General features: G+C 44.5%; 2 protein-coding genes across 2 annotated transcripts in view; both read left to right on the top strand.

The window, feature by feature from the left end:
* LOC127582152 (glutamine synthetase-like) overlaps positions 1–2,684 on the top strand; it is a 14,497-nt gene extending 11,813 nt beyond the window's left edge. Inside the window, exon 6 of the mRNA XM_052037202.1 lies at positions 1,895–2,684. Coding sequence (XP_051893162.1) covers positions 1,895–2,192 — 298 coding nt within the window. The 3' untranslated portion in view covers positions 2,193–2,684. The remainder of the gene's footprint in view (positions 1–1,894) is intronic.
* Positions 2,685–37,310: 34,626 nt separating this feature from the next.
* Positions 37,311–132,676, top strand: LOC127582151 (arrestin domain-containing protein 1-like). The gene is made up of 8 exons (XM_052037200.1): positions 37,311–37,462; positions 66,132–66,242; positions 102,100–102,150; positions 106,292–106,446; positions 115,668–115,850; positions 121,268–121,444; positions 124,884–125,286; positions 125,516–132,676. Exons 1-8 carry the CDS (start codon positions 37,345–37,347, stop codon positions 125,578–125,580), a joined length of 1,263 nt encoding a protein of 420 aa, XP_051893160.1. The 5' UTR covers positions 37,311–37,344; the 3' UTR covers positions 125,581–132,676.
* The last annotated feature ends 11,503 nt before the right edge of the window (positions 132,677–144,179 follow it).

Here is a 144,179-nt window from a genome sequence, read left to right as displayed (position 1 = left end):
ACTTGTAGACTTATTCAGTCTCCCCATCATTCCAGGAATGTGTTGTATCTACACTGAACAGCCTCCAAGCCAAGTTCCATAAAACTCCAATAATCCAGCACCCTCGGGACTTTCGTATAGCTGGACTACTGGATGTTGTTCACCCTTTTAATTTTTTTTTACATGTTACATGGGAGTATAATATTTTTGTTAAGCATAGTTGTATTAAGTTGTAAGCATTATAATCACGTCCTGCTCCAGAGGGAAAGAATCAATCTTTGTGTAAAAAGTATGAGAAGATTGAATTTCTTGGCCTGTTAATTTAAGTTGCTGCTTCAGACTTTGAGAGCAGGGACACTGGGCAGGTCTCTGATCGGCAGAGTGTCTGTAGTGTGCCCCACAGAACTGTGCTGGGCTTCAACTAGTCAGAATCGTAACTAATGACTTGGATAATAAGATGATGGGGAAAGATTTAAATGGGGCCTGAGGGGCAAGTTTTCCACACAGAGGGCGATGAGTATATCGAATGAGCTGCCAGAGGAAGTGGTAGAGGTGGGTACAATTTACAATGTTTTAAAGACATTTGGACAAGGACTGAATAGGAAACGTTTGGGGGATATGGGCTGATGCAGGCAAATGGGATTAGCATAGATGGGCATCGTGGATAGCATGGGCATGTTGGGCCAAAGGGCCTATTTCCATGGTGTATGAATCTACAATAGGATGGAGAGCTGTGTATCTGAATTTGCTGAGGTTGTGTTGTAAATGGAAGTATAAAATTAAAACATTTTAAATTGTCAAAACTGTGACAAATGGATTTTGACATAACCAAGTGTGGGATCACCCACTTTGCACCTAAAAAGGAAAGATTGGAAAACTTGCTGTTTAATGGACAACTGGGGTACAAAGGCACTTTATGGAATCTGCATGGAATCCTTTAGTCATTCGTGAGATGTGGTGTTGCGGGCAAGACCAAAACTAACTGCCCATAATTATCCCTGAGAGATTGTAGAGGAGCACTTTCTAGAACCAGTGAAGGAACTCCCACAACGATGTAGGTAGTGTACCAGAATTCTGAGCAAAAAATAGGGGATCATAGTAATATCTACGTCAGGATGGCGTGTAACTTGAATGTGAACTGGAAGATGGTAGTGTTCACAAACATTCTCTGCCCTTGTCCTTCTGTTGAAAATGGTCACCCACTGGGGAGATGCTTTTGAAGGAGCCCCAGTGAGGGCATGAATGATTTGGTTGGATTGGATGGGACGGGCAACCTATAGAGCGATCTGTTCTGTCCTGGATAGTGTTGAGCTTCTAGGAGTTGTCAGTGGAAAGTATTCCATCACACCCCCGACTTGTGCCTGTGTTTAGTGGAAATTGCTGAAGGATTTCCAGCCCCTAAGCTGTTGAAATATCTTTTGATGGGTATAGAACTGACTTGGATCCCTTGTGCTCAATGAGTGACAGAAAGGATGAGTATTGGAGGGGAGAACTAAGAGGGCTAAAGAAACATGTTGGAACAGGCACCGACTGAAGGTTCAGCTGCAGCTGACCTGGAGCAGGTGTACAGGACAAAGGTTAAGGGGCAGAGTTTATCAGAGCACAAAGCTGGATGTAACGTGACACCAAGTTTGCAAGCAGAATGGATCAGTTCCACTGGTGCCAAGAAAAGGGATAGAATAAGTGATGAGGAAATGCATCAAGGAGCAGTTGATCACAGTCCACCCTTTGAAGGGCTGTGTTTACCATCAATTGGTTTTTCAAATTGGGAATGTTAAAGGGTTGGCTCGACTGGACATCATCTTCTCATAACCACGTAAAGGTCAAAGCACATCTCTAAGGCAAACACTTCACTTTGAAGTAGATCCAAGATTGAAAGACTAAACCAACTTGCCTTTAAACATGTTTGCTTTAGGCACATTGAAGAAGCAATTGAAAAGCTAAGTAAGAGGCACCCACACCACATCCGCATGTACGACCCGAGCGGAGGAAAGGACAACTCCAGGAGACTGACCGGTCAGCATGAAACGTCAAGCATCCATGACTTCTCGGCTGGAATAGCAAACCGTGGGGCCAGCATCCGAATCCCACGTCAGGTTGGACAAGATCAATGTGGATACTTTGAGGACAGAAGACCATCTGCAAATTGTGACCCTTATGCTGTTACTGAAGCCCTAGTCAGGACTTGTATCTTAAATGAAGTTGGAAATTAAACTGAAATAAACTAAAATTTTGCACTAAGTAATGGGTTTTAGACTTCTACAAGTCCTTGATACCAAGGGGCTGAGCAATACTTTTAATCTATCACTAAAGGTTGTCTTCTTTTTAAAAAAGATACAAAGAAAGTGTCACTATTCAAGGATGTAAATCATTATGTAATACTGGTTCTCAAGCTCAATTGTACGTGTGGACATGCATATTTAATATTCTAATCTTTCTATTTATCAATTCAGTATCAAACATTTAAGGTCAAAGAAGAATTAATTTGTGGGGTCCTTGGTACAACTTTGACAAGAGTTTGGAGAGACTTGCGTCATATTTCTTGGAGTACGACTTACTTTTCCGCATGGGGTACTTTGTGTGAATCTGCTAATATGCTCAGTTATTTCTGGTCTGAGTACAAAGGGTCCTGGCTTCAGTCAGCAGCTGCAAAATAGTTTATTCTAATTCTTTTATTTTAATGGAATAAAACACTTTGGACAGATGCTGATGTGTAAACTGTGCTTTCTTTATTTAAAAAATGAAGGACTTTGCAACTTGAGCAAACAAAACAGCTGGAGGAACTCAGCGGGTCAGGCGGCAGCAGGAAATTGAAATGGACAGTTGATGTTTCGGGTCAAGACCCTTCATCTGGGCTGAGAGTAGAAGGGAGATGGTCAGTGTGGAGGGGAGGGCAAGGGGTGGAGCAAGAGCTGGCAGGCGATGGGTGATGGGGAGAGCAGAGACCGCGACAGAGGCTGGGAGGTGATGTGGAGGTGACAAAGGGCTGAAGATGGAATCTGATGGGAAAGGAACATGGAACAAATAAGGGAGGTGGGGAGGGCAGCTGGGAACAGCGGGCAGAGGGGATCCAGTGTGGGGGTGATGGGCAGGTGGGATGGGTGAAGGAGGGAAATGAAACCCTGTGATAGGGGTTGGCGGGGAAGAAGGTTGTGGGTGTAGGAGGAACTGGAGGAGAAAAGGGACAAAGTGGGAGCAAGTTACCTGAAATTGGAGACTTCAGTGATCGTACAGACCACCCAGGTGGAATATTCCTCCACTTTGTGTTTAGCTTCACCCTGGCAGTGGAGGAGGCCAGGGACAGACATGTCTGTGTGGGAATGGGGAGGGCAAGCCGGAGGTTTCAGATGGTGCCACTGAATGGAGCGCAAATACTCGGCATCTGTGGTCTCTATTTTGAGACTCATTTGGATTTCATTATATTTTTTTATGTACTTTGAAACTGATTTGTTTTTTAAATAACTATCTTTGTTAACCATAGTTGAGCTACCAGAAGACTGGAGGATGGCTGATGTCCCCTTGCTCAAACAGGACAGTAGGGATAAAGCCTGAAAACTACAGGCCGGTGAGCCTCGTGTCAGTGGTAGGGAAGTTAGTGGAGATTCTGAAGGGCAGGATTGGGATGGTGGGGACTGATGAGGGGGTCGGCACAGTTTTGTGCAGGGAGGTCATGTCGGTCAAATCTGGTTGGATTTTTTGAGGAGGTACCTAAGAAAATTGAAGGCAAAGTGAGGCTTTTTTCAGTAAGGCTTTTGACAAGGCCACAAACAATCTGCTGGAGGAAGTCAGTGGGTCGAGCAGCATGCAGGGGGGAGGAGGAATTGTGGGCATCACAGATGCTTCCTGACCCGCTGAGTTCCTCCATCAGATTGTTTGTTGCTCCAGATCCCAGCATCTGCAGTCTCTTGTGTCTCCCACATGGTCGGCCGGTCCAGAGGGTTAAGGCACAACAGATGTGAGGTGTGTTAGCAAACTGGATCCAACACTGTCTGGGTGATAGGGGGTAGGGGTGGAGGGGTGTTTTCTTGACTGGAGGTCTGTAACTGCAGGGACTGGTGCTGGGACCTTTGTTGTGTGAGTACAATGTGTGCAAGTAAATGACTTGGATGAGAATGTAAGTGGTCTGTTGGAATTACAGAGTGAAGAAGGTTGTCTAAGGATACAGCAGGGCATCGATCGCTGGGCAGAGTGGTGGCAGGTGACAGAATTTAATCCAGACAAGTGTGAGGTAATACCCTTTGGAAAATTGAATTCTAGTAGGTCTTTTAAAGTAAATGGCAGGGCCCTTAGGAGCATTGATGTACCGTGAGACCTTGTGATGCAAGCCCATATCTCCCTGAAAGTAGATCGGGCAGTGGAAAAGTCATTTTGTACGCTTGCTTTCATAGGCCAAAGTGTTGAGTATAAGAGTTGGGCTGTCGTGTTGCAACTGTACAAAACAATGGGGAGACTGCACTTGGAGTATTGTGTACAGTTCTGGTTGCCACTGGGAGAGTGCAGCAGACATTCCCCTGGATGTTGCCTGGAACTGGAGGGCTGTAGTTACAAGAAAGTGTGGAGAGGATGGGTTTGTTCTCACTGCAACATAGGAAGCTGAGGACTGACATGAACTTCTGAAGAGCACTGATGGGATAAAGTCAGTCTCTTTCCTGGGGAAGGAGAGTCCAGAACGAGAGGGCACATGTTTAAGATGAGAGGGGAACATTTAGGAGTGCTGAGGATTCTGCTGTACTGCTCTCTACCCAAATAACAGCTCCAACAGCTGACCGTCATGCTTGTGTCGGATGGACTCGATGCCACGATTGTCAATCTCACTGGTCCTTGGTAAATGTACAATTACCTGCATTACTGCCTTAGAAACTCAGCGAGGACTAAATTGAAACAGGGATTTTTTTGGCATGTGTACCATATCCACAGTGTAGTTCAAATCCTTAAAGTGTGATTGTTGCCAGAGTCATCCAACTTGGATTTTGCAATTTGCAGCAAATGGTTGTCACAAACCGTTCCTTCCACTTAAACTCAAACAGCAGAGAAGCAGGCCCTTCGGTGCCCCTTGTCCACACCAACCCCTTTGTCCATCTACACTATCCCATTTGCCCGCATTAGGACTGTCTCCTTCGATGCCTCGCCTATTGAAGTGTTTCTCTAAATGTGGTGACTGTATCTGGTTGCACCACCTCCTCTGGCAATGAGTTCCACATATCGACCGCTCTCTGCTTAGAACAAAACTTTCCCCTCAGGTCGTCTGTGATTGGCCCATGTACCTCTAAACCTTTCCTATCCATGTACCTGTCGAAATGTCTTTTAAACATTGTAATTGTACCCGCCTCTACCACAGTTGAAAGAGACACGGTAGTGAAAGAGACACGGTAGTGAAAGAGACACGGTAGTGTAGCGGTTAGCAAAATGCTTTACAGCGCCAGCGACCCGGGTTCAATTCCGGCCGCTGTCTGTAAGGAGTTTGTACGTTCTCCCCGTGTCTGCGTGGGTTGCCTCCGGGTGCTCCGGTTTCCTCCCACATTCCAAAGACGTACGGGTTAGGAAGTTGTGGGCATGCTGTGTTGGCGCCGGAAGTGTGGCGACACTTGCGGGCTGCCCCCAGAACACAACGCAAAAAGATGAATTTCACTGTGTGTTTTGATGTACATGTGACTAATAAAGATATCTTCATCTGGATGCTCATTCCATATACCCACCACCCTCTGTGTGAAACCATTGTTCCTCAGGTTCCTTTTAACCTCATCCACCTCATCATGAAATGCTTCGAGAGGCTGATCATGGCACGCTTCCCAGACAACCTCCATGCACTGCATTCACCAATCACCGAAACAGGTCTACGGCGGCCGCCATCTCCCTGGCCCTACACTCATTTCTGGAGCATCTGGACAGTAAAGACACTCACGTTAAACTATTGTTTATTGACTACAGCTCTGCCTTCAATACTATAATTCCAAGCAAGCTTGTCACCAATCTCCAGGACCTGGGACTCAACACCTGCCTCTGTAACTGGATCCTTGACTTCCTGACCAACAGACCGCAATCAGTGAGGATAGGCAGCAATACCTCTGGCACAATTATTCTCAACACTGGTGCCCCACAAGGCTGCGCCCTCAGCCCTCTACTCTACTCCCTATACACTCATGACTGTGTGGCCAGATTCTGCTCTAACTCCATCTACAAGTTTGCAGACGATACCACCTTTGTAGGCCGTATCTCAAATAATGATGAGTTGGAGCACAGGAAGGAGATAGAGAGCTTAGTGACATGGTGTCATGACATCAACCTTTCCCTCAGTGTCAGCAAAACAGAAGCTTAACTTCAGGAAAGGGGGCAGTGCACATGCACCTGTCCACATCAACAGTGCTGAGGTCGAGAGGGTTGAGAGCTTCAAGTTCCTAGGAGTGAACGTCATCAACAGCCTGTCCTGGTCCAACCACGTAGATGCCACGGCCAAGAAAGCTCACCAGCGCCTCTACTTCCTCAGGAGGCTAAAGAAATTTGGCATGTTCCCTTTGACATTCACCAACTTTTATCGATGCACCACAGAAATCATGACTTGGTACGGCAACTGCTCTGCCCAGGATCGCAAGAAACTGCAGAGAGTTGTGGACATCACAGAAAGCAGCCTCCCCTCCATGGATTCTCGCTGCCTTGGTGAAGCAGCCAGCATAATCAAAGACCCCACCCACCCTGGGCATTCTCTCTTCTCCCCTCTCCCATCAGGCAGAAGATACAAAATTCTGAAAGCGCATACCACCAGGCTCAAGAACAGCTTCTATCCCACTGTTATCAGACTACTGAACAGTTCCCTAGTACGATAAGGTGGACTCTTGACCTCATAATCTACCTTACTGTCTACCTGCACTGCACTTTCTCTGTTGCTGTGACACTTTACTCTGCATTCTGTGTCGTTTTACCCTGTACTACCTCTATGCACTGTGTAATGAATTGATCTGTAGGAATGATATGCAACGCAAACTTTTCACTGTACCTCAGTACACGTGACAATAATAAACCAATTCCAATTCCCATCTCCTGTACTCAGTGCCCTAACTGCTGAAGGCATCCTTGCCAAACACCTTCTTCGCCATCCTATCTACCTGCAACTTTCAGGGAACTATGTACCCATTCCCCCCAGGTCTCTGTTCTACACTCCCCAGGGTGCCACCATACACGGTGCAAGTGCTGCCCTGGTTTAACACCCCTTGCACTTGTCTGAGCTAAGTTCCATCTGGCCCTTCCTCGGCCCACTACCCCGGTTCACCTAGATCCTGTTGTCATCTCAGACAACCTGCACTGTTCACTACACCACCAATTTCAGTATCATCCACAAGCTTACTAAATGATGTTCACAATGTTGTCATCCAATTTGTTAATCTAGGTGACAAACTGCAGTGGACCCAGCACCGATCCCTGCACACACCGCTGGTCACAGGCCTCCAATCTGAAAGACAGCCCTCCATCGCCACACTCTGTCTCCTTCCACCAAGCACGTTTTGTATCCGATTGGCTATCACGCTCTGGATCCTGTGTGATGTAACCTTCCAGACCAGCCTACCGTGCAGGACCTCGTCCGCTGTGGTCATTCCCCTCACTAACAGGTACACCTCTTTGTATACTGTTGGGGGTGGGGGAGTAATGATCTGCCAGAGGCTAGCAGCAGCAGTCAGGTCTCCGGTATTGTGACCGGCTCTGAGGGTCAGACAGGGCGACAGTGATAGGAGACTCAGTGGTGAGGGGGGCAGACAGGAGGTTCTGTGGCTGCAGAAGAGACGCCAGGATGGTGTGTTTCCTCCTGAGTGCCAGGGTCAAGGACGTTCTCATTCTCAGGGGGAGGCTGAACAGCCAGAGGTCATTGTACGTGTCGGTACAAACGACAGAGGTGGAGCGAGGGATGAGGTCTCGCAGAATGAGTACAGGGAGTTAAGTACAACACACAAAATGCTGGAGGAACTCGGCAGGTCAGGCAGCATCTACGGAGAGAAATGGGCAGTCGACGCTTCAGGTAGAGTTCCTTCATCAGGACTGGAAAGAAAGGGAGATGGCCGGTATCGAAGGTGGAGGGGAGGGGTGGAGCAAGAGCTGGCGGGTGATTGGTGGATCCGGGGGGGGGGGGGGGGGAGAGCGGGAGTGATGTCAGAAGCTGGGAGGTGAGATGTGGAGGTGACAAAGGGCTGAAGGAGATTGAATCTGATAGAGAGGACAGTGGAATAAAGGGAAGGAGGTGGGGAGGGGAACCGGAGGGAGGGGTGTGTGGGTGACGGGCAGATGGAGAAGGCGGGGGAGAGGAAAGAGACGGGGTGATGGGGGCTGGTGGGATAGAGGATAAAGGGGACAGAAGGGAGTGGTTACCAGAAGTTAGAGAAATCGATGTTGATGCCGTCGGGTTGGAGACTCCCAAGGCAGAGTTTCCTCAATGTTCCTCTAACCTGCGTCTAACCTCAACTTGGCAGTAGAGGAGGCCGTGGACAGACACGTCAGTGCAGGAATGGGAAGTGGAATTAAAATGGCTGGCCACCGGGTGATCTTGGCTGGTGCGGTGAACGGAGGGAAGGTGCTCGATGAAGCGATGCCCCGATCTGCATCGGATCTCACCGACGTAGAGGAGGCTGCGTCGGATGCAAAATAATGACACCAATGAATTCAGGGAATAGGGAACTAGTTAAGAAGATGTGGGACCTTGAGGGTCAGAAATGGAAGGACAGGCTGGATGAATGCTTGACTGAGGAGCTGGTGCAGGGGGCAGAGATTCAGGTTCTTGAACCACTGGGATCTCTCCTGGGGGAGAGGCGACCTGTACAAGAGGCACTTGAACCAGAGAGGAACCAATATCCTTGCAGGGAAATTTGTTAGTGCTACACAGGAGGGTTTAAACTAGATTGGCAGTGGGGTGGATCTCTGATCAGGAGCAAGTCATGGGATAAAGCAGTAGCCAGCGAGAGTTAGTAATCAGGATAGCCGGGGCACAGTAAAGGCAGGGAAAGGAAAACCCAGTTAAACTGCATTTATTTCAGTGCTCAGGGTTTAATAGGTAAGGTGGACAAACTCTGGGGACTGGGATGTTATAGCCGTAACGGAAGTATGGCTGAGGGAAGGGCAGGACTGGCAGCTCGATGTTCCAGGATACAGATGTTACAGGTGTAACAGGTAGTAACCCATTGTAACTGCACTGTGTACGATCGGTATGCAAGACAAGTTTTTCACAGGACAAGTGACAATAATAAACCAATACCAAGTGAGGAGGAAGTTTTGCCATTTTGATAAATTTCTACAAATTCACCAATGACACCACTGTTGTTGGCAGAACCTCAGATGGCAATGAGGAGGTGTACAGGAGTGAGATAGATCGACTGGTTGAGTGGTATCACAACAACAACCTCACACTCAACGTCAGCAAGATGAAGGAACTGATTGTGGTCTTCAGGAAGGGGAGGTCAGTAGAACACACACCAGTCCTCACTGAGGGGTCAACGGTGGAAAGGGTGAGCAGCTTCAAGTTCCTGGGCATCAACACCTCAGAGGATCTATCCTGGGCCCAACACACTGATGCAATCATGAAGAAGGCACGCCAGTGGCTCTACTTCATTAGGAGTTTGAGGAGATTCGGTATGTCACCAAAGACTCTTGCAAATTTCTACAGATGTACGGTGGAGAGCATTCTGACTGGTTGCATCACCACCTGGTATGGAGGCTCCAATGTGCAGGATCGAAAGAGGCTGCAGAGGGTTGGAGACTCAGCCAGCTCCATCACAGACACAACCCAACCCCACCATCGAGGACATCTTCAAGAGGTGATGCCTTAAGGAGGCGGCAGCATCCATCATTTAGGACCCTCACCACGCAGGACATGCCCTCTTCTCATTACTACCATCGGGGAGGAGGTACAGGAGCCTGAAGACCCACACTCAATGATTCAGGAACAGCTTCTTCCCCTCCGCCATCAGATTTCTGAACGGTCTATGAACCCATGAACTCCACTATGTTATTCCTCTTTTGCACTATTTATTTACTTTTATAACTTATAGTAATTAATATGCCTTGCACTGTACTGCTGCCGCAAAACAACACATTTCACGACGTACATCAGTGTTAATAAATCTGATTCTGATTCTGAGGATGTAACAGCAGTACTTAGAGACGACATTCTTGGCGGATCGACCAGTGAGACCGTATGGGTAGAACTCAGAAACAGGAAGGGCAGGATTACTCTAGCGGGGCTGTATTATAGACCCCCAGTTGTCAGTGGGAACTTGAGGAGTAGGTGTGTAGAGAAATTGCTCATAGTTGTAAGATTAACTGGATTGTATCAGTGGGAGATTTTAATTTTCCCGGTACTGACTGGGCCACTAAGAGTGTTAAGGGCCTGGACAGGGTGGAATTAGTGAAATGTGTCCAGGAAAGTTTCCTGAGTCAATATATAGAGGGCCCTACTCAGGAGGGTGCTATACTAGACCTCCTCTTGGGGAATGAAGCAGGGCAGGTAACTGAAGCAGCAGTCAGGGAGCACTTTGGCTCCAGCGACCATAATTCCATTAGTTTTAAGAGTGATGGAAAAGGACAGGACAGGTCCACAGGTCAGGGTCGTACACTGGAGCAGGGCTAATCTTGGGGGAATTAGGCAGGATCTAGCAGAGGTTGATGGGGAGAGCTGGCTTGAAGGGAAAGGAACAAATAGCAAGTGGGAGGCTTTTAAGAGTGAGATATCAAGAGTTCAGGAGCAGCGTGTTCCTGTTAGGGTGAAGGGTAAACCTGGCAAGTTTAGCGAACCCTGGTTGATGAGAGATATCAAGGCTTGGTCAAGAAAAAGGAGTAAGTATACACTGGGTTTAGGAGGTCGAGTGAATCCCTTGATAACTTTAAAAGAATTACGAATACATTTAAGTGGGAAATCAGGAGGGCAAAGAGATGGTATGAGATAAATCTGGCAGGTAAGGTTAAGGAAAATCCTAAGACATTCTGTAGCTATATTAAAAGGGTGGCCAGGGAGAGACTTGGTCCCCTTAGAGATTAGCAGGGCCGCCTATGTCTCGAGTTGCAGGGGATGGGTGGGATTTTTAATGAATATTTCTCCTCAGTGTTTACTGAGGAGAAAATCATGGTTGCTCAAGAGATAAGGAAAACATGTGGAGATGTTTTGGAGAACATTCATATTACTAGGGAGGGGGCATTTGCAGCCTTACAGAGCATTAAGGTGGATAAATCCCCAGGGCCTAACCGAGTGGATCTGTGGATGTTGTGGCAGGCTGGAGAAGAAATTACAGAGGTCCTTGTGGAAGATATTTGCTTCATCGTTAGCCACTGGTGAAGCTCCCGAAGTCTGGAAGGTGGTTAATGTCATTCCACTGTTTAACAAGGGTAGCAAGGACTAGCCAGGGAACTACAGGCTGGTCAGCAGTTCTTCTGTTGTAATGTGGGTACGTTCCAGTTCATCAGTATTCATTTTCCTGAATTCCCTAGCTTCCATGACCTTCTCCATGGTAAATACAGACAAGAAGTATGTATTTAAGATGTCACCCATCTCCTGTAGCTCCACATATAGGCAGCCATGTTGATCCTTAAGGGGACCTATTCTCTCCCTGCTTATACCATTGCTCTTAATACTTGTAGAACCTCTTTGGATTCTCTTTTACCTTATCTGTCGAAGCTGCCCCATGTCATCTGATTTCCCTCTTCAAGTTCAAGTTACTTTTTGACATTCACCCATATGCTATCAAAACACATGGAGGAACGAAATGTTGTTTCCCCCAGAATCACACAACAGAGGACATATATAAGACAGAAGACGTACAATAAATGCAGACAAAAAATTGTGCAAGTACAAATAGTGAAAAAAACCATATATACAGAATACAATTTAAATTAAATTTTTTTAAATTTTATTTACAGCGTGGTAACAGGCCCTTCCGGCCCAACGAGTCCGCACCGCCCATTTTAAACCTATATTAACCTACCCGTACGTCTTAGAATGTGGGAGGAAACCGGAGCACCCGGCGGAAACCCACGCAGACACGGGAGAACGTGCAAACTCCTTATAGACAGCAATGGGAATCGAACCCCGATCACTGACGCTGTAATAGCATCGCACTAACCGCTACGCTACTGTGCCGCCCAAAAGAGAATGATGTCTAGTGCAGAGTTAGTGCAAAACTGAGTTAGACGAAGAAAATACAGAACTCAGGGTGTTACAGTAATTGTATAAACATATTCAGCAGCAGCCAAAGTTCCTACACGCCGTTGTGCAAACCAGGACTTTTGACTCTCAAGTGTACTCCTGTGTCTCTTATAATCCTCTAGGGATCTGCTTTATCCCCTCTGCCTATACCTCCATATGCTACCTCCCTTTTCCTGACTGGAGCCTCAATATCCTTCATCAACCAAGATTCCCTACTCTTGCCAGCCTTGCCCTTCACTCTAACCAGAACACGCTGGCCCTGAACTCTCTCTTTTAAAAGCCTCCCACTTACCAGATTAACCTTTGCCTGCAAACAGCCTCTCCCCATCAACCTTTGTAAATTCCAGTCTAATGCCTCCAAAATTTACCCTGCCCTTATTTAGGACTTAAACTTGTGGACCAGTTGTACCGTTTTCCATAACTATTTTGAAACTAATAGAACTATGGGCACTGTTCCCAAAGCAATCCCCACTGACACTTCAGCTACTTGCCCAGCCTCATTTCCCAACAGAAGGTCAGTTAACGCACTCTCTCTACCAGGGCCAGCTACATACTGTTTGAGAAAGCTTTTGTGTACTCATTTAACAAATTCCACCCCCTTCAAGTGCTTTGCACTGTTGGCAGTCTCCACCTCAAAGAACTCAATGAAGTTTGTAAAACCTGACTTGCCCGCGCAAAGCTATGCTGAATGTCAAAGTCAAACATCGAGTTTATTGTCAGATGCACAAGTCCGTGTGTGCACAGGTGCAATGGAAAACTTACTTGCAGAAGCATCACAGGCACAGAGCATCAGATAAGTGGCATTTACAAGCAAAACATAAATTAAACATAAATTATACAGATTTTTTTATGAAAAATAACACAATTAGAACAAATCAACAAAGTCCATTTTTAGTGCAAAGTGATCAAGGTGGTCATGGTGTTGATAAGCTATGGTGATAAGGGTTGTGCTAGTTGGTTCAAGAACCAAATGGTGAGAGTCATGGAGTTACACAGCAGCAAAACAGGCCCTTCGGCCCAACTGGCCCATGTTGACCAAGATGCCCATCCATGCTAGTCCCATTTGCCAGTGTTTGGCCAATCCATGTACCTGTCCAACTGTCCTTTAAAAGTTGTTATTTTACCTGCCTCAACCACTTCTCTGGCAGCTGATTCCACATATGTCCCACCCTCTGTGTAAAAACGTTGCCCCTCAAGTTTCTCTTAAATCTCTCCCCTCTCACCTTAAGCCTTTGCCCTCTAGTTCTTGATTCCCCAACCCTGGAGAAAAGACTGAGTGCATTCACCCTGTCTATGCCCCTCATGATTTTATCCACCTCTATAAGATTACACCTCAGTCTGCTATGCTCGAAGGAATAAAGTCCCAGCCTGTCCAACCTTTTCCTATAACTCAGTCCCTCGAGTCCTGGCAACATCCTCGTAAACCTTTCCTGCACTCTTTGCAGTTTAATAACATCCTTCTTACAGCAGGGCGACCAAAACTGAACACAATACTCCAAGTGCAGCCTCACCAGCATCCTGTACAACCGCACCATGACCTCCCAACTTTTATACTCAGTGCCCTGACTTATGAAGGCCAGCGTGCCAAATGCCTTCTTCACCACCCTGTCTACCTGCAACGCCACTTTCAGGGAACCATATACTTGTAACTCCAAGATCCCTCTGTTCCACAACACTCCTCAGGGCCCTGTCATTCACTGTGAAAGTCCTACCTGAATTTGATTTTCCAAACTGCAACATCGGTCTTATCCGAATTAAACTCCATTTGCCATTCCTCAGCTGATCAAGATCACCCTGTAATTTTTGATAACCTTCTTCATTGTCCACTAGACCACCTAGTTTAGTGTCATTAGGTTGAAGGGAAGTAGCTGGTGTTGAACCTGGTGGTGTGGGACTTCAGGCTTCTGTACCTCCTAGCTGAATGTATGAGAGAAGATGGCATGGCCCAGATGGTGGGAATCTTTGATGATGTTGCCTCCTTGAGGCAGCGCATCCTGTAGATACTCCCGATGGTGGGGAGGGATGTGCCTGTGCCGTATTGGGCTGAGTCCACTAATCTCTGCAGCTTCTTATATTCCAGCTCATTTGAATTGCCGTACCAGACCAACCAGCCCACGATGCAACCAGTCAGGATACTTTCAACAGTACATCTGCAGAAGTTTGTTAGAGTGCTTGGTGACAAGACGAACCTCCTTAACCTCCTAAGAAAATAGAGATCTGGCAGACCTTCCTTGTGATTGCATCTATGTGCTGGCCTTAATCAGGCCATGCTTTTCCAAATGCATGTAAATCCTATCCCTAAAACATCACAGCAGTACCTAGGGAGGATATGAGGGAAGTTTAAATCACCTACTATTACAAATGTATTACTCTTATATCTATCTGCCATCTCCCTACATATTTACTCCTCTAATGCAGGCTATTTTGGGTCCGATGATACAATCCCATCGAAGTGATCACTCCCTTCTTATTTCTGAGTTCCACCCATATAGCTTCACTGGGCAATCCCCCAGGAATATCCTCTCCAAGTACTGCCATGATATTTTACGAATAAAATTTATGAGCATTTGGAAAAGCATGGCCTAATTAGGGACAGTCAGCATGGCTTTGTGAGGGGCAGGTCAAGTCTTACAAACTTGATTAAGGTTTTTCGGGGAGGTGACGAAGGTGATTGATGAGGTAGAGCTGTGGATGTTGTCTACATGGATTTTAGTAAGGCGTTTGACAAGGTCCCTCACGGGAGGCTCATCCAGAAGATTAAGATGCACGAGATCCATGGTGAATTAGTGGTTTGGATTCAGAGTTGGCTTGCCCGTAGAAGACAGAGGGTAGTGGTGGAAGGGTGTTATTCTGGCTGGAGGTCCGTGACGAGTGGTGTTCTGCAGGGATCAGTGCTGGGACCTCTGTTGTTTGTGATATATATAGATGACTTGGATGAATATGTAGATGGGTGGGTTTGTAAATTTGCAGATGACACAAAGATCGGTGGGGTTGTGGACAGTGAAGAAGGTTGTCAAAGGATTCAGCACGACATAGATCAGTTATAGATATGGGCAGAGAAGTGGCAGATGGAGTTTAATCCAGGCAAGTGTGAGGTGTTGCACCTTTGGAGGTCAAATGTAAGGGGAAAGTATACAGTTAATGGCAGGACCATTAACAGCACTGATGTACAGAGGATTCTTGGCGTCCAAGTCCACAGCTCCCTGAAAGTGGCCACGCAAGTAGATAGGGTTATAAAGAAAGCATACAGCATGCTTGCCTTCATTGGTCAGGGCACTGAGTTCAAGAGTCAGGAAGTCATGTTGCAGCTATATAAACCTTTGGTTAGACCGCACTTGGAGTATTGCGTGCAGTTCTGGTCGCCCCATTACAGGAGGGATGTGGAGGCTTTGGAGAGGGTGCAGAAGCAATTTACCAGGATGCTGCCTGGATTAGAGGGCATGAGCTATAAAGAGAGGGTGGACAAACTGGTGTTGTTTTCTCTGGAGTGGTGGAGGCTGAGGGGAGACCTGATAGAAGATGAGGCATGACTGGTTCCATTGCACAGCAGGGCAGTGTGGAGACAAGGACAGCTGTCCTGAGACCTGAGAGAAGTTTATAAGATTATGAGAGGCACAGATAGAGTAGACAATCAGAATCAGACAGGGTAGAAATGTCAATTACTAGAGAATATGCATTTAAGGTGAGAGGGGAAATGTTTAAAAGAGATGTGCGGGCAAGTTGTTTTTGTTTTTCCACACAGAGAGTGGTGGGTGCCTGGAATGCACTGCTGGGCTGGTGGTGGAGGCAGATACGATCGTGGTGTTTGAGAGGCTTTTCGATAGACACATGAATATGCAGGGAGTGGAGGGATATGGATCATCAGTAGGCAGAAGGGATTTAGTTTAATTTGGCTTTGTGTTCAGCACAGACATGGTGGGCTGAACGGTCAGTTCCTACGTACAGTTCTATGTTCTCCCTAATCCAAAATATAACTCCCCCTCCTCTCTTCCCTCCGCCGTTATCACACCTGCAGTATCTGTACTCCGGAACACTGAGCTACCAATCCTGCCCCTCCCGCATGTTTCTGTAAAGGCCCACGTACCGATCCATGCCCCAAGTTCCTCTGCCTTACCTGCCAGGCTTCTTGCATTTTAGTCCATCAGAACTTCCTCGCTCTCCGTCTTGCCCCTGCCTGTCCTGTCTACTGAGCTGCTCACTTTAACATTTACGTTTGAACATAAGAAACAGGAGCAGGAGGAGGCCATTCGATAAGGTCATGGCTGATCTGGCCGTGGACTCAGATCCACTTACCTGCCTTTTCCCCAGAACCCTTATTTAAAATCCCTACTATGCAAATTTCTAAATTCCCTAAATTTCCCTACTATGTAAAAATCTATCTAACGGTGTCTTAAATATATTTAATGAGGTAGCCTCTACTGCTTCCCTGGGCAGAGAATTCCACAGATTCACTACTCTCTGGGAAAAGCAGTTTCTCCTCATCTCCATCCCAAATTTATTCCCCTGAATCTTGAGGCTATGTCCCCAGTTCTAGTCTCACCTACCAGTGGAAACAACTTTCTTTCTTTCATATCTATTTCATATGTTTCTATCAGATCCCCTCTCATTCTTCTGAATTCCAGTGAGTATAGTCCCAGGCCACTCAATCTCTCCTCATAGGCTCACCCCCTCATCTCTGGAATCAACCTGGTGAACCTCCTCTGCACCTCCTCCAAAGCCAGTGTATCCTTCCTCAAGTAAGGAGACCAGAACTGCACGCAGTGCTCCAGGTGCAGCCTCACCAGTACCCTGTACAGTTGCAGCATAACCTCCCTGCTCTTAAATGAAGGTCAACATTCCATTTGCCTTCTTGATAACCTGTTGCATCTGCAAACCAGCCTTTTGCCATTCATGCACCAGCACTCCCACGTCCCTCTGCACAACAGCACGCTGCAATCTTTCACCATTTAGATAATAATCCGATCTTCTATTTTTCCTTCCAAAGTGGATGACCTCGCATTTACCAACATTGTGCTCCATCTGCCAGACCCTTGCCCACTCACTGAACCTATCTATATCTCTCTGCAGACTCTCCGCATTCCCTGCACAATTTGCTTTTCCACTCAATTTAGTATCATCAGCAAACTTAGATACGCTACACATGGTCCCCCTTCCAAATCGTTAATGTACTGTATATTGTGAACCGTTGCAGGCCCAGCACAGACCCCTGCAGCAGCCCGCTCACCACCGATTGCCAACCAGAGAAACACACATTTATACCAACTCTCTGCCTTCCATTGGTTAGCCAATTCTCTATCTATCTATGCTAATAACTTACTCTCAATTCCATGCATCCTTATCTTATGGATAAGTCTTTCATGTGGTACCTTAAAACCATAGAACACTACAGCACAGAAGACAGGCCATTTGGCCCTTCTAGTCTGTGCTGAAACTTTATTCCGCTAGTCCCATTAACCTGCACCCAGTCCATAACCCTCCAGACCTCTCCCATCCATGTATCTATCCAATTTATTCTTAAAACTTAAGAGTGAGCCCGCATTTACCATGTCAGATGGCAGCTCGTTCCACACTCCCATCACTCTCTGTGAAGAAGTTCCCCCTAAATTTTTCCCCTTTCACCCTAAAGCCATGTCCTCTCGTACTTATCTCTCCTAATCAAGGTGGAAAGAGCCTACTCGCATTTACTCTGTCTATGCCCCTCATAATTTTGTAAACCTCTATCAAATCTCCCCTCATTCTTCTGCGCTCCAAGGAATAAAGTCCTAACCTGTTCAATCTTTCCCTGTAACTCAATTCTTGAAGACCCGGCAACGTTCTAGTAAATCTCCTCTGCACTCTTTCAATCTTACTGATAACCTCCAGAACTGCACACAATACTCCAAATATGGCCTCACCAATGGCTTATACAACCTCACCATAACATCCCAACTGCTATACTCAATACTTTGATTTATGAATGCCAGAATACCAAAAACCTTCTTTACAACCCTGTCTACCTGTGACGCCACTTTCAGGGAATTATGTATCTGAACTCCCAGATCCCTTTGTTCCTCCGCACTCCTCAGTGCCCTACCATTTACTGCATATGTCCTACCTTGATTTGTCCTTCCAAAATGCAACACCTCACACTTGTCTGCATTAAATTCCATCTGCCATTTTCTGGAACATTTTTCCAATTGGTCCAGATCCCTCTGCAAGCTTTGAAAGCCTTCCTCGCTGTCCACAACGCCTCCAATCTTAGTGTCATCAGCAAACTTGCTGATCCAATTTATCACATTATCATCTAGATCACTGATATAGACAACAAACAACAATGGCCCCAACACAGATCCCTGAGGCACACCACTAGTCACAGGCCTCCAGTCTGAGAAACAATTATCCACAACCACTCTGTCTTCTCCCACACAGCCAATTTTGAATCCAGTTTACAACCTCTCCGTGGATATCTAGTGTCTGAACCTTCTGAACTAACCTCCCATGTGGGACCTTGTCAAAGGCCTTACTAAAGTCCATGTAGACAACATCCACAGCCTTTCCTTCATCTACTTTCCTGGTAACCTCCTCAAAAAACTCTACAAGATTCATTAAACATAATCTACCACGCACAAAGCCATGCTGACTATCCTTAATCAGCCCTTGGCTGTCCAAATACTTGTATATCCGATCTCTCAGAACACCTTCCAATAATTTACCTACTACTGATGTCAGGCACCAGCCTGTAATTACCTGGTTTACTTTTAGATCCTTTTTTAAAAGAATAGGATAACATGAGCTACCCTCCAGTCCTCCGGCACCGCACCTGTGGCTAAGGACATTTTAAATATATCTGCCAGGGCCCCTGCAATTTCTATACTAGTCTCTCTCAAGGTCCAAGGAAATATCATGTCAGGCCCAGGGGATTTATCTACCTTTATTCGCTGTAAGGCAGCAAGCACTTCCTCCTCTTTAATCTCTATATGTTCCGTGACACTATTGCTTGTTTCCCTTCCTTCCATATCCACTATGCCCGTTTCCTGAGTAAATACTGATGCAAAAACACTGTTTAAGATCTCCCCGATCTCCTGAGGCTCCACACATAGCCGACCACTCTGATCTTCTAGAGGACCAATTTTGTCCCTTACTATCCTTTTACTCTTCATACACTTGTAGAAATCCTTTGGGTTTACCTTCACATTATCTGCCAGAGCAACCTTTTTGCCTTCCTGATTTCCTTCTTTCATATTTTCTTACATTTTCTGTACTCTTCAAGTACCTCATTTGTGCCTAGTTGCCTATTCCTGCTATACAACTCTCTCTTTTTCTTAACCAGAGCACCAATATCCCTCATCCCACTTTGTTCCTCTATTGTTGGTACCTACATGCACCACAACAACTGGCTGTTCACCCTCCCCTTCCAGAATGCCCTGTGGCCACTCTGAGACATCCCTGACCCTTGCATTTGGGAGGCAACACACCAACCGGGAGTCCCGTTTGCGGCCACAGAAGCTCCTGTCTATTCCCCTCACCATGGAACCCCCGACCACTGGAGCTCTGCCACTTTTCCCTGCCCTCCTGTGCAGCGGAGCCACTCACGGTGCCATGATCCTGGCTACTGCTGCCTTCCCCTGATGAGACCTCTCCCCCACCAGTATCCAAAGCAGTACGTCTGTTTTGGAGGGTGATGACCACAGGGGACTCCTGCACTACCTTCCTGCTACTGCTCTGCCTGTCGGTCACTCATTCCCAGTCTTTCCCTCGGCCTTTAAACTGTGGTGTGACCAACTCACTAAGTAGCTACCCACAACTTTCTCAGCATTGCGGATGCCCCAAAGTGAACCCATGCACAGCTCTAGTGCCATCATGCGGTCCGTCAGGAGCTGCAGCTGGACACACTTCCTACACACGTAGTCATCAGGGACACTAGCAGCCTCCCTGAGTTCCCACATTGCGCAGGAGGAGCATGACACGGGTCTGAGCTCACCTGCCGTGACTAAAAACCTTTGGGGGAAAATAAAGAGACAGAAAAGACGAATAAGAACCTCCCCTCACCTTCCCTTAGTGTTGCTTGCCCTCCTCACTGAAGCCCAGTGTTCACAGATTGGTATTCACTCTCAAAATGGCTGCTCCAAAGTGGCCACTCTGCTTGACCCAAACTTTTTATTAGCTGCTGATAATGAGCTAATTATTCAATCGCCTATTAACTAACAACTAGCTGACTTACCTCTTAAATTCCTGCAAGTGAAATTCACAAGCGAGGAGACTCACTTCTTTTCGAATCTTCTGCTCTCGCTCCAAGTCGCCAACTCCTTAGCCTCTGCCTCTTCTCGCCAAAGCCTCAGCTCCCCACTCTAACACTGGCCCACTCCCATAATAGCCGCTCCGCTTGACCCTTGCTTCTTTTTATTGGCTGCTGTTAACTAGCCAATGAGTCAATCAACTATTAACAACTTGCAAATGTGCCTCCTTTAGATTCCTGTAAGGTAAAACTCCAAGCACAAGCACACAGACTCACCGCTTCTCATATCTCCTGCTCCAAATCTCAACTTGCCCATGTACACATTATTGCTTTGGGTCCCACCCCCTGCACTAACAAATCTCCCCACCAGGAGATTGGTCCCCCAACAGTTCAGATGCAACCCATCCCTCTTGTACAGGTCACCTCTGCCCCAGAAGAGGTTCCAATGGTCAAAGAGCCTGAATCCCTCACTCCTGCACCAGCTCCTCAGCCACACATTCACCTGCCTTGCCCTCCGATTTCTACCCTTGCCAGCATGTGACATCTGGAGTAATCCAGAGATAACAGCCATTGAAGTCCTGCTTTTTAACCCTCTGCCTAACTCCCTATATTCACTCCGCAGGACCTCATCCCTTGTTCTACCAATGTCATTGGTACCAACATGCACAACAACCTTTGGCTGCTCACCTTCCTCTTGAGAACGTTCTGCAGCCACTCTGAGACATCCTTGACCCTGGCACCCAGGAGGTGACACACCATGCTGGTCTTGATCATGGGCACAGAATCTCCTGCCTGCCCCCCACACTATGGAGTCTCCTATCAATGAGGCTCCCCTTGTCCCCACCCTCCCCTGCCGTACATCAGAGCCAGTCGTTGTACCACACACCTGGATGCTGCTGCTGCTCTCCTCCGAAAGGCCACCGCCTCCTGCAGTATCCAAAATGAAACACTTGTTACTGAGGAAATGGCTACAGGGGAATCCTGCACTCTCTGCCAATCCCCTCTACTTTTCCTGGTGGTCACCCAACTACCCGCACCTTAGGTGCTTCTATCTATGATATTCTCAGCATTATGGATGCTCTTGAGTGAGACCAACTGCAGCTCCAGCTGCTCGATGCGGTCACTCAGCGCTGTAGCCGGAAACACCCCACAGGTGAAGTCGGCAGGGACACCGGAGGTCTCCCTGATCTCCCACATCCTGCAGGAGGAGCACACGACTACCCTGACTGCCATCCTTAGCCTCTCCTTAGCCCTCAGCCTCCTTCATTCCAGAGAAGACAAGCTCAGCTTGTCCAATCTCTCCCCATAACTAAAGTCCTCCAATCCAGGCAACAGCCTGGTGAACCTCCTCTGCACCCTCTTCAGCACAACCTATAGTGTGGTGACCAGAACTGTACACAGTGCTCTAGGTGCAGCCTAACCAGTGTTTTGTAAAATTGTAACATAACATGTCAATTGTTCTATTCTATGCCCCAACCTTACGGAGACAAGCATTCCATATACTGCCTTCGCTACCCTATCGACCTGTGTTGCCACTTTCAGGAACTATGGACTCTCTCTGTTCATTAATATTCCTTAGTGCCGGACCATTTACTGTATATATCCTACTGCTACATGACTTCCCAAAATACGTCACCTCACATACTTCCAGATTAAGCTCCATTTGCCAATGCTTCACTCAAGATCCCTCTGTGCCTCAATGCTATTAAAGGCCCTACCATGAACTGTATACTTTCTCCTTTCATTTGACCTCCCAAAGTGCAACACGTCACACTTGCTCAGATTAAACTCCTGATGTAAACTCCTGATTAAACATATCTGATGTAATAGCTACCTTAAGGATGCATCAAAGGGTATAATTCCCCAGGGCAACACTCCTTTTGGTGTCTAGGGGAGTGCCTGTCATGGGGCCGTTCTGGAACAAGCAGGTTTTTAGAACATTTCCCTGAGATGGTTTATGCACAAAGGCTGAGCATACAAACTATGCACATGTGGGGTCCTCCATTATTGGGAGAAACAACTAGCCACAGCGAGGTATGTCATGTCCTTGTATGGAAGTACGCACTGTTGCTGTTATCCTGTCATGTACATCATCTCTGTATTTACTATACACTGCTGACAGCTGCTTTCAGAAATTATTCAGATTGCCAACCTGACCCTCCACAAAAAAGAATTTCACCTTTGCGTTAAACTGAGGTCCTGTTCGCTCAGGTGAAGACTAAAGACTCCATGGCACTGTTTTGAAGAAGAGCAGGAACTTGTACCCAGGAAACTGGCAATATTTATCCCACCCTCAATATGACCAAAATGGATTCCCTAGTTATTTCCACAACACTGTCTGTGAGAGCTCACGGGGATTCAGCTGTTGCAGTTTCCAACACTTCAAGAGTGGTTCTGCATTAAAAATACAAATTGCTGTGGAAGGTTCTGAAATGCACATAAAAGGCATCATATAGGTCGAAGTCTCTCTTTCTTTCTGAAATATTCAAGCCAGGTGGGTGGAAGTTCACAGATGCCAACTTACTTCCTTATAATAATTTATCCTGCTAAAACCAGGACCCACCACACCAACTGAAGCAAGTTGTCTGATGATTGCCGGAGAGAATGGATGATTCATTATTGTGCTGGAGTGAAGTTCATTAAAGTTTGTGAAATAATTATGAGACGTGGAATCGTGGAATCGTGGAATGCGGAGAGGGCTGACAACTGATGAACTCCTTGGTCAGGACCTTATTCTGTGGTGCTGCAAAGGGACAGGGGAGGAAAGTTGTATACATTAGCTCGATATACCAAGGAGCTTTCTGTGCTTTAATGCTCATTTCTGTTACAGTGGTTGGTCATTTATTGGTCCTTATTTCTAAAGGACACAATCTGAATAATGAACCAGCTACAGATGCTGATGGTGTCCCAGATTTTCTGTTTTGATTTGGCTGGATGAGCTAGTGTACAAGAGGGCAAGCTTTAATACAGAAGAAAGTTGTTCTTGACTTGCCATAGAATAATTCTCTTCAAACATCTGCACGAGAGTGTAGAGCACTACAGCCCACGTTGTCTGTGCCGAGCATGATGCCAAATTAAACTCTTCTGCCTTCACATGATGCATATCCCTACATTCCCTGCACCTCCTGAACACCATTATTGTATCTGCCTGCAGCACCACCCTGGCAGCACGTCTCAGGCACCTGCTGCTCCAGGTGTGCAAAACCTTGCCCCGCACATCTCCTTTAAACTTTCCCCCTTAAAGCTCACCTTAGAGCGATGCCCTCCAGAGGCATATCCGTGGAGGGACGTGGGCTGAACACAGGAAGCTGGAGTTTTCCAAGTGGTTCCTGAGCAATCTCAGGAAACTAGCTGGATGGACACCATGGTCGGCATGCTGGTTGGGCCAAAGGGCCTGTATCCGTGCTGTATTGCTCTATGACTGTATGACTCCAGTATTTGACATTTCTACCTTGGGGAAAAGCCTCTGACTGCCTATTCTATCTGTGCCTCTCATAATCTTATAAACCTTTATCAGGTCTCCCCTCAGCCTCTGACGCTGCAGAGAAAACAACCCAGGTTTGTCCACCCTCTCCTTATAGCACATGCCCTCTAATCCAGGCAGCATCCTCCACCCTCTCCAAAGCCTCTACATCCTTCCTGTAGTGGGGGAGACCAAAACTGCACGCAGTACTGTAAGTGCGGCCTAACCAAAGTTTTATATAGCTGCAACATGACTCTTATACTCAACGCGCACAACACCACAGACCTCCAGCCGGAAAAAGACCCTTCCACCACTACCGTCTGTCTTCTATGGGCAAGCCACATATATGGGCATTATATTTCAAAAGATTTCTTTTTAGACCCATTGTTCTTTCCTTCCAATTTGGATTGCAGAATTAAGATAGTGTGAATTTTGAAAACATCTTATGACTTTGGTTGAAAGTTATATCTGTAACCAGCTCATGCTTGTATCACAACCCATGGCAAGTCCTGTTCACACATTCCCCCCAATCTGTTCTGATCTATGTCGGCTCCAATTACCCAACAAATTGTATCTCAAATTCTTGCCCTTCCCTGTAAATATCCTTCATGGCCTCACATATTTCCACCTCAACAATTTTGGATTGGAGGGCTTGAGTTATCAGGAGAGAATGGATGGGCAGGGTCTGTATTCCCTGGAGTGAAGAAGGCTGAGAGGTGACCTGATAGAGGTGTATGAAATTATGTGAGGCATAGATAGGGGAGACAAGCAGAATCTGTTTCCCATGGTAGGGTGAATAAAACCAGTGGTTTGTGAGAGGGAAGAGGGAATCTGAAGAATTGGTAGGTGAAATGAGCTGCCAGAGGAGATGCTTAAGAGGCAGCTGGACAGGTACTATGGACAGGCGCATAGATGAATAGGGAATTAATGCAGGCAAGTGAGATCAGTATAGAATGGTTCAGTGGTTGGCATAGACACAGTGGGCCAAAGGGCCTATTTCTATGCTGTACAACTCTATGAATCTTATAACCTGTGTCATCCTATGAAACAGGTACTACATAACTGCAGCTTGTTGTTAAGAGAAAAGTACAGAGCAGTCTGGTAGTGTCGTCCTGAAATCAATTTTCCCTTTCCGTCCGCTGTAAATAACACAGTGCCACAAGGTCGATTCGAACAAATACCTTTATTAGCAGTGCACCGCTAGGAGAATTCTCTTCAGCACTCACTAAGAGTCGCTTCCCGAGTTCTCCCCGAACAAAGGGCAGACAGACATTTATACAGGAATTGTCACGCACATCCCATGCAAACGGCGCCGCGAGTTTCGGTCAAGCTATAGAGATCCTGAGACAGCTATCACACCTCTTGTCTTAGTATAATTGGGTTATAATCAAGGCTTTCAAAGGCAGGTATCACCCTTCATTGTTCAGATCGAGTCTTCACCTCGATGTTAATTACACTCAGTATCGCCACCGTCTGACATATCGGAGTGGTTCGTTACCCGAAACAAAGGCAGTTAACATACTTAACATTCCAACCTAACTAGTGGGTCAGCAGTTTGCTAGTCCTTGCTAAAGAAATATAAATGCATATATATATATATATTTATATGTATAGATATATATTTTGTTTGCCAGTTATAGGTATGGTTGCAATTCTTAACCCTTCACTTCCTCAGTAGAATCTGAAGGGGCTTCTGAGAGACAGGACCAACCTGCAATTGGAAATACAAAGACAGATTAGAGATGGTCAGCATGGCTTTGTGTGTGGGAAACCGTGTCTCACGAATATGATTGAGTTTTTTCAAAGAGGTGCCCAAGAGGATTGACGAGAACAGGGTGGTAGATGTTGTCTATATGGACTTTAGCAAGGCCTTTGACAAGGTCCTGCATGGCAGACTGATCCAGAAGGTTAGATCACATGGGATATAGGGTGAGCTAGCCAATTGGATACAAAATTGGCTTGGTGGTAGGTTGTGGAGGGTTGATTTTCAGACTGGAGGCCTGAGTCCAGTGGTGTGCCGCAGGGATCGGTGCTGGGTCTATTATCATTTGTCATATATATTAATGATTAAGATGAGAATGTAGGTGACATTCTTAGTAGGTTTGAGGATGACACCAAAATTGGTGGTGTGGTGGACAGTGAAGAAGGTTGTCTCAGGTTACAACAGGACCTGGATCAACTGGGAAAGTGGGCAAAGGAATGGCAGATGGAGTTTAACTCGGACAAGTGCTAAATGATGTGTTTTGGGAAGTTAAACCAGAGCAGGACATACACAGTGAATGACAGGGCCCTGAGAAGCGTTGTAGAACCTGGGGGTACAGGTACATAGTTCCCTGAATGTGGCAACACAGGTAGACAGGGTGGTGAAGGAAGCATTTAGCACGCTTGCCTTCATCGGAGTACAAGAGTTGGGATGCCATGTTACAGTTGTACAAGACGATGGTAAGACAGCTGGAATATTGTGTGCAGTTCTGGTCCCCAAACTACAGGAATGATGTGATTAAACTGGAGAGGGTGCGGAAATGTTTCACAAGGATCTTGCAGGGACTGGGGGCTTGAGTTAAAAGGATAGACTGGACAGGCTGGGACTGTTTACCCTGGAGCGAAGGAGGCCGAGGTTTTATAGAGTTTATAAAATCATGAGGGGCATAGATAAGGTGGATGGTCATAGTCTTTTTTCCAGGGTGGGGGAGTCTAAAACTAGAGGGTTTAGGTTTAAGGTGAGTGGTTCATGAGGGGCAAGTTTTTCACATGGAGGGTGGTGGGTATATGGAATGAGCTGCAGGAGGAAGTGGTAGATGGGTGTTTCCAATGTTTAAAATACAGGTTCATGGACAGATTCATGGATCGGAAAAGTTTGGAGGGATATGGGACTAGTCACAGGCAAATGGGACCAGATCCGGAAGGCACCTTGATAGGGATGGATGAGTTGGGCCGAAGGGCCTGTTCCTGTACCGTATAACTCTATAACCACGCAGAACTGATTGTGAGAGGTCACAAGGTCCAGAACAAAGCACTGATTTTAAAGTGGGGGAGAGGTGTGTTTGGAGCTGGAGACACAAGAGGCTGTAGGTGCTGGAACCTGGAGCAACACACAAACCGCTGGAGGAACTCAGTGGGTCAGGCAGCATCTGTGGAGGGAAATGGACAGTTGACGGTTCGGGTCGAAACCCTTCACCTGGACTGAAAGATAGAGGGGAGGTCACCGGTATAAAAAGGGGAGGGGAAGGGGTGGAGCAAGAGCTGGCAGGTGATACAGAGGCCATATGGGTGGAGCTGAGGAACAGGAAAGGTGTGGTCACACTAATAGGGTTGTATTATAGACCGCCCTATTTGGAGGAACAAATCTGTAGGGAGATAGCAGACCGATGTAAGAAACAGAAAGTTGTAATAGTAGGGGATTTTAACTTTCCACATATTGACTGGGACTCCCACACTGTGGAAGGGCTGGATGGCTTGGAATTTGTCAAGTGTGTTCAGGAAAGTTTTCTAAATCAATATATCGAGGTACCAACGAGAGAGAATGCAATACTTGATCTCCTTTTATGGAACCAGCGGGTCAGGTGACAGAAGTATGTGTAGGTGAACATTTTGGGTCCAGTGACCATAATGCAATTAGTTTCAAGATAATTATGGATAAGGATAGGTCTGGTCCTCGAGTGGAGGTTCTAAATTGGAGAAAGGCCAATTTTGTGGAAATGAGAAAGGATCTAGGTAGGGTGGATTGGGATAAGTTATTTTCTGGCAAGGATGTGCTCAGCAAGTGGAAGGCCTTCAAAGACGAAACTTTGAGGGTGCAGAGTTTGTATGTTCCTGTCAAGATTAAAGGCAAAGTTAACAAGCATAGGGAACCTTGGTTTTCAAGGGATATTGGCGATCTGGTTAAGGAAAAGAGAGAGGTGTATAGCAGGTATAGGCAACTAGGAACAGATGAGGTACTTGAAGAGTATAGAAAATGTAAGAAAATACTAAAAAAGGAAATCAGGAAGGCAAAAAGAAGACATGAGGCTGCTTTGGCAGATAATGTGAAGGTAAACCCAAAGGGTTTCTACAGGTATATTAAGAGCAAAAGGATAGCAAGAGACAGAATTGGTCCTCTAGAAGATCAGAGTGGTCATATATGCGTGGACCCTCAGGAGATGGGGGAGATCTTAAACAGTTTTTTTGCATCAGTATTTACTCAGGAAAGTGGCATCATGGATATGGAAGGAAGGGAAAGAAGCACTAGTGTCATGGAACATATAGAGATTAAAAAGGAGGAGGTACTTGATGCTTTACAGCGAATAAAGGTAGATAAATCCCCAGGGCCTGAAAAGATATTTCCTTGGACCTTGAGAGAGACTAGTGTAGAAATTGCAGGGGCCCCGGCAGATATATTTAAAATGTCCTTAGCCACGGGTGCGGTACCAGAGGACTGGAGGATAGCTCATGTTGTTCCATTGTTTAAGAAAGGCTCAAAGAGTAAACCAGGTAATTACAGGCCAGTGAGCCTGACATCAGTAGTGGGTAAATTATTGGAAGGTGTTCTGAGAGATAGGACATATAAGTATTTGGACAGCCAAGGGCTGATTAAGGATAGTCAGCATGGCTTTGTGCGTGGTAGATCGTGTTTAACGAATCTTGTGGAGTTTTTTGAGGACGTCACTAAGAAAGTAGATGAAGGAAAGGCTGTGAATGTTGTCTACATGGACTTTAGTAAGGCCTTTGAGAAGGTCCCACATGGGAGATTAGTTCAGAAGGTTCAGTCAATGGGTATCCATGGTAAGGTTGTAAACTGGATTCAAAATTGGCTGAGTGGGAGAAGACGGAGAGTGGTTGTGGATGGTTGTTTCTCAGATTGGAGGCCTGTGACTTGTGGTGTGCCTCAGGGATCTGTGCTGGGGCCATTGCTGTTTGTTGTCTATATCAATGATCTAGAAGATAATGTGGTAAATTGGATTAGTAAATTTGCTGCTGACACTAAGATTGGAGGTGTGGTGGACAGTGAGGAAGGCTTTCAAAGCTTGCAGAGGGATCTGGACCAAATGGAAAAATGGTCCAGAAAATGACAGATGGAATTTAATGCAGACAAGTGTGAGGTGTTGTATTTTGGAAGGACAAATCAAGGGAGGACATACACAGTAAATGGTAGGGCACTGAGGAGTGCGGAGGAACAAAGGGATCTGGGAGTTCAGATACATAATTTCCTGAGAGTCACAGGTAGACAGGGTTGTAAAAAAGGCTTTTGGCATCCTGGCATTCATAAATCAAAGTATTGAGTATAGGAGTTGGAATGTTTTGGTGAGGTTGTATAAGTCATTAGTGAGACCAAGTTTAGAATATTGTGTGCAGTGCTGGTCACCGAACTACAGGAAGGATATCAGTAAGATTGAAAGAGTGCAGAGGAGATTTACAAGAATGTTGCCGGGTCTTCAGGAGTTGAGTTGCAGGGAAAGATTCAGCATGTTAGGACTTTATTCCTTGGAGCGGAGAAGATTGAGGGGAGATATGATAGAGGTTTACAAAATGATGTGGGGCATAGAGAGACTTAATGCAAGTAGGCTCTTTCCACCTAGATTAGGAGAGATAAGTATGAGAGGACATGGCTTTAGGGTGAAAGGGGAAAGGTTTAGGGGGAACATTAGAGGGAACTTCTTCACTCAGAGAGTGGTGGGAGTGTGGAATGGGCTGCCATGTGATGTGGTAAATGCGGGCTTGCTCTTAACTTTTAAGAGTAAATTGGATAGATACATGGACAAGAGAGGTCTGAAGGAGTATGGGCTGGGGGCATGTAAATGGGACTAGCAGAATAACGTGTCAGCACAGACTAGAAGGCCCAAATGGCCTGTTTTCTGTGCTGTAGGTTTCTATGGTTCTATGGTGATAGGTAGATCCAGGTGAGGAGGGTGATGGGCAGATGGGGGAGTGGAAATAGCGACAGAGGCTGGGAGGTGAGAGGTGGAGGCAACAGAGGGCTGCAGATGATGGAATCTGATAGGAGAGGAAGGTGGAGCCTGGAACCAAATAAGGGCGGTGGGGAGGGGCAGGTGGGAACAGTGGGGGAGGGGACCCAGTGGGAGGGGTGTGTGGGTGATGGGCAGATGTAGGTGGGGGGAAGGATTCCTCCATTCTCTCTGTCAGTGTATTCCAGGTACTCACCACTCTGAGTAAAAATGATCCCCCTTAAATCCCCTCTAAATCTCATCCCTTACTCCGAATCTATGTCCTCTGGTTTTATCTCCCTCTGATACAGGGAAAAGTTTCCTGCAGTCTATCCCCTCATGACTTTACATACCTCACGCATGTCCCCTCTTAACCTCCTCTGTTCCAGGGAAGACAGGCCCAGTCTCTCATAATTAAGCTGCTCCATCCCAGGCAACATCCTGGTGAATCACTGTTGCTGAAGTATACACAGAGCCCCGTACTTTGCACTTCTGTACAAATGTGATGAGGGACGAAGAAATCAGAGTCTCCTGGACTGATGTCCTCATCTCGATTTTTAAAAATATATTTTAAAAATAGTTTTAAAATCAAGATGACTGAACATTCTTAGCATCCTTAGCAATAGACAGCCTGCAATAGACAAAGCCAAGCAATCCCACAGCCAACGGGTCAGATCTGAGCTCTACAGTCCTGCCACATCTAATTGTGAATGGTGGTGGACAATGAAACAACTCACTGGAGGAGGCTCCTCAAATATCCCCATTCTCAACGATGGGGGAGCCCAACACATCAGTGCAAAGGGGAAAGCTGAAGCATTTGCAAGAATCTTCAGCCGCAAGTGCTGAGTGGATGATTCACCTCGGCCTCCTCCAGTGGTCCCCACCGTGACAGATGCCAGTCTATTCACTCCTCATGATATCAAGAAAGGGCTAAAGGTACTGCATGCAGCAAAGGCTCTGGGCCCCGACAAAGGCTCTGGGCCCCGACAACACTCCAGCAATAGTACTGCAGACCCGTGCTCTAGGACTTGCCGCGCCCTTGGCCAAGCCGTTCTGTACAGCTACAACACTGGCTTCTACCCGACAATGTGGAAAGTTGCCTAGGTATATCCTGTCCGCAGAAAATAGGACAAATCCAACCTGGCCAATTCCTGCCCCACTGGTCTACTCTCCATCATCAGCAAGCATGAAACCGCAGGGAGTTGTGGACACAGCTCAGTCCATCACGAAAACCAGCCTCCCCTCCGTGGACTCTGGCTACACTTTCCCTTGCCTCGGGAAAGCAGCCGACATAATTGAAGACCCCTCCCACCCTGGTCATTCTCTCTTCTTCCCCCTTCCATTGGGAAGAAGATACAAAAGCTTGAAAGCATGTACCACCAGGCTCAAGGACAGCTTCTATCCTGCTTTTATAAGACTATTCAACGGACCTCTTGTACGATAAAGATGGACTCTTGACCTCACAATCTACCTTGCCATGGCCTTGCAACTTATTGTCTGCCTGCATTGCACTCTCTCTGCAACTGTAACACTATATTCTGCATCCTGTTATTGATTTTCCCTTGTACTACCTCAATGTACTTATGTTTTGAAATGATCCGTATGGATGGCATGCAGAACAAAGCTTTTCACTGTATCTCGGTCCACCTGACAATAATAAACCAATTACCATTTATCAATTTATCCAACACAGTGCACCTGTTTGAGAGGGGAATGATCAAAGGGTTTCCTACATGATCTGCCTGCCCTTTGTGGTAGTCACCCATCTCCCTTCCTTTCCTGAAGGGGTCATCCAATGTGGTGTAACCAACTCTGTACATGTGCTATCTACATTTTCCACATCCCAGATGCTCCATAGTGAGTCCCACTGCAGCTCTTTGCAGTTTGACAGGAGCTGCAGCTGGATACGCTTCCCACAGTGCAGTCACTAGGGACACTGGACATGTCCCTGATCTCCCACATCCTGTAGGAGGAGCATGCCACTGCCCTAACTCCCATATCCTTTATTCAAAGTCCCTTTCGCTAAGAAATAGATAAAAAGCCTCACCTTACCACTACTCACCTTCTCACCAAAGCCCACACTTTGACCTCAACAGCAGCTCTCAAAGTGGCTGCTGCCCCTCTCACAGCCGCTCATTTTAGAACACACCACTACCGATCCCACAGGTGCCTCCAGTCTCACTGGTTGCTCTCAGTCTTACCCCTCCTGCTCTCAACAATCCTGTAAGTGCTGCCAATCTCCCTGCCACTTCTCAGCCTTAACTCCTTCTGTGCATTGACGATTCAAGTGTTCTGGGGTATAGAAGTTTCGGACGTGACAGAGGGGGATGCAGAGGGGTGACGCACTACTGAGCAGGGAGGACATAATGGCAGTACTGAGGGAGAATATCCTGGAGGGATTGTCCAATGAGCCCATGGGTAGAACTTAGGGATAAGAGAGGGTTGATCACTTTTCTGGGGTGATCACTCTGTGTCTCTCAATGGCCACGGGAGGAACAGATATGTAAGCAAATTGCAAAAGGTGTAAGAGTAAAAGGATTATAGTAGTGAGGGAATTCTAACTTTCTCATTATTGGCTGTATTTGCCTCAGTGCAAGGGGCTTACATGGGGTGGTATTTATTGGAAGTATATCCAGTTAAGTTTTTTTGATACAATATTTAGATAGTCCTTCTATAGATGGGGCAGTAATCAACATTTTCTTGGGAAGTGAAATGAGGCAGGTGGTGGGGGACACTTCGGTAACAGTGACCACAATTAAGTTCCAAGGTAGTTATGGAAAGGTTTAAAGTCTTGAGTTGGGGGAAGGCTGATTTCAATGGTGAAAGTAGATTAGGAGCAGATGCTTGCAGGAAAAACAACTGACAAGTGGGAGTCTTTTTAAAGAGAGTTAGTAAGAGTTCAGGGCCAGCTTGTTCCAGTAAAGGGTGAAAGGCAATGAGAGGAAGATAAGGCAATTTTAGATGACAAAGAATACTGAAGATTTGGTCAGGAAAAAAAAGAAACATATGGCAGGTATAGGCAACTTGGATAGAAGGAGTCTCTTGTGTCATCTGCCACGGCCAAGAAAACTCACCAGAGCCTCCACTTCCTCAGGAGATGGAAGAAATTCTGCACGTCCCTGTTGACCCTCACCAATTTTTATAGGTGCACCATAGAAAGCATCCTATCTGTATATATCAAGGCTTGGTATGGCAACTGCACTGCCCAAGACTGCAAGACACTGCAGAGAGTTGTTTACATTATTACATTCAAATATTTTTAAGTTTTGTTTTACACTCACATAAATTGCAATCCTCTTCTGGCAGACATGACAATCATGGAATAATTTTGTCCACAATTTAGATTTTCACTTGCATTTTGTTACATAACTTAAAACATAACTTGGAAAATGCATCATCTTCAAACTGGATTCAAAAAAGAAAGCTGAGACAGTGTCTTATATCCTTTGGTTTCTGCTTTACATGTATTACAATGAAGAGCAACATGTGATGCAGGAGATGCGCTGCTGCTTCACAGCTCCTGTGACCTCCAGTCAGTCTGTGCAGACTTTGCACGTTCTCCCTGTGTCATTTTTCCCACAGGCTCCAGTTTCCTCCCACATCCCGTAGACAGGCTGGTTGTTAGGTTGTTCGGCTGGTTCAGGTGAGCACATGGTGAACCAGGGTTCAGTTGATGGGCGCACGAGAGAGAATAGTTGCAAGGAAATAAATGGATGAATAGGGTTTGCGGGGCTGCTTTGAGCACCAGCATTGGTTCCACGGGTCAATGTTGTAAGAAATATGAGAAGGAAACATCCTTCAATGATTTAAGAAATATGAGAAATTGTTACCAATTAGACTGAGCTATTACATCTCAAGGGTCAGCATGGTACGCTCACTTCCACAAGAGACTTACCTATTTTTAAAGCCTTGAAATATTCTTCCAATATCCAAGTAATAAAAGCCCTGTGAACAAACAAAAATTGTTCCTTTGTTTCAGCTGCCAACTATAAAATGTGCCATCACATGATCCATATGTGACTATTCCAATGCACACAAAGCTGACATCCGATCACTAACTTCCATCCACTGGATGTCATCCAGACGCCACTCCCTTTGTCCTGACTTGAACAAAGGCCCATACAACCATTACCCTGTGCTTGGTGCCTTCTGCAGGTTCATAGTTAAGCAATGCCTTAAATTTTAAATTCTTATCTTTATTGTTCAAATCCCTCAACCCTCTCCACCAGCCTAGTTTCTGTTGTCTTCTTCAGCTCTACAATCCTCTAACGTACCTGAATTCCTCAGTTCTGGCTTCTTGGCCATCCCTGAATTTAACCAGTGCACCTCAGACAATACATCTACAGCAGCGATGCCTTTACACCCTGGAATCCCTCCCGACACCACTCTGCCCCTCTAACTCTGACCATGCTTTTGGCTATCTGTCCAAATATCTCCTCCTGTGACTTGGTGTCAAATTTTGTTTGATAATACATTTGGGAAATGCAATGGGATCTTTTGGTGCATTGTAGGTTCTCTTTAAATAAAGTTGTTTGGTTATTGCTGACAGTTTGTAGTTACAGTCCTGCCCTGGACTGCAGTGCAGCTCACAGTTATTGGGGTTTATTACAGCCCTGTAGATGGTAGAGAACATCTCTGCGTGGAAAGTACTCACTCCTTGAATACTGAAGTTAAATGTGCTGAAGAACAATACATCAACCTTTGCCTTTTTCCTTAACTTTCTCACAGACTGGACCAGACTCTTATCATAAACAAGGTCACAGTTGTCCCATTTTAGTTCATTCATCCAGAATAATCTGATGTTTGCCCTGACTTGACTGCAAAATACAACAGGTTCTGAAACAAATCAATTTTTAATTCTTACTGCTTAGTCTATTTCTGAGCCTTGCTCATACTCTGTGCCAATAAATACTTCCCAGAATCACTCCTCGCCCTCCTTATGCCTCTCCATTGAACTCATCCCTGCAAAAGCAAATCTTTGGTTATCAGTTTCAACATCTCTTTCTTTGAAACATCTCCATTTTCATTTGATTATGCTTCAAGGCCTTGTGATATTTTTCTAGGGTCGGGTATGATTTCAATGCAAACCATTATTGTATCATCAAGTTCACTTGGCAAAAGCAGCAGTTGGATGCAGTTGCCTGTTGCAACAGCTTTTTTTGTTATAGAGAATCTTGGGTTTTATTTTAAAATTATTTTGGTTAGACCAGGATCCCTTTGTGTAGTTCAATAGAGCACCATTAGGGGTGCTTTTTGTTTTTCAGATGTTAAACCTGTTTATCATCAACAAATTAGTGTTAGCACAACTTCTTCTCAGGCAGTTGCTGGGGATTAAGGGTGACTTACTTCCATTCCAGCTTTGAGGGTTCTAAGGTGGCCAATGAGCCCAGTGTGAGAACCACAGACTATTCCACAGATGGGACAGGGAGTGGGTTTGTGGATAGTTTGCTAATACAATGCCCAGGAAGGATACAGATTACTGTTTGTCAACCAGAAGTGATATTACTGAAACTTCAGCAAGGATACTCAAAAGGACTCAACCAATGAGTTTGTCTGCTTTACCATTTATGGACTGATCTTTGAGCTACATCTGACAACTGATAATTTAGATGCTATTGCTGAATAAATCTGTTCTAAAAGTGTCTGCTTGTCATTAATCTTTTCCCTAAATAATATGGTACAAAGCTGAATTTGTAATTACAAATCCAAAACCATAAATCACACTTTTTGTTCACACAGGACATGTTATCTCAGATTACTCAGTTGCTTAAGGTCAATATTCTGTTCATTTACTGTGTGAATGTTTTGCAGTTGAAGCTGAGTCAGATACTGCACACACTCAAAAGTATTTGGTGACCAGGCAAATTATAATGACACACCATTTTTCGTGAATTTGATAAACAACCAGGTGCAGAGTGGGTGAAAGAAAAGCGGTGACAGGGAACAGTGGTGTTGCTTGTAAGAAATTTTCCTGAAACACAGTTACACTTGACCAACAGCTGCAGAGCCAACAGACTGTATTATGAACTGGATTTGATCAGGTACTCAAAACAACATAGTGCAATTGCTGGATATCTGGGGAAAAAATAAGGGCATGCGTTTTCTAATGTATTTTCATATCTCTTTCAGGATGTCCCAAACCATTGAAGTATTTTTGAAGTACAGTCAATTATTGTATCAGAAAGCTATTAACTAACTTATGCTTAGCAATACCACACCAACCAAATCGGTCTTAGTAACATTGGTTGAGGGATAAATATTGGCCAGAAGACTGAAAGTAACTGCAGCAGATGCTGGAAATCTGAAATTAAACAGAAAATGCTAGAAAGATTCAGTAGGCAAGTCAGCATTTGTGGTGGGAGAAACAATGCTGATGTTTCAGGCTGATGACCTGCTGCGTACATCCAACATGTTCTGTTTCATACCAACGATGACTGTCTGCTGCTCCGCTACCATGGAGACTAATCAGTCTCCGAATGTGGAGATACCAGTGGCTGCAGATCTCTGCCCGTCTCTGCCTCTACCTCCTTCCCACCCACCTGATCCCTTACCCCTCCCCACCCCAAGCACCATCACCACCTCCCTCCCACCCTAGTCCCCTACACCACCTCCATCTTGATCCCACACCCCACTGTGCAGCACTGCCAACAGACACGTTCTGCGCCATACATTTTGAAAGATTTTAAGTCCTTCACTGTACGTCTAACCCCTCACACCCGCAGAGAACTACACACCTCCCACCTACCTTTACACACCCCACACCCACCTACACCCCTCCCACCTCCCTATACGCACCACCTACACACCCCCCACCCCACCTACCTATTCACACGCCCACCTACACACCCCTCCCACCTCCCTACACCCCCCCACCTCACACCTACCTCTACACCCCCCCACACCCACCTACACACCCTCCACCCCTACCTACACCCCTCCCACCTACCTCTACACACCCCTCACACCACCACCCCTACCTACACCCCCCACACCCACCTACACACCCTCCACCCTTACCTACACCCCCCACACCCACCTACACACCCCACACCCACCTACACACCCCCACCCCTATCTACACCCCCCACACCCCCACCCCTACCTACACTCCCCCACCCACCTACACACCCTCCACCCCTACCTACACCCCCCACACCCACCTACACACCCCCACCCACACCCCCCCACACCCACCTACACACCCCCACCCCTACCTACACTCCCCCACCCACCTACACACCCTCCACCCTTACCTACACCCCCCCACACCCACCTACACACCCCCACCCCTACCTACACTCCCCCACCCACCTACACACCCTCCACCCCTACCTACACCCCCCCCACACCCACCTACACCCCCCCACCCCTACCTACACCCACCTACACCCCCCCCACCCCTACCTACACCCCCCCCACCACCCACCCACCCCTACCTACACCCCTCACACCCACCTGCACCCCACCAGCCCCAGGTGCAGGGCCGGCCCCGACCGGCGCATGCGCTGTGCGCGGGTGTTGCCGGCGGGGCCGCGCTGACGTCAGGCGGGCGGCAGTGCGCGTGCGCGGCGGGCTGCGGAGCGGGGCCGCGGCCATGGGGAAAGTTCAGGAGTTGTCGGTAACGCTGAGGAACAACAAAGTGGTTTATGGCCCCGGGGAGATGGTGTCGGGGGAGGTGAGGATCCGGCTGGCCGCCCACCTCAACTTCAAAGGTTAGTGTGCGCGCCGCACCCCCCCCCCCCCCCCCCCCCCCCCCGGCACCGGCGGAGGAGAGCCCGCGGGCGGCGCAACTTGTGGCCCGGGGGGGACCGTCGGGTGATGGGGTCCGGGGGTGGGGGTGGGGGGGGCCCGTCGGGTGATGGGGTCCGGGGGTGGGGGGGGCCCGTCGGGTGATGGGGTCCGGGGGTGGGGGGGGCCCGTCGGGTGATGGGGTCCGGGGGTGGGGGGGGCCCGTCGGGTGATGGGGTCCGGGGGTGGGGGGGGCCCGTCGGGTGATGGGGTCCGGGGGTGGGGGGGCCCGTCGGGTGATGGGGTCCGGGGGGGGGGGGGGGCCCGTCGGGGGGTGGGGTCCGGGGGTGGGGGGGGCCCGTCGGGTGATGGGGTCCGGGGGTGGGGGGGGCCCGTCGGGTGATGGGGTCCGGGGTGGGGGGGGCCCGTCGGGTGATGGGGTCCGGGGGTGGGGGGGGCCCGTCGGGTGATGGGGTCCGGGGGGGGTGGACCGTCGGGTGATGGGGTCCGGGGGTGGGGGGGCCCGTCGGGTGGTGGGGTCCGGGGGTGGGGGGGCCCGTCGGGTGATGGGGTCCGGGGGTGGGGGGGCCCGTCGGGTGATGGGGTCCGGGGGTGGGGGGGGCCCGTCGGGTGATGGGGTCCGGGGGTGGGGGGGGCCCGTCGGGTGATGGGGTCCGGGGGGGGTGGACCGTCGGGTGATGGGGTCCGGGGGTGGGGTGGGGAGGCCGTTGGGTGATGGGGTCTGGGGGGGGGACCGTTGGGTGATGGGGTCCGGGGGTGGGGTTGGGGGACCGTTGGGTGATGGGGTCCGGGTCCGGGGGGAGACCGTTGGGTGATGGGGTCCAGGGGTGGGGTGGGGGGGTCGCTGATCATGAGAGAGGACGGAGCCCTGGGGACTGGGAGGTTTGTGGGGGAGCCGAGAGAAGGGGTTGCAGAGAAGCTGCAGCAAGTAGCTCAGGCAGAGAACCCGACGAGAAAAGGCACAAACCTGAAGAGAGAAGGACAGGTGGTTGGGGGAACTGACATTTATTTTCATCAACTTGTACTCAGAGTTGTCCTTTTTACCTACAGTACAGATCCCATATTCAGAAAATCATAAATGAGTACTCAAGTAATCATTATTTGTTTAATAAACTGAGTGAACTGCGTCCAGGCTTCACTAATAGTTGTCAAGCAAATGGGCATCTGACCTGAAGAGAGAGATTAGAACTCAGTTTTAATAATGCAACTCATTCAGTGAAAGTTTCACTGACTGGGTTTTTGAGAGTGGTTCTTATTTTCAAACAATCATACATTCTGCCTCATTAAGGCAGAGGATGTTAGAAGAATAGGTGATAGTGTATTAGAGGAAACACCACTGTCGACCAGCTGAAAATGAACGTTGGTTAGGACTTTTCTTTTTCTCCATAGTCACTATGACAGATCTTACTGAATCGACAAGTGTAGTAATATGGATTTTTATAAATGATAGTTTAAACATTTTATATGGTATATAAAATATGAGGGTTTCTGACTCGGGAGGGTTTAAACTAGAGTGGTAGGGGGATGGGAACAGCAGCAGGGCAATAAGTGGGAGGGTTGAGGGCAAGAAAGATGGATTGACGGGTAGGACTTCCTAGTGTGTCGGAGGCTGAAGGGAGACCTGATAGATGTTTTTAAAATTATGAGAGGCAAAGATCGGGTAGACAGTTGGAATCTATTCCTCAAGGTAGGAATGTCAAACACCTTTTAAGATTAGAGAGGGTAAGTTTAAAGATGACAAGATGGGCAAGTTTTTTTACGCAGAGAGTGGTGGGTGCCTGGAATGGGTTACCAGGGTAGCATTGGAAGCAGGCAGTTTGGTGGAGTTTAAGAGGCTTTTGGACACATGAATATGAAAGGAATGGAGGGATATGGATGATACACAGGAGGAAGTTTTGTGTAAATCGGCATCGAGATCAGCACAACATTATTGGCTGAATGGCCTGTCCAATGCTGTACTGTTCGATGTACTATATATTTATTTTATAATAGGATTTTGCTTGGACCAGCATGTTAAGCAAATCTGCTTGTATTTGCTTTCTTCAGAAAAGAGGAATTTGAGGCTACAGCCTGTCAAACTTGCTTGGCAGGGGAATGAAATGGGGAATTTAAGGAGAAAAGCAAAACAATCATCATTTTGGTTCAGTTTTTCTTACTCTATTCTAGTCTGGCCTGCTGGGCATGTCTCATAACCTCACCAGTTACAGTACATTACACGGACAAAGAAGCTTAATGTGCTGGAAACTGCCCCATTAACCTATTTGAACACCCACCTTCTCACCTGTTTTAAGCTAATTTGTATTTCTCTCTTTCTCAATTCTGATAAAGGATTCTAGATCTGAAAGATTAACTGTTACTCTTTCCACAGATGATGTCAGACCTATTCAGTGTTCCCAGCATTTTTGTTTTTATTTCAGAAAACAAGAAGTTGAAGTTAGAGAAATAGTAAACAAAACAAATAGCAGCAATAAAAGCAAACAGTAAATGTGGTCAGAGGACAGAAAAATTATAACATTTAAAGTACTGTGTCTAAATGCTGGCAGCATTCATAACAATTTAGATGAATTAATGGCTGAATAGAACTAATGGGTAGATCGAGTTACATTATGGAAACATGACTGTGGAGCTGAATCAGCACTCAGAAAGCATAGGGGGAAATGAAAAGGAGGTTGGATAAAGATATTAATAATGAATGAGATTTCTATATATGTGAGAAACAATCTTGGCTCGGCATATGATGTAGAATTAGAATTGGTCCAAAGGTTAGAGCCCATGGGATCCAACGTTGGCTTGTTAATAGCTGATAGAGTGATGGTGGAAGGTTGCGTTTGTGATGGGAAGCCTGTCACCAGTGGTGTATAGTAGAGATCAGTGCTGGGATTTCTGCTGTTTGTCATTTACATTAATGACTTAGATGGCAATGTATGATTGGTAAGCTAGCAGATGACGTGAAAATTGATGGTATTCATTGTGAAGTCTTAGGATACAGAATGATATTGATCAATTCCTAACTTGGGCAAGCAATTGCTGATGGAATTTAATCCCTCTGAGCATGAAGCGATGCACTTTGGGGTGTCCAGTAATGGCAGGGCATGGGGAGTATTGAGGATCATAGAGGTGGTGAAGAAGGCACATGGGATGCTTGCCTTAACTAGATAGGGCATGGAATAAGTATTTGGTACGACATTGGTTAGGCCACAGCTGGAATATTTTGCACAGTTCTTGTTGCCAAACTATAAGAAGGATGTGATTGCACTGGAAAGGGTGTAGAGGAGATTCAACAGGATTCTGCAGGAATGGAACACCTCAGTTATGAGGAGGGAATGGCTAGGCTGGGCTTGTTTTCTTTGGAGCAGAGGAGGCTCAGGTGGGACCTGACGGAGCTGTGCAAAATTATGAGAAACATAGGGTGGATACAGATGGTAACATTTAAGAGGAATTTCGACAGGCACAGAACATGCAGGGAATGGAGGATATGGATCGTATGCAAGCATCTGGGATTAGTTTACTTTGGCATCATGGTTGGCACAGACATGGTGGGTCCGAGGGCCTGTTGTTGTGCTGTATGGGTCCTCCAGGTTATGGCACAGCTCTGTTCCTGTGAACTGTTCATAACCCGCTCAGTTTGCAAGTCGGAAATGCGGCCCCAAACCAAGTTCCCGCACGGCAGAGTCTGCAGCCCCACAGCAGCCAGCAAATCCATCCCTCCGGTCTCCCAAACGCTCACTTGTATGTACAGGTCGGGCATTTGTAACCTGGGAAGGACCTGTACTGCTCTGTGTTTAAAATAAAAAGAGGACTTGAGTTTATGGTGAGGAGTAAAAGGTTCAGAGGGGATCTGAGGAAGAATTTTTTTCACCCAGAGGGTGAGTGAAATCTGAAACGCTCTGTCTGGGAAGATGCTGGAAGCAGGTACACTCACAACATTTAAGATGCATTTAAGATACAGTCGTGCTGGTAACCGTGATTATAATAGACATGGTGGGCCATAGAACCTGTATCCATGTTTTAGAATTGGTCAGGATTGAGCTAAGAAACAGTAAAGAAAACGTGAGTTATTTGTAGGTCATCAAATAGTAGTTTATAATATTAAGCACAGTAAAGATCAGAAAATTGTATTTACAGGGGTGATGCACTAATCCTGGGGGACTTCACAAATAGACTGAACAAGGCAAATGAGGACAATTTCATGGCATATAGATCAATATTTTGAAGAACCATCTAAGCTATTTTAGATCTTGTTTTGTGCATTGAGAAACTCATTGATCATTTTGTTGTAAAGGAGCCTTCAGGGAAGAGTGAACCATAAGCAGAATTTTACATAGAACTTAGGTTTCTTTGTTAAAATTTAAAGCACTTTGAAGCTAAGAAGGCAGAGTTGGCTATACTTGATTAGGAAAATGCATTATAAGGTATGTCAGTGGAGAGTTAGAGTCTAGCATTTAAAGAAATAATGTGCAGGCTGTCCCAGGGTAATGAACGTGTTCCGTTTTAACAGGAGTTCATAAATCGATTTTGGGAAGTCAGAAAATACACAAAAATCACATGAAGGTGACCGTACCTTCACGGTATTGTAATGAATGGCATCAGAAGTGCAAGACTGATAAGAAAGAACAATTACTGAAAGTGGAGAGAGAGGGGAATCTAGTTCTGTTGTTTGTAGGAACTAATGTATGTAAATCTGACTTTTGAATTTAATGATATTATGAGAGCTCGTTGATATGTACAGGTGTCCACAAGTTAGATGTTTGTAACCTGTGGGTGACCTGCATACTTTATAGGAAAATCTATTCCCTTAAGGCAATAGGTAAATTGGTCCATTTGCGGTTAACCAGATAAGTTAAAGATGGTATTAAATTCAACGAGGACACACGCGATGTGAGAAATAGCAATAGGTTTGAGGATTGGGAAAGTTTTAGAACATAGGAAAAGAGGCATCAAGAAATTGATAAAGAATAGGAAGGTAGAATATGAGAGTTATAGCATGAGGGACAAAAACAGGCTGTAAAAGCTGCTATAGATATGTAAATAGGAAAAGACTAGCGAGGGAAAGTCCAGGTCTTTACACCAGAACACAAGGAAATGGATGAAAGACACGATGATGCTGGAGGAACTCAGCAGGCCAGGCAGCATCCGTGGAGAAAAACAGGAAGTCAACGTTTCAGGTCAGGTTAGTCTTGTTTCGTCCTGAAGAAGGGTCCTGGCCCAAAACATTGACCACCTGCTTGTCTCCATGGATGCCGCCTGGCCTGCTGAGTTCCTCCAGCATCATCATGTTTTTCATCTAGATTCCAGCATCTGCACTCCTTTGTTTCACAAGGAAATAGATGCAGGGTAGGTCACCATGTTCCTGAAACCTGACCTGCCCTTTCATATGATCAACTCTTCTGTGCCAGAGGCCCAGAACCCTCAGTTTCCTGCTTTCAAATAGCTATCTATCTCCAACTTAATTAAGTGTAATGATCCAGCCTCTTCCATCCTCAAGCAGAGAATTCCAGAGATTCACTACTCTCTGAGAGAAGAAATTTCTATGGACCTCAGTTTTAAGTGACTGGCCGCTTATGTTGTAGCTAAATTGCCTTGCTTGTGATTCTCTCATTGGTAAAAACATCTCAATGTTTACTTGTCAAGCCCCCTTAGGATCTTGTATGTTTGAATAAGGTCACCCCTCATTCTTAGTAACTTTAAGGAATACAGTCCCAAGCTTGTCTAGCCTCTCTTGATAGGATAACCCTCAACCAAGGACTTCTTCCAATGCTTTTTTTTAAGTAGGGGGACCAAAACTGCACACAGTAACAAAACTCCGTATTCTTAATCTCCAACCCCTTTGCAATAAGAGCCAATGTTCCAGACAAGATAATTCATAAATGAGAATAAGGAAATGGCAGAGGAATTAACCAACTACTTTGTGCCTGTCTGCATTGAAATAATGGCCTAGCAAAAATGAGGAACTGAAGGAAGTATTAGAGGCAAAAAAAGTGCAAGAGAAGTTGGTGACTAAAAGCTGGTAAATCCCGAGAGCCTGATGATCTACATTCCAGAAATGTGAAAGAGATAGCTAGAGAGATGTGAACTTTCTGGTTATCAACTTCCAAAATTGATTCAGGAATTGTTCCTTCGGATTGAGGGGTAGTAAATGTGACCCCATCATTTAAGAAAGGAGGGAGAGGGAAAATGGGGAACTACTAACGTCGCTAATAGGAAAAGAGCTTTAATCTATAATGAAGTAAATAATAAGAGAACACTCTTGGCGGGGGGGGGGGGTTGGAAACAGACGAATAGAGCTACCATGGATTTATGAAAGGAAAATCATGTTTGGCTGCCCTATGGAAACTCTTTTTGAGGATGTGACTATTCAAGTAGATAAGGGACAGCCAGGGGATATGGTGTATCTAGGTTTTCAGAAAGCTTTTGTAAAGGCCCCTTAATGGAGGTTGGTCAATAATGTTAGAGCACAAGGAGTTGGGAGTTAATATACTGACATGGACAGAAAGTAAAGAGTAGCAGTAAACAGAATAGTGAGGTACTGCGAGGACTGGTGCTCGGTGCTATTCGTGATTGACATAGACAACGTGGCCCAAGGGGACCAGATATCACATTACTGAGTTTTTTGTGAGTAGAAGCTGAGGCTTCAGGGGAGTGTAGACGTGCTGAGTGAGCAGGTGAGAATGTGGCTGATGTGATGTGGCAAAAAGACATGAAGTTAGCCGCTTTGGTGCACAAAACAGAAAAACAGAATATTTTTTAAATGGTGGGAGATGGAGTAATGTTGATGTTCAAGAGGTGTTAAGAGTTGTGTGAATGTGCAGATGCCGCAAATGAGTAGGAAGGCAAATTTTATGTTGGTCTCTATGAGAGGATTTGAATGCAGGAGTAAAGGTGCAATTATGTAGCGCTTGGGCTGCACCTGGAGTATTTGTGTACCATTTTGATTTCCCTCTATTGCAAGGATATCCCTTTTTAGGGAAGTGCAGCAAACATTCACCAGTCTGGTTACAGGAATGGAAGGTTTACCATAGGAGGAGATTGAGTAGACTCGGCCTGTATTATCGAGAGTTCGGAAGAATGAGAGATCTCAATGAAACTTGCAAGTTCTTTCAGAGCTTGGCTGGCTGGATGCAGGGAGGATGTTTCTCCTGGCTGAGGAGTTTAGGACCAGATGTCACAGGGTCTTAACCCAAAATGCAACTGTACATTTCCTTCTACAGATGCTGCCTGACCCACTGAGTTCCTCCAGCGGTTTGTTTTTGCTCCAGTCTCTTGTGACTTAGGACTAAAATAAGGCAAAACCTCTTCACTCACCAGAGAGTGGGGAAGCTTTCCAATTCTCTGCCTTGGTGGGGCGTGGGAGTTTGTCATCACATTCATTCCATACAGGGATCAAAAGATTTCTGGATATTAAAAGAGTCAAGAGATATGGACATAAAGCAGGAAAATGACATTGAAGTAGAAGTTCTGCCCTAATCTTGATCACTGGAGGAGCAGGTTCAAAGGGCTGAAATGGCCACTTCCTCCTCCTATTTCTAATGTTCTTAAAGTGGCTTGTTCTGCTGTCACCACAGTTCCAGAGCTTAGTTTCCCCTCCCAGCTGTAGTTTGTTACCCCTAAATCCACTTAAAATTTGAGTCAAGTTACTGTGGCAGCACATTGGTGCCGGTAGAGCTGCTGCCTCACAGTTCCAGTGGCCCTGACCTCCAGTACTGTCTGCATGGAGTTTACACATTCTCCTTGTGATTGATTGTGAGGGTTTCCTCAAAGTGCTCCAATTTCCTTCCACATCCCAACATCGAGTAGGTTGGTGTGTTAACTGGCCACTGTAAATTGTCCAAGTGTTAAATTGTGTGGATTAATCTGGGGGAGGAGTTGGTGGGAATGTGGGGAGAATGCCCTCTTCTAATTAGTACCATCGGGGAGGAGGTACAGGAGCCTGAAGACCCACACTCAATGATTTAGGAATAGCTCCTTCCTCTCCGCTATCAAATTTCTGAATGGTCAATGAAGCTATGAACACTACCTCATTATTCCTTTTTTTTTGCATTATTTATTTATTTTGTCATTTATAGTCACTTCTGTGTCTTTGCACTATACTGCTGTCGCAAAACAACATATTTCAGGACATACAAGTCAGTGATAATGAACCGGATTCTGAAATAAGTGTGGATGGCTGGTGTGGACTTGATGGGTCAAATAATCTGTTTCCTTGATGTGTGATACTAGGTCTATGAGAACTATAAAATTCTGAGAGGGTCTGACCATGGAGGTGCTGAGAGGGTGGAGTTGATTGGGGAGGCAAGGATTTTATAGATTCTTTTAGTTGTTTATTTTTAGGAACCAACAACCACTATATGCAAGCTTGAGTTACAGGTTGCTATGTGTGCATTGAATGTTTGTCAGTCCACCAAGTGAGTAGGATATGCAGCGGTAATGTGTCTTTGAGGAAATTGGTAAATGGAAGAGAAGCAGTTCTATAAAAGATTTGTGGACCTGCTTCTGTTCCATTTATGGATCACACAGACACTGACAGAGGCTCTGCCTTCCCCAACAAACTTAATTCAGTGCCCTCATCTTTGCAGATCTTCACAACATTCTCCCACTTTTACTGTACAGCCTTCCATTCTTTCTTGCTCTCTGGCTGGCTCTTGTGACCCACACTGCCCCAACATACAGCAACTTTCCAAAAGCCCTGACTTGGAAGACAATACTTAGTGAGTCAGAATGCTGTGTCCAGAGACTCGAACACATCAAGGTTGAACCTCCAGTACAAACTGAGTTGCTGACTTTTGGATGAGGCGTTAAAGCAAGGCTGTACGTATACCCTTTGCTGGGATTATAGAATCCATGGCACTTTAAGAATTCCTCCCATTTCCTAGCCGAGACCTAGGACTCTACACCTCCCTCTGTAACTGGATCCTTGACTTTCCAACAAACAGACTGCAATCAGTGAGGATAGGCAGCAATACCTCCGGCACGATTATTCTCAACACTGGTGCCCCACAAGGCTGCGCCCTCAGCCCTCTACTCTACTTTCTATACACTCATGACAGTGTGGCCAGATTCTGCTCTAACTCCATCTACAAGTTTGCAGATGATACCACTGTTGTAGGCCGTATCTCAAACAGCGATGAGTCAGAGTACAGGAAGGAGATAGAGAGCTTCGCGGAATGGTGTCATGACAACAACCTTTCCCTCAATGTCAGCAGAACAAAAGAGCTGGTTCATTGACTTCAGGAAAGGGGGCAGTGTACGTGCACCTGTCTACATCAGTGGTGCTGAGGTCGAGAAGGTTGAGAGCTTCAAGTTCCTGGGAGTGAACATCACCAACAGCCTGTCCTGGTCAAATCACGTAGAAGCAACGGCCAAGAAAGCTCACCAGCGCCTCTACTTCCTCAGGAGGCTAAAGAAATTCAGTTTGTCCCCTTTGACACTCACCAATTTTTATTGATGCACCATCGAAACCATATCTGGATGTATCACAGCTTGGTACGGCAACTGCTGTGTTCAGGACCGCAAGAAACTGCAGAGAGTTGTGGACACAGCCCAGCGCATCACGGACACCAGCCTCCCCCCTCGCTGTCTTCTCTCTTCTCTCCTCTTCCATTAGGTAGAAGATACAGGAGCCTGAGGGCACGTACCACCAGACTTAAGGACAGCTTCTACCCCACTGTGATAAGACTATTGAACGGTTCCCTTATACAATGAGATGGACTATGACCTCACGATCTACCTTGTTGTGACCTTGCACCTTATTAAACTGCACTTTCTCTGTAGCTGTGACACTTTCCTCTGTACTGTTATTGTTTTTACCTGTCCTACATCAATGCACTCTGTACTAACTCAATCTAACTGCACTGTGTAATGAACTGACTTGTACGATCGGTTTGTAAGACAGGTGTTTCACTGTACCTCAGTACAAGTGACAATAATAAACCAATACCAATAATGTGAGGAAAAAAAACAACTGAATACAAAATATGGAAGAAACAAATTTTGTCAGTTTTTATCCAGGGTTCACATTAGGGAAAATTGCAATTCAGAAGGTTTTCTAGGAGCACAAACCCTCCTTAATGTACTCTACAATGATTTATGAGATCAGAATTTGTTTTGATACAAGGAAAGAACAGGTTTCATTATCATTGATTGTTATCTTTGCCTTGATATCCTCCTCACCCCACCCGCCCCTCCCTGACTCTTGAATAGAAAAAAAATGTAAATTTCTGTCTGTTTCTTTGGTCACTGGGTGCTCAAACTACCAGGCTGGGCGGCCTCCTGGAAGGTCCACTCCTGATGATATCTGCTGCACTAAGGTGCAGGATGTGTAAGGTTACCATGGAGTGGGTTTTCAACTACTTACCCATGTTTTGGTCTTTAAATGGCCAGCAAATAAGCTTTCGATAACCAGAGAGTCTGAAATCCCCAAACTTTCCATGACCCTGTTTTCACAGTTCACAAAAACAGTGGTACAAATGTAAATTTCTGGTTATCAAAGAACTTGTGATCGAATGTTAACATTGTTCCATTACTCCATTGTATGAAATTTAAAATTGCAGTGATACATTTCATCCAGGATTTTTATTTTACTGTGGCTTGGGGAAAGATTTTGAATGTTTTTCTCTGCCTAAGCCTTCTGTTACATTGATAAGCAACCAGAGAAGTGATACCAACTCGTTGTTGTTGTGACAGTGACTGAGTCACTGAGCACTGAAACTGGTAGATGTAAAAGGTCTTTATTCAACACAAGCAGTCTTCTGGAGAATGTATTTCTCCTCTCCTGACACTCAACTGTACAGTGATATTTTATGCTTTTTAAACAAAGGTAACATCTGATTAACTAAAGTTTCAATGACTATAACTACCTACTTTAACATTGAGTGTAGACAAGTAATTTTTGCACAATTGCATACTTACAATGGGCGCTCATTCCAACCGGCAGAATCCCTTTGAATTTTGAAACGAGTCCAAGGGATTCTGAGCATAACACACCAAGCACTCAAAATATACATGTTAGTGTTGAGGGATGACTCCCTGAGTATACAAATGATTAGAATATTAACAGATAAAACAGACATGTCCTGAACTGTGTTTTAAGTGGCAGGGATATGTTAATGATGTGTTATACAGGAGATGGCCTTCTCTGAGCTCATCAGAAGGGTTTCAGTGAGGGCCAATTACATGAACATTCATCGATTGGCTTCCCCTGCATGGTCACAATGGTACAGAATGTCCCACACCCAGTGATTGGTTTCAATGGCCTAAAGGAATCAGTGGAAGTTAAATTGTGAACTTTTTTTTTGAAGACTAGCAATAGTTTGAATTAATTAGCTGCTCTCCACCCCCCCCACCCCCCCATTCCATAACTCCTGAAAGGTGTCCCAAATAATCCTTAACCATCCAGCAGCAACCACAAATTCTTATGGCAAGACTTAATTGTGACCAAGCTTGCAGCAAAAAATAAAAACACTAATGAGGTACTTGGATGTAATTAAAGGATGGGGCTTTTCTTGGCTGATGATAAAGACCCAGGTTCATTAAATTTGCCATGCCCGTCTGGTAGTTGGATGATACAGTGATAATGTTGATTAAACAGTCAAACTCTAATCACTTAGTTTGCAACAGACACAGGAGAAAGGAGAAGCCCATTGGTTATAGAGCTTTGTGAATTTGGGTCTGAGTCACTTGTTCCTGACAAATTTGCTGTAATTAATACACGTCTTGCATTATTCATGTACAGTAAAGTTCTGGTAGTCTGGCACACTCAGATGTTCCAAAATTCACTTTTTTAAGGTATACACAGTGTTATAGTGTTAGTGAACCTAGAATGTTTAAAAGGAGTATGGGAAATGGGGCCTTGGGGGAACTGAAGAGGAGTACAGCAGACTTCACCTTGTGTACTAAAGGAGGTACAGATGTTGTCTGGATTGGAGGACTTCAATTTATTGGGAGAGACAGGGATTGTTGTCCCTGAAGTAAAGGAGGGTGAGGTGACCTGATATAAGATTATGAGATGCATAGACAGGATAGAAAGCCAAAATCCTTTACCCATGGTAGGGGTATCAAAACCTAGAGGGCAAAGGTTTAAGGTGAGAGCAAGGAGTTTTAAAAAGGTTTTGAGGTGCAAGGTTTTTTTTTTACACAGAGTGTGCTTGATATCTGAAACTTGCTGTCAGAATAAGTGGTGGAGTCGGATGCAATTACTACATTTAAGAGACATTCAGACAGACACTTAAAAAGGCAAGGCATTGAAGGATACAGACCTAATGCGGGCAAATGGGATTGGGGCAGATGGGCAAAAAGGTCGTTGTCCAGTTTCTTTGCTGTACAGTTCCTTGACTCTGCAGGAATTGTAAAGCTAAGAACAATTCTGAATAGTTAGATGGCAGATTATTGGAGTTTTACTGTATTGAACTGCAGAACATTTTCTGAGAAAATGTCTATCATTTGCATATGAATGAATTAACATTGATTTCATTGTCTTGCACAAAGCCCATTCCATAATGGAGTCATAGGGAGACGTGGCATGGAAATGGCTCTCTGAGTCCTTGCCAACCATCAACTACAGTAATCCTGTGTTAATCCCATATTTTATACTCTCTGCAATCTCATCAAATCACCCTAGATTCTACCGTGGTAGAGGATATTTACAATGACCAATTTACCTACTAATGTTTATGTCTGGGAGAAAGCTAGAGCAACCGGGAGAAACCTGCACAGTCACGGGGAGAATGTAAAAGTTTCACACTGACAGCAGCCGAGGTCAGGTTTGAACCTGGTTCTTTGCCTCTTTGAGGCAACTGTTCCAACTATCTGTGCTACTGCACCACCCATGTTACCGCAGATTAGTTTTGAATTACCTTCACTACAGGGACAGTTGTGTCCTGTGCTTCCAATATTGGTCTACATTGTATTGTCCCTTTTGAAATGCTGTAGATAGCAATCAGTCCACCTTACAGCCTGTCTCCACTGAGAACATACACAAGTTGTGGTTTCTCCCATGAGCTGCTAATTTCTCTTTGCTTTGATGTTTTGGATCACTGTTAACTGATAGTCGCCTGAACCATCTTTTTACAGGAAGATGTCCATCACAATGGGCTTCAGAAGTTGGTGTTTGCATTAAGAGTGCAAGCTGTTAAGAAAATTGAATTTTCATTCATCTCAAATCATTCTGTGATGTTGCTTCAGACTGGAGGGTACAATTTCTCACTCACTCGTAGCTCTACATTTTTTTTTCCTCATGACAGATTTATTAAATCATGTTTTAACTTTTTTATAGCTCCATTTACTACTTTCTCCAGTAATTTTCTGGTATTTCAGGATTTGTGCTGGTATGGTCATTACTCATTTACAAACTCATTCTCGTGCTGTCACGATGTTCCATTTCCTCTGTGTAGATCCCTGGAAGTCCCTTATGTTTTGAGTCCATAAAACTACCTTGTCAATGTTTCTAAATCGGGCTGCAATTTTAATAGAAAAATTCAAACTCAGAAGCCATCATCTTCACAGAATGATCAGTGGCATAGACAGTTTGGTTTAATATCTAACGTAGTCATTGTACTGAAGTGAAGTAGAACTACCCCTCTAGAAAGACAGGACAATAAAATTAGTTGTGGCACTGTACTCTTGCAAAATTGTTTTTGTCGATTTTAGCTTGTAGCTTAGAACTTTACTTTGTAAAGATATTTGGAATTCTTCGAAGTTAATTGTTTATTCTTTGTACAGAACATAGCTGTGCTTGTGATATTCTATTTTCTACATCGCTTAAGAAGTTGGCCTTGAGTATTGCTGCCAGTTTACTCATGAATTATGCACTTAGCCTAACTTCTGGACTAATTTGTCCAAACTGATTTCATTCAAATCACAGAGGTAGGAAAAATGCTTCACATTATGTCAGTCTAAGAGGGATCTGAACCTGGATTTCAGGAGTGAAAGGAAAATGTAAGGCAAGGCATTAGACCCTTCAAGTAAAATGAGTAAGATCTGAGTCGTAGACCATTTTTACTATGCGTGCTGCTTTGAGCTTAAATGCTGTCCTGCCAATTGAGAACGTTATTCTCCCCTCAGGAAAGTGAGAATAGTTTCTGTGTTACATCTACTGCTTGCCAGACTTTGCAGGGAATGTGCATCTTGATGTTATCTTTGGAAATGTTGCAGCATGTTTCATGCTGTTGCAAGTCTTCCAGGGAAAAGGGGAGTAAAGCATGACTGTCATTTCTGAAGGCAGAGCTTGTGTGGATCCCCTGAGGCAGAGACCACACACTGATAGTCCACATGTACAACCCACATGTCCCAGTTGTGGATGTGCAGATTGTGCAGATCTTCCTTTCCAGATATTTTGAGGGAGCAGGAAATTGCATTAATATTAACAACCTCTGAGATCCTCTATCCATGCATTGATAGTGGAGGAGGAGGGGCTGACAACAAGTGCTTCAGGAAGGAAAACTCCTCCCCTCCTTCTGTTGAGTCTCAAGGTAACGATGTGCCAAGCAAAAGTGAGGGAAGTCCAGCCACTTAAAGCTGCCTCGCCCTGTCAGTCTGCTGCCAGCCTCTTTCCCAGGTGACAGTGGAAGAGGAGGCAATAAGATAACAAGTGGAGGATTGGTGGAGAAGAAAACAAATTGAGAAAGGAACTTCCAAAAGCAAACTGACTCCTGACAGCTATAAGTCAAGTGGGGCATATGTCGCAGACTGATATCAGTAGCTGCTCTTCATCCAAGAGCAAAGGCAACAAGTGATTGAGAACCAAGCTTGTCTCTCCTCAGTAGCTTTTTCAGCGTGATGGTAATGGAACTCTCCCCCTGGGGGAGATCAGGCCCTGTACCTCAGCCCAACCCAAGTGCAACAGGTTACACACCTTCAGAACACTAAGATGGACCAACTGATTATGATAATGGGCTTTGGACCTTAAATTTAACAGGCAATGGGGTTAAAGGTCACGTTTACAGCGTGAAAAGTGCTGCACCATGTGTTTCAGCCTTGGTTTACTGCACCAAGGTCAAGGTTGAGCTGCTGTTTTTGCAGGAGTGCAACTTACTGCACCTCTGCAACTATCAGCAGTGGTTGTGATGGGGACCCCACAGGCAGTCTGTGGTCAGCAGGAGTGATTGTGCAAAGACAACTTCTGTCACCGAAGCTTAAAAAAGGTGGTTGGTGGTTGTGTTCTTGTAGCAGTTGTAACATGGCTGAATGGCTAACTAGCATAATGTATAGTATAGAAACAGGCCTTCCGGCCCATCGTATCTATCCTGACCATCATGCCTGTCGATACTAAGCCCACCTAGGGTCACAGTCCTACAATACAGAATCAGGACCTCTGCCCACTGGTCCATGCAGAAAGAGTCCCAACCTGCTCAACCTCTCTCCATACCTCAGTCCTTTGAGTCCTGGGAACATCCTTGTAAATATCCTCCACATTCTTTCCAGCTCAATGACATCTTTCCTATAACAGGGTGACCAAAACTGAATGTAATAGTACAAATGTGGCCACATCAACTTCCTGTACAGCTGCAACATAATATCCCAATTTCTATACTCAGTGCCCTGACTGATGAAGGCCAGTGTGCCAAAAGCCACCTTCACCATGCTGTCTACCTGTGACGCCACTTTCAGGGAACCATATACTTGTAACTCCTGGGTCCCTCTGTTCTACAACACTCCCCAGGGCCCTACCGTTTACAGTGAAAGTCCTACCCTCATTAGTCTTCACAAAATGCAACACCTTGCATTGAACTCCATTTGCTATTCCTTGGCCCACTAACCCAGCTGATCAAGATCCCTCTGTAAATCCTGATAAGCATCTTCACTGTCAACAGCACAACCTATTTTAGTGTCATCTGCAAGCTTACTAACCATGCCTTGTACATTCTCATCCAAATCGCTGATATAGATGACTAATAGCAATGGGCCCAGCACCAACCCCTGCAGAATACCACTAGTCACGGGCCTCCAGTCCGATAAACAACCTTTCACCATCACCCTCTGCTTTCTACCATCAAGCCAATTGTGTATCCAATTAGCCAGCTCTCCCTGGATCCACTCCATTTGCCTGCATTAATTATGAGCAATAAGGAGAGGTTGGACAAACATGGGTTATTTTCTCTGGAGCATTGGAGACCTGATAAAGTTTATAAAATTAGAAGAGGCTTAGATAGGATATGCAGTCAGAATCTTTTTCACAGGGTAGAAATGTCAAGTGTGGAGGACATGTATTTAAGGCGAGAGGTGGTAAGTTTAAAGGAGATGTGTGAGGCAAGTTTTTTTTAACACAGAGTGGTGGGTGCCTGGAACAAGCTACCAGGGGTGGGGGTGGAAGCAGATATAATAGTCGTGTTTAAGGTATGCAGGGAATGGAAGGATCATGTGCAGGCAGAAGAAATTAGTTCAATTCAACATTGTGTTCGGCACAGACATCGTGGGCCTGTTCCTGTCCTGTGCTGTACTGTTGTATGTTTCAACTGCTCTGCATGGACATCAGTAGCACCATACAAATTTATACGTGGGAAACAGAAAGCTCCCTGATCAAATCTGGATTTGGATCAGGCTGCTCCCTCTCCTCTGTCATGTTTGTATTGTCATAGACTCAAAACAGGCCCTTCGTTCTGTACTGACCATCGAGTACCGATCTGTACTAATCCCGTTCGCTAGGTCCATATCCTATTATGCCTTGGCAATTCAAGTGCTCGCCCAGATTCTCAAATGTTGTGAGAGTACCTGCCTCCACACTTTCTCATCACACTTGCAGATTGAAACCACCCTCTGGATGAAAAACTCTTTCTCAGATCTCCAAAACTTATTCCTCACCTTAAATGTAAATCCTTTGGTCTTAGACACCCATGCTGTAGGATAAAGTTTCTTACTATCTATGCCTCTAATAATTCTGCATACCTATAGCAGGCTGTACTGTTCCGTGGAATACAAACCCAGCCCATCCAGTCTCTCCTCATGACTGAAACGTTCCATCCCAGGAAACATCCCGGTGAATCTCCTTTGCACTTTCTCCTGTGCAGTCATGTTGTTTCTATAGTGTGGTGACCAAAGTTGCCTGAGCTCTTCTAGGAATCTTTGGATGTGAAAATCAGTCTCTTTGTTCCTCAGTACTCCCTAGAAGCTTGCCATTCATGATATGGTTTATCATGATTAGACACCCCAAAACACATCACCTCATGCCTGATCAGGATTAAATTTGGCCATTGCCATGCCCAACTTACCAGTTAATCAATATCATTCTGTAGCATGAGACTACTTTCCTCATTATCAACAACAGTTTTTATGTTATCTACAAACTTGGTCATCAGACTTACATTCACAGCTGTGTTGTTAATGTATATAATAAGCAGTGGGCATCCAAGCACTGATCCCTGAGATACACCGCTGGTCACAGGCTTCCAGTCACAAAAGCAACCAACTTCACCACCACCCTCTAATTTCCTATTACCAAGCTGGTTTTTGGATCCCATTTGTCGTCTTGCCCTGGGTCCCCGAGGCTCCAACCTTTTGGACTAGGCTTCCGTGTGTGGTCAAATTGTATTGAGCTTTTTGCCAAATCCATCAGGCAGGGCATTGGCTTAAGACGTGACGATTGCAGGTAGCAGGACACTCAAGTCTATGTAGATGACATTGCCATCTTCTGCTGGGTTGTACTGTGGGTCATTAGATCGATCAGCATCTGTGACCAGTTTGAACTGGCTTCTGGGGCCAGAGTCAGTCATAGCATCACAAAGTCATGTTCTTTGGCAGCTGGTCCAACCAGTCCTTTGGTCCCTTCATCACTGGATCTGATTACCTGAAGGTGCTGGAATCTGTGGCTGAAGTAAGCTGTGTAGAGCTCAGGACACAAACACCATGTCACTGCATCCTGAGGTTCCATTACTCCACTGTTATGAAGGAAGAAATCTGGCCTTGTTGCTGCAGAAAGTTCTATTCCTTTGGACTGTGCTGCACTACCTGTCCTCATGGAAAATTTTCTGCAGGAAAAACACTATTGACCACTAGTCAAATGGGCGGTGGTCTACATGGAATGTCCTGGGGCCCCTGCTGTAGAGCATGGCATTCTTAGTCGTTTTCGAGCAGACTTTCAAAGTAAGTTGGTAGAATGTGTCATCAACAGAACTCTCAAACAAGCACCAAGATTGCATTTGGATACTAATGAGAAAGGCCTTCCCCCTCAGATCCTTAAGGCACAGCCAGAGTCTCCATCCTACTGGCCATCACGCCAGGAGTCGCTGCAGTGTGGATGAGATGGATACCCGCCTCCTTGTGGACTGTGTGTTTGCCAAGGTCTGGAAAGGAATGCAGTGGTCTTTACTAAGGTTCATCCCAAATAGCTGTATAACAAAGGACTTGGAAACAGAAGGCTGTTCACAGGGAATCAGAATAAAGTTTATTATCACTGATATATGTCATGAAATATGTTGTTTTGTGGCAGCAGTACAGTGCAAGACACAGAAGTTACTATGTTACAAAAATAAATAGTGCAAAAGAGGAATAACGAGGTAATGTTCATGGGTTCATGGACTGTCCAGAAATCTGATGGCGGAGGGGAAGAATCTGTTCCAGATTGAGTGTGGTTCTTCAGGCTCCTGTACCATCTACATGGTAGTAACGTGAAGTGGGAATGTCCTGGATGGTGAGGTTCATTAATGATGGATGCCGCTTCCTTGAGGCGCCGCTTCCTTGAGGCACCGTCTCTTGAAGATGTCCTCGATGGTGGGGAGGGTTGTGCCCATGATGGAGCTGGCTGAGTCTACAACCCTCTGCAGCCTCTTTTAATCCTGCACATTGGAGCCTTCATAGCAGGCAGTGATGCAACCAGTCAGAATGCTCTCCACTGTACATCTGTAGAAATTTGTAAGAGTCCTTGGTGACGTACCAAATCTCCTCAAACTCCTCATGAAGTAGAGCTGCTGGCTTGCTGCCTTTGTGATTGCATCAATGTATTGGGCCCAGGATAGATCCTCTGAGATGTTGATGCCCAGGAACTTGAAGCTGCTCACCCTTTCCACCGCTAACCCCTCAGTGAGGACTGGTGTGTGTTCCCCTGACTTCCGTAACCTGATGTCCACAATCAGTTCCTTGGTCTTGCTGACATTGAGTGGGAGGTTGTTGCGACACCACTCAACCAGCCGATCTATCTCACTGCTTTACGCCTCCTCATCGCCATCTGGGATTCTGTCAACAACAGTGGTGTCATTGGCAAATTTATAGATGGCATTTGAGCTGTGCCTAGCCACCAGTATGATTGAATGTAGAGAGAGTAGAGCAGTGGGCTAAGCCTCATCCTTGAGGTGTGCCTGTGTTGATTGTCAGTGAGGAAGAGATGTTACTACCGATCCGCATTGACTGCGGTCTCCCGATAAGGAAGTCGAGCATCCAGTTGCAGAGAGAGGTACACAGGCCCAGGTTTTGAAGCTTGTTGATTAGTACTGAGGGGATAATGGTGTTGTACGCCGAGTTGTAATCAATAAACAGCAGCCTAACGTATGTTTTGCTGTTTAGGTGATCCAAAGCCGAGTGGAGAGCCAGTGAGATTGCATCTGCTGTAGACCTATTGTGGCAGTGGGCAAATTGCAGTGGGTCCAGGTCCTTGCTCAGGCAGGAGTTAATTCTAGCCATTCCCAACGTCTCAAAGCATTTCATCACAGTAGGTGTGAGTGCTACCGGGTGATAGTCGTTGAGGCAGCTCACCCTGCTCTTCTTAGGTACTGTATGATTGATGCCCTTTTGAAGCAGGTGGGAATCTCTGACTGCAGCAGTGAGAGGTTGAGGATGTCCATGAACACTCCAGCCAGTTGGTCGGCACAGATTTTCAGTACTCTGCCAGGTACACCGTTGGGGCCTGACTCCTTGTGAGGGTTCACCCTCTTGAAGGATGTTCTGACATCGGCCTTTGAGACAGAGATCACAGGGTTGCTAGATGCTGTGGGGATTCGCACAGGTCTAGTGTTATTCTCCCTTGCAAAGTGTGCTTAAAAGGCATTGAGCTCATCAGGGAGTGAAGCATCATTGCCACTTATGCTGTTAGGTTTCACCTTACATAAAGTAATGGCATGTAAACCCTGCCACAGCTGTCATGCATCCGATTGTGTCTCTAACTTCACACGGAATTGCCTCTTTGCTCTCACGATGGCCTTCCGTAGGTCGTACCTAGACTTCTTGTAGGGTTCTGGATCGCCGGTCCTGAATGCCACAGATCTGACCCTCAGCAGACTGCTCACGGTTCACCCAGGGCTTCTGGTTTGGGAAAACTCGGTATGTTCTTGATGGCAAACACTCATCCACACAGGTCTTGATGAAGTCAGTGACGGCCGTGGCATATTCATTCAGGTCTGAAGATGAATCCCTGGGCACCAATTCAAAGCAGTCCCATAAACGCTCCTCCCCCTCCCTGGCCCATAGCTTCGCGGTCCCCACCACTGGTGCTGTGGTCCTCAGTCTCTGCCTGTATTTCGGGAGTAGGTGTGCAGCCAGGTAATTGAACTTGCCAAAGTGCAGGCGTGGGATGGCAGGTTGAGCATTTTGCTGGTGGTGTAACACTGATCGAGTGTGTTGGCTCCTCTGGTTCCGCAGGTGACATGTTGGTGATAGTTTGTCAGAGACTTCTTCAAGCTGGCCTGGTTGAAATCCCCCGTGGTGATTGGGAAGGCATCAGGGTGTGCTGTATCAGGCCTATTGAGACGAATATTGACTGTGGCTGGAAGATTATCAACTCGGTAAAAATCATAGAAAGTACAGCACAATGCAGGCCCTTCGGCCCACAATGTTGTGCTGACCTTTAAACCTCGCCTAAGACTATCTAACCCCTTCCCCGCCCCCCCCCCCCCCATATATCCCTCTATTTTAAATTCCTCCATGTGCTTATCTAACAATCTCTTGAATTTGACCAATGTACCTGCTTCACCACGGCCCCAGGCAGTGCATTCCATGCCCAAACCACTCTGGGTAAAAAACCTCCCTCTAATATCTCCCTTGAACTTCCCACCCATTACCTTAAAGCCATGCCCTCTTGAATTGAGCATTGGTGCCCTGGGAAAGAGATGCTGGCTGTCTATTCTCTTAATATTTTGTGTTCCTCTATCATGTCTCCCCTCATACTCTTCCTCTCCAAAGAGTACAGCCCTATGTCCCTTAGTCGCTCCTCATAATCCATACTCTCTAAACCAGGCAGCATCCTGGTAAATCTCCTCTGCACCCTTTCCAACGCTTCCACATCCTTCCTATAATGAGGTGAACAGAACTGGACACAGTACTCCAATTGTGGTCTAACCAGAGTTTTGTAGAGCTGCATCGTTACCTCGCGGCTCTTAAACTCAATCCCACGATTTATGAATGCTAACATCGCATAAGATTTCTTAACTACCCTATTCACCTGTGAGGCAACTTTCAGGGATCCGTGGATATGAACCCCCAGATCCCTCTGCTCCTCCACACTCCCCAGAATCCTGCCATTAACCTTGTACTCCGCCTTGGAGTTTGTCCTTCCAAAGTGTACCACCTCACACTTCTCCGGATTGAACTCCGTCTGCCACTTGTCAGCCCAGCTCTGCATCCTATCAATATCCCTCTGTAAGCTTCGACAGCCCTCCACACTATCCACAACACCACCAACCTTTGTGTCGTCTACAAACTTGCCAACCCACCCTTCTACCCCCTCATCCAAGTCATTAGTAAAAATCACGAAAAGTAGAGGTCCCAGAACTGATCCTTGTGGGACACCGCTAGTCACAGCCCTCCAATCTGAATGCACTCCCTCCACCACAACCCTCTGCTTTCTACAGGCAAGCCAATTCTGAATCCACATGGCAAAGCCTCCCTGGATCCCATGACCTCTTGACCTTCTGAAGAAGCCTACCATGTGCAACCCTGTCAAATGCCTTACTAAAATCCATGTAGACCACATCTACTGCACTACCCTCGTCAATCTTCCTGGTCACCTCCTCAAAGAATCTTATCAGGCTTGTGAGACGTGATCTTCCCTTCACAAAGCCATGCTGGCTGTCCCTAATCAGTCCATGATTCTCGAAATGCTCATAGATCCTACCTCTAAGAATCCTTTCCAACAGCTTGCCCACCACAGACATAAGGCTCACTGGTCTGTAATTCCCTGGACTATCCCTACTACCTTTTTTTGAATAAGGGGACAACACTTGCCACCCTCCAGTCCTCGGTACCATTCCCGTGGACAACATGGACTCAAAGATCCTAGCCAACGGTTCAGCAATCTCCTCCCTCACCTCGCGGATCAGCCTGGGGAATATTCCATCAGGCCCCAGGGACTTATCTGTCCTAATATTTTCCAACAGCTCCAACACATCCTCCCTTTTGATATCTACATGTTCCAAAACACTGTTGTCAGCGTCATCAAGGCCCCTCCCTTTGGTGAATGCTGAAGAGAAGTATTCATTGAGGACCTCACCCACTTCCACAGCTTCCAGCCACATCTTCCCACCTTTGTCTCTAATTGGTCCTACCTTCACTCTCGTCATCCTTCTGCTCTTCACATAAGTGAAAAATGCCTTGGGATTTTCCTTAACCCTACTCGTCAAGACCTTTTCATGTCCTCTTCTTGCTCTCTTCAGCCCCTTAAGTTCCTTCCTTGCTACCCTGTATTCCTCATGAGCCCTATCCGATCCTTACTTCCTGAACCTAATGTATGCTGCCGCCTTCTTCCTAACTAGATGTTCCACCTCTCTTGTCACCCATGGTTCCTTCACCCTGCCATTCTTTCTCTGCCTCACCAGGACAAATTTATCCCTAACATCCTGCAAGACCTCACCGGGACAAATTTATCCCTAACGTTCTGCAAGGCACAGGCACACTTTGATCTGGTTGAAACTTGTTCTTCCAGTACAAGGAGATGTCTTCAACAGGATATTGCAGACTAGCATTTTCTACGGTGCAGGGTTGGGGTGTTGAGGTGGAACTGAAACTTGGTGCAGGCGTTGCAAAGTCTGTGTGGGGCAAGGCCATAACTTTCACTGCAGGACACTGAGGGGCTTAGGCCCTGTGTAAAAAGAAAACTTCTCAAACTTATTGATGGAATGTTGACGTGAGGTAGCTATTTTGAAGAAATATATTGATGCGCTAGGTACAGTAAATGACAAGGTAATGTCCTGCATTACAACATTTCTGGTTCTATGAATAAAGTACATTTTTTTTGTGGGGAAAATTGTTTTGCAGCAATGATTATACTTCAAAAAGTATTTAAATTATTTGGTTGTAAGGTGCTTTATAACATCCTGAATTGTGAAAGGATATATTTATGTAAACAAATCTTTTAAATAACTTTTGGGAAAACTACCTGCAACATTTATTTAGAGACATGGCAACAGGTATTTCCACTTTCCAAAATGTTTGGTTGCATGCTCTGTTATATTCAAAAACCTTCAGACAAATATTTTATTAAGGTGTGTAGCTTGTTAGGATCTGTCTCACATCCTCTTGTAGTAGTGGTGGTAAGTAATACCGGCTTTGCACTCAGAGTGTGAGGTGAAGCAGTTTAGAAAGGGAATACCAGAGCTTATGACAAACACGATGACGCTGGAGGAACTCAGCAGGCCAGGCAGCATCCGTGGAGAAAAGCAGGCGGTCAACGTTTTGGGTCAGGACCTTTCTTCAGATAGGAAAAGGGGAAGCCCAGTATATAGGAGGGAAAAACAGAGCAGTGATAGGTGGACAAAAGAGGGGAGGCGGGGTGGGCACAAGGTGGTGATAGGTAGATGCAGGTAAGAGACAGTGATAGGCAGGTGCGGGGGAGGGGGGGAGGAGAGCAGATCCACCGGGGGATGGGTCAAAGGTAAGGAGAGAAAGGGGAAAAAAGGTAGAAAAAAGAGAGAGACGCTAGGAAAGGGAAGAAGAGAAGAAGCGTGGTGGGGGGTGGGGAAGGGCGCTGGGGATTACTTAAAGTGGGAGAATTTGATGTTCATGCCATTAGGCTGCAGGGTTCCAAGATGGAAAATGAGGTGCTGTCCCTCCAGTTTGTGCTTCGAACTCTGGCAGTGGAGGAGACCGAGGACTGACATCATTGATTGTGTGGGAGGGGGAGTTGAAGTGACTGGCAACGGGGAGATGCAGATCGTGGTTACGGACAGAGCACAGGTGTTCTGCGAAACGATCACCTAGTCTCCGTTTGGTCTCACCAATGTAGAGGAGGCAGCCTAATTTTGACAGCTTGCCAATGTACAAGCAATAGCACAACCTGTCTTCCTCCTCCTCCAACCACTTGGCCCACCATCTACCTCAGCAGCTTTAATTACACTCTAATAGTAATTGTCCAAAGTTTCTACCAAGATGTTCTTGGTGTGTCGCTGTAGAAATTTAATACCATGTGCTTGTTGTTCCTTTCTTAGTTAGGGAGAATTGTACAATGTACTATGACAGCGCACCTGTATCTTTAACAAAAACTAAGCAATGCCCTAAATATCAGCTGTTTGTGCTTAACTAAATAGTGATATGAGTATGAGAAAAGGATAGAGAGAAAAGTACATGTAAAATGGTAAATTAAGAGCATATTTCAGAAGCTTGTCTTACTGACCTGCTTGGTGTGCATTTTGGATCTGTACCTGTGATGGCCATTGTCTGAGACAACAAAGCTGTTGTCTTGTTGATATCAGCAATTGGGGGAAAAGTTCCTCATTATCAACACCAGCAACTTTGCAAGCTTGCCAATCATTCCTCATCCGTCACATTTAGGTTAATGTATGTGACAAACAGCAAGCAGCCCTGTACAAACCCTGCAGCACACCACTGACCACAAGCTTTCAATCACAAAAGCAACCCTCTGCCATTATTCTCTGTCTTTTATAACTAAGACAATTTTGGATCCAATTTGCCATCTCTAACAAAAGGCTCTAACCTTTTGGGCAAGCCTTCCATGTGGGATCTTGTCAAAGGCTTTATTGAAATCCATGTAAACCTCATCAATATATTTGGTTCTTCAAAAAAAAAACTGAATTAAATTAGTTGGGCAGGATCTCCCACCAACAAATCTGTGCTGACTGTCACTGATCAATCCCTAACTTTCTAGGTATAGATTGATTCTGTTCCTCAGGACTTTTGCTGGTCATTTCCCTCCCACTTGCATTAGTCTAACTGGTCTGTAATTACCTTATTCCTGCTACCCTTTTTGAATGAAAGTATCTCATCTGCTGTCCACCACCTTAGCCAGCAAAAAAGTATATATTTCTATGTGTCTACCATGCCTTGGCAATTCAACTGCTTGTCCAGGTGCTTCATCAGATCTTACAAAAAATTTCGCCTGATATATAGATGCACAGAAAAGGAAAAATAACACAGATATTGGTGTGCAGGATCTGAGGTAGTAGAATTTATTCTTTTATGGCCACCATAAGCCTTTTCTCTTCTGCTTTGTTCTGCTTCCTTGGCTGTAATATAGGTAAAGCAGTTTCACCATGATGCAGATGTCTTTTTGACCTCAGAGCCAAGAAATTTTGGGAAGTTCTGCTTTTGAAACAGATGTAAACATTTGTGACTTAGACCAGCGGGCATAAGTTTAATGTAGGGAGTAAAAGGTTTAGAAGGGGTCAGATGAAGACCATTTTCACCCAGAGGATGGTTACAGTTGCTTGAGAAGTGGTGAAGGCAGGTTCTCCCTGAATGTGGACAAGCAGATGAATTGCCAAGGCACGGTAGGCTACAGACCAAGTGCTGATAAGTGGGATTAGTATAGATAGGTACTTGATGGTTGGCATGAACTGCAGGCTGTGTTTCTGTGCTGTGTAACTCTTTGATACCCAGACTGACCTTTAATGTTTACGGAAGTGTTAGATCTGAGGGCTGCTGAATAGGAGTAAGCTTGAGCCATCTGTGCCATTAAATTCATGTGCCTCCAGCCCACGTTCTGATCTCCCTCATCCCTTGATCCCCATGATGTCTGAATCAATCAATCTAAGCTGTGCAACCACTGGCTTCCTTGAGTGGAGAATTCCTCCTCTGGATAAAAATACTTCAATTAATTCTTGACCCTTTTCCTGAAACTGTGGCCCAGGAAACCACCTGTAAGGATTACCCCTGTGAAGCCCTCTCAGACTCAGGTATATTGTCATCAGATGCCCTTTCATTTATCTAAATTCTGGTGGGTGTAGCCCATCTAACTTGAGGATAACCCCCTTATTCCATAACTTAGAGTGGTGAATCTTTACAACTCTTCAAGGCAAAAATATACTTCCTTGTGTGTGGAGACCAAAGTTGCACACACTACTTCCAAGTATGGGCGCATCAGACACTCTGTATTTGCAGCAAGACTTCTACTACTTCTGACCACAGTTTATTCAAGGAGTGGATCACTGATGCAGATAGATTGCTTTCCTAATCTGTAGTCTTCCTCGTAATGGTGGTAAAATTGATGAACTCAGAATTGAAAATGCACCTTTTTTGTGAATCTGAACAATAGAACATAGAACGGTACAGCACAGGGATGGTCCCTTTGGCCCACGATGTTTGTGCCGAATAGGATGCCAAATTTAACTAAATCTCTTCTGCCTGCCCATGATCCATGTCCCTCCATTCCCTGCATATGTAGGTGCCTATCTAAAACCCTCCTAAATGCTCTGTCATATCTGCTTCTACTACTACCCATGGCAGCCCATTCCAGGCACCTACCACTCTGTGTATTTGGAAAAAAAATAAAAAAACAACTTATCCTGCAGATTTCCTTTAAACTTTCCCCCTCTCATCTTAAATGCATGTCCTCTAGTACTTGACATTTCTACCCTGGGGAGAAAGATTTTGACTGTTTATCCTATCTAGGCCTCTCATAATTTTATAAACTTCTATCAGATCTCCCTTCAGCCTCTGACACTCCGGAGAAAATAAGCCGAGTTTGCCCAACTTCTAGCTCGTACCCTCTACTCTAGGCAGCTTCAAGGTAAACCTCTGAACCCTTTCCAAAGCCTCCACATCCTCCTTGTAATGGGGCAACCAGATTTGCACACAATACTCCAAGTGCAGCCTAACCAAAGTTTTATATTGCTGCTACGTAACTTTCTGACTCTTATACTCAATGCCCCAGCCAGTGAAAGCAAGTGTGTTTTCTAACCCTACAAGGAAAACAATGTTCCTTTTAGCACAAGAGAATTTAAACACCTCATCTTTCCCTTGTCCATGCAGTACACCACAGGGCTTTTTTTTGGAGAAAGGTGTATTTTCAAAGTTAGGTTATACAGAGTCACCTAATAGTGAAGTAAGTCTGAACGAAGCTTTGGAGTAACTTATCCACACTATCCAAGCAACTTCCTCATTAAGTACCTCCAGTTTCACTTTGTGAAATTCAGAATGTCTTTGAAACACAAATTAAAGTCTTCCATTGCTTTAAGCATTTACTGTAAATAGGGCACTTCTTTCCTGCTAGTAGCTGAAATCAGTAAATGAGAGAGTGAATGGATATTCAAAATATTCTCATCGTTTTTGATCCTTTTTCTGGTAAGGACAGTTTAAACGTCTGTTACAACTGGTTATTACTGGCAGTCTCTGGAGAACTTCTCTACCTATCTAATACAACAATAATATAAAAGCAGACGCAAGAGTAAAACAGTATATTATTTCAGAAAATATTTGATGTTTTTGGCAATATTTTGATTCCATTTATATCACGAGATATGAAGACAAAAGAGACTGGTGCTGGAATCTGGAACAAAAAACAACAAAATCCTGTAAGAACTCAGTGGGTCGAGCATCATCTGTGGAGGTAGAAGGTACAAGTTGATGTTTTAGATCGAGACCCTGCATCAGGACTGAGAGAGATAAGGAAAGATTGCCAATATTCAGCTGTATTGGGGGTGGGGGTGCGGGGATGGGAAACTGTGGAGGTGGGGGAAAGGCTGGTAGGTAATAGATGGAACCAGATGAGGAGGGGATGATGGGCAGATGAACCCATCCCCTAGCCCCCCGCCCCCCCCCCCCCCCGACAACTAGTTCTATCCCCTCCTTTCTGGGTCCACCTGTAACCTATCAGTCTCTGTCCCAGCCTCCTACACACTGCTGTACACCAGCAATCTTTCCTCTTCTCTCTCAGTCCTGATGCAGGGTCTCGACTCAAAATGTTGACTTGCACCTTTTGCCATCACAGGTGCTGCTTAACTCAGAGTTCTTTCAGTATTCTATTGTTTGTTTTATATTGAATTACAAAAACGATAAAACTAGAAAGAGGCCTATTTTTTGTTGCTGTTAAAAGTAGGTTTTTATTCATAATGTCACTTGTGGCAAGTGGGAACTATCCTTTTAATGTCGCTGTCATTATCCAACTTAAAGCTTGAACTTCATTTCTTTGCCAACACCCAGGTTTGAGTTCAAGGTAAAATGGAGAGGTGAGAGAACTGGGAGATCTTTATATCAATTGTCCAAGGACATTTGACATATGCAGGTGTAGTTGCAAAGGGGAAGGGGAGGCTGGGGTTTTCTGGCATTTATTGAATCCCACATTGCCAGATGGTATACAGTGTAAATATACTTGAGTGTTTCTGGCCCCAATCTTGCAATTTTACAGGACATTGAACATTGATTTCATTGTGTACAAAATAATGTTCTTTGAACTTTTTTTTTAACTCTGCTCATATACTGCTAATTCCTAGGTTTAATAAACCAAGTTTCTAACTTTTATTTGCCTGTTTCCATTTTTCTCTCTGCCAGCTGTGAAAGTAAACTGCATTGGATCGTGTGGGGTTGCCAACAAAGCAAATGATACAGCCTGGCAGGTGGAAGAGCAGTACTTCAGCAGCACACTCAGTGTTGCCGAGAAGGGTAAGAGTTGTGCTTTGGCTCATTGATTTAAAGGGCTCGAGACAATGGTTTATTTGACTTTTGTTTGGTACTTTCCATTCATGATATTGTTTGTGTATGTTTAATTTCAGAGAGTCTATTAGTATCTTTCTGATGCTGTTGGATTCAAGTGTTTTGGTATCATTGTTTAGACAGGATAAATTTAAAAAATACTTCATTAAAATGTTTTTCAATTGTTTGTGGATGCTGTGTATTTTACTTTTGAGCACATAGTTTAACATCTATTTTGATGTGGTAGAGCAAGGGTTAAATAGTATTGGATGCAATGCTCAAAAATGTAGACTGAGGGCAAGACAACTTGAAAACAGTGAGCTGGATCTTGCTGGCTATTGCCACTTGCTCTGAAAGTTCAGTCACCTGACAATATTAAATGGGCGTTGGAAGAAGGAAATCTGTTCACTCAAAGAAAGAATTGTGTTGATCCATATAATTTCCTATTTGTGCAAAAGCAACACACTCTAGAGTTACCATACAGGTAAAGTTTCAGTTCTGTAATACCTTGTCACATAGTTGTCATTCTGATGCATTAACAATCTCTCATCTTACAGATGTTGCCTGACCTGAGCAGTTTTGGCATTTTCTGTTTATATCACCTATTTAATTTGTTTTGGATGACTGCTTGTTTCAATTCGAATTTTCAGCATGTGGTGAGCATCATTATTGGGGCTTAACCAATCCGTTGCATAAATGGTAGAACACGTATTTCACCAGCTTCTGGTGAACTGCCTGCCCTTGAGAGGACACAACAGTGATTCATCGATTCCTTGGTATATCACTGGATTGCGTAAATAAACCGCCTTTTATTGGAATCCAGGAAATGGCCTTAATTTTTTTTAAATTAGTTACAGTAAGTTGTACTAACTCACACATTCTGAGATGCTGAGATTACAAAACCAAAATAATCTTTGCGAGTGATAAAACTGCATTTATTTGAAAATAATAACCTGTAATACATTTCCTTAGAGCACTATGGTACTAACTTTTTGTTTTGGATATTTGTATCAGTAATACCATACGGTCAAATGGTTTAGAGAGCAAACACAAGCTTGAATATTGAATTACAAAAACCATGAAACTCCCGAGGTCACTTAATCTGCACTTAGGCAGTCCAATCAAAGTCGCAATTCTTCTTTTACTGAGAAACTAGTTAGTGTTTCATTAAGATGATTACTGAAGCATGTTTGAATAGTGTTTGAAGACACCATTGTAGTTAGTTGTGATAAAGCAAGAGTTCAGTAACCTACTAGTGCTTATGGGCCATATACTACCTAATTAATATCAAACATTTTTTGTGCACTGTGTAGTTTAAATCCACAATCCTAGATTTGGTTTGACTGACTTCCTTAAGTAGCTTTTTCATGGATGTTGCTTAAAATGTTAGCACTCTGATAATGAGGTATCCAGAACAGGTTATATACTGTAACTGGCAGTAACAAGTGTAATTAATTTAGCCCACCAGGAAACATCCCTTATTAAAGTACGTTTTCAATTCTTATCTTCAGACTTTATATTCATTTCTAATCAATTAGCAAGGTATACAGTATAGTATTGTGAATATTGTGAAGATGGATCATTCTTTGGGTGAACTATTCCCAACCAGATAAACCTGAGCAATTAAAAGTAAATGAAAATTAAAAGCCGCTGATGCTGTAAAAACAGCAGGTCAGGCAGTATCTTTGAAAGTAGAAGTAAGATTTAAAGTAAACACTTTGTTGGATCTTGTTAAAGGTGAAAGAATGAGGAATGAGTAATGAACTTTGTTTTGATTTGTTTTCAGATGGACAGCATTTTGTACACATTGAGGCTGATATCCATTTTTAAAGCTTGATCAATTTGAATTAATTAAATACAATAAAAAAGTTGTCCTTTTAATGAATTTTGCTCTTTGATCAGAGAATTATTAAATATATGAAAGGAAATCTGGAGGAAGTTATTTATCCCCATTTCTGTGAGTGATGATTTATTTAATTGGAATAGGCAAAAAAAAATGCTTGCCTGTAATGATTAACTATCGTCCTCTCCAAATCTGGCAATCCCTCTTTATTTTCAATATCCATGTGTTTGAACTGATGTCACTCATTTGTTGTTTTCACATCTGTACAGTATTCTGAGTTTCAGGATCAATGTTTTTGCGGAAGTTGATTATAAAAATGGATATTTTTATTTTTAACTTATTCACATTTTTGCATCTGGGCTTTGCTGGCCAGACCAACATTCATTGCTCTTGAACTGTATGGATTACTGGGCCATTTCAGGTGCATTGAAGAATGGACCACATTGGTAAGCCTGGAATCACATAAGCGAGACCAATGAGGATGGCATATTTGCACCCCTGAAGGACATCAGTAAACCAGATGTGTTATTATGACAATCAGGTGTATTTGTGGTGATTTCTGTATAAATTTCAGATTATTAACTGGCTTTAAATTCTAAAACTGCCCTGGTGGAATTTAAACTTTGAGCCCTTCATTGTAGTCTAGCCCTCTGGAACAGTGGTCTAGTAACTTAACTGCTGCACCACTACTGAACCTTTATTTAAAAATTTGCTTCAGCAGTCCATGCTTAGACTAGTGAAAATTAAATTTAAAAAGAAACTATTAGAGAAACAAGAACAAATGTTGGTGTGGGTCCAGATAAGATGATATATTCAAAGCTTGGGTGCCTCCATATGTTAGTTGGATGTTCAGATAGATGAATTGCAGTATTAAACTAATTAGTTTAGAATAAATTGGGCTTGTCCTTTTTAATGTCCTGGGTTAGCTGCTATGGTTTTCTGGACACGAAGTGTTCAATTGATCCCTCCTGTGTGTAGAGGCCAAATCTAGTCACTCTGGTATTGGAAAGTGAGCAACAGCTTGGTAAAGGAACAATGTTATGAAAAACCTCTTTTAGTTGGACAAATGTCATCCACTAGATTAAGTAAATAAATTCACTATCGAGTATGATATTTGCACAAAAGCATTCAAAGGTTAATGCATGTATTTTCTACATGGTGCTGGTGGGATTATGCTGATATCTCACACATCCTTTTTTTCATGTTGGCTGCAATCGTCATCTGATTTAGCAGTAAGTCCTTGATTTTAAAGATCATTACACCCAGTTTACAACTGAGCAATTGGTTCCCATGTAACTTGTGGTGATCAAGGATTACAATATATTTTGTGACGCATTGTCATCAGGTAGCCTTCAGGCACTTCCTACCATGTGAAATTGGTGATACCTGGCATTTGTGAAAATATGTTGGAAAGGTTGAGCACCTTCAGGCAATGAGAGGAAAAACTAGGAGGAGAAGCGAGAATAAATCAGCAAATGGTTTGATCTTTGTTTAAAGGACATCAATCAATCCCACATGATGGATGTGTTAGAAGGTTAGATGGTTGAAGTCTCATTCATAGTCCCTACAGGATGTCATCAATCCACCTATTCTGCGATGAGTTAAATAAAATTCAAATGACAGGGTCCTGCATGGTAGGCTGGTCTGGAAGGTTAGATCACATGGGAACCAGGGTGAGCTAGTCAATTGGATACAGAATTTTGTTTGGTGGAATCAGTGATACTGGAGGGCTGTCTTTCAGATTGGAAGCCTCTGACCAGTGGTGTGTTGCAGAGATTGCTGCTAAACCCACTGTTGTTTTTCATATGTGTTAACAATTTCGATGAGAAAGTAGGTGGCATGGTTAGTAAGGTTGCAGATGATATAGTGGACAGAGAAGGTTGTCTGAGGTCACAACAGGACCTTGATCAACTGGGAAAGTGGTAAAGGAAGAGCAGGTGGGATTTAACTCAGGCAAGTGCAAAGTGATGCATTTTGGGAAGTTAAACCGGGGCATTACATACACACTGAATCGCAGCGCCCTGCAGAGACTTGTACAACAGAGAAACCCAGGCGTACAAGTGTATAGTCCCCTGAAAATGGTGACACAGGTAGACAGGATTATAATGGAGGCCTGTAGCCTGCTTGTCTTCTTCAGTCAGGGCGTCGAGTGCAAGGGTTAAGACAGGACATTGGTGAGATCTCACTTGGAATATTGCATGTGGTTCTGGTCACCATGTAAGAGAAAGATGTAATTAAGCTAGAGTGCGTGCAGAAAGATTCACAAGGATTGGTGGGACTGGAGGGCTTCAGTTATAAGGAGAGACTGGAAAGGCTGGGACTGTTTTCCCTGGAGTCAAGGAGACGGAGGGGCAACCTTGTGGAGGTTTATAAAATCATGAGGGGCATAGATAAGGTGGTCACAGTCTTTCCCCCAAGGTAGGCAAGTCTAAAACTAGAGGTCATTGCTTTAAGTGAGAGGGGAAAGATTTAAACGGGACCTGAGGGGCAACTTTTTCACACACAGGACGGTGGGTATATGGAATGAGCTGCCAGAGGAAGTGGTAGAGGCGGATACAATTACAATGTTCAAAAGATGTTTGGACAGGTACATGGTTTGGAAAGAGGGATATGGGCCAAACGCTGGCAAATGGGACTCGTAGGCACCTTGGTCGACATGGATGAGTTGGGCTGAAGGGCTTGTTTCTGTACTGATAACTATGACTCTCTTTAGATCACAGAGAATGATATTATGTGCCAAACATAGCATCTGTAATATCTGATTTTAATTGTAGAGTACTGATATGCAAGAACAGGCAGGAGTTCCATGTGTCACTTTCTGTAATTAGGATTGCCAAACAAATTTGGAGGTGCTGGGATTCTTGCCTGTAAATCTATTTTAATTGTAATTGTTTACCTTCAGTATCAGATCTCAAGGGGATAATTAGCTGGTATGTTTTGTAAATAAATGTTTTAATGAGGAAGCTAATTAATCTGTTTATCCTGAAATTGGAATTTGTCCAGATCTTTTGCACTGAATCTTTTGTGTGAAGTTTTTGAAATTTGTACAGCTAACCAATGTAATACAGTTTGATCCTCTACTGTGAGCTTATTCACTTTAGATTGTTGGATGTTAAAAACTTGTAACAGTTTATATTTGTTAAAGATAATGAGTGCCTTATTTATTTTGCAATTTTAGCAAGAATTACAGTTTGCTTTTTAATTCACCAAATTTATGTCCACAGAAATTCAGCACTTTGGGACTCATTTTTAAAATAACATGTTCATTATTACTAAGATGAAAACCCATATCTGTGCATCTGTATTATATCACTGTATCAGAGTGAGTTAGGCAGATTATCTACTTTATTTGTTCCACTCCCCATTTGTTCTTTCCATTCTGCTTGATTCTTTTTGCAGCATTCTTCAATTTGTTTAGCTTCCTGAGAGAGTCTGCTGGAAATTGTCTTCTTGGTTGGTTCCTGAAAATAGAATTCTGATCACTGATGTAAGCCAAGTGTCGAGGTAGTTTTGGAAAGGGGTAAGGGTTAAGGTCCTAAACTGAATGAAGGCTGATTTCAATAACGTAAAGGCAGGACCTGGCAAAAGTCAATTGGGAGCAGCAGCTTGCAGGTAGAAAAACATCCAACAAGTTAGAGTTCAGGGCCGACATACCCATAAGAGTGAAAGACAAAGATGGCAAGATGAGGGAATTCTGCTTGGCGAAGGATATTGGGGGTTTGATGAAAAAAGAAGTGACAGGACCTTGGAAGAAAAGGAGAGGGAAAATGACAGGTGTATGTGAATGAAGGGCAGCAGGAAGCCAGTGAGTGTTACGGCAGCTGCAGGGAAATTATTGGAAAACATTTCAAGAGACAAGATTTATTTATACTTGGAAAGGCAGGGATTGATTAGGGATAGTCAGCATGGCTTTGTGCATAGGAAATCCCATCTCACCACTTTGAATTTTTGAAGAAGAACTCAGCATATTGAAGAAGGCAGTACATTCGATGTCGTCTGTGGCGACTTTCATAAGGCCTTTGACGAGGTCCTGCGTGGTAGGCCGATCTGAAAGGTTGGAGCCCATGGGATCTAACACAAGCTGGCAAATTGGGTCCAAATTTGGATTGGTAATAGGCAAAGGGTGGAGGGTTGTTTCTCTGTTTGCAAGTCTGTGGCCAGTGGTGTACTTCAAGGATTGGTGCTGAAACCATTGATTTTTGTGATACGCATTAATGACTTGGATTTGAATGCAGGAGGTATGAGTAGTAGTTTTGTGGATTATACAAAAATTTATGGTGTTGTAGACAATGACGAGGATTGTCAGATTCAGATTCAAATTAGTTTATTGTCATATACACCAGGGTACAATGAAAGTCCTTGTTTGTGTGAAGTTCACAGATTATACATTGTAACAATAAATAAAGTACAAACCTTGTAGTGCAATCTGAAGTAGTGTAAAAAGAAATGCTAAAGTGACAAGAGCAGAAGAACCATAGAACAATACAACACAATACAGGCCCTTCAGCCCACCATGTTGTGCCAACCTTTAAACCTTGCCGAAGACTATCCACCCCCTTCCTCCCACATATCCCTTTATTTTAAATTCCTACAATCTCTTGAACTTGACCAACGTATCAGCCTCCACCACCACCCCAGGCAGCGCATTCCACGCCCCAACCACTCTCTGGATGAAAAACCTCCCTCTGATACCTCCCTTGAACTTCCCACCCATTGCCTTAAGGCCATGCCCTCTTGTATTGAGCATTGGTGCCCTGAAAGGGTGCTGGCTATTGACTCTATCTATTCCTCTTAATATTTTGTATACCTCTATCATGTCTCCCCTCATCCTCCTCCTCTCCAATGAGTAAAGCCCAAGCTCCTTTAGTCTCTCCTCATAATCCATACTCTCTAATCCAGGCAGCATCCTGGTAAATCTGCTCTGCACCCTTTCCAACGCTTCCGCATCCTTCCTATAATGAAGTGACCAGAATTGGACACAGTACTCCAAGTGTGGTCTAATCAGAGTTTTGTAGAGCTGCATCATTACCTCGTGGCTCTTAAACTCGATCCCATGACTTATGAAAGCTAACATTCCATAAGCTTTCTTAACTACCCTATCCACCTGTGAGGCAACTTTCAGTGATCTGTAGATATGAACCCCCAGATCCCTCTGCTCCTCCACACTGCCCAGAATCCTGTCATTAACCTTGTACTCTGCTTAGGAGTTTGTCTTTCCAAAGTGTACCACCTCACACTTCTCTGGATTGAACTCCTTCTGCCACTTGTCAGCCCAGCTCTGCATCCTATCAATATCCCTCTGTAAGCTTCGACAGCCCTCCACACTATCCACAACACCACCGACCTTTGTGTCGTCTGCAGACTTGCAAACCCTTCCTCCCTCTCATCCAAGTCATTAATAAATATCACGAAAAGTAGAGGTCCCAGAACCAATCCCTGTGGGACACCACTAATCACAGCCCTCCAATCCGAATGCACTCCCTCCACCACAACCCTCTGCTTTCTACAGGCAAGCCAATTCTGAATCCACACGGCCAAGCGTCCCTGGATCCCTTGGCCTCTGACCTTCTGAAGAAGCCTACCATGTGGAACCTTGTCAAACGCCTTGATAAAATCCATGTAGACCACATCTACTGCACTACCCTCATCAATCTTCCTGGTCACCACCTCAAAGAACCCTATCAGGCTTGTGAGGCAAGATCTTCCCTTCACAAAGCCATGCTGGCTGTCCCTAATTAGTCTATGATTCTCTAAATGCTCATAGATCCTATCTCTTAAAATCCTTTCCAACAGCTTGCCCACCACAGACGTAAGGCTCACTGGTCTGTAATTCCCTGGACTATCCCTACTACCTTTTTTGATTAAGGGGACAAAATTTGCCACCCTCCAATCCTCCGGTACCATTCTCATGGACAACGAGGACTCAAAGATCCCAGCCAACGGTTCAGCAATCTCCTACCTTGCCTCGCAAAGCAGCCTGAGGAATATTCCGTCAGGCCCCGGGGACTTACCTGTCCTAATATTTTTAACAGCTCCAACACATCGTCTCTCTTGATATCTACGTGCTCTGGAACACTAACCTTACCAACACTGTCCTCAGCATCATCAAGACCCCTCACCTTGGTGAATACTGAAGAGAATTATTCATTGAGAAGCTCACCCACTTCCACAGCTTCCAGGCACATCTTCCCACCTTTGCCTCTAATCGGACCTACCTTCACTCTCGTCATCCTTCTGCTCTTCACGTATGAGTAAAAAGCCTTGGGATTCTCCTTAACCCTACTCGCCAAAGCCTTTTCATGTCTCCTTCTGGCTCTCCTCAGCCCCTTCTTAAGTTCCTTCCTTACTATACCTTCCTCACGAGCCCTATCTGATCCTTGCTGCTTACACCTTATGTATGCTGCCTTCTCCCTAACTAGTTGTTCCACCTCCCTTGTCACCTATGGTTCCTTCACCCTGCCATTCTTTCTCTGCCTCACCGGGACAAATTTATCCCTAACATCCTGCAAGAAATCCCTGAACATCGACCACACCTCCACAGTACCTTTCCCTTCAAAAATGTCATCCCAATTTACACTCTCAAGTTCTAGCCTTATAGCCTCATAATTTGCCCTTCCCCAATTAAATATCTTCCCGTCCTCTCTGCTCCTATCCTTGTCCATGACAAGGCTAAACGTTATGGAGCAGTGATCACTGTCCCCCAAATGCTCACTCACTGAGAGATCTGTCACCTGACCAGGTTCATTACCTAATACTAGATCTTAATATAACCAATAGTTAAAAATACAAGAACGTGGCAGCACCACCAGGAAGAGGGTGTGAAAGAGGTGTTTGGTAATGGGGAAAGAAGCTGTTCTTAAGTATGGACGTCATGGTTTTCAAGCTCTTGTATCTTCTCCCAGAAGGTAGAATAGATAAAAGGGAATGACAGGGTTGCAGGCATTCACTTTGCATTACAACATAGAACCATAGAACACTCCAGCACAGAAAACAGGCCATTCAACCCTTCTAGTCTGTGCTAAAGCGTTATTCTGCTAATCCCACTTACCTGCACCCAGTCCAGAACCCTCCAGACTTCTCCCGTCCATGTATCTATCTAATTTATTCTTAAAACTTAAGAGTGAGCCTGCATTTACTACATCAGATGGCAGCCCATTCCACACTCGCACCACTCTGAGTGAAGAAGTTCCCCCTAGTGTTCGCCCTAGACCTTTCCCCTTTCACCCTAAAGCCATGTCCTCTCGTACTTATCTCTCCTAATCTAGGTGGAAAGAGCTAGATTAAAGAGCTACTCACATTAACTCTGTCAATGCCCCTCATAATTTTGTAAACCTCTATCAAATATCCTGTCATTCTTCAACACTCCAAGGAATAAAGTCCTAACCTGTTCAGTCTTTCCCTGTAACTCAACTCCTGAAGACCCGGCAACATTCTAGTAAATCTCCTCTGCACTCTTTCCATAGAAGAACCATAGAACAATATGGAGCAATACAGGCCCTTTGGCCTACCATGTTGTGCTGCCCTTCAAACCACACCTATGACTATCTAACCCCTTCCTCCCACATATCCCTCTAACTTAAATTCCTCCATATGCTTATCTAACAATCCCTTGAACTTGTCCAATGTATCAGCCTCCACCACCACCCCAGGCAGCGCACTCCATGCACCAACCACTCTCTGGGTAAAAAACCTCCCTCTGACATCACCCTTGAAATTCCCACCCAATACCTTAAAGCCATGTCCTCTTGCTTTGAGCATTGGCGCCCTGGGAAAGAGGCGCTGGCTGTCCACTCTATCTATTCCTCTCAATATCTTTTATACCTCTATCATGTCTCCCCTCATCCTCCTCCTCTTCAATGAGAACAGCCCTAGCTCCTTTAATCTCTCCCCATAATCCATACTCTCCAATCCAGGCAGCATCCTGGTAAATCTCCTCTGCACCCTTTCCAACACCTCCACATCCTTCCTATAATGAGGCGACCAGAACTGGACACAGTACTCCAAGTGTGGCATAACCAGAATTTTGTAAAGCTGCATCATCACTTCGCGGCTCTTAAACTCGATCCCCCGATTTATGAAAGCTAACATCCCATAGGCCTTCTTAACTACTCTATCCACCTGTGAGGCAACTTTCAGTGATCTGTGGATATGAACCCCCAGATCCCTCTGCTCCTCTACACTGTCCAGAATCCTGCCATTTACCTTGTACTCTCCCTTGGAGTTTGTCCTTCCAAAGTGTACCACCTCACACTTCCCTGGATTGAACTCCATCTGCCACTTGTCAGCCCAGCTCTGCATCCTATCACTATCCCTCTGTAAGCTTCGACAGCCCTCCACACTATCCACAATACCACCGACCTTTGTGTCGTCTGCAAACTTGCAAACCCTTCCTTCCCCTCATCCAAGTCATTAATAAATATCACAAAAAGCAGAGGTCCCAGAAACAATCCCTGTGGGACACCACTAATCACAGACCTCCAATCTGAATGCACTCCCTCCACCACAACCCTCTGCTTTCTACAGGCTAGCCAATTTTGAATCCACACGGCCAAGCTTCCCCGGATCCCTTGGCCACTGACCTCCTGAAGAAGCCGACCATGCGGAGCCTTGTCAAACGCCTTGATAGAATCCATGTAGACCACATCCACTGCACTACCCTCATCAATCTTCCTGGTTACCACCTCAAAGAATCCTATCAGGCTTGTGAGGCAAGATCTTCCCTTCACAAAACCATGCTGGCTGTCCCTAATCAGTCCATGTTTCTCCAAGTACTTATAGTTCCTATCTCTTAGAATTCTTTCCAACAGCTTACCCACCACAGATGTAAGGCTCACTGGTCTGTAATTCCCTGGACTATCCCTACTACCTTTTTTGAATAAGGGGACAACATTCGGCACCCTCCAATCCTCCGGTACCATCCCCGTTGACAACGAAGACTCAAAGATCCTGACCAATGGTTCAGCAATCTCCTCCCTCGCCTCACGAAGAAGCCTGGGGAATATTCCATCAGGCCCCGGGGACTTACCTGTTCTAATATTTTCTAACAACTCCAACACATCCTCTCTCTTAATATCAACTTAATATCTCTTAATATTAATTTCAATCTTACTGATATCCTTCCTATAGTTAGGTGACCAGAACTGCACACAATACTCCAAATCTGGCCGCACCAATGATTTATACAACCTCACCATAACATCCCAACTCCTATACTCAATACTTGATTTATGAATGCCAGGATGCCAAAAGCCTTGTTTACAACCCTGTCTACCTGTGATGCTACTTTCAGGGAATTATGTATCTGAACTCCCAGATCCCTTTGTTCCTCCGCACTCCTCAGTGCCCTACCATTTACAGTGTACGTCCTACCTTGATTTGTCCTTCCAAAATACAACACCTCACACTTGTCTGCATTAAATTCCATCTGTCATTTTCTGGCCCATTTTTCCAGTTGGTCCAGATCCCTCTGCAAGCTTTGAAAGCCTTCCTCGCTGCCCACTACACCTCCAATCTTAGTGTCATCAGCAAACTTGCTGATCCAGTTTACCACATTATCATCTAGATCGTTGTTATAGACAACAAACAACAATGGCCCCAGCACAGATACTGAGGCACACCACTAGTCACAGGCCTCCAGTCTGAGAAACAATTATCCAGTACCACTCTGTCTTCTCCTACACAGCCAATTTCGAATCCAGTTTACAACCTTGCCATGGATGCCGAGTGAACTAACCTCCCATGTGGGACCTTGTCAAAGGCCTTACTAAAGTCCATGTAGACAACATCCACAGCCTTTCCTTCATCTACTTTCTTGGTAACCTCCTCAAAAAACTCTACAAGATTCATTAAATGTGATCTGCCACGCACAAAGACATGCTGACTATCCTTAATCAGCCCTTGGCTGTCCAAATACTTGTATATCTGGTCTCTCAGAACACCTTCCAATAATTTACCTACTACTGATGTCAGGCTCACCGGCCTGTAATTACCTGGTTTACTTTTAGAGTTTTTTTTAAACAACGGAACCTCCAGTCCTTTGGCACCGCACCCGTGGCTAAGGACATTTTAAATATATCTGCCAGGGCCCCTGCAATTTCTACACTAGTCTCTCTCAAAGTCCAAGGAAGTATCTTGTCAGGCCCAGGGGATTTATCTACCTTTATTCGCTGTAAAGCAGCAAGCACTTCCTCCTCTTTAATCTCTATATGTTCTGTGACACTACTGCTTGTTTCTCTTCCTTCCATATCCACTATGCCCGTTTCCTGAGTAAATACTGATGTAAAAAAACTGTTTAAGATCTCCCCGATCTCCTGAGGCTCCATACATAGACAACCACTCTGATCTTCTCGGGGACCAATTTTGTCCCTTACTATCCTTTTACTTTTAATATACATGTCGAAACCCTTTGGGTTTACCTTCACATTATCTGCCAAAGCAACCTCATGTCTTCTTTTTGCCTTCCTGATTTCCTTTTTTAGTATTTTCTTACATTTTCTATACTCTTCAAGTACCTCATTTGTTCCTAGTTGCCTATACCTGCTATACACCTCTCTCTTTTCCTTAACCAGAGCACCAATATCCCTTGAAAACCAAGGTTCCCTATGCCTGATAACTTTGCCTTTAATCCTGGCAGGAACATGCAAACTCTGCACTCTCAAAATTTTGCCTTTGAAGGCCTTCCACTTACTGAGCACATCCTTGCCAGAAAACAACTTATCCCAATCCACTCTTCCCAGATCCTTTCTCATTTCCACAAAATTTGCCTTTCTCCAATGTAGAACCTCAACCCGAGGACCAGACCTGTCCTTATCCATAATTAACTTGAAACTAATGACATTATGGTCACTGGACCCAAAATACTCACCTACACATACTCCTGTCACCTGACCCGCTGGTTCCCTAATAGGAGATCAAGTATTGCATTCTCTCTTGTTGGTACCTCTATATATTGATTTAGAAAACTTTCCTGAACACATTTGACAAATTCCAAGCCATCCAGCCCTTCCACAGTGTAGGAGTCCCAGTCAATCTGTGGAAAGTTAAAATCCCCTACTATTACAACTTTCTGTTTCTTACATCGGTCTGCTATCTCACTACAGATTTGTTCCTCCAATTCTCTCTGACTATTGGGTGGTCTATAATACAACCCTATTAGCATGGCCACACCTTTCCTATTCCTCAGCTCCACCCATATGGCCTCAGTAGACGAGCCTTCTGGGCTGTCCTGTCTATGCACGGCTGTGATATTTTCCCTGACTAGTAATGCCGCTCCTCCCCCTTTCATCCCTCCCCCTCTATCACGTCTGAAACCTGCTCGAGACCCGCTGCTCCAACTGCTCCCGGGCCGTTCCTGTAAGGGAAAAGTCCGTGCAAAAACACACAACTGTTTAAATAATCAGCCCCTACCTGTTTGAGACACGCTGCTCCAACTGCTCCCGGGCCACTCCCGTAAGGGAAAAGGAAAACATGAAATTGATCAGATAGAAACTTGTGCTGAGCAACGTCAGATTGAATTTAATCCTGACAAGTGTGAATAATGCACTTTGGAAGATTAAGTAAGGGTAAGACATGGACAATAAATGGGAGGACTCTACTGTGTGTTGATGAACAGAGGAAGCCTGGGGTATGTCCATAGATCCCTGAAAGTGGCAGCACAGGTAGATGAGGTGATGAAAGTGAAGAAGGCATATGTGATGCTTACCTTCAGTATCCATGGCCGAGAGTATAAGATGAGGGGAATCATATCACTGTTTAATAAAACATTGGTTAGGCCACACCTTGTGTGATGTTCTGGTCACCACACTGTAGGAAGGATGTGACTGTGCTGGAGGGGGTGCAGGGAACATTCACCAGTATGTTGCCTGGATTGGAGCATTTCATCACAAAGAGAGATTGGACAGGGTGTGTTTGTTTTCCCTGGAGTGGAGGAGGCTGAGGGGTCCCTGATAGATGTACACAAAATTATTAGTTGTCTAAAACAAGTGGGTGTAGTTTTAAACTGAGAAATCATAGGTTTAGAGGGGATCTGAGGAGGTTTCCCCACAGTTGGAATCTGCAATGTGCTGTCTGAGGTGGTGGTGCGGGCAGGTACTCTCAACAACATTTCAGGAGCATTGAGATGGACATTTGAATGGTGAGGCACAATAGGCTACCGGCCAAATGTAGGTTAATGGGAGTGGTGGGTCAAAGAGTCTGTTTCTGTGCTGTATAACTCTACGACTCTGATCCCCAGAGGCAAGTTTGCGAATCATCTGTTGAGCAGAGTTGCTTTCCACGGATTGTATTTTTATGGAATGACCAACACAGTGTTCAACAACACTTCGAATAGGTTTTGATAGCATTTTCTAAGGGAATTGAGCAAAACACCCCTTAGAGATTTTTGAAGCAATTAACTCTATTTTGAAATCTATAGTTTTGCTGAAGTTATATTACTGTCATTAAATTCTAGGTTTATAACTCAGGTCATGTAAATGGCCTATGTCTATACAGTTGTTTTCTCATTTGTATCTGGAAGAGCTACAGTAAAACTGCAATAATCCTGCATACCCGGTGTTTGGTTCAGCTAGACTGGCATATTTTCCAGACTACTGGATGTTATTCCTGTTAAAACCCCAACGTGCTTTAAGTTCACGTTTTTTGGATGTTACAGAGTAACGTAACTAATTTTTCCATGAACCAGGAAGTTTAAAGAATGCGAGGGAATGGAGCCCAGCTGTGTTCGCAGGGAGTGCAGGAAATATTACATGTGAGCCAGATGCTGAGCTATTGAGACTTACGAAGTCAAAGTGGACTATTGGAGTTTTACTGTACATTGTGTCTCCTGTCAGTACCTTTGGTGCAGCCAAAAAGGTGTCAGTCTTATGAGCCTCTTAAAACCAAACACTTCTGTCATTCTCAATATATTAATGCACTTTGAAGTTAGAATGCATTGGCCTTGAGATCATTGATGTGAGGTTTGGAGAACTTGTTTTAAATTATACCCAAATGAGCTTGATATTATCCATTTCCTTGCTTAAACTTCTTAACAATAACATTACATTCAATGAATAGGCAGTAGCCACATCCAGAATCTTATCATCTTCCACCATTTGCAATGATTCATTGTGTGTATACATCCTGTCCCAGTGCGTGTAACCCTCCCTTCACCTTGCTTGAGTCTGGTTTCTTAATAAATGCTGATTCTTTTGAATGCTTGGACCCTTAGTTTGAGATAACTTCAAAATGCTCTGCGTGCAGTAGATAGTGGTAACAGCAAATGCAGGGCCTAAGCCTGACCCTTATCATTAATCACCTTCTGATTTCTATTGCCAAGCTATTGGCATTTGTCATTAATTTGAGTTTATCTCTAAAAACTTCAATCACAATTTCATTAGATAGCTTGTGAAAATTAAAATATTTCATTTGGATTGTAAAGGATGTCCTTTCCTACTACAGTGTTAAAGGTCTTTGTTCATTTGAGATTTTCAGATGACTGATTCTTTCAGCATCTTTACTGGTTACTTTCTTCAAGTCTTGGGTACTTGTGCAACCTGATTAACTGGGGTAAGCATGTAGCAGCATATGCCTGGAGCAGAGAGAAGGTGCTGCCTTTAACAGTATGTTCACATGAATATTGCTTATTTCAGAATATTGTACCTTTTTCTTCTTCCTTACAGCATGGTTGTGAAGAACCTCTTTCTCTCCATTAATAAGTGATCAAGGGGTTTTCACTCCACAATTCTGTCAAACTATTGATTCTGTTGCTTCCATTGATTTATGCTTCTCATAATCGTACACCTCCATCAGGTCACCCCTCAGCCACCTTTGCTCCAGGGAAAACAAGCCCAGCCTGTCTAATCTCTCACCATAACTAAAGCCATCCAATCCAGGCAACATCCTGTGAATCTCCTCTGCACTCCACAGCACAACCACATCTTTCCTCCCGTGTAGTGACCAGAACTGCATACGGTACTCCAAGGGTGGCCTAACCAGTGTTAACTCAAAAAGTTGCAACATAACATGCCAACTCTATATTCAGTTCCTCGACCAATGAAGGCAAGCATGCAATATGCCCTTTTCACCACCCTATTCACCGGTGTTGCCATTTAGTCAATGAGGATACTGTTACTGTGCGAGTTCTGCAGACTGTTTTCCCATTGTAAATGCTGGAAGGTAGAGAGGAGATGACATTTTTTATGTTGAAGCAAGGTATGACACAAATCACATTTTTGCCAAATATCAGTGTAAATTACCTTTGGGAGACATTGTTGGACAATGGTGTCCAGCTGTGCGGAAATTTGGGAGGTGATGCACATGGTGTCCACAGAAGTCTATACTTGCTGTCTCTTGGCGGGGGTCAGGGGGGGAGGGAGCACATGGAACTGCCAATAATTCTTATGAAAAAGTCTCTGGCAAAGATTTATTCTGACCAAATTACAAACACTCCATCTGCTTTCACTTAATCCAGCTTTGATTTTTACCCTGAAATATCTTGGAATACAGTGTTTAAGTTGAAGCTAAATTGAGGCTGGGTAGTAATAGAATGCAGAAGAGATTCACTAGCATGTTGCCTGGAATGGAGGGCTATAGTTATAAGGAGAGATTAAATGGACTGGTTTATTCTCACTGGGACGTAGGAGGCTAAAGGGTGACCTTCTATAAAATTGTGGGGGGCGTAGACAGGATAGACAATCGGTGTCATTTTCCCAGGGCAGGGGGAGAGGAGAGAAATTTAAAGGAGATCTGAGGGATAGGTTTTTCCCCACAGAGGGTGGTGAATAGCTGGAACGATCGGACAAAGGAGGTGGTAGAGGCATTTAAAATTACAAAGTTTAATAGGCTTTTGGAAAGGTACTTGGATAGGAATGGCATATGGGACTAATGCAAGCAAATGGGGTTAGCGTAGATAGGTGTCATGGTCAGCATGGATGAAGTGGGGTGTAAGGGCCCATTTCTGTGCTGTATGATTCTCTGGTATATCAGTGAAGAGGGAGGGCAGGCCTACATTGTGGCTAGTGAGCAGAATTGTGCTATTTCTTTGGGGCCAATACCTTTTTGTTAGGTTGGGGTGGGGTAGTGCTGTTAAATGGCTGCTGTAGGTTTTTACATGTAGTGAATTTTTTTTTGTGTGTGAAAAATGGCCAGAAGTAAACTCAATATAAACATTGCCACTTCAGTGAAAATGACATCAAATCCAGAAATCTTCTGGAAATAACAGAAGCTGTAGAGCAGCATTAACGGTTGAACTGCCTTTTAAAATGTGAATTTTTTTTTTGTTTTGACATACAATATGGACTCCAATTTCCAATTTGGAATCCATTATGTTTTAAGTGGAAGTAACAATACATATTTTTGTTCATGGGTTTCCATGGAAATTTTAAAGAACAGTTTTTGCTAAGGCTGCTGTATTGGGATATTCAGTTTCACATTTCAGTAAGACACTGATAGTTGTTCGAGAGCTGTTTGTTTCTTGTTGCCTTGACATTTTTGTCATTGCAGCTGATGCTGTCGGGCAAATGTGGTTCACTGTGTCGCATGATAAGCATACACAGTTTGTGCAACATCATTTACAGAGCACAGCACGACATTGAAATGAATGTTCCACCAGTGGCTCCCTGTAAGCAGCGTGTGGGAGTCCAATACACCCAAATAAATCTTTATCTCTTCTCCCTTGGATAAGAAACAATAGTTCCATTATAGATTCTTTGTGTGGGAATGTTCAAATAATAGTGTTACTGCATTGTTTGCATTTCCATTCCAGTACTCTTTGGAATAGATTCACCTCAAAACTCAAACAAATTTATGTTTGTTCATGTTTAAAATTTTGGAATGGAATGTGGATGTGAATGTACCACTTGTGGCGGAAGTGGTATCTCTGGTTCCATTGCAATTCACCTTTTATGCAGTCAATTAACTTCTCTCCACTGGTGGAAGCTTTAGATAGTGTAGTAAGTAGATATTCAAAAAAGGAAAATCAAAGAGGAGTTTATTGTCACATGCACAAGTACATGTATGCACAGGCGCAAAGAAAATCTTACCTGCAGCAATATCACAGGCACATCAGAGATACAGCATTCACAAGAAAAACATAAACTACACACAATTTTTTTTACAAGAAAGAAGCATAATTAAAGCAAAAAAATGTCCTTTTTAGTGCAAAGTGATCAAAGTGGCCATAGTGTTGCTAAACTGTAGTAATTAGACATGCTGGTTGGTTCAAGATCTGAATGGTTGAAGGGAAGTAGCTGTTCTTGAACCTGGTGGTGTGGGACTTCAGGCTTCTGTATCTCTTGCCTGATGGTAGCAGCGAGAAGATGGCATGGCCCAGATGGTGGGGATCTTTTATGATGGATGTTGTCTTCTTGAGGCAGCACCTCCTGTAGAAACTACCAATGGTGGATGTGATGTACTGGACAGACTCAACTACTCTCTGTAGCTTCTTACGTCCCTGCGCATTTGAATTGCTGTCCCAGACCATGATGCATCCAGTCAGGATACTTTCAACAGTACACCTGTAGAAGTTAGACTGTTCAGTGACATGCTGAACCTCCTTAACCTTCTAAGACAGCGTAGACTCTGGCTCGCCTTCCTTGTGATTGCTTTACAGCACCAGCGACCTGGGTTCAAATCCAGCCGCTGCCTGTAAGGAGTTTGTACGTTCTCCCCGTGTCTGCGTGGGTTTCCTCCGGGTGCTCTGGTTTCCTCCCACATTCCAAAGGCGTACGGGTTAGGAAGTTGTGGGCGTGCTGTGTTGGTGCCAGAAGCATGGCGATACTTGCGGGCTGCACCCAAAACACTACGCAAGAAGATGTATTTCACTGTGTGTTTCGATGTACATGTGACTAATAAAGATATCTATGTGCTGGGCCAGCATAAGTAGATGTGTATATTTGAAAATCTGCACGCTGAGCTGGGAGTCCAATAATTTTTCTTTGATTACCCATTGTTCTCTTGTGGGTCTTTATGATACTTCCTCATGACTATTCTTCCCACTTCAGAGACGTACAAGCAGGATCCTGAGGAGCATTGATGTACAGAGAGATCTTGGGGTGAAAGTTAGCCGGGGCAGGGAGGTTATGGTGCATCTTTAGAAAACATTGATTGGGCCACAGCTATAATACGATGTGCAGTTCCGGTTGCCTTCCTACAGGATGGATATGATTGCACTAGAGAGAGTGCAGATAGGATCCACCAGGATGTTGCCTGAGATGAAGTTACGAGGAGGGACTGGATAGGTTGGGTTTGTTTTCCTTGAAGTGGAAGAGGCTGAGGGAGGGATCTGATAGAGGTACGCAGAATTATGAGGACAGATAGGAAACTTTTCACCATTGCAGAAGTATCTAAAATTAGAGGGCATAGGTTTAGGGTAAGTGGTGAGAGAAGACCTGAAGAACTTTTTCACCAGGGTGGTTGAAATCTGGGAGACACTGTCTCTGTGTGGGTGGCAGAGTTAGTTCTTTAATGTTGTGAGATTATCTATCCAGATGATCACTTGAAACACTAAGACATAGAAGGCAATGGACCGAGTGCTGGTAAATGGGATTAGTACAGCTAGGTACTTGAGACTTGACATGGTCATTTTTGAACTAAAGGCCCTTTTTTGTGCTGAATATCTCTACAACTCTAAATCTCACTTAAGGATTAGGTTGGGTACATGACACATTGCTAAAGGAATGTTATCATAGCTTTGTGAGTAAAATGTCATTTGAGACTCAGCCATTCTCATCTTTTATCAGTAATTGGCTCAACTTCAAGGGTTCTACAACTGATAAATAGCCTGTTGCTGCTTATGCTCTTTGGGACTGCTCCAATGCTATCAAGTTTCAGAACAAATGAAATGATGAAAGCATTAGTCTTAAACCAAGAAAATAATGTTACTCCCATGGTTCATCTGTTCATAGATGCCATTCAATGCACCAGCAACATGTAAGGATATTGCCTGTACATGATAATTGAAGTTGGCTCAGCCAATAATCATCTAACATTTGTTATAAAACCCCATTGAATAGGCAATCATGAAGTCTCTGCAGCATCTGAAGATTTTTTTTAGGGTCATGTTTTCCGTCATTATATGGCAAGCGTTGTCCCAATACCTCCAATAACTTCCTGTCAAGTTCCAAGACTGTTTAACACTTCAGTGTGCACAGATTAAATTTTGTACTGGTTCTGATAAAAGGTGCGTCTGACTTCCCTGAAATCAGGAATTTTCAGATTATCCAAATAAATATCCTGGAGACATCAGATGGTGGAACTTGGAGCAAAAACGAGCTGCTCAAGGGAAGTGGACAGTCAATGTTTCGGATCTAGACTGGAATAGATAAATATCCTGTTGTGTCCAAGGAGAAGGAGCATCCATTGGAAGAGTAAACTGAAGAACAGTTTACCCCAGGAATTGATCTCCTGTTCTTGCAGACCCAGATTTCTGGAGTTTAACACTGAACACCATTGCTCTGTGAAGCTGAGAAGTAATACTAAAGGAATTCCTTCAGCTGTCACCTTGTTTGTTGTCTCTTGTCAAAACTGTAGTAGGAAATCTGTGACAGATGCCATTGCCACTTTGAATGTGGACAGAATATAGAGTTACATCGCTAGCTTTGTAAGTCTTCGTTATCCAGCCCACAGCAAACAAGTTGGTAATAAACTATGTTGTGAATGTGAAATCTCCTCGGGATGATCAAACCCATTAGAGTTGCACAGCATGAAAACAGGCCCCTCAGCCCATCATGTCTGTACCAGCCGCCAACTACCTGTGTAAAAACTAATTTTGTTTTTAGTGCTCAGCCTGTGCCTGCCTTTCTCACAGTTTTCTGGTGCCATTAATGTGGGAGAGTACCTACCGTCACCACTCTCCTCACTACTCGGAGGAATCAAAAAGACTACACTTTAACAGCACATTTCAATATTAATGGGTCTTGCGAATGAGATTGGACTAACCTCCAGATTAATTCTCGATAATATCTGCAAAGAAAATACTCTTCAGTGCAAGTCACAACTGGAACAGTTGGGGGTTTATGCAAATATTGTAAAAATGTAAGATATTCCATTGGTTAGGGAGCAGGCATGGGCCACGTGGGCCCTCGAGGCTGCTTTATTGTTCAGTAATATCATAGCCTGTCTGATCTTGGCCACACTTTGTCTATTTCCCATAACCCATGACTCCCCTAAAGCCAAAAATCATAATGCCCTTGAATAAATTCACTGATCCAGCCGCCATAGCTCTCTGCAAGAGAAAGAATTCCAAACATTCATAGCCCTCAACTCCATCTTGAATTGGCAAGACACCATTCTGAAACTATGCCCCATTTTCCCAGTTCCCCACAGGGGAAAGCATTCTTAGCATCTGCCTTGTCAAGCCCTCTCAGAAGCTTGTATCTTTCAATAAAATCCTCTCGTTCTTCTGAATTCCCATATATGCATAGCCCAACCTTCTCATGCAAGGAATTAACCTTGTGAACCTGCTCCGAACTACCAATGCAAGTATATCCCTCTAAGGCAAAGAGACACAACAGCCCAGGTATATTCTCACTAATGTCTTGTACATTTGCAGCAAGTTCATTACAACTTCCCGGCAGAAGGCCAGCACAGTGCTCCAACAAAGTGTTCTGATGTTACGGTGTTGGGAATCCCATTGGTTTTTTTTTGTTTAAAAATATTGGTTTAAGATTAAAATAATACCAGTCAAGCTTTGCAAACTGACGCAACAAGAGATTAAAAAGATTCATAAGGATGTTTGAATTTAGGTACTTTTAAAGTTTGGCAGCAGTCAATTCATGTTAGCAAGGTCCTACAAACAGCAATGAGATCTTGATTAAATAATCTGAGCTAGTGATGCACATTAAGGAATGGATTTTGTCCAGGTCACAGGAGGAGTCCCTTGCTCTGTGAAATTCTCGTGCACATTCACCTAAGGGTAGAATGAACTTCCTGTCTGAAGGATGGTGTGTTTGACAACACAGCACACAATCCAAAGGGCACAAGTTCTCTGGCAAATATATCCCTTTGGCAAGTAAATGTATTTAGCTTTGTCAGTTGTGGCACTTTGTCATTGACAGGATTGTTAAAAAAAAATCCCTTACTGAGATAAACGTTGATGTGTGCAATGCAAGTTTGGAACCTGCAGAAAGCCTGAAATGTGAAGTAGGTGTCATTTAAAAGTTGATTTTATTGGTTCTGCTTGTATTTGTCTGTAAAGTTACAGCTGTTAGTATCTGAGGACCTGATGGCTCATCAGCATTGAATGAACGTTTTTAGATTCATTTTCAATTATTGGAATGTTGGAAGAAAATGAGGGGTTAGGACCAAGGCTACATCTCAGATACTGGCATTTTAGAGGAGTAGAAGCATGATTAATCCTCGGTATACAGGGTACATTGTATTTGTGTTTCCAAGTTACTGCATTTCTGTGATTACATTTTTTATAGAAAATGTTACTGAAACTACAGCTAACAGTGTTGTTTTTTATTGGAAGTACTTATCAGTAATATGTAATGGGAAGGCATCGTTTTAGTACTGGGAGAAGTTACAACAATGAGAGGGTTCAGATCTTAAAGGAGGCAATTTACAAGTAGGAAAGGATTTCAAATGTGGGGTGGTTGGACCAGGCGGTGTTGGTCACTCAGCTTAGGTGGCATCTGGGACTTGATGCATAATATTTGGTGTTTTGGATCTTATGGAAAGTAGGCTAGGAATAGTGGAGGCTGCAGGTAACAAAAACACGAGTGAGGGTTCAGCACAAGGTTGACAAAGGCAGGGTGCAGGTGGTTGATATTATAACAGAAACCTGCATTTATGTCTTTCACATGACAAAATGTCCCAAGGTGCTTAATAGCGTGATAGACAAAATTTGACTGCAGACTACAGAAGTAGATGTTTCAGACATATGAAAGGACACCTTTCAAGGAGCATCTTGAAAAAAGATGGAGGTTTAGGAAGCAGATCAATTCAATATGGATATAATGTGGAAGCCAGTCTTGGAATAGCACAGGCTGAAGGAGATGATAAATAAGGAGAAGGCCGAGGACAAATGGAATCTAGCCAATACAGGTTTGCACACTCAAAGTGGTAATGGGGCGGTGCAAGTTAAGGCACAGTTTTAAATGTCTTCGAGTTTTCAGTTTGTAGAAAATATCCACAAATGTAAAACAGCACAGCACAGGCCCATGGTGTATTTGCCGACTACGATACCAATCCAGACTAATCCCATCTGCCTGCCCATGGTCTATATCCCTCCATTCCCTACCTGTTCAATTGCCTGTCTAAGTGCTTCTTAAACTTTGTTATTGTATCTGCTTCCACTGCTTTCTCTGGCAAGTGTGTCCTAGGCACAGTGTTAAAAGAAACCTTGCTTTGTAAATTACCTTTAAACTTGCCCTCTCTCACCTTAAACCAGTGCCCTCTTGTATTTGACATTTCTGCCCTGGGTAAAAGACTATCTACCTTATCTATAGTCATAGAGTTCTACAGCTCAGAAACAGGCCCTTCAGCCCATCTAGTCCATGCTGAATCTTCTACCTCATCCCATCTGCCTGCACCCTGACCATATCCCTCCAAACCCCTCCCATCCATGTATCTATCCAAACTTCCCTAAGTGTTACAATTGAACAAGCATCTACCACATCCACTGGCAGCTCGTTCCACACTCACACCACCCTCTGAGTGAAGAAGTCTCCCCTCAGATTCCCCTCAGATATTTCACCTTTCACCCTAAACCTATGTCCTCTAACTCTAGTCTCATCCAAACTTGGGGGAAAAGCCGTATGCATTCACCCTCATAATATACTCATAATTTTGTATGCCTCTAAGATCTCCCCTCATTCTCTTGCACTCCAGGGAATAAAGTCCTAACCTATTCAAACTTTCCCTATAACTCAGGTCCTCAAGTTCTGGTAACATCCTTGTAAATTTTATTTGCACTTTTTCAAGCTTATTGATATCTTTCCTGTAGGTAGGTGACCAGAACTGCACACAATACTCTAAATTCAGCCTCACCAATATCTTGTACAACTTCAACATAACTCTTGTACTTGGTGCTCTAATTTATGAAGGTCAAAATGCCAAAAGCTCACTTTACGACCTTATCTACTTGTGACGCCACTTTCAAGGAACTATGGATCTGTATTCCCAGGTCCCTTTGTTCTACTGCACACCTCAGAGCCCTAGCATTCACTGAGTAAGTCTTGCCCTGGTTTGTCCTTCCAAAGTGCAACACCTGCGTTAAATTCCATCTGCTATTTTTCAGCCCATTTACCTAGCTGGTCAAGATCATGCTGCAAGCTTTGATAGCCTTCCTTGTTGTCCAATATGCCCCCAATCTTGGTGTCATCTGCAAATTTGCTGATCCAGTGTACCACGTTGTCATCTAACTCATTAATATAGATGATAAACAACAACAGACCCAGCACCGATCCCTGTGGCACACCACTAGTCACAGGCCTCCAGTCAGAGAGACAACCAGCCACTATCACTCTCTGGCTTCTCCCGCTAAGCCAATGTTGAATCCAATTGACTACTTCATCCTGAATGCCAAGTGATTTAACCTTCTGGACCAGCCTCCCATGCGGCTCTTTGTCAATGGCCTCGGTAAAGTCCATGTAGACAACATCCACTGCCTTTCCCTCATCGACCTTCTTAGTAACCTCCTCAACACTCTAAGATTAGTTAGACATGACCTACCACACACAAAGCCATGTTGACTATCCATAATCAGGCCCTGTCTATCCAAATACTTGTATATGTTGTCCCCTAGGATTCCTTCCAATAATTTACCCACGACTGACGTCAGGCTTCCTGGCCTATAATTTCCCAGCTTATTCTTAGAGCCTTTCTTGAACAACGGAAGCTATCCTCCAGTCCTCTGGCACCTCACCCATGGCTAAGGATGTTTTAAATATCTCTGCCAGGGCCCCTGCAATTTCTGCAGTAGCCTCCCACAAGGTCCAAGGGGATACCTTGTCAGGCCCTGGGGATTTATCCATCTTAATTTGCCTCGACAGCCAGCAGTACCTCTTCTATAATCCAGATATGGTCCATGAGTTCACTACTCTTTTGCCTTAGTTCTATAGTCTCTGTCTCCAGAGTAAATATGGATGTGTATTTACTCTGGAGACAGAGACTATAGAACTGAGGCAAAAGAGTAGTGAACTCATTTCTTTCAACTCACCCTCATTTCTATGCATAGATGACCATCTTTAAGAAGACCAATTTTGTCCCTTACTATCCTTTTGCTCTTATGCCTCTCATTTTATACACTTCTATCATGTCACCCCCTATCCTCCAACGCTCCATAGAAAACCTAAGTTTGTCCAAACTCTCCTTATAACTAATACTTTGTAATCCAGACAGCATCCTAGTGAACCTCTTTTGCACCCTCTGCGTAGCCTCCACATCCTTCCCATAATGTGACCAGAAATGTACACAATATTCCAAATATGGCCCAGCCAAAGTATAATACAACTGTCAACTTTTATACTCAACATCCCAACTGATGAAGGCAAGTATAAAGGGATAAATAAAAGCTGATAAACCCCCAGGGCCAGATGAGATCTATCCCAGGATGCTATTGGGAAGCAAGGGAGGAGATAGCTGGGGCATTAATGGAGATTTTTGCATCTTTGTTAGGCACAGTGAGGTGCCAGAAGACTGAATGATAGCTAATGTGGTTCCTTTACTTCAGAAGGGCAGTAGGGATAAATCAGTTAATTACAGGAGTGAACCTTAGGGAGGAAAGCTATTGAAGAAAATTCTAAAGAATAGGAATGATGTATATTTGGAAAAGCAGGGACTGATCAGTGATAGTCAGCGTGGCTTTATGCAGGGGACATCCTGCCTCATTAATTTGATTTAGTTTTTTGAAGGCAAGGTAGAATATGTTGTCTATGTGGACTTCAGAAAGGTATTTGACGAGGTCCTGCATAGTAGGCTGGTTCATAAGGGATCCAAGGTGAGCTGGTTAATTAGATCCAGAATTGGCTCAGTGATAGTGTCGTCCCAAATTTAAGTTCCCACTTCTGTCCGCTGTAAAGTAACACAGTGCCACGAGGTTGTTTCGATAAAATGCGTTTATTAGCAATGCACCACTAAGGAGAGGTCTCTTCAGCGCTCGGCAAGAGTCGCTTCCCAAGGTCTCCCCATACAAAAGAACAGACAGAAATCTATACAGATATTGTCACGCACACTTAATGCATGCGGCGCCGTGAGTTTCGGTCAGGCCACAGAGGTCCCAAGACAGACATTGCACTTATTGTCCAGCATAACTGAGTTATAATCAAGAGATTCAAAGACAGGTATCACCCTCATTGTTTAGGACAAGCTTCCCACTTGTTGTTTATTGCACCCACCACCCTTATTGTCCAGCATAACTGGTCTGCAACCAAGGTTCCAGACACAGTAATTATCACCTATCCCTGAGTCAGTAGCTTGCATGTTCTTGCTTGCGAGGTATTTTTCCATCAGCTATATGTATAGTTACAGTTTTTTTTAACCCTTTACTTCCTCAATTGGGGGTAGTAGTGGTGTTGTGCCGTCCATCAAACCACCCTCTCACTACCTAACCCCTTCCTCCCGCATATCCCCCCATCTCACACTCCTCCATATGCCTATCCAACAAGCTCCTCAACCTGTTCAATGTATCTGCCTCCACCACCACCCCAGGCAGTGCATTCCATGCACCAACCACTCTCTGGGTGAAAAACCTCCCCCTGACATCTCCCCTGAACCTCCCACCCATAGCCTTAAAGCCATGCCCTCTTGTCTTGAGCATTGGTGCCCTGGGAAGGAGGTGCTGACTGTCTACTCTATTCCTCTCAGTAGTTTATATACCTCTATCATGTCTCCTCTCATCCTCCTCCTTTCCAGTGAATAAAGCCCTAGCACCTTAAGCCTCTCCTCATATTCCATACGCTCTAATCCAGGCAGCATCCTGATAAATCTCCTCTGCACCCTCTCCAATGCCTCCACATCCTTCCTATAATGAGGCGACCAGAACTGAACACAGTACTCAAAGTGTGGCCTAACTAGAGTTTTGTAAAGCTGCATCATCACCTCGCGGCTCTTAAACTCAGTCCTGTGATTTATGAAAGCCAACATCCCATAGGCCTTCTTAACTGCTCTTTCCACCTGTGAGGCAACTTTCAATGAACTGTGAATATGAACCCCCAGATCCCCCTGCTCCTCCACACTGCCAAGTACCTTGCCATTCACCCAGTACTCTGCCCTGGAGTTTGTCCTTCCAAAGTGTACAACCTCACACTTCTCCAGATTGAACTCCATCTGCCACTTGTCAGCCCAGTTCTGCATCCTATCAATATCCCTCTGTAAGCTCCGACAGCCCTCCACACTATCCACAACACCGCCTATCTTAGTGTCGTCCGCAAACTTACTAACCCAGCCCTCCACCCCCTCATCTAAATCATCTATAAATATCACAAAAAGTAGAGGTCCCAGAACCGATCCCTGCGGGACACCACTAGTCACTGCCTTCCAATCCAAGGGCACTCCTTCCACCACAACCCTCTGCTTTCTACATGCAAGCCAATTCCTAATCCACACAGCCAAGCTTCCTTGGATCCCTTGGCCTCCGACCTTCTGAAGAAGCCTACCATGAGGAACCTTATCAAACGCCTTACTAAAATCCATGTAAACCACATCCACCACACTGCCCTCATCAATCTTCCTGGTCACCTCCTCAAAGAACTCTATCAGGCTTGTGAGGCAAGATCTTCCCTTCACAAAGCCATGCTGGCTGTCCCTAATCAGTCCATGATTCTCTAGGTGTTCATTAATCCTATCCCTTAGAATCCTTTCTAACAGCTTACCCACCACATACGTGAGACTCACTGGTCTATAATTCCCTGGCCTATCCCTATTACCTTTTTTGAACAAGGTGACAACATTTGCAACCCTCCAATCGTCTGGCACCATCCCCGTGGACAATGAGGACTCAAAGATCCTTACCAGTGGTTCAACAATCTCCTCCCTAGCCTCTCGAAGCAGCCTGGGGAAAATCCCATCAGGCCCCGGAGATTTATCTGTCTTAATATTATTTAACAACTTCAACACATCCTCTCTCTTGATATCTACAAGCTCGAGAACATTACCCCTACCAGCACTCCCTTCCGCATCATCAAGACCCCACTCCCTGGTGAATACTGAAGAGAAGTACTCATTGAGAACTTCTCCCACTTCCGCCGCCTCCAGGCAAATTCTCCCACCTTTGTCCTTAATGGGACCTACCTTTACCCTAGCCATCCTCCTACCCTTCACGTACTTGAAAAAGGCCGTGGGATTTTCCTTAACCCTACTAGCCAAAGCCTTTTCATGTCCCCTTCTAGCTCTCAGCCCTTTTTTAAGTTCCTTCCTCACTACCCTATATTCCTCACGGGCCCTGTCTGAACCTTGCTGCTTATACCTCACGTATGCTACCTTCTTCTCCCTAACAAGTCGTTCCACCTCTCTCGTCACCCACGGTTCCTTCACCCTGCCATTCCTTCTCTCCCTCACCGGGACATATTTATCCCTAACATCCTGCATAAGATCCCTGAACATCGACCACATCTCCATGGTATATTTTCCTTCAAAAAGGACATCCCAATTTACACTCCCAAGTTCTCTCCTTATAGCCTCATAGTTCGCCCTTCCCCAATTGAAAAACCTCTTGTCCTCTCTGCACCTGTCCCTGTCCATGACAATTTTAAAGGTTATGGAGCAATGGTCACTGTCCCCCAAATGCTCACCCACCAATAGATCCTTCACCTGTCCCGGTTCATTTCCTAAAACTAGATCTAACATGGCATTCCCTCTAGTCAGCCTGTCAACATACTGCGTCAGGAATCCCTCCTGGACATATTTAACAAATTCTGTCCCATCTAAACCTTTGGCACTAAGCAGGTTCCAGTCTATATTTGGGAAGTTGAAGTCTCCCATTATAACAACCCTGTTATTTTTGCTTCTCTCCAAACACTGCCTGCCAATCTGCTCCTCTATATCTCTACTGCTACTAGGGGGCCTATAGAACTGCTCCTTTCTTGTTCCTTAATTCCACCCATACGGACTCTAGAGATGATCCTTCTACAACATCCATCTTTTCCACAGCCGTAACAGTGTCCCTGACCAGTATTGCCACCCCTCCTCCTCTTCTCCCCCCTTCCCTATCCCTCTTAAAACACTGAAAACCAGGAATATTCAATATCCACTCCTCTCCTGACGTCAGCCACGTCTCAGTAATAGCCACGATATCATAGTCCCCCATACTTATCCAAGCCCTCAGTTCATCCCCCTTATTCCTGACACTTCTTGCATTTAAGTAAACACACGTCAGTCCATCTACCTTACTACTTTTATAGCCTGTATTCTGCTTCAATACAGGCTATAAATAGCCCAAGGATATAGGATTCTTTTCTGTTTGGAGGTTTGTGACTGTTGATGTACCACAGGAATTGATGTTGGGTCTGGTTTGTAATATAAATTAATGACTTGGATATGAGTATTAGGTATGATTAGTAAATTTGTGTACGACATGGAAGTTTATGTTGTAGATGGGGTTGAAGGTTGTTTGAGGCTACAGCAAGGTAGATAAGATGGAAAGTTGGATGGGGTGTTGGAATTTAATCATGTCAAGTGCAAGGTGATGCATTTTGGAAAATCAAATAGGGATAGGACATTACAGAAAATGGTTGTGTGCTAAGGAATGGTGATGTACAGAGGGACCTGTAAGTGGCAACACAAGTGGATAGAGTGATGTAGGAGACAGATGGCATGCTTCATAGGTCCAAGCATAGGATATAAAAGTTGAGATGTAACATTGCAACTTTACAAACCATTCATTAGATCACACTTGGAGCATTGTGTGCAGTTCTGGTCACCACACTGTACGAGGGATGTGATTGTAGTGGAGAGAGTGCAGAGGAGATTCACCAGAATGTTGGCTGGATTGGAGGATTTTGGATCTGGGGAGAGATTAGGTAGGCTGGGCTTGTTTTCCCTGGGGCAAAGGAAGCTGAGGTGACACAGTAGAAGTGTATAAGACAGTCAGGATCTTTTTTCCACGGTGGGGATAAGAAAAAGGGTATGGATTTAAGGTGAAAGAAGGAGCTTTTTTACACAGTGGTTGATATCTGGAACTCACTGCCAGAGTAGATGGTGGAGTCAGATACAATCTACGTTTAAGAGATGTTTATATGGACTCTTAGGCAAGGCATTGGGCTTAGTGTAGACGGGCTAAAAGGTCAGCATGGACGTGGTGGGCTGAAGGGCCTGTTTCTGTGCTGTACACCTCTGATTCTATAACCCAGAGAACCCAAATAAAACCCTCACAAAATGCTGGAGGAACTCAGCTGGTCAGGCAGCATCTATGAGGGGAAATAAACAGTCAACGTTTCTGGTTGAGGCCCTTCATCAGGACTGATGAAGAGCCTCGACCCGAAACATCAGCTGTTTATTTCCCTCTATAGATGCTGCCTGACCTACTGAGTTCCTCCAGCATTTTGTGTGTGTTGCTCCAGATTCCAACATCTGCAGAATCCGTGTCTCCAAATAAAACCCACGCGGTCACACAGAGAGTGTGCGGACTCCACAGAGACAGCAGGAGAGGTCAGGACTGCTGGAACTGAGGCAGCAGCACTTTGCTTTTTGGATACTCCAATCTGAATTGGGTAGGTGTCAAAAGTTGTGTTGGAAAGTGAGATGGAATTGGCATCAGAGAAACAGAATGTGTGAGGTGGCGGAGGGGACATCAGGAGCTTTGTCTGTGCTATTTTGATGATTGTTTCATAAGAATCAGTGCAGCTGTGGTCAGTGATTAAAATGATTCATCTAACTTCCCATGGTAACACCCAGTGAAAATAAACTTTTCAGATCGTAAACGTGAAACGTTCAGGTAGCATTCAAGGTGTTCTGAGAAATAAAAAAGTTTGGAGATTCCCAGCAATTGGCAGGGAAGTGGATCCGATCTGAAGTGGAGGATCACTTAGTTTTTGATTAGATATTAATGTAATAGAACATAGAACAGTACAGCACAGGAACAGGCCCTTCAGCCATGAAGTGCAGAACCAATTAAACGCCTAACTAAACTAGTTCATACCTCTGTCCATACCCTGCATATTCATGTGTCTATCTGAAAGCCTCTTAGACACCACTTTCATATTTGCCTCCACCACCACCCTGGCAGTGCATTCCAGGCACCCATCACTCTGTGTTTCTAAAAAAATTTCCCTGCACATCTCCTTTAACTTACCCCCTCTCACCTTAAATGAATTGAATGAAATGCCTTAAATACAATGTCTAGTGTTAAACATTTTGAACCTGGGAAAGAGACACCGGCTGTCCACGCTATCTTTGCTACTCATAATTCTATAAACTTCTATCAGGTCTCCCCTCAGCCTCTGCCACTCCAGAGAAAACAACCCAAGTTTGTCCAACCTCTCCTTATAACACATACCCTCTAATCAGGCAGCATCCTGGTAAACCTCCTCTGCACCCTTTGCAAAGCTACCACATCCTTCCAATAATGGGAAAGGATGCAGTACTCCAGATGCTAGTTTTATAAAGCTGCAGCGTAACTTCTTGACTCTTGAGCTCAGTGCCTCGACTTATAAAGGCAAGCATGCCCTACGCCGCCTTTACCACCCTATCAATGTGCAGCCATCTTCAGGGAGCTATGGACTTCGATTCCATGATCTCTCTATTCATCAACACTGTTAAGGGTCCTGCCATTAACTGTGTACTGTCCTTTACATTTGATCTCCCAAAGTGCAACACCTCCACTTGTCCAGATTTTTCTCCACCAATATCCTGCACCTGATCTATATCCTGCCGTATCCTTTGGCAATCTTCTACACAATCTACAACGCCACCAATCTTTGAATCGTCTGCAAACTTAGTAACCCAACCATCCACGTTTTCATCCAGGTTATTCATATATATCACAAATAGCAGAGGTCCCAGTACGGATCCACTAGTCACAGACATCCAGCCATAAGTAAGTACCATCCACCACTACTCTCTGCCTTCTATGGGCAAGCCAATTCTGAATCAAACCGGCCGAGTTACTGTGGATCCCATGCATCTCAGTCTTCTGGATGAGCCTACCATGAGGAACCTTGTCAAATGCCTTACTAAAATCCATGTGAACATCCACAGCTCTATCTTCATCGATCACCTTCATCACTTCCTCAAAACTCAGTCCAGGTAGTAAGACTGGACTTGCCCCGCACAAAGCCATGCTGACTGTCCCTAATTAAGCCATGATTTTCTAAATGCTCATAAATCCTTATACCTAAGAATCCTCTCCAATAGCTTCCTTACCACTGACGTGAAACTCACAGGTCTATAGTTTTCCTCCTAGCTACTCATAACAACATTAGCTACTCACTAGTCCTCGGGGTTGCTGCCTGTGGCTAGAGAGGACATAAGGATCATGGTCAAGCCCCCAACAATCTCATCTCTCGCCTCTCAATAACCTGGGTTTATCCCATCAGGCCGTGGGGACATCCACCTTACTGTTCAAGAGACCCAACACTTCATCTTTCTTTATCTCAAAATGGCCAAGCATATTAGCACGCTCCACACTGATCTCTCTATTCTCCACATCCTTCTCCTTGGTAAGTACCAACACAAAGTGCTCATTTAGCACCTTGCCCATGTCCTCCACCTCCAAGCACAAATTCCCTCCTTTATCCCTGAGTGGTCCTATTCTCTCCCTAGTTATCCTCTTGCTCTTGATGTATATATAGAATACCTTGGGATTCTCTTTAATCCTACTTGCCAAGGACTTTTCATGGCCCCACCTGGCTTTCCTAATTCCCTTGACTTCTTTTCTGGTTTCTTTATAATCCTCAAGGGCTGTGTTTGATTTTAGTTTCCTAAACCTTACATACACTTCCTTTTTCTCGACTAAATTCACCATCTCTCTCGTAATCCAAGGTTCTCATACCTTGCTGTACCTGTCCTGTACTCTGTGCAGTTGGTCTTTTAAACACCCTCCACATTGTCCGATGTGGCCTTGTCCAAACACAGCTGTTCCCTATTCACTCTCCCTCATTCCTGCCTAATGCTCTCCTAGTTTGTCCTGACCAAATGAACCTGGCCAAGCCCATTTCCCAACACCAGGTTCATATGGCCCCTTCTCTTGTTGGACTATCTACATATTGATTTAAGAAACCCTCTTTGTATCTAACAAATTCTGCCCATCTAAAACTCTTGCACTAAGGAGGTCCCAGTCTACATTAGGGAAGTCGAAGTCACCCACGACAACAACCCTGTTTTGCACCTTTCCATAATCTGCCTGCCTATCTGTTCCTCAATGTCCTGGTGACTATTGGGGGGTCTGTACTATAATCCAATCAGAGTGATTGCACCTTTGTTATGTTTGAGTTCTACCCGTATAGGCTGAGTGGATCAGCTCTCCATTATGTCTCCTCTGAGTTCAGCTGTAATGTTGCTCTTGATTAATAGTGCAACCCACCTCACCCTTTTAACCACCCTCTATCTTTTCTGACACATGTAAACCCTGGAACATTGAGCATCCAGTCCTGACCTTGTCTCTGTAATGGCCACAACATCATAGTTTCATGTACTGATCCATGCTCTAAGTTCATCACCCCGACCCTTAATACTCCTAGCATTACAATAAACACATTTCAACCCATCCATCCCACCGTGTCTATTACCTTGCTCCTGCTTGTCCTTCCCTACAGACTTACTGGTCATGACATCTACCCTCTCAATCCCTCCACCTTCTGCTCTGGTTCCCCTCCCCCTGCCAAACTAGTTCAAACTGTCCTGAGTACACTAGCGAACCTCCCGGCCAGGTATTGGTCCCCCTCCAGTTAAGGTGCAACCTGTCCCTCTTGTACAGGTCGCCCCTGCCCCAGAAGAGGTTCCAAATCAAGGAACCTGAAACCTTGTCCCCTTTACCAGCTCCTCAGCCGCACATTCATCTGTTCTATCTTTCTATTCCTACCCTGACTAGCACATGGCATCGGGAGTAATCCAGAGATTACTACCTTCAAGGTCCTGCTCTTCAGCCTCTTTCCTAACTCCGTAAACTCACTGTGCAGGACCTCATCCTGTTTTCTACCAACATCGTTGATGCCAGTGTGCACTACGACCTCTGACATTTGGGAGACATTTTGGCATCTCTTTTGCATTCGCAGAATCTCCCATCTGTCCACCTCACTATCATGTCTCCTGTCACTATTGACTGAGTTTACCCTTCCCTGCTGAGCCTCAGAGCCAGTTACAGTACCACTGACCTGGCTGCTGCTGTTGAGCCTGGATAGGTCCTCTTACGCACCGCTCCCCCCCCCCCAGCATCCAGCAGTATCCAAAGGGATATACTTGTTGCTGTGGGGAAATGTCCACAGGGGGACCCTGCACTGTCTGCCTGCTCCCTCTGCCTTTCCTGCTGGTCACCCAACTATCTGCTGCCTGCACCTTGGGTGTGACCACATTGCTAAAACTCTTTATGATGCTCTCAGCATCCTGGATGATCCTAAGTATGCCCAACTCCAGCTCCAGGTTCCTTAATGCAGTCAGTCAGGATCTGCAACTGGGTGCACTTCCCACAGATGACGTCATCAGGGAGACTGGAAGTCTCCCTGATCTTCCACATCCTGCAGGAGAAACATGCCACTGCCTGAAGTGCCGTCCCAGCTACTCGAATAGAGAAATTCTAAGGAAAACCTTATCTACTCTTACCTGTTCCTCTGCTCAGCCTCCTCTCACCAAAGCCTCTGTGTTTATACTCGAGCATAGCCACTCGCAAAAAAAAACAACCAACATGGTCACTCCACTAAAGTTTGCCTCTCTTTAATTCGCTGATGGGAGCTGGCTGTGCCTTCAGCCAGTCACTGAGCAATTTTAACCCAATAAACAACAGTCACCTCGGTAGCTCCTTTTTAAACTGTGAAGCTTTCACTTGGCTGCACCTCTGACCAGTCGCTGAGCACGCTGAGCAACTTTTGTAAATTTACAAAAATATAAGACTGGATCTCGCAACCACAATGCTTAGGGACGTGGACTGTGTTGATGTCCGTCATTTTACATTACCAAACCATCTCTCTGATCTAGACACTGGGTCAAGTATAATGATATACAATTAGGGGGCGAAACGGTAGCGTAGCGGTTAGCGTGATGCTATTACAGCGCCAGTGATCGGGGTTCGATTCCTGTCGCTGTCTGTAAGGAGTTTGTACGTTCTCCCGTGTCTGCGTGGGTTTCCTCCGGGTGCTCCGGTTTCCTCCCACATTCTAAAGACGTACGGGTAGGTTAATTTGGGGTTTAAAAAAAATGGGCAGTGCGGACTCGTTGGGCCAGAAGGGCCTGTTACCACGCTGTAAATAAAATTTAAAAGAAAATACTGTGTGTACTGTTCAGTAAGCAGATTTCTAAGTACCAGAAATACAGTGACTAACTGTTAAGTATGTGGAATTGCATAGAGAAATTCGCCCTGTGAAGTTACTGCCATATGTAAATGACGGAGAAGCACTTGACTCCCAGTTTTCTCAATCACTGCATCTTTTTAGATAATGGCTCTCACTTCTGAGCTTCTGCTGTATTCTCCAAGTGGCTGGGACTGAGTTGCTAGATTCCATTCTCAACCTGCCGCTCCTAGCTGGATAATGTGCTGCAGTAACTTACTTTCCTGTTCCTGTAACCTTACTTCATGAATCTTGTACTCCAGTTCTGTGCACCTACAATTAACATTTTCCTACCACCAACTGCCTTCATTTGCCCTCCTGTTCTTCCCCTACAACTATCCACTTCTTTCCCCCTATTTTGCTATTTTAATATGCTTAATGTCACTTGTCCTACTGTTAAACTTTGTAAAACTTTGTCTAATAACACCCTTGTGTATAGCGTATTATAAAACTTTATCATTTAAATCTGTGCACCAATAAAGAACTTCTAATGTACTGCCATTCCCAATGAAGTTTCTAATAAATTTTATTACATTAAATCAAATAGCTAAAGTAAAAGTATTCTCAGTTAATAAAATCCCTATCTCTGCAGGATCCCTGATAGCTGGAGAATATACTTACCCGTTCCAATTTCTTCTATCAGGTAAGCATATATTTGTGTATTCCAAGAGGTTTTAAAATTACTTAGAGTAACATTACTGCATAGAGTGATTTTGTTTTACCATCAAACATGCCAGTGACAGAAGCCCATTTTGTCTTTAATCATTACATCTTTATGTTAGAGCAGTCTGCCTAAATCTCACTGTCCTATTCCTGACATCGGGTATTTTTTCACAACCCTGGGTGGGCTAGTGTTGCTTCAATTTCTTACGTTTCATACAGTTTATTACAATTTTCAAAGCATGAAACCCTAGTTGCATTTTCACTGCATTTATTCTCTTGTCTTTCTATGTCTGCACTTCATATACTGAGAATCCACTTTTGAGATGGATAATGGTCACTTACTGGAATTCATTCTAAAAAAATAATAATTTTGTACTTAAGCAAAGCTAATTGTCCCAACTTCATGCGGCCATCTAGATTACCTCGATCTGCACTAACGCCATGCCACTGTCTATGAACAAGATTGCCATCATGTGCTAACTGGAGTTTTATTTATCCCTTTTTTGAGGCCTTTAAAGATGAGTTCAAGGAGAGGTTATATGTGAAGCAACTTTCAGAAAAACTACATAGAACAGTACAGTGTAGCACAGGAGCACGCGGCATCCATGATAGCAGTCGAACTAATCCCATCTGCTTGCACACAGTCCATATCCCTCTATTCCCTGCCTGATCATGTGTCTATCTAAGTGCCTCTTAAGCATTGCTATTGTGTCTGCTTCTACAACCATCCCTGGCAGCATGTTGCAGGCACCTACCACTCTGTATTTAAATAAAAATTAACTTGCCTCACACATCTCTTTTAAACTTGCCCCCTCTCACCTTTTACCTATGCCCCCTTACATTTGACACTTCCCACTGGGAAAAAGACACTATCTACCCTGTCAATGCCCCTCATAATTTTATATATTTCTATCAGGTCGCCTCCAGAGCTCCAGAGAAAATAGTTTGTCCAACCTCTCCTTATAGCTTGTAACAGTCCAATCCAGGCACCATTCTGGTGACCCTCTTCTGCACCCTCTCCAAAGTGTTCACATCCTTACTGTAATGTGGTGACCAGAACTACACACAATACTCCAAATGTACCGTAACGATAGCTTTATGCAGCTCCAACCTAACTTTTATACTGAGTGTCCTGACTGACGAAGCAAGCATGTGCCTTCTTTTCCACTCTATCCACTTGTGGCACCACCTTAGGGAGGTATGGACTTGCTTCCCAAGATCCCTCTGTACATCAGTGCTGTTAAGGGTCCTGCCATTTATTGTATATTTTCCTCGTGCAATTTATCTCCCCAAATGCAGCACCTCATACTAATCCAGATTAAACTCCATCTGCCATTTCTCCACCCAAATTTCCAACTGAACTATATCCTGCTGTATCCTTTGATAACCTTCTTCACTATCCACAACACCAGCAATTTTTGTGTCGTCTGCAAACTGACTAATCAGACCACACTTACTAATCTGATGAAGTATTTTATTGAGTTGTTTGACCCTGTTGTAAAACAACAACTTATACCAAAGCAAGTAAACAATGGAAAAGGCAGTTTGTAAATAATACTTCAAGGAATGCCCCCTTTAAGCTGAATTACAAATTTTGAAGCTGTGTGTAATTCTCTTATTTAGTTTCTTCCAATAATTTCTCTTCCTTCTCAACTGACATTGAGAAAGATTTGCTATCTGTGGTGTCACATCTATGGATAATTAATGTATACAAAGCATTTGATAATATTAGTACTGGTAGAAACACCCATCATTGCTCTTCCATATTTGGCCAATTAGCAAAAATGTGAATTAATCAAATCTGTTTTCTGACCTCTCCAAATGGCCAAAAGCAGGCAATTTATTTCATTTCTTTTTTATTCCTCCATTTTTTCCCACACATCTGCAGAACATAATCCATACTTTGTATGGGTAATCTCGAGCAATAGTTATCACATTTTTAAGTATGTGGCACCTCCTTGGAAGTGTTGACTTGGGCATTTGCTGTTTGAACTTTTAAGAAAATATTGCTGGTTTCCTTAATAAAAAAAAGTAGTATCAGCATGTCAGAAACCTTCACAATAGCACAGTGTCATTAAGTTACAATACCCAGATCCAGATACACATCTGCCTGAAAGCTCATCAATAATTTGCAAAATTATGAACTTGAGGAGAATTCAGAGAGGAAGTAAAATGATTCCAGGGATGAAGGAATTTAGTTATGTGAATTAACCTGAGAAGTTGGGTTGTCCTCCTCAGAACAAATGAAGAGGCATCTGATAAAGGTGTTTAAAATCATGGAAGATCTAGATGGTGGATAAAGAAATATTTTTCCCATTGATGGAAGAGCCAAAAACCAGAGGTCCTAGAATGAAGTTGATTGGCAAAAGAACCAAAGGCTGTTGCATAGAGTCAGCATGGATTCAATTGGCTGGCCTTCTGTGCGGTAACCTTTGTGATTCTACAAAGACTGCTAGGATGAGGTTCATTGTTTTGCAAGTGTTCAAATACCTCAGCATGGTTTACAACACAAGGTGGGCAGATAGAATTAAAGCAGAAATCAACTAAGATCTCAGGGCATGACATTAAATTGTTGTAGACTTTAGGGTTCTGGTGATAATATTTTTTCGGGAAGTGCAGCTCAACATCCACGCTTTGGGAGTTGTTAGCAGAGCAGTTCAATATCGGCACCCTAGTTCATTCACATTTTTGCACTATGTGCGTGGAATGGGCTGCCGGAAATTGTGGTGGAGGCTGATACGTTAGGGTCTTTCAAGAGACTGTTAGATCGGTACATGGAGCTGAGTAAAATAGAGGGCTTATAGGTAAGCCTAGTAATTTCTAGGGTAGGGACATGTTCGGCACAGCTTTGTGGGCCGAAGGGCCTGAATTTGCTGTAATTGTTCTATGTTCTATGACCTTGTTTTTTTTGAAGATGATCAAAATTGTCAAGGAGTGGTTGACTGTCAGACCAAGGTAGGTTGGGATTGGATCATGTGTTTTTTCTGCACCAGAGGTAACACTGAGTGCTTAGTGATTGCTGCCCAATAATTGCTCCAGATGTGACAAAACCTACATAGAGGTTGTCCACATGCATGATCACTCAGAGCTCCCCATCCATAGAGATGTAATGAATCTCCCAGCCTACTGCTTGGTCTCCTGGAATTCATTCTCGGCCTTGAAGGGTGCAACACTGCTGGAGGAAAGTATGCAATAATTATTACCCAGAATTAAAATCTAATCTTCAACTCAACAGTGAAGCCTCTGGTTTTGAACGGTCTCGTAAAATTTGAAGACTGTTCAGATCCGACCAGTGTATGGTTGCTACTATAACATGGTGCACAGATGATGTATTAGGGTTTCTGTAAAATATGAATGTGACATCCCAGGTCAAACAATGGACCACTCTATCCTCTATACAAGTCTGAAACCACAGTTACAAACACCATCTCTTCAAATGGAATAGACTGGGTAATGAACCAGGATTTGTAATCGATGCTCCAAGTCAAGCATATAATAGAAGAAGGAAAGGCTAAAGTGGCAACCTCCTGATCTGTGTGTACCCTGTTGCCCAGGAGGGATGGCTGAGTGGGGCATCGGAGAATGCTGCTGCCTCACAGATCCAACTGCTCCGGCCTTAATCCTGATGCCTGCTGTCTGTGTGGAGTTTGTGCTTTCTCCCTGTGGTTGTGTGGATTTTTCCTGGGTTCTCACAAAGACAGGCTGATTGGAAAGTAAATTGGCTCCTGTTAATTACCTCCATTGCAGGTGTGTGGAGTTGATGGGCTTCTGGAGGAGAATAGATTACAGGGAAATAAGTGGGGAATGGAACTGATGGGATTACTCCGAGAGCCGATATAGACTTGATGAGCCAAATGGGTTCATGTTCCCTGGCTTTGGACAAATCTTCACTATGTACAGTCTCCAGAACACCTGACTGAATCGAAAGTAATCCATTTGAAGATTCCTGCAGAGGACATAAATTTTTGCTATATTGCATTTGCCTGACAGTCTGTGAAGCAATGTTTAAAAACGTTTTTTTTTATACGACCTTAAAGTACATTTTGAAAAGGAATGCAATAACTATGGTCACTGAAAGGCTGAATTACAACCATTTAATCTGTGTATGTTTTCTTCCAAAGCAACGATTCCTACTTCATTTGAAGGTCCCTTTGGGAAGATAAGCTATCGCATCAGGGCTACAATAGAAACTACCCGATTCTCTAAAGATTATAAAACTGAGAAGGTGTTTTACATTCTTAACCTGCTCAATCTGAATGAGATCAATGATATTGAGGTAAATTGATTATCGACATGAATGTACTTGTGTCAATTGCATTTAATTTGTATACTGATGTGAAAATTTATTCCTGTAACTATCATTGTTCCATGGAGTGCAAGTTCTTTGTGTGCATAGTCAGTAAACCATACAGATATGGCCAAGGCATGATAATTTTTAAAGTAAACTAAAACAAAACAAAGCCTGTTTGATAACCATGCTAACTACAAGAAAGCATTGTTTCCGTTGGTTAATTACAAAAGGCATTGATTCTTCACCATGTCCTTTAGGCTTGGTAGGCGTTAGATAGTACAAATTTAAAGTTTTCCAAGGTCACCTATGTTTTTCTGCTCTCCATGCCCCACCCCCAAAATTTTTGAATGTTTTGATGGAGCTAATCACATGTCCCAGCAGTACCATGCAGAAGTTTTGTCCAGATCTTATTGTTGCTTTCTGTGACTGGAAGAGGTGAGGATTATGCCAGGCAAATATTAGAGTGTGTAGGGATAGAGCCTAATGTGTGTCGTTACATGTCATGGAACACTAGCCTCTCCATTTCTTTACCATTTTTATTATGACAGTTATAATGTGCCTATTAATTTGATTCCATTTTCACCATGCAAGATGGTTCAATCTAAAAAGGAATCTGGAGCAGGGCAGCTCTGAACAGTAACCTGATTCAAAGCTACGTGGCTTAACTTGAGTCTCTGTAGAACCTATGAAAACTGTAACCCTTGGCTGGTTCAATTTGCTCCTAGAAATTGTGTGTTATAAAATCAAACAAAGCTCCTGGTGTAGTCTTTTGAGAAGTGTTGTTTGAGGCACTGATCATAGCTCCAATCACTGGAGCTTCACGTGTAACATACATCAGAGTCATAACCATGTCCATTTCTCTTTGCCCATCTAGACTATTCCCATTTGCCCAGACTAGGTCCATACCCTTCCATGCCTTGTCAAGTTAAGTGCCTGTCTAAATGTCTCTTAATTCGGCAGTGTGATAGGCAGCGGAGGGTGATGGTGGGTGGGTGTCTCTCTGATTGGAAATCCATAACAAATGGTGTACTGCAGTGATTGTTGCTGGTACCGTCGTCGTTCATTACATATACAAATGACTTGGATGAGAATGTCTGGGGTATGTTTAGTAAGTTTGCAGATGCGATAACAATTGGTGGAGTCGTAAATAACAGAAGTTGTCTAAGGATACAGTGGGACATAGATCTGCTGGAAAGTTAGGTGGAGCAGGGACAGATAAAATTTAATCCCAATAGGTGTGGGGTTAATGCATTTTGGGAGGTCAAATTCCAGAAGGACATGTATAGTAAATGGCAGAGCCATTAGGACCATTGATGTACAGAGAGGCTTTAGGCAGCTATGGATTTGTACCCTGAAAGTGATGACACAGGTGGATAGAGTGGTGTAAAAGGCATTTGATGTGCTTGCCTTCATAGGCCAAGACATTGAGTATGAGAATTCGACATCATGTTGCAGTTGTACAAAACATTGGTTAGACTGCATTTGGTGTATTGTGTACAGTTCTAGTCACACACTAGAGGATGTGGTACATTAGAGAGAGTGGAGAGGTTAACCAGGGATGCTGCCTGGAATGGAGGGCTTATGAGGAGAGATTGGACAGGCTGGGTTTATTCTCACTGGGAAGTATGAAGCTGAGGGGTGACCTTAGGGAGGTTTATAAAATTATGAGGGGCAAAGATAAGGTAGGTAGTCAGAGTCTAGAACTAGAGAGCGCAGGTTTGAGAGGAGAGGGGAAACATTTAAAGGAGATCTGAGGGGTAAGTTTTTCCACAGAGGATGGTGGTTATTGTGAACAAGCTGCTGGAGGAGGTGGTGGTGGTAGATACAATTACAATATTTAAAAGGTATTTGGACAGATACTTGGATAGGAAGGGTGCAGAGGGATACAGGCCTAATTGGGCAAATGGGATTAGCATAACTAGGTGTCATGGTCAGCATGGACGAGGTGGGCTGTAAGGGCCCATTTCTGTGCTGTATGTTTCTGTGATTTTATGAAGTGATTGTATCTAACTCCAGTACCACCTCTGCCAGATGTCAACCACACCCTGTGTGGAGGAGGGGGGGGGGGTTGGTGGAGATGAAGCTTTGCTTTCAAATTCCCTTTAAAACTCCTTCCTCTCACCTTAAACTTACACCCTTTTGCTCTTGATAAGCGTAACATGGAAAGAAGGCCCTATCGATGCCTCTCATAATCTTGTATTCTTCTATCAGGTTACCCCTCAGCCTCTGCCGCGCCGGGGCAAAGAAATCAAGCCTCTCCAATCTCTGATAGAACAGTACAACACAGGCCTTTTGGTGCACAATGTCTGTGCGAGCAGGATGCCAATTTAAACCAATCCTATTTGCCTGCACCAGGTCTCTCCCTCCAGTCCCTGCCTGTTCATGTGCCTGTCTAAATGCCTCTTAAATGTTGCCCTTGTATCTGCTTCCACCACTTTCCCAGGTACCCACCATTTTCTGTGTATCAAGAAAAACAGTTGCCTCGCACATCTCCGTTAAAACTATTCCCCCTAGTATTTGACAATCCCACCTTGGTGGAAATGGCTCTGACAATCTACCCTGTCTCTGCCTCTCATAGTTTTATAAACTTTTATCAGGTAACCCCACAGCCTCTGATGCTTCAGAGAAAATAATGCAACTTTGTCCAACCTCTCCTCATAGATAAGTTTCCAATCCAAGCAACATCTTGGTGAACCTGCGCCCTCTCCAAAGCCTCCACATCCTCCCTTTAATGTGGCGACCAGAACTGCACGCAATACTCCAAATGTGGCCTCACCAAAGTTTTATGGAGCTGCAACATGACCTGCTAACCTTTTATATTAAATGCTCTGACCAATGAGGGCAAGTATATGTATGCTGCCTTTACCACCCGATCCATTAGTGCTGACGCTTTCAGGGAGCAATGGACTTATTCCCCAAGATCCCTCTGCACATCAATGCTCCTAAGGGTCCTCCCATTTACTGTATACTTTCCTCTTGCATTTGACCTCCCAAAGTGCAACACCTGACAATTATCCAGATTAAACTCCATCTACCGTTTCTCTGCCCATATCTCCAACTGATCTATATCCTGCTGTATCCTTTGACAACCTTCCTTACAATCCACAGCTCTGCCAATTTTTGTGTCATCTACTAATCAGCCCACCTACATTTTGTTCACATATATAAAGTACAAAAAAAAACAAGAGGTCCCAGCTTATCCCAACCGTAATGAAGTGCTTTGAGAGGTTGGCTTTGGCATGAATCAACTCATGCCTCAAAGATGACCTGGATCTGCTTCAATTTGCCTACCTCCACAACAGGTCAACAGCAGATGTGATTTCTCTGATTCTTTGCTCTGTTCTGGACCATCTGGACAACATTCTGATGTACATGACCCTCAGAATGGTGTTCATCAACCAGCTCAGTGTTGAACACAATCATCCCATCCAAACTCATCATTAAGCTTCAAGACCTGGGCCTCTGTACCTCCTTCTGCAGCTGGATCCTCGACTTCCTCATCAGCAGACATCAATCAGTGAGGATTGGTGACAACATCTCCTCCTCGCTGACCATCAACACAGGTGCGCCTCAAGGCTGTGTGCTTAGCCCCCTGCTCTACTCCCTATACACACATGACAGTGTGGCTAAGCACAGATTCAAAGTCAAATTCATTACAAATTTGCTGATGACGCCTCTGTTGTTGGACGAATCAAAGGTGGTGATGAGTCAGCTTCCTGGAGCAAGTCAGGACACTTGTTTGAGTGCTGTCACAAGAACAACCTCTTGCTTAACGTCAGTAAAACTAAAGAGCTGATTGTTGACCTCATAAAAGGGGAGGAGGGAGAACATGCGCCAGTCTACATTGGTGGATTAGTTGTAGAGCAAGTTAGCAGCTTTAAATTCCTGGGTGTCAACATATCAGATGATCTGTCCTGGGCCCAGTACATAGATGCAATCACGAGGAAGGTACGCCAGTGTCTCTATTTTCCTAGAAGGTTGAGGAGGTTTGGCTTGTCACCAAACACTCTACCAAACGCTCACAGATGTACTCTGAACATATCCTGACTGGTTGCATCATGGTCTGGTACGGCAATTCAAATGTGCAGGAACGCAAGAAGTCTCAGAGAGTAGTGGACCCAGCCCAAATCATCACAGGCACATTCCTCCTACCATCAGTAGTATCTAGTTGGGGTGCTGCCTCAAGAAGGCAACATCTATCATAGAAACATAGAAAACCTACAGCGCAATTCAGGCCCTCCGGCCCACAAAGCTGTGCCGAACATGTCCCTACCTTAGAGACCCATAGCCCTCTGTTTTTCTCAGCTCCATGTACCTATCCAAAAGTCTCTTAAAAGACCCTATCGTATCCACCTCCACCACTGTTGCCGGCAGCCCATTCCACGCACTCACCACTCTCTGAGTAAAAAAACTTACCCCTGACATCTCCCCAATACCTACTCCCCAGCACCTTAAACCTATGTCCTCTTGTGGCAACTATTTCAGCCTTAGGAAAAAGCCTCTGACGATCTACCTGATCAATACCTCTCATCATCTTATACACCTCTATCAGGTCCCCCCTCATCCTCCGTCACTCCAAGGAGAAAAGGCTGAGTTCTCTCAACCTGCTTTCATAAGGCATGCTCCGCATTCCAGGCAGCATCCTTGTAAAGCTCCTCTGCACCCTCTGTATGTCTTCCACATCCTTCCTGTAGTGAGGTGACCAGACCTGAGCACAGTACTCCAAGTGGGGTCTGACCAGGGTCCTATATAGCTGCAACATTACCTCTCGGCTCCTAAATTCAATCCCATGGTTGATGAAGGACAATACACCATATGCCGCCTTAACCACAGAGTCAACCTGTGCAGCTGCTTTGAGCATCCTGTGGACTCAGACCCCAAGATCCCTCTGATCCTCCACACTGCCAAGAGTCCTACCATTAATACTATACTCTGCCATCATATTTGACCTACCAAATGAACCACTTCACACTTATCTGGGTTGAACTGCATCTGCCACTTCTCAGCCCAGCTTTGCATCCTATCTATATAGTAATATAGATATAATCTATATCCGCTGTAACCTCTGACGGCCCTCCACACTATCCACAACACCCCACCCTTTGTGTCATCCACAAACTTACTAACCCACCCCTCCACTTCCTCATCCAGGTCGTTTATAAAAATCACAAAGAGTAAGGGTCCCAGAACAGATCCCTGAGGTAGACCACTGGTCACCGACCTCCATGCAGAATACGACCCTTCAACAACCACTCTTTGCCTTCTGTGGGCCAGCCAGTTCTGGATCCACAATGCAATGTCCCCTCAGATCCCATGTCTCCTTACTTTCTCCATAAGCCTTGCACGTGGTACCTTATCAAGTGCCTTGTTGAAATCCATATACACTACATCTACTGCTCTCCCTTCATCGATGTGTTTAGTCACATCCTCAGAAAAATTCAATCAGGCTGGTAAGGCAGGACCTGCCTTTGACAAAGCCATGCTGATTATTCCTAATCCTATTATACCTCTCCTAATGTTCATAAATTCTGCCTCTCAGGATCTTCTCCATCAACTTACCAACCACTGAAGTAAGACTCACTGGTCTATAATTTCCTGGGCTGTCTCTACTCCCTTTCTTGAATAAGGGAACAACATCCGCAACCCTCCAATCCTCCGGAACCTCTCCTGTCTCCATTGGTAATGCAAAGATCATCGTCAGAGGCTCCGCAATCTCTTCCCTCACCTCCCACAGTAGCCTGGAGTACATCTCATCTGGTCCCGGCGACTTATCCAACTTGATGGCCTCTAAAAGCTCCAGAATCTCCTCTTTCTTAATATCTACATGCTCAAGCTTTTCAGCCTGTTGCAAGTCATCACTACAATCACCAAGATCCTTTTCCATAGTGAATGCTGAAGTAAAGTATTCATTAAGTACCTCTGCTATTTCCTCTGGATCCATTCACACTTACCCACTGTTGCACTTGATAGGCCCTATTCTTTCACGTCTTATCCTCTTACTCTTCACATACCTGTAGAATGCCTTGGGGTTTTCCTTAATCCTGCCCACCAAGGCCTTCTCACGTCCCCTTCTGGCTCTCCTAATCTCCTTCTTAAGCTCCTTCCTGTTAGCCTTATACTCTTCCAGATCTCTAACATTACCTAGCTGTCTGAACCTTTTGTAAGCTTTTCTTTTTCTTTTGACTAGATTTATTATAGCCTTTGTACACCACGGATCTTGTATCCTATCGTAACTTCCCTTTCTCATTGGAACATCATCAAAGATACCACCATCCGGGCCATGCCATCTTCTTGCAACTACCATTGGGTAGGAGGTACAGAAGCCTGAAGTCCCACATTACCAGGTTCAAGAACAGCAACTTCCTTTCAACCATTCGGTTCTTGAACCAACCTGCACAACCCTAATCGCTACTCGATATAGCAACACTATGACCACTTTGCAGTACAATGGACTTGTTTATGTTCTAATTGTGTTCTTTCGTGTATAATTTATGTTGTTAATTTATGTTTTCCTTGTGAATGTTGTGTCTCTAATGTGCCTGTGATGCTGCTGCAAATACGTTTTTCATTGCACCTGTGCACACGTGCTTGTGCAGACGACGAATTCAACTTTGAATTGTCCTACCTTCTCCTTATCTCCCTTCCTTTCTTTTTTTGTGTATTTTAATGTATGTATAAAATGCCTTGGGATTCTTCGTGATCCAACTTGCCAATGACATATTATGGCCCCTTTTAGTCCTCCTGATTTCCTGTTTAAGTTCTTAACTTTTTCCTTTCAATTCCTCATAGGCCTGTCTGATTTCAGCTTCCTAAACCTTGTATGTGCTTCATTTTTACCTAAATTTATAGCATCTCTTGTCATCCACTGTTTCTGAACCTTGCCATCCTTGTCTCTCCTCCTCACAGAAACATGTTGATCCTGAATTCTGACCAGATAGCCTTTAATTGATTCCCACATGTCAAGTGTGGACTTGCCCAATAACAGCTGCTCCAAATCTACTTTCCCCAATTCTTGCCTAATACTTCTGTAATTAGCCTTCACCCAGTTTAGCACTGGACCCAAGGTCCAGTCTTATCCATAACTATCTGATCACTTGTCCCACTGAAACTCCAATCACTTGGCCAGGCTTATGTCAAGTACGGTTGGCCTATTCACATACTGTGTCGAGAAACCCTCCTGGATGCACTTAACAAATTCTGCCCCATCTAATTTTCTGGAACTAAGTGAGTCCAAGTAAATATTAGAGAAATTAAAGTCACCCAAGAGAACAACCCTGTTGCTTTCACATCTTTCCATAGTCTGCCTACATATCTGTTCTTCTACCTTCCGCTGGCTATTGGGAGGCCTATAGTATAACCCCACCATAGTCATTGCATCTTTCTTCCCGAGCCCTACCCATATTGTCTCACTGGATGAGCCCTCCAGGATGTCCCAAGTGCCGCTTTGACATTCTCCCTGATCAGTAGTGCTGCTCCCCCACCTCATTTACCTCACTCTCCATCACGTCAGAGGTATCAAAATCCTGGAACGTTGAGCTGCCAGTCCTCTTGACTCTTACTATTACTTGCCTCCTTACAATCTTAAAGGTCCTGTCTTTTAACATTCTACCTAATATCCTAAATTCTCTTTGCAGAACCTTATCTCCCCTTCCGCCTATGTCATTGGTACCTATGGACCATGACCTCTGGTTGCTCACCCTCCCCTTTTAGAATGTCCTGTGCCTGCTCAGAGACATCCTTGACCCTGGCTCCAGGGAGGCAACATGCCATCCTGGAGTATCACTCACAGCCACAGGATCACCTGACTAAAGAGTTACCTATCACTTTTGTTTGTCTGGACTTTGCCCTACCCTGCTTTGCAGCAGAACGACTCATGGTGCCACTGATCTGGCTGCTTGTTTGAGAGGTGGACAGCCACAGAAAACTCCTGCAACTGTCTGCTTGCCCCTCTTGGTGGTCACCTGTCTGTCTGGCTGAACCTTTGGTGTGACCACGACCCACCCCCCCACCCCCTCCCCCGGAACTCCTACCTATAACATTCTCCACGTTGCTTATGCACCTCAGTAAGTCCATGTGCTGCACCAGCCAATCCATGCAGTCCAAGAGGAGCTGCAGCCAGACACACTTCCTGCAGGTATAGTCATCAGGGACACTTGACTTCTCCCTGATCTCCCACATCTCGTGAGAGGAGCATACCACTCACTGACTGCTGTTACTGCCCCTTTAATAAATAGTGGACTAAAGCAAAGGAAAAATCTTACCTAGCATTCCCTTATTGCTGCTTGCCTTCCTCACCAAAGCCCACACTTCAACCTCAAGATAGCCCTTCGCAAAATGACCACTCCGAATGAACCTGCCTCCCTTTTATTCCTTGCCAAGACTCTCGGTACCAAAACAAGCAGTTGCTCTCCGAACCCACTCTCCCCATGACTGAGGTCCTCCAATCCAGGCAATATCCTAGTGGATCTTCTCTGAACTCCCTCCTAAACAATCACATCCTTCCTGTAGTGTGGCAACCAGAAATGCATGGAATACTCCAAGTGCGGCTGAACCAGTTGGTGATTTGTTAAATGATAACAGCATTAGATCATTGCATTTAATGAATTTACAGAAATTAAGGAAAATTTTGAGACACTTGAAAGTAAAAAGACATGGCAGCAGAATGATGGACTTCACACAAGCTGAAATTCTGTCGTACCCCCAAGTATTTATTATGTTCCATCCAAGGATTATACATTAAGAAATAAGTCTTTTATATAGCTAAGTATTTTAAAAGGTATAGTTATTTATTGTTGATAACTATTAAATTAATTGCGAAGTTTTTTTTTGTTCTTTACCCTCCCTTCGGTTTTTCCTCCAACCTTCAACCCATTTGTCCCCATGCCATGTTAAGGACTAATAATGTATTAATTCTCCTGACTGCAGTTAAGTGGGATAGCTTCTGGTTTTAGTTTGAAGCCAACTACAGAAGTTTCACTTGGAATCCTTGAAACTGAAGCATTGGACAAGAAGCTTTTAGTTTTCCCTTCAGTCGGGATCATTCTCTTTTTCTACTGACCGAAAGGATTTGATTAAATGGGTTGTATGTGAGCAGATATGTCACTAAAGGAAATCAAGTGACCCTCTGCTGTGGAATGTTTTGTCATCACATTTAAGTATATAATTGTGAAAGCAGTAACCTTTTAAGCATTTTTTTTTCTTGACAGCAACCAAATATTGCAACCGTGACCAAGAAGTTTAGCTACCTGATTGTGAAAAGTGGGATTATCACTTTAACAGTGAGCACTGATCTTAAAGGATACACTTCAGGACAGATCATCCATCTTACTACAGATATCCAAAACAAATCTGGGAAGGATATAGGGAATATTGTCGCCAGTCTCATTCAGGTACTCTACGCTGAATTCTGAGCTTTAACAGTCTTGAATTTTCTGTCAGTCTTTACTGAAGTGACTGCTGTGCATCCATAATTACAGAAAAATGTTAATAAAAGCAACTTCCATTAACAGGACCATTATCAGACAAAAGAATGATGTCAAGCTATTTGAGGAGCTACTTAGGCAGATGGAGAAATTTTGGGAGAGAATTCAAGCTCCAGGCCTTGGAAGCTGAGGCATACCTGTCACAGACACCAAGGTTCTTTTGCACATCAGGGGGTCATTGATGGGTATGTCAGTTGGAATAGTCTATAGGGAAGTAAGTGGGGTAATGAGTCTGATGGGAATGCTCTGAGAACTGGCCCAGATTGAATGACCTCCGATGAGAAAACATGAGAATAAGAACATAGAAATAGGAGCAGGAGTGGACTATATACATGGGGAAAGCAAGAGCTATGAGCCACAGCTTTAGAATAGGGGATTGTCTACTTAAGAAGGATGAAGTATTTTTTTTGCTGAATGTCATGGATCTTTGAATTCTCTACCCTGTGCTATGAGGAAAGATTGGACAAACTTAGGTTGTTTTCTCTGGAGCGGCAGAGGCTGAGAGGAACCCTGGTAGAAGCCCTGGTAGAAGGTTATAGGATTATGAGAGGCATAGGTAGAGCAGACAGCCAGTATCTTTTTCCCAGGGTCAAAATGTCTAATACTTAAGGTGAAAGGGGGCAAGTTCAAAGGAGATGTGTGGGGCAATTTTTTTTTACACAAAGAGTGGTGGGTGCCTGGAATGGGCTGCCAGGGATGGTAGTGGTGGTGGCAGATGCGATAGAGGCTTTTAAGATGCTCTTAGATAGACACATGAATATGCAGAGAATGGAGGGATATGGACGTTTTTGTAGACAGAAGGGACTAGTTTGGGCTTTTAATTAATAGTTTAATTAGTTTGGCACAACATTATGGGCCGAAGGGCCTGTTCCTATGCTGTACTGTTCTATGATCTGTAAAACCCTACTGAATACACTATAAACCATACAACCCTTTGTGCCTATTATGCCATTCAAGAAGGTCAAGATGTGATCTTTGCTTCAGCTCTACCTAAACTCCTATACAGACCAATGAGCTGCCTCTGTCAAGCCTTCATTGTATTCACAGATTCCCCTCCACAGCCCACTAGGCGAGAGAATTCAAAGTCTCATGACCTTCAGTGCAAAAAAAAACCTCATTCTTCTGAAACAGATGATCCCTAATTCTAAAGCTGTGGCTCATAGCTCCAGCTTTCCCCTTTGGAACTTTGTGTTTCACTGGAGGCCCATCAGCAGTTGCTTTAGTGAATGCCCGCACTTGCAGGCTGCTCCCCTCAGAAAATGGGCTCTTTGCCTATATCCTGATCTAGCCACGCCCTCTCCTGCCATCATGAGCTTTCTGTACATTACCAGGTGACAACACTTCCAGGCAAATAAACATACTTAACAGAGTTAAGCTTCCAAGCTACTTTATTAATCCTCGAATATGCTGATTACTTGACATGCATCATTACATTTAAGCTTTACTAGGCTGGGATATTACCCACACACCTGTGAACTGGCCAGATTCGTAATGAGAGGTTTTCCTGACTCGCAGTCCCAGACATCAGGGATTACTTCCTTGCAATGATTGGTCTGTGGAGTTGTTGCTCCTGATATCTTCAATCCTCCTTTTGTACAATTTCTTCGAAAACTTCTCTGTTCTTCTGTCCAGTCCTGTTACTCCGTTGTTGTTCCACTGCTTTCCCCCATCACCACTGGTAATGCTCCCATACATCAATTGGACAAACACCATCTGTTTCCTTCACATGGAAAGCTACTGGACAAGTGGGCAGCATCTACTTCCTTTACATGGTATCGGATCGCTCAGCCGCTCATACAATCCTGAGGTCTCAACAATTACATTGTCTGTGTCTTTGACCCCAAGTCAGAACCTCTGTTCAGCCAGATCCTTGACAAAAAGAGCTCTGCTCCTCAGCCTGACATCTCCAGCTACATTTCCATTGGGCTCATCGTCTCACTGGGATTTCCCAGCCCTTGATTAAATGGAAAGACCAATTACCAGTGACATGTGCACACTTGGACTACTACTGATGGTGGGGAGCACATCTGTGCTGCCTTGTCATCGAACCCTGACTGTCCCAAGGTTAGCTCGAAGGCTCCTGGATTAACTTTATTTTTCCCTGCCTCCCACTCTTTATTCTGCGGGATTATTTTTCCTCTCGCAGATTGTGAATTTCAGGAATAAAATTGTTCACCCCACTGTGTGCTGTGTGCCCATAGCAAACTCACCAAAGCCAATGAAGAGTGGTGCCAGTCTCCCTGATATCTCCCTTTTAAACATCTATCTCAAACTCTGAGATGTTCCCAAATGAAATAGCATTTCATAACATTCAAGCTGGGCAAAGCTCACAAAATGGGTATCATTTTTTAATATTTAAAAGAAAACAAATGACTACATAGTGTATGACTCTTCATTTACATCGTGAGTAGCGTGCTTCCAGGGCAACTTGTTAAACATTCAGAAACTTCAAAATGGAGCATCGGAGGCTGAGGGGTGAGCTGGTGGAAGCTGATAAAATTATAAGAGGCATAGATAGGGTAGATGGTCAGTATCTTTTTCCCAGGATAGAAATGTAAAATACTAGACAACATAGGTTTAGGCTGAGAAGGGGAAAGCTTAAAGGAGATGTGCAGAGCAAGTTTTTTTTTACATAGAGAGTGGTAGTTGCCTGGAACACCCTGCCAGGGGTGGTGGCATTTAGCCATAGAATCATAGAACAGTACAGCACTATACAGGCCCTTCAGCCCACCATGTGGTGCCGACCTTTAAACCATGCCTAAGACTATCTAACTCCTTCCTCCCACATATCCCCCTATTTTAAATTCCTCCATATGTTTATCTAACAATCTCTTGAATTTGACCAACGTACCTGCCTCCACCACTACCCCAGGCAGTGCATTCCATGCCCCAACCACTCTCTGGGTAAAATACCTCCCTCTGATATCTCCCTTGAACTTCCCACCCATTACTTTAGAGCCATGCCCTCTTGTATTGAGCATTGGTGCCCTGGGAAAGAGGCACTGACTGTCTACTCTATTCCTCTTAATATTTTGTATACCTCTATCATGTCTCCCCTCATCCTCCTCCTCTCTTAAGAGTAAAGCCCTAGCTCCCTTAGTCACTCCTCATAATCCATACTCTCCAAACCAGGCAGCATCCTGGTAAATCTCCTCTGCACCCTCTCCAATGCTTCCACATCCTTCCTATAATGAGGCGACCAGAACTGGACACACTGCTCCAAATGTGGTCAAACCAGAGTTTTGTAGAGTCGCATCATTACCTCACGGCTCTTAAACTTGATCCCACGACTTATGAGTGCTAACTTCCCATAAGCTTTCTTAACTACCCTATCCACCTGTGAGGCAACTTTCAGTGATCTGTGGCTATGAACCCCCAGATCCCTCTGCTTCTCCACACTCCCCAGAATCCTGCCATTAACCTTGTACTCCGCCTTGGAGTTTGTCCTTCCAAAGTGTACCATTTCTCAGCCCAGCTCTGCAACCTATCAATATCCCTCTGCAGTCTTCAACCGTCCTCCACACTATCCACAACACCACCGACCTTTGTGTCGTCTGCAAGCTTGCTAACCCACCCTTCTACTCCCTCATCCAAGCCATTAATAAAAATCATGAAAAGTAGAGGTCCCAGAACCGATCCTTGTGGGACACCGCTAGTCACAGCCCTCCAATCGGAATGCACTCCCTCCACCACAACCCTCTGCTTTCTACAGGCAAGCCAATTTTGAATCCACACAGCCAAACCTCCCTGGATCCCATGCCCTCTGACCTTCTAAAGAAGCCTACCATGTGGAACCTTGTCAAACGCCTTAATAAAATCCATGTAGACCACATCTACTGCACTACCCTCATCAATCTGCCTGGTCACCACCTCAAAGAATCCTATCAGGCTTGTGAGACATGATTTTCCCTTCACAAAGCCATGCTGGCTGTCCCTAATTAGTCCATGATTTTCTAAATGCTCATAGATCCTATCTCTAAGAATCCTTTCCAACAGCTTGCCCACCACAGACTTAAGGCTCACTGGTCTATAATTCCCTGGACTATCCCTACTACCTTTTTTGAATAAGGGGACAACATTTGCCACCCTCCAACCCTCCGGTACCATTCCCATGGACAACGAGGACCCAAAGATCCTAGCCAACAGTTCAGCAATCTCCTCCCTTGCCTCACAGAGCAGCCTGGGGAATACTCCGTCAGGCCCTGGGGACTTATCTGTCCTAATATTTTCTAACAGCTCCAACACATCCTCCCTCTTGATATCAACATGCTCTAGAACATTAACCTTACCAACACTGTCCTCAGCATCATCAAGGCCCCTCTCCTTGGTGAATACTGAAGAGAAGTATTCATTGAGAACCTCACCCACTTCCACAGCTTCCAGGCACATCTTCCCACCTTTGTCTCTAATCAGACCTACCTTCACTCTTGTCATCCTTCTGCTCTTCACATACGAGAGAAAAGCCTTGGGATTCTCCTTAACCCTCGTCGCCAAGGCCTTTTCATGTCCCCTTCTTGCTCTCCTCAGCCCCTTCTTAAGTTCCTTCCTTGCTACCCTATATTCCTCAAGAGCCCTATTTGATCCTTGCTGCCTACACCTTATGTATGCTGCCTTCTTCCTCCTAACTAGTTATTCCACCTCTCTTGTCACCCGTGGTTCCTTCACCCTGCCATTCTTTCTCTGCCTCACTGGGACAAATTCATCCCTAACATCCTGCAGGAGATCCCTGAACAACGACCACATCCCCATAGTACATTTCCCTTCAAAAATGTCATCCCATTTACTCTAGCAAGTTCTAGCCTTATAGCCTCATAATTTGCCCTTCCCCAATTAGATATTTTCCTGTCCTCTCTGCTCCTATCCTTAGGGTTAAGAGGCTTTTCGATAGCCACCTGAATATGCAGGGAATGGAGGGATTAGTTTAATTCGGCATCATGCTCAGCACAGACATCTTCGGCCAAATGACCTGTTCCTGCGTTGCACTGTTCTATGTATAAATAACTGAAAGCTTTTTAACACTTAAACACTTCAGCCCTCTGAAAGGTCTTTTTGTGCCTCCTTGGACCTCTGTATTCTTAGACACAGAATTCCTACGTATAACAAGGAGTAGACTATTTTGTCCCTCTAGTCTTTATCACCTTTCAATTAGATCAGAGTTGAGAAATTTTCTTTGCCTAAGATAAATTTACTGCAGAACATTATTAAAGCCAATATTTTGCTTGAGTTGGATTCCTTATCACAGGAACAGCAGTTTTTGAATGAGTGCATTGGATTATACTAGTTTTAAAGAAGCTGTCCTCTTTTGTCTTGTCACTTTGTTTCAGAAAGTTACCTATAAATCAAAGCGAATAATCTATGACCTGCGGGCAATTGCAGAGGTTGAAGGGTCAGGAGTAAAGTCTTGGAAACAAGCAGAATGGAAGGAGCAGATCATCGTGCCGCCCTTACCTCAGTCATCTCTGCATGGTTGTAATTTAATACAAGTGGATTATTTCATTCAGGTGAGGACAATGTTATTTACTATCTAATCCATAATTGTACACTGTCTAATCACTTTTCCTTTGGCCTGCTTTCCTGAAACTATAACTAATAATTAAATTTGAGATTGCTGACCTTGGTACTTGCTGTGCAAATACAAAAGTTTGTAGCATAAAGCACATTGGTGATTCAGCATTCTGCAAGGATGACTGGGAGTTACTGAGCATGCTTAAAATAATAAAGCAGCAAACAGGAGCCAGCATAGAAGATATTAGGATGTGCTTGATTGAAAGGTAGGTTTTAAGTGTCTGAAAGGAGTACAAAGGCTGTGAGCTTGAGTGGTTTCTGAACGGAATTCCTAAGTTCAAGACTTAAATGGCTGAAGATGTGTTTTGGAGGGACCAGTGTTGGAGAGATGTTGAGGTCTTGATGGATTGTAGGGTGTGAGGAGGCGATAAGCATAAGCGATGAACAAACCAGGCTCTGAACACAGTGACAGGAGCTTAACATTGTGGCTTTGTGGTGAATTGGGTTTGGTGAATGTCAGTTTACAGGCACCAGGTTTTGGGAGGAAGGAACTTCAGGAAGAAGCTAGCAAGCAATTTATCAAGAGTTACAATGGTCAAGTCCGGAGCAGTCAACGTAATGGATGGACATTTCAGCAGCATGTGTGCTGAGTTAAATGCAGTGTAACAGAGGCAGTTGCTGAAAGGATAGTGTTGGCTACTCAACTCTGGATCAGAAAGGATGTCGCTGTTGTAGACTCTCATTTGACCTTGGGAAGGGTTTGCGGTTGGCTGGTAAGGAATGCGTTTGCAGGAGTGGTTTTGCTATTCTCAGTGCTAAACTGGAAGAAACATTGTCTCATTCAAGACTGTGTATCAGATGGTGTTAAATCAGATGCTGTATCAGGGGCCGAGATATGATGACAAGGTAGGTAACGTTAACATAGATGTGGAATCTAATGTGGTTTCCATGGCATTGCAGAGACTGAGGTGAGACAGCAGTAGACGGATTGTTGCTGGAAGTTCTCTGGTAATGACCAGATAGGTAAGAGCTGAACCAGGTCAGGGCATTCCACTAAATTGGATCACAGAAACAAAGCGTTGAAGCATGTTGGTGCAGTCAAATGTATGATGTACTACAGGTCAACACGAATAAGGCTGGTTGGTGTTCGGTAGTCAGTCGCATTATCATTGACTGTTATCTGTAGTGCATTTGTCCAAAAAATTAATCCTGTCTGATCAATTAGATGTGAATTGTAAGGGCTACGTATAAACAAATAGTGCATTACAATATTGCAGTTGTTTTCTAGTCAGATTTGCAATGAGGAAATCACTGAAACTACTTTTTGTTCAATGTGCATTTGCCAGTTTTCCACCTTGAGTAGCCCAATAGTGCAGGACATTTGGGTTCACTGGTTGTTTTCATTATCCAGTTTTTCTTTGTTTTTTTAACTTTGTTTATTTGAATCTTTCAGCCTCTTGCCTTCCCATTCCCGGCTGGATTCTTTAATTGACTAATGCACAATCAGAAGTCATTGTGTTTCACATATCTACATAACGAACAAACCCCAGCACAACGTTTTGGATAATTCTAATTTACTCACACCAACTCAGATCTATTATTTATTTCAAGCTACTGCTGAACCTTTCCCTGGTCACTCCTGCCAACTATTACTAACCCATTGCCCACCTACTAATGTTGCAGTCTGTGTCACCATACCCTGTCCACTGTTCCCTATCCAAAGGCCTTGGAACCTTTCAGCAAACGATTACTGAGTATCACTCATACTCTCACAACACAACTTCCTCCCCCTGGCTTTTCCTGTCATGCCCAATTAACGTCCACCCTGATTTTATCATTCCCCTCAAAAACTGCCCCATACTTTTCCCTATCCACTGTACCAACTTTCGTTGTCTAGTTTTACACGTGAAGAAAAGTCCTTTGGATGTGATACCAAAGTCTGCTGAATTTCATTTGTGGAAAAAAGGTTGATTACAGAGTGCACAATTTTGCAGCTGGTGATTTCCCAGCCCAAGCAACCTCCACTGGCGCAAGTGTTTTCCAGCTGCATATACTGACACAGTATATTAATGTGCGTTATATGCAATTGGTAGGTCACACCCCTATAATGTTTTATTACTAAGTGTGACATTGATGGAACTGAGGATTAGCCATTTGAGAATGAAGGAACAGGATTTGTTACATTTTTGGAAGCTGAATGGTAGTTACTGAGGATGGGAAGTATGCAGTGGGGGAGTGATTAGGCCAAATACCAGAGGCGCAGGAAATCCGAATGCATTCCTGTTCCCAACAGGCAGTCTCTCAGCTTTAAATTCCTGGGCAATAACATATTGGATGACCTGTCCTGGGTCCAGCACACAGAAGGCACGACAGTATCTTTACTTTCTTAGGAGGTTCAGCTTGTCACCAAACACTTTAACAAGCTTCTACAGATGTACTGTTGAAAGTATCCTGACTGGTTGCATCACGGTCTGGTATGGCAATTCACGTGTAGGAATGCAAGAAGCTGCAGAGAGTAGTGGACCCAGCCCAACGCATCATGCGCACATCCCTCCCCACCATCGGTAGTATCTACATGAGGTGCTGCCTCAAGAAGGCAGCATCTATCATCAAATATCTCCACCATCCGGGCCATGCCATCTCGCTGCTACCATCGGACAGGAGGTACAGAAGCCTGAAGTCCCACACCGCCAGGTTCAAGAACAGCTACTTCCCTTCAACCATTCAGTTCTTGAACCAACCGGCACGACCCTAATCACTGCCTCTGTATAGCAACACCATGACCGTTTTGCACTACAATGGATTTTGTTTTTGTTCTCATTATTCTTAAATAATCCTGTTTAATTTATGTTTTTCTTGTGAATGTTGCATCTCTAATGGTCTGTGCCTGTGATGCTGTCGCAAGTAAGTTTTTCATTGCACCTGTGCACACATGGACTCGTGCACATGGCAGTAAACTCGACTTTGACTCTCCAGCATGGATCACTGCAGCACACTCGGAACTTTGCCAATCACTGGCAAATTTTCTGGATTATTGGATGTTACTCTTATTGATAGCCCAAATAGATGTTCCCCTATTATAAATTTTCCAGTGGACCTGGTGAGTTTAAAGGGAGCACAGGAGACTGGGAGATGCTGAACCATCCGCATTTCTAAATAGATCACAGGTTATTGGAATCTTACCGTAGTCGATAAACAGGAATGAAATTGCTGCCATTTATGTCATGTTTTCACTGGCCTCTCCACCTCCCCCCCCCACTCCACCACCTCTGAATCTCACCTGCTGTGCTGGCTGAATGTGGCCAGTTCACCACAAACCCAGGAACAAAGGCAGCATTTTTTCATTTCTACTGCAGAGTTCTACTGATTATTTTATTGCTTAAAGGGTTGTACGGAAAAACAGGAGTAAAATGAGACTGTTTTTGTGTTTTGCAGGTTTCTGTCCGATCACCAGAGGTTTTAGTCAGCTTGCCCATTTATATTGGAAACATTGCAATTAATAGTCCACCACTGACACCATCCAGGCAGCCCCAGCTTCCAGTGGCAGTGATACCCACAGCTCCTCCAGCTGAGGAAGTTGGGGCAACAGGTTACCAGCCCATGGATAGCATCATCCTTCCAACCAAAAGCCATTCTCAGCAGCAGACTTTGTCACCTCAAGCTTTGAGCTACACGTCAGGCTTTGAAAGTGATGCCAGTGCACAGGTCCCTGTTCCTAGGCTTTGTATTTCAACTGGTGCTACAGTCCCATACTATGCAGATGGACCTGTTGTTGCAGATCTCACCGAAAACCCTCTGATTTTACCTCCTGAGTATAGTATGTGGGCCCAGCCGTTTGGTGAGTTGTTTTCCTCTTACTATAAATCTAAAGTGCATGGAGCTATTTATAGTTATCTATTTTGATGACATTTTGCTAAATAAATAGTGCCTTAATAAAAATAGCCAAATTAGAGATTTCTTTCTTCACATGTGGGCAGTCTTGTGTTTTAAAGATTTCTGAATGTTTGAGAACATTATTTAAGGGAAAACAGCAAAGGATATATAATTTGATTGTTGTCTTTTAACAGAGCCTCCCCCCACATATGAAGAGAGTTGCAGCAGTGCTAATTCCAGCATGAGTGCAGGAAACTAATCTGCAACAGACTTCAAAAGGTGTACTGCTGTTTGCGTACAGAAATGCCTTTTAGTGACGTTTTACAGAAAAGCACAACCTGACTTTACTGATGCACCACTGCAAATGCATTGTTAGTTAGATGCATTATCAACACTCTCAGATATTTCTCCAGCTTTGAGTGCTATGTGCAATGTCTGCCTACTTACTGTTCCCTTGCTGGAAGCACAAACTATTTTGCTGTAATAATCTGTGTTCTTTCCTTATGAGTATTTTTGGGATGAAGAGCATTGAAGGGTTAAAATATAAATATTAAAAGCCTCCAGTTTCATGTATATAAATAAATATAATTGTACTTTTGCTGAACAGCTCCACCTTATTATAGGCTGTTTATTTAATCAGTCTAGTTATAAAGAGTAAGCTGAAAATTATAGACAACCCTGAGCCTTAAGAACCATGAAGAAGTGATGATGCTTGCTCCTTTAACTTGCTTGTTTGGGTGAAGGGATATCTGTGATTATAGGTGGACTGTATGCAATAGGAATTCAATTCCAATTCTGATCAAGTTTGAGCCTTCTTTTATACTTATCTGTGTAGTGGGTTATTTACACCATACGCTGTAACAACTGAGCTGATGTATGCTGGCCTTTTGGAAGGACCAGTACTAACCAAAATGCATTAACGATCCTTTCATCTTGAAGTGTTACGTTGCACCGTTTGAATATTTTCTGAAAGAGAGAGAGAGAGATCCATATATTCTGTATTTATATAGTGTACGTCTGCTAAGTTGTAGTATCATCTTTAAACTAGCACGTAAAAATGGCAAGTTCAGAATTCTGCATGAATAATTTCATTATTATAACTTGAGCCTTATTGAAGTCCGTTGAAAGCCAAACCACTCACTGGAATGTTTACTTAAAACATCTTTTTTAACTACTGTATTTGTAACCTTCAGGATTTTTTATGTGCACAATTTGAAGAAGTGCTATGTAACATTTAACCTCTTAAGCACAGGTTTAGTACTGAAATATATTTTAGTGGTTGAACCAAGAAACCTGCAGTCTGTTGCAAGTCACCTGTAGGTAAATGGTTTCTCTGGAAATAAATTTCCCTTTTACTAACAGCTAAAAAATGAGACTGTGCACTTAGATACAGGGAGCCTAGGAGCATTTAAACTTAATTTTTCACATTGATGCATAGAGTTTGAATTTACATAATGTTGCTTTTTGAATAAATTCCTTATGCAAGCTCTTGGTCAGCTCGTGTGGTGCAGTACCACCATGAGTACTGGCTGGCTGCTTTTCCTTCAGGGCAAAGCTTCCATCAGTACTTTGGAGAACATTTACAGAAGGGCATAGATTTATGAAAGGGATGGATTGGGAGGAAGTTTGACTCTGGCAGAAATTACTGGGTATCACTCTTGAAGAGGATTCAACAAGTGATGTAGGGACATTGCTGAATCTGAAAATAATTACTTTTATTTGCTAGCACCACATTGTCCTATTATTGAACTTAGTTCAAGGTACATTCATTGCTAGATTCTTATGGAGTAAAGTACAATATAATGTCTTGAAACTGGTGATGCTGGTGGTCAAGCTCACTCTCATTTTGCTGCTATTCATATGTGACAGATGGGATCTGAATTTATTCTAGTGACAGTTTTGTTAAAACAGATTTGTTCACTGAAGAGTATTTTCCTTTGCAAGGCTGAAAATGAGGCTGAACTAATTTTAATCTTTCACTATTATAATATGTATTTTTAACTTGATTTGCTTACATTTTGTAAGAAAAAAATGAAGGGAACTATGACTTTTTATCAACTATTTGTTACTGTTGGCCCATAATTTCCAACTTTCATGACCTTGTTTCATATATTTGATTCTATTGTATATATGTATTCTCTTATCTATATATAGGTACAAATTATAAATATTTTTAACTAATTCCAAAGTTGCTGCAGTACATGCGTCAGGTGGAATTTGTAGAGCATATATTGAATTCCATGGATGATGATAGAAATCTGTGAAACACATTGCTCCTCTGATTTTTTTCCGTATCCCACCTCTCCTCACAAGCACCATATCTAAATAGTAAATAAGCGAAGCTTTCACACATATGCAGTGTGTTAGGAATTGTCCAGGTTATGGAAAAGGGACAGTGTTTCACAAAATTCATCTTACTGTCCAATTATTCCTTTTGCAGATTGCACTAATGTGGGCACTACAGCCTGATTAAAAGATGTATTTTGGGAATTTGGGGAAGAAGGGAAGGGTATTGCTGTCCAATGTGCCGTGGAATAACTGGATGGAAACTTGAGCTCTGCAGTAGAGCTGCACAAGTTGTTGAGTGGCACAGAGTCATTGGTCTGTGGTCGACAAGGAAGGGAAGCAAATCGAGTGGAGGTACAGTAGTGAGGGAATGTGCAGTGGCATCCTGTACTCTTCCTAACAGCTTTGCTGCTGCTTTAATACATGTTCAGCTTTACCACAGATGGTGCCCAAGTAGAGTAACCCAAGAGCAGACAAAATGCAGGAAATTTATCACCCTCTCTTACAGGTCACTATATGTTTTGTTAAATGTGCTCTGCAAAAATGAACTAATCATTTGGTAGCTGCTTCCTGCTCATCTGATCTAGAATTACTGGAAAATGTTTATATTTTAAAGCAGATTTTATTAGGAAAAACTCAGGACTTGCAGATCTCACCATAAACTGTAGAAAACAAAATATTGCAAAACTCCACTGGCTTTCCCTTGACCATCCAAAGGAGCTGAACTGTCATGTACCTGCTGTGATGTGTAAACTGTTCCTGACTTGAATATTTGACTTGAAGGGTTGAAAATAAAGGTCACGTATACTAAATGTGGCTAACTTAGGGGAAGACTTTCTTACTTTAAATCGTAACAATGTGTTTCTTAATAAAGACCAAAGGTGTCCAAAGCACTTCGTGTTTTTATAACAGTCGACCACTGTATTCTCTCGCGGTCTCTAGCCTAGAGAAATGAGAGGGAACTGTGAGCTAATGTGTAGCCATAGTCATCAGAGGTGTACAGCACAGAAACTGGGCCTTTGGCCCATCATGTTCATGCCAATCTTTCTGCCCACCTTCACTATTCCCATTGGGACTGTCTCCGTCTATACCTTGCCTATTTAAGTGCCTGTGTGAATGCCTCTTAAATGTAGTGATTGTATCCAACTGCACCACCCCCAGAAGTGAGTTCTGGGTATCAACCACTCTGTTTCTTAAAGACTTTCCCCTCAGATCCGCTTTGAAACTCCTTCCTCTCAACCTCTGCCCTCGTGTTTTTGATATCCCCTACCATGGGGAAAAAATGACCAACTACCTTGTATCTGTCATAAGTTTATATTCTGTGGTCTGGTCACCCCTCAGCCTCCATCACTCCAGGGAAAACAAGCCCAGCCTGTCCAGTCTCTCCCCATAACTAAAGTTCTCCAGTCCAGGCGAATCTCCTCTGCATCCTCTCTAGCGCAGCCACATCCTTCCTACAGTGTGGTGACCAGAACTGCACACAGCACTCCGCTCATACAGCATAGAAACAGACCCTTCAGCCCATCATGTCTATGACAACTATTAAGTACCCACCTATGATTTGGTGATTCAAGTGCATTCCAGATTGCAACCAGCCTCCCGGTGAAAAAATTCTTCCTCTGATCTCTAAACCTCTTACTCCTCACCTTAAACATTTGCACTCTGGTCTTGGACACCTGCCTTTAGGAAATGTTTCTTGCTGTCTACCTTTATCTATGCCCCTCATAATGTGGTACACTTCTGTCATGTCCCCCTCAACCTTCACTGCTCCAAGGAAAACAAACCCAGTCCCTCCATAAAGGAAATATCCCATCTCCGGCAACATCCTGGTAAATCTCCTCTGCAATCTCTCCAGAGCAATCGCATCCTTCTTATAGTGTGGCGATCAGAACTGCACACAATATTCCATCTGTAGCTTAACTAATCTTTTATGATGTTGTACCTAGTCATTCCTGCTCTTATAACCTCTGGGCTGGCTGATGGAGGCAAGCATCCTGTAAGCCCCTTCATCGCCCTATCTATCTGTGCTGCCACCTTCAAAGATCTTTGGACTTGCACACCAAGGTTAGTATGTTTCTCAATTCTGTCTCGGGCCCTAGCAATCATGGTATATGCCTTACCCTTATTAGAGTCTCCCTCCACCCCCCCCCCCCCCCCCAAAACTCTATCCCCTCAAGCATATCAGGATTAAATTCCATCTGCCATTTCTCTGCCAGTTTATCATCTGATCAATATCCTGCTGTGGCCTCAGACTACACTCCTCAAACCGACATCACCAATTTTCATGTCATCTGCAAACTTACTAATTATACCTCCTACATTCACATCTAAGTTGTTAATGTGCATAACAGCAAGTGTCGGTACTGGGTAACTTGAAGTTAGGATCACCCTCGAAGTAATGTAAGAGAACCTTTTCTGCTAGGGCTGCCTTCTACATAGAACAGTAGCTATTGCAATCAAAAATCCTTCAAGGAGTTCAAGAAAGGTAGAAACTAGCCACCTGATGGATACTTGCTGATCAACTGCTTCAAGTATCTTTAGTGAATGAAAGAGTTAAAGGTAGAATTACCCACCTGTTACTCAGCCGTCACCCCGTTCACTGAAGCCCCCTTGCTCACCAAAACCTGCACCGAGACTGCTCCACTCCGGGGTCAGCTGTGCAAAATAGAAAATAGCATTTTCTGAAACCTCGCCAATCTAAGAGTATGTCCAATTGGATTTTAAAATGTTACTCAATTATATATTGGCTAATTGAACATGGCATAAAAGTTGCTCTTGGACTTTCTCATCCAGTGCCAGATAGAAGAACTTGGCAAGCTGGAGACATTACAAACAATTGATTAATAGCTTCTTACTACTACTGCAATCATAGAACATAGAACAATTACAGCACAATTCAGGCCCTTCAGCCCACAAAGCTGTGCCGAACATGTCCCAACCCTAGAAATTACTAGGCTTACCCATAGCCCTCTATTTTACTCAGCTCCATGTACCTATCTAACAGTCTCTTGAAAGACCCTATCGTATCCGCCTCCACCACCATTTCCGGCAGCCCATTCCACTCACTCACCACTCTCTGAGTAAAAAAACTTACCCCTGACATCTCCTCTATATCTACTCCCCAGCACCTTAAACTTATGTCCTCTTGTGGCCACCAATTCAGCCCTGGGGAAAAGCCTCTGACTATCTACCCTATCAATACCTCTCATCATCTTGTACACCTCTATCAGGTCCCCTTCATCCTCCATCTCTCCAAGGAGAAAAGGCCAAGTTCCCTCAACCTGCTTTCATAAGGCAATCTCCGCATTCCAGGCAGCATCCTTGTAAATCTCCTCTGCACCCTCTCTATGGCTTCCACATCTTTCTTGTAGTTAGGCAACCAGAACTGAGCACAATACTCCAAGTGGGGTCTGACCAGGGACCTATATAGCTGCAACAATACCTCCCAGCTCCTAAATTCAATATAAAGATCAGGAGAAGTCTACAGGTAATTTTGCATTCCACCTTGCCAAGGTATTGTGTGCTGCATTGGAGGAAAATCTGCCGGAAAATGTTTCTCCCTTTGGGCTCAAGTCCATTGGCAGAATAGTGTGTGTAGTCCCGTTCATGTCTGGAAAATTAAAGCATTTGTATGGGAGAGGAAGGAGATGAAGTAGCTCTTGTGTTGATGTATTCCACAGTTGGAAAGTGTGGGCTGCTAAAGTATGTTGGAAAGTTGCACCAGTCATTTAAAAAAGGAGAAATTCATACTCCAAGCTGTTTTCCTGCACTCTAACCAAAGGGATTATAGTTTAAAATGTTGTCAGTATTGTGTGCCTTTTTATACTACTTAGGATAGCAATAGAAGCATTCCTCTTGTGTTTATGCTGCCTCATTAGGAACTAAAATCCAGTGAAAATTCTAGTCATTTATATCTTATCTCAGTACATTACTTGGTCTTTTTTTCTTTGTTACAACTTGGGAAAGCTATTCTCTCCCCACTATCTTCATTCCTGTTATGGTATTAACTTTGAATTTTAATCATGTTTTATCAACTTTAGTCTTATGCACTGGAGTAAATTATTGCCTTAGTCACATAATGTAATTTGATCCATCCATGGGATTAACAAATTAGAACATGCAAGTCCACTCAAAGTAGATATGATCATGAAGCAAACCAACCACATTTTAACCAGGATGCAATTCACAGAACTATGGATTGTGTTGGAAATTGAATGAGATAAATATAAAGCAAAAAAATTGTTCAGACTAATTCCTCAATAGTAAAATTACTAACAAGTAGAAATCCTCCTTGAGTGTTTAAGATAAAATTACTTCTGTAATTGTTGGCTTAACATTTTTGTCAATTACAACCACATTTTTAAACTTATTCAGCATGCATTTCCTGAGTTTGATTTAGAGCACCTTTTTTGTTTTCAGAATCAAACTTTATAATCACAGCATGTTTTTTATTATAATTAGTATTTCCAAAGTACTTTTGCACAAGCAGTTTTCTGAGTGTGCAGGGGCATGAATAGTTGTTTCCCAGAAATAGAACAACTTATTCCAACTCATAACAGCACAAGCTCCTGTATGTCACTTTGTCCCAATGAATGAACTCTGGAATTTTTTGCTCATTTTCTTTCCCACCTTATGATGTCCGGAATGTTCGTTTCTCACCATCGTGTCAATTAAAGTAGCTGAAGTTTTGAAAAATCTAATGTTTAAATGTTTTCAGTAATGCCCCCCCCCTCACAGTTTTATATTATTTTCCTGAAAATAGGACTGGATTTACACAGGACTCATTCCAGTACAACAGTTTTTATACGGTGTTGAGAAGGGAAATGGCTTTAAACAGTGCTGAAGCACACTTTGAGCTCATAGCTTTATGAACTTGCCTTTCACCTTTTCCTGTGGTAATTATTCTCATTTTGAACTCTTCATAGAATGCATTGATGTCATATTTTTCCCCTGCAATGTTTTTGTAATAAACAAATATTGATGCACTTTAGTGTTTTAGAATTTCATGTAATTGTTTGAAAATGTAAATTGAATAATCAAGCACCATACTAATAAATTTTTTAAAGTAATCGTTGCTGTGTCTGTTGATGAAATGTAGAATATAGAAAGTCGTCTAACCCTAAAATTGCCCTTTTGGAGAATGACATTTAGCAGTGAATGATGAGTCGTCCTCCTGTTGAAGATTGCTTGTTTTTTTATCAATACCTTAAACAAAAGCAGCCCCTCAGGATCGAAGATGACTCAACTCTTATGGGTTCTGAGAAGGATAATGGGGCCAATGTGGGACAAGTGTGTGGTAGTTTGCAAGGTGGTGCACTTCCACAGCTCATACTGGGATTCTTTGTGCTCCTAACTTGCTGAGACTAGTTCATTCTATAATGCAAGGTTCACTTCATGGAGACAGCACCCCTCCACAGGGTGCATCTCACAGAGTGTGGCGATGTCAGTCGCAAGTGATGATTGGTGAGTGGTGTTTAGATCTGTCATTGTCCATGAGAGTCCTGATACCTTCCTGTCAATGTGGGGTAACTGTTGCACACCACCTACCAAAAGAGCTTCACCAAGCAAGGTCTTGATTCAATGGCAGGGGGAACCAAGGTGACTGGAGACCCAGCACCTGCTGCCAGGGTATTAGTGCTCACACATAGATGGCACACCTGGAGGTGCCATTCTATATGTCATCATTATCTTCTCATAAGCAAACCACCCCCCCCCCCCCCCCCCCCATATCTCAGGGTCCAGCTGTCAGTAAAGGCAGACATTAATGATTAAACATACCAGCACAGCCTTAGTTGATAGAGGAAGAGGAAATTTGAAGACCAAGAACTCAGACCTGGCATGAAACTCACCATCTACCAGACAGCAGTGATCACTCCTTTCCCATATGTTTCAGAGACCCGGACTACCTCCAGCAGGCATTGCAAGGCACTGGGAAAATACAGCAATGCTCAAAATTCACTGGAAGAAAAGCAAACCAACATCAATGCCCTTTCCCAGGCCCACACCCTGAGACTGGCAGCTAAATGTTCCGGGGTGCAGGTGATAAAGATGGGATAGAGGTGGAGGAAAGAGAGAGGGGAAGTTACATTTCTGATTAAGGAGAACATCACGGCAGTAGTCCAAGATGAAATTAGAGGGCTCGTCCAGTGAGGCAGGCACGGTAGTGTAGCGGTTAGCCTAACGCTATTACAATGCCAGCGACCTGGCTTCGATTCCAGCCACTGTCTGTAAGGAGTTTGTACATTCTCCCCGTGTCTGCATGGGTTTCCTCCCACATTCCAAAGACGTATGGGTTAGGAAGTTGTGGGAATGCTATGCTGGCGCTGGAAGCGTGGCGGCGCTGGAAGCGTGGCGACACTTGCAGGCTGACCCCAGAACACTTGCCAAAAAGATGTATCTTGAAACACAGTGAAATACATGTGACTAATAATGATATCTTTATGGGTGGATCTGAGAAATAAGAAGGGGTTGATCACCTAGTTGGGATTGTACTGTAGGCCTCCCTAATAGTCAATGGGAATTTGAAAAACAAATATGCAGGGAGATTGTGGAGAGTTGAAGGAATAACATAAGTTGTCACAGTAGGAGATTTTAACTTTCCTAATGTAGACTGGGATTGCCGTTGTGCTAAGGGCTTAGAAGGGATAGAGTTTAAGTGTGTTCAGGAAGGTTTCCTCAGGCAGGGAGAGGGCAAAGCTCAACCTACCCTTGGGTAATAGGCAGAACAAGTGACTGAGTTGGGGGGGGGGCACTTTGGGACCAGTGACCATAGTTGTATCGGTTTTAAGATAGTTATGGAAAAGGACAGGTTCAAGTTCTAAATTGGGGCAAGGTGAATTTTAACTGGGACAGGAGCCTGCAAAGGTTGATTGGAGTAGGTTGTTTGTGAGAAAAGATTTCTCCAGCACGGGAGGCTTTTAGAAGTGGGCTCTACATGTTCCTGTTAGAGTGAAGGGCAAGGCTGGCAGGGGGTATGAGATAGTTTGGCAGAGGAGATTAAGGAGAATAAAAAGAGATGTAAGAATTTAAAGGGAAAAGAGTAACCAGGGAGAGAATAGGGACCTGCAAAGACCAAAGTGGACGTGTTTTGTGGAGCTACAGGAGATGGGCAAGGTCCTCAATGAATGTTTCTCCTCTGCTTTTACCATGGAGAAAGAGATGGAGATTTTGGAACTAAGAAAAGTTAATCGGGAGGTCTGCTGTACAGTGGAGGAAATGCTGCTTGTCTTTAAATATGTGAAGATAGACAAATCTCCAGGGCCTGAACAAGTATCTCTAAGAACACTGGGAAGCTAGAGAAGGAATTCCGGGAGCCCTGACTGAGATATGTGCATCACCGTTAACCACAGGTGAAGTGCCAGAAGACTGGAGGGTGGCTGATGTAATTTAAGAAGGGTTGCAATAAAAACCTGGGAGCCATGGACCAGTCAGCCTAGCATCTGCAAATGTTTCTTCCTCCCCTTCCACACACCCCCTCACCGCCTGCCCCCCCCCCCCCCCACCCCCAGCATACTACTAGCTAATGTCCAGGACATTGAGAACAAAGTTGAACTAAAAGCGAGACTGACCTATCAAAGAGAACTGAGGGACTGCTGTGTGGTCTGTCTCACTGAAATGTGGCTTACACCTGCTTCACCTGACTGCACTATACAACCTGAGGGCTTCTCAATTCACTGGATGGCGTCTTCAGGCAAAGCAAGAGGCAGTGGGGGGTCTGCTTCCTTATCAACTCCTTGTAGTGCTCGGACGTGATGGTCCTGGCGAGTTCCTGCTCACCCAGCCTGGGATATCTCATGGTGAAGTGTCGACCATACTTCCTGCCATGGGAGTTCACCTCAGCTATCCTGATGGCAGTCTGCATTCTACCCCAAGCAGATGTGATCCTGCACTCAATGAACTATTCTCCATGATCAACAGCCTTGAAACAGGATACCCTGAGGTCCTCTTCATCATAGCTGGGTACTTCAACTGGGGCAACTTCAAGAGTGTGTTACCAAAGTACTGCCAGCACGTCTCCTGTCCCACCAGGAGCCCAAACACCCTTGACTATTGCTACACAACCATCAAAGATGCCTACTGAGCCACCCCCCCCCCCTCACTTTGGTAAATCTGATCACCAGGCTGTGCTCCTTCTCCCTGTGTACAAACAAACTGAAACGGAGGATCCGGTGCAGAGAGTCGTACAGTGCTGGTCTGAGGAAACAGATGAGCTTCTATGCGACTGATTTGAGTCAGTGGACTGGTCCATGTTCAAAGACTCAGCAGTCAACCTAAATGAGTATGTCACCACTCTCATGGTCTTTGTCAGCAGGTGTGTTGAGGACTGTGTACCGAAGAGGACAATCTGGGAGTTCCCAAACTGGAAGCCATGGATGAACCGTGAGATCCACTCCCTACTGAAGTCCAGGACTGCGGAGTTCAAATTGGGTGACCTTGATCTATACAAGAAATCGAGATACAACGTCCATAAAGCTATCAGAGATGCCAAGATACAATACCAGTACAAAATCAAGTCCCAGACCAGCCATTAGTTGTGGCAGGGCTTATGTGTTATAACGGGCTACAAATCGAAGTTGGGTAACATCACTGACAACAGCACATCCCTTCCCGATGAGCTTAACGCATTCTATGCATGTTTTGAACAGAAGGGGAGTGGAATGTCACCACCCACCCTGATAGCCTCCAATGCACCTGAACCCATGATCACCATTGCTGAGATAAGATCAGTCTTCCGGAGAGTGAACCCACGGAAAGCATCTGGCCCGGATGGTGTCCCTGGCCGTGCCCCTGGATCTTGTGCAGATCAGCTGCAGGGGTATTTGCAGACATTTTTAACCTCTCCCTAGTTCAATCTGAGGTTCCCACCTGCTTTAAGAAGACCACTATCATCCTGATACCAAAAGAAATAAGATAATGTGCCTCAATGACTACTGACCAGTGGCTCTGACATCCACCATCATGAAGTGCTTCAAGAGGCTGGTCATGGCACGCATCAACTCCAACTTCCCAGACAACCTCAACCCACTTCAATTCACCTACCACCGAGAAAGGTCGATGGGGACGCCATCTCCCTGGCCCTACACTCATCTCTGGAGCATCTGGATTGTAAAGACATTTATGTCAGACTACTACTTATTGACTACAGCTCAGCCTTCAATACCATAATTCCAAGCAAACTCATCACCAAACTCCGAGACCTGGGACTCAACACCTCCCTCTGTAACTGGATCCTTGACTTTCTGAAAAACAGACTGCAATCAGTGAGGATAGGCAGCAATACCTCCGCCACAATTATCCTCAGCATTGGTGCCCCACAAGGCTGCGTCCTCAACTGTGTGGCCACATTCCATTCCATTATGAGGGATAGGGACATCTTTCTAGCCTAACTCCATCTACAAGTTTGCAGATGATACCACCGTAGTGGGCCATATCTCAGATAATGATGAGTCGGAGTACAGGAAGGAGATGGCGATCCTAGTGACATGGTGTCATGACAACAACCTTTCCCTTAATGTCAGCAAAACACAAGAGCTGGTCATTGACTTCAGGAACGGGGGACATTGCACATGCTCCTCTTTACGTCAACGATGTTGAGGTCGAGATGGTTGAGAGCTTCAAGTTCTGAGGAGTAAACTTCTCTAATAGCTGTCCTGGTCCAACCACATAGACGCCATGGCCAAGAAAGTGCACCACTTCTTCCTCAGGAGGCTAAAGAAATTCAGCACGTCCCCGTTGAACCTCACCAATTTTTAGATGCACCAGAGAAAGCATCTTATCTGGATGCTTCACGGCTTGGTATGGCAACTGCTCTGCCCGGGACCGCAAGAAACTGCAGAGAGTTTTGGACACAGCTCTACATATCACGGAAAACAGCCTCCCCTCCATGGTCTCTGTCTACACTTCTCACTGTCTCAGTTAAGCAGCCAGCATAATCAAAGATCCCACCCACCCCGGACATTCTCTCTTCTCCCCCTCCCAGTGGGCAGAAGATACAAAAGCCTGAAAGCACGTACCACCAGGCTCAAAAACAGCTTCTGTCCCGCTGTTATAAGACTATTGGACAGTCCCCTAGTACGATAAGATGGACTCTTGATCTCGCAATCTACCTCATCATGGCCCTTGCACCTTATTGTCTGCCTGCACTGCACTTTCTCTGTAACTGTAACACTTTATTCTGCATTCTGTTACTGCTTTTCCCTTGTACCACCTCGATGTACCGATGGGATGAAATGAGCAGTATGGATGGCATGCAAATCAAAGTTTTTCACTGTACCTCAGTACATGTGATAATAATAAACCAATTAACATCTGTGGTAGGTAACTCACTGGAGAGGATTCTGGGGGAAAAGATGTACTTGCATCTGGAAAGACGGGTTGTTTAGAATCATAGAGCAAAACCGTATGGATACAGGCCCTTCGGCCCAACCAGTCCATGCCGACCACGGTGCACACCCAGCTAGTCCCAATTTCCTGCGTTCGGCCTCCAAGCCCCACCCCCACATGTACCTATCCAAGTGCTTCTTAAATGACACTGTTGTACCTGCCTCACCCACTTCTTCTGGCAGCTCGTTCAATACACTCACCACCCTCTGCGTGAAATGGTTGCCCCTCAGGTCCCTTTTAAATCTTTCCCCTCTTACCCTAAATTTATGCCCCCTCGTTTTGGTCTCCCCTACCCTGGGGAAAAGACTGTTACTGTCCACCTTATCCATGCCTCCCGTAATTTTAAACATTTCTATAAGTTTGCCCCTCATTCTCCAACATTCCAAGGAATAAAGACCCAGCCTGGCCAACCTCTCCCTGTAACTCAGGCCCTCGAGTCCTGGCAACATCCTCGTAAATCTTCTCTGCGCTCTTCCCAGTTTAACCACGTCTTTCCTATAACAGGGTGACCAAACTGTGCACAGTGCTCCAAGTGTGACCTCACCAATGACTTAAACAACTGCAACATAATGTCCCAACTCCTGTACTCACTGCCCTGACTGATGAAGGCCAGCGTGCTCAATGCCTTTTTCACAACCCTGTCTACCTGTGGCACCACTTTCAATGAACTATGCGCTTGTCTTCCTCGGCTCCTCTGTTCCATTACACTCCCTAGTGCCCTACCGTTCACAGTACAAGTCCTACGCTGGTTTGACTTCCCAAACTGCATCACCTCACACTTACCTGTATTGAAATCCATTTGCCACTCCTCGGCCCACTTCCTGAACTGATCAAGATCCCCCTGTGATCTACGATAACCTTCTTCACTGTCAACACCACCTCCTAATTTTGTGTCATCAGCAAACTTACTGATCAAGCCTTGTGCATTCGCGTCCAAGTCATTTATATAAATAATGAATAAGAAGGGTCCCAACACCGACCCCTGCGGCACACCACTAGTCACTGGCCTCCATTCTGAGAAAGAACCCTCAACCACCACCCTCTGCTTCCTACCTCTGAGCCAAGTTTGAATCCACCTAACCCGCTCTCCGTGGATTCCATGGGACCCAACCTTCTAGACCAGCCTCCCATGCGGGACCTTGTCAAAGGCCTTGCTAAAGTCCAAACAGACAACATCCACTGCCCTACCCTTTTGGTTACCTCTTCAAAAAACTCCAAAAGATTCATCATGCACGACTTCCCACGCACAAAGCCATGCTGACTCCTCCTGATCAGACTCTGTCTATCCAAATGCTGGTAGATCCTGTGCCTCGGAATTCCCTCCAGTAACTTCCCCACCATTGATGTCAGGCTGACCGGCCTGTAGTTCCCTGGCTTGTCCTTGCTACCTTTCTTAAACAACAGAACACCATTAGCCTTCCACCTTCCAGTCTTTGGGGACTTCACTAGTTGTGAACGATGAAGCAAATATTTCTGCAAGGGCCTCCGCAACTTAAGCTCCCACAGGGTGCAAGGATGCACTCAGTCAGGCTCAGGGAATTTATCCACCTTAATGCCCTGTAAGGCTGCAAGTACCTCCTCCCTGGTAATATGTATCTCCTCCAAAAAATCTCCACTACTTTCATTTATCTCTTGAGCAACCATGATTTTCTCCTCAGTTAACACCAAGGAGAAATATTTGTTAAAAATCCCACCCATCTCCTGTGGCTCGAGACATAGGTGGCCCTGCTGATCTCCAATGGAACCTACTCTTGCCCTGGCCACCCTTTTACTCTTAACCTAGCTATAGAACCTCTTGTGATTTTCCTTAACCTTACCTGCCAGAACCATCCCATACCCTCATTTTGAATCATAGAATCATAGAACAGTACAGCACAATACAGGCCGTTCAGCCAACGATGTTGTGCCAAACTTTAAACCACGCCTAAGACTATCTAACCCCTTCTTCCCACATATCCCTCTATTTTAAATTCCTCCATATGCTTATCTAGGAATCTCTTGAATTTGACCAATGTACCTGCCTCCACCACCACCCCAGGCAGCGCATTCCATGCCCCAACCACTCTCTGGATATCTCCATTGAACTTCCCACCCATTACTTTAAAGCCATGCCCTCTTGTATTGAGCATTGGTGCCCTGGGAAAGAGACGCTGGCTGTCCACTCTATCTATTCCTCTTAATATTTTGTATCCTCCATCATGTCTCCCCTCATCCTCCTTCTCTCCAAAGAGTAAAACCCTAGCTCCCTTAGTCTCTCCTCATAATTCATACTCTCCAATCCAGGCAGCATCCTGGTAAATCTCCTCTGCACCCTTTCCAATGCTTCCACATCCTTCCTATAATGAGGCGACCAGAACTGGACACAGTACTCCAAGTGTGGTCTAACCAGAGTTTTGTAAAGCTGCATCATTATGTCGCAGCTTTTAAACTCAATCCCACGACTTATGAAAGCCAACATCCCATAAGCTTTCTTAACTACCCTATCCACCTGTGAAGCAACTTTCAGTGATCTGTGGAAATGAACCCCCAGATCCCTCTGCTCCTCCACACTCCCCAGAATCCTGCCATTAACTTTGTACTCCGCCTTGGAGTTTGTCCTTCCAAAGTGTACCACCTCACACTTCTCCAGATCGAACTCTATCTGCCACTTGTCAGCCCAGCTCTGCATCCACGGCCAAGCTTCCCTGGATCCCATTCCCTCTGATCTTCTGAAGAAGCCGACCATGTGGAACCTTGTCAAGTGCCATGTAGACCACATCTACTGCACTGCCCTCATCAATCTGCCTGGTCACCTCCTCAAAGAACCCTATCAGGCTTGTGAGACATGATCTGCCCTTCACAAAGCCATGCTGGCTGTCCCTGATCAGACCATGATTCTCTAAATGCCCATAGATCCTATCTCTAAGAATCCTTTCCAACAGCTTGCCCACCACAGACGTAAGGCTCACTGGTCTATAATTCCCTGGAATATCCCTACTACCTTTTTTGAATAAGGGGACAACATTTGACCACCGTCCATTCAACCGGTACTATTCCCATGGACAACAAGGACTCAAAAGATCCTAGCCAATGGTTCAGCAATCTCCTCCCTCACCTCACAGAGCAGCCTGGGGAATATTCTGTCAGGCCCTGGGGACTTATCTGTCCTAATATTTTCTAACAGCTCCAACACATCCTCTCTCTTGATATCAACATGCTCTAGAACATTAACCTTACCAACACTGTCCTCAGCGTCATCAAGACCCCTCTCCTTGGTCAATACTGAAGAGAATTATTCATTGAGAACCTCACCCGCTTCCACAGCTTCCAGGCACAGCTTCCCACCTTTGCCTCTAATCAGACCTACCTTTACTCTCGTCATCCTTCTGCCCTTCACATAAGTGAAAAATGCCTTGGGGTTTTCCTTAACCCTACTCGCCAAGGCCTTTTCATGTCCCCTTCTTGCTCTCCTCAGCCCCTTCTTAAGTTCCTTCCTTGCTACTCTATATTCCTCATGAGCCCTGTCTGATCCTTGCTGCTTACACCTTATGTATGCTGCCTTCTTCCTCCTAACTAGTTGTTCCACCTCTCTCATCACCCACGGTTCCTTCACCCTGCCCTTCCTTCTCTGCCTCACTGGGACAAATTTATCCCTAACATCCTGCAAGAGATCCCTGAACATCGACCACATCTCCATAGTACATTTCCCTTCAAAAATGTCATCCCAATTCACACTCGCAAGTTCTGGCCTTAGAGCCTCATAATTTGCCCTTCCCCAATTAAATATCTTCCTGTCCTCTCTGCTCCTATCCTTGTCCGTGACAATGCTAAAGGTTAGCGAGCGGTGGTCACTGTCCCCTAAATGCTCACCCACCGAGAGATCTGTCACCTAACCAGGTTCATTACCTAATACTAGATCTAATCTGGCATTCCCTCTAGTCGGCCTGTCAACACACTGTGACAGGAATCTGTCCTGGACACACTTAACAAACTCTGCCCCATCTAAACCTTTGGTACTAAGCAGGTGCCAATCAATATTTGGGAAGTTGAAATCTCCCATGATAACAACCCTGTTATTTTTGCACCTTTCCAAAACCTGCCTCCCAATCTGCTCCTCAGTATCCCTGCTTCTACCAGGGGGCCTGTAGAATACTCCCAGTAGAGTAACTGCTCCTTTCTTGTTCCTAACTTCCACCCATACTGACTCTAGAGAGGATCCTTCCACATTATCCACCCTTTCTGCAGCTGTAATAGTATCCCTGACCAGTAACGCCACCCCTCCTCCTCTTCTCCCCCCCCATCCCTTTTAAAACACTGAAATCCAGGAATATTCAGTATCCATTCCTGCCCTAGTGACAGCCATGTCTGTGTAATAGCCACAATATCATAGTCCCATGTACTTATCCAAGCTCTCAGTTCACCAGCCTTATTCTTGATACTTCTTGCATTTCAGTAAATGCACTTTAGCCCATCCACCTTACTCTTTTTATACCCTATACTCTGCTTCTGCTTCCTCGAAGCCTCTCGATATGTTAGATCTGACTTTACTCCATGCACTTCTTCCACTGACCTATCCCTCTGGTTCCCATCCCCCTTGCAAACTAGTTAAAACCTCCCGAACCACACTAGCAAACCTGCCTGCAAGGATATTGGACCCCTCGAGTTCAGGGTCATATTGAGAATCTTGAGTCCAGGCACCAGAGGTTCACAAGCCTTGTGTACGTAGCAGAAGGAGCACACCACCTTGAATACCCACTGGCTTGTCCCTTCAGCCATCTCCCACCCCACCTACACTTCCAGTATTGGCCTCGTCATCATTTCTGACCCCATGAAAGCAGAATGGAAGCAAGTCATCCTCATCCTGTACCTTACACATGGACACATTGGTCTTATGCACAATGTGACTCTGGTTACTTTGAAACTTGGTGTCCAACTGTAACTTTAGTAACAACTGTCTCATTCTGTGACCTCCCTACCTGTTCTGACCAGTTGAGTTACAGCTGTAGTTTGCTTGGATGTGGTGAGGCTAGATAAGGGTTTGGTGGGACTAGCGGACAGGTGAATTTTAGAAGGCGGGAGAGGAGCAGTGATATCAGTGTTGTAAACTGAAGCAAATAACAAATGTGCAGAACTGAAAGAGCAAATGTGGTTCATCACACCGGTCCTGCAGTGGTGTGTGTTTCAGTCAGGTTAGTCGGAAAGCTGGCATGTCTTTCAGCAGCACCAACAATGCGCCCCACCACTGCTGCAAGAACTTGCTTCGATTCCGATCCTAGAGGGTATGATCACCAAACTGCAGTCGGCTGTGAGGGAGAAGCATGTACCTGGGAGAGAACAGGAGGTGGCAACTGGTCCACAAACCGGAATCAGGGGCAGAGGAGATCTCAGAGTTCACTGAGTGACGTGCAGCGGAGGAGGCAGCTGATGGGTAAGGAGCAATAGCTGGGTATTTCCACTGAAATTCTGTAAATAGGAGGGACAGTAGGGACTTTAGACTGTAGAAGGTGGTGTCGAAAGTGAGAATGAGACTCCCTGCAGAGACAGCACTATGTATTGGAGGGAGTAACTCAGGGAATTCGAGGGTAGGAACTTGGACCCGTAGAATGCTGCTCCTGCAGTGTGTGGGAAGTCAAGGAGGTTTCCAGTGTCCCTGGTGACCACATGTGCAGGAACTGTGTCCAGCTGCAGCTCCTGTCTGACCGCACTGCACAGCTGGAACTACAGGTGGACTCACTGTGGAGCAGCCAGGGTACTGAGGACATCATGGACAGCACATCTAGCAAGCTAGTCACCCGAAGGTAATGGCGGAGAAGCAATGGGTGACCACCAGGAAGAGCAGTAGGTATAAACAGCTAGTGTAAGATACCCCTGTGGTCATCCCCTCTCACACAGGTACTGTCGGGGGAATGGCCTCTCAGGAGAAGCAGCAACAGCAAAGTTTGTTGCACTGTGGTTGGTTCTGCTGCGCTGCAAGAAGGGGGGAGCTCAGGGACTGGACTGTGTTGGAAGCAGGCAGGCACTTCTGTGATCTGTTGCCTCCCTGGTCTCAGACACTGCTGAACGTGTTGAACAGTCAGTGGTCATGGTACAGAGTAGGCAAAGGAACAAGGTCCTGCAGTGTGAATTTGGGCAGTTAGGTAGCAGGTTAAAGACTAGGAACTCTACGGATGTAATCCCTGGATTACTTCCAGTTCCCACACACCTGAGTGT

This window comes from Pristis pectinata, chromosome 23, assembly GCF_009764475.1.
Source record: "Pristis pectinata isolate sPriPec2 chromosome 23, sPriPec2.1.pri, whole genome shotgun sequence".
In the NCBI taxonomy this organism is placed as follows: domain Eukaryota; kingdom Metazoa; phylum Chordata; class Chondrichthyes; order Rhinopristiformes; family Pristidae; genus Pristis; species Pristis pectinata.
This window is presented reverse-complemented; position numbering and strand designations above follow the sequence as displayed.

What these genes read in the sequence shown, in the direction of transcription:
- LOC127582151 (XM_052037200.1), top strand. Translation starts at nt 37,345, where the DNA reads ATGGGGAAAGTTCAGGAGTTGTCGGTAACGCTGAGGAACAACAAAGTG. An exon ending in AAGTGGATTATTTCATTCAG is followed by an intron (nt 121,445 to 124,883) that starts GTGAGGACAATG and finishes TGTGTTTTGCAG; the next exon opens with GTTTCTGTCCGATCACCAGA. An exon ending in TATGTGGGCCCAGCCGTTTG is followed by an intron (nt 125,287 to 125,515) that starts GTGAGTTGTTTT and finishes GTCTTTTAACAG; the next exon opens with AGCCTCCCCCCACATATGAA.